Below are 144,179 nucleotides of genomic sequence, written 5' to 3' on the forward strand. Positions count from 1 at the left end.
GTACTGACAACTGTGTTCCCCTCACTTTTAGAGCGGCTGCTTCACCCCTGGCATTACTCATGAAAAGTTGCAGATGAGAGAGCCTGTGGCCTGGCGGCCCAGCAAAACTAGACTTGCCTAATCTGGTTGAATATTACGTTTTCAAAACTAGTTACTTTTGGTAAAGAACAAATATGTGATTTCTGCCTGAAACTGATGACACTCAATGTTACGTACTCACTCTTTTCTTTTGACTCAACGCTAAACTTTCTGATATTATTCAAATGTATTTTTTTTTGTTGGCACCACCACTGGCAGTCATATTTTTACTGACCAAGCCATCACAACAGACTACGAAGAAATGCTCAGACTTCAAACAAAAAACTTGCCAATTGCTGTCATGTTAGCTTTTATAACACAAAAAACCGAATCTGCCACATATAAGAAGGAAGATCAGATTTGGGCCACTTTTCTCTACAACCATTTTTTGTGTTGAGGACAATTTTAGACCACTCTACCCAACTCTGTTACTGACACAGTTCCAATCAATCAATCAATAAATAATCTCAGTACTCACAACAGGCCAATAAACTCCACTACACCCCAGAAGAGGTCGCTTAGGAAAGATAATCTCCATGGCGACTGGGTCCTGCTGTCCAGGACTTGACCTGAAATAAAAAAAAAAAAAAGAGATATGTAAAACCTGCTCTGGCATGTGCACCGTCCCCCACTCCCTCAGTGACTTCATCCTCTCCCCACTGTCTTCGTGGACTTCAGGACCACAGCCTGCCTATAACCCAGATACTGGCATAATTGTGAAGGTTCCCTGCAAATACAGAAACTCTTCAGACTTTAACGGTACTTTACCTGGTTTAGCAGGGTCTTGTTAGGTCACTAAAATACTATAACTAACAGCATCCATCCAGCTAAGGAACAACAAAGGCTGTTACACAATCATGCACATTTACCACAGTTCCTAATCTTTCTTAATCTTAATCGGTTATCCTCATCATGAGAAACAGTATGCATCCCTGAGCCTGTTGCCTGTACTTACAGAACACTGAGCAACTCTGTCTCATGAAAAAGATAGCAGGATTAGTCCTACTTGGATTTTGTGCAGCGCAGTGTGTGAAATGTTACTGTAAAAGTCACTGTACCAAGAGTTTTCGATTTTGGCACTACCGGTGTCTGTGTCTCAAAAATACTGTGATACGTATTGGTGCACCATGAAATACGTCTATTATAATACTATTTATAGAGTTCAGCTCTGCATTTAACACCATCATCGCCCAGCAGCTCCTTCTCAAACTGGACAGGCTGGGGCTGAACACTTTACTGCACAACTGGCTGCTAGACTTCCTGACTGGGGGACCACGGGTCGGCAACAACACATCCCACACCATCGCACTGAACACGGAGGGCCCCCAAGGATGTGCACTGAGCCCCCTCCTATTCACTCTGATGTCTCAGGACTGCACACCGTTGCACAGCTCCAACCTCTTCATCAAGTTCGAGGATGACACAACGGTGGAGGCTCTCATCAGCAACAATGAGGAGACAAACTGAGAGGCTGAGAAGATTGTTGACAGCTCCTCGCTCCTCTGCATGGCAGGTGATCAAACTCGCCCACTACACAGCTTCTTCAGCCTGCTGCCATCAGGGAGGAGACTGCGGGGTCTCCGGGGCAGGACCAGCAGACTGGGGACAGTTTCATCCACCAGGCTGTCATGATGCTCAACTCTCTCCCTACTTTGCCCCCCTTCCCACCCTTCTGCCCTCGACACACACAAAGTTTGGACCAAAACACAGGTTCCTGACCCCCACTCCCCAGAACTGAACTCCGTTCTCAGGGACTGTTACATTTATATTTACAGCATTTGGCTGACGCTCTTATCCAGAGCGACTTACAATTTGATCATTTTACACAGGTAGGCCAAGGCGGTGTTAGGAGTCTTGCCCAAGGACTCTTATTGGTATAGTGTTGAACCCCAATCTACAATGTAGAAGGCAGAGGTGTTAACCACTACACTAACCAACCACTACACCCATCACTGTTATCACCATCACTGTTAAACACCCATCACTTTCTGTTATCAGTGTTTAGTGTTTTCAGTGTCTATTTAAATCCACACTTTTCCTGTTTACCGTCTATTTAATTTGTATTTAATGTATCAAAATAGTTTTCCAGATTTCCTACTATTCTACCATTATCATATACATATGAAAACTCAGATAACTGGTGTGGGTTCACTGGTGGTTTTGGGCTAAAATAAAGGCTGTATTTGTGGTGCAGCCATGGCAACCCACAGTTCTTGCCACTATCTCTGTACAGAAATCTGCAGGTTTCTCTACAACGAAGCATTTCACATCAAACCACTCTGCGAGTACATCTCAGCGACTCGGTGGTATTTTCGCCCCATCACCCACCTGCTGTTTGCATAAGGATGACTTGTCGAATCCTAAGCGGTTAACAGTTCGCGCTAACTCGGCTCAGAAGCCCGGAAAGACTGACTGCCAATAACGAGGAATTTACCAGGACCCGTTAAACATTTACTTGCATAGAAAATAATGACCCGGCGATCCGTTATTCGGGAAAGTCGGAGAAATAAGTCCAACAACGTGACTTAGGAACCACAAACGAAGCTAACCTAGCTAACAGCTAACCTAATTCAAGACATCAAGACAACTTTGGCTTGGCGGTTTTCGCTGCTGGACGTTAACGGTTCACTCTGCTCAACCAGCTCCTAACAAGATTTGTTTTAAACAAGATTAAAAGGACAATGAGCGAGTTCAGCGCTAAAGCGCAGGCGTTTCTCTAAGTCACACCAGCTAGCGCAGCTGGCGGACGGTCACGGCGAAGCTAGGCCGGCTAACGCTAAGCAAAGCTACCCGTTCACCGAACAGCAGCCTTAACGGCGGTTAGCGTTTAATACCGCAATACGCTGTGTGGTTAAACGACGACGCTGTCCTAATTCAGCAGTGTCTCGCTAGTGCCACTCACCATTAGACACGTACACCATCTTGCTGCCCCCTGTGTTGTTGTTTATGCCAGAGCCGTTTTAAGGGAGCTTGGCCACTTCCTGCTTCTCGCGTTACATTAAAAACTGCCACACGCCAGAGGGCGCCCGCGAGCGAGCCCTCAATGAATGGAGGTGAATGGAGCTAAAGACTAAAATCGAAAAGTTAAAAGTTTCTGGCCAGTTGTCCAGGACCTTACTTTTAATTTTGGGAAGTAGAAGGATATACCTCACTAAAATAAATGAAAACCTAAGTGTATGTTTGTTTATTTCTACAGTAAAAAGGGAAGGCAGGATACACCCTGGACAGGTCACCAGTCCATCGCAGGGCAGACAGACAGACACAGACAGTCACACACACAATGCAGCAAGTTCAATTGGCCTGACTGTATGTCTTTGGACTGTGGGAGGAAACCAACGCAGACACACGCAAACTCCACACAGGACCCTGGTCGCCCGGCCGGGGAATCGAACCCAGGTCCCCCTTACTGTGAGGCAACAGCACTACCCACCCATCACATTCTCATTAAAAAATGAAGTATGTTTTAGCCTAACCACGTTTCTTTCCTTCATGTAAACCCGCAGTTAGTTAGTAAAAAACTCGACACCTAGCTATACTGACCATAATTTGCCACAAATCCATACTGTAATTGGTTACATTCAGCCTATAACTACTATTTCAATCTTCATGTTATATATTTCCAGAAGGTCGAATGTTTATAGTTTATAGTTTTTGGTCCAAATCCTATCACAGCTTTAGCAGTAGATTCGAGATTCAAGAGATTTATTGTCATGTGCACAGCTGAAACAGGCAGTTACACTCTACAATGAAATCCTTACTTTGCTGTTCCTCCATTCAACCAAATACAATCTTAATATAATCATAGAAAAAAAATAGAAAAAATAAGAATTACACTAAAAACAATAGTAAAAAAATGAAAAAGTACAGTTTTATATGCAAAGATGAAAGAAAATTAAAGTTGCATGTGCCTATGTGCAAGGATGTAGAGTAGTAGTTCATAAAGTGCATGTTGCAAGTAACAGATGTAAACAGTAGTCCTCTATGCCAGTACAGTAATACTTTATTGAGCTGTCTGCCTGCAAGGAGCTAATCTCGGTTCAGCACGGCTCCAGGTTTCTCTGGGCTCAGAAGGTCGTAGGCTGGGGTTTCAGCAGTTCATGGAAATAAATAGGATATACACTATATGGACAAATGTGTTGGGACGCAGCTCTTAATCTGTGAATTCAGTTGTTTCATTCAGTCCCAATGCCAAAGGGGTATAGAATCAAGCATGAAGCCATGCATTCTACCTTTATAAAAGTGAAAAGAATGGGTCGTTCTAAAGAGCTCACTGAATTCAAACGCGGTACTGTAACAGGATGTCACTGTTGCAAAAGTCAGTTTGCAAAATTTCTTCTTCCCTAGATATTCCTAGATATTCCACAATCAACTGTAAATGGTATTATTGAAAAGTGGAAGCGTTTAGGAAGCACAGCAACTCATCCATGAAGTGACAGACCAGGTGAAACTACGGAGCGGGGTCGCTGAGTGTTGAGGTTTTTCAGGGGTTGGCTTGGGCCCCTTAATTCCAGTGAAGGGAATCTTCAGCAAACCAAGACACTTTGGAAAACTCTATGCTTCTAACTTTGTGGGAACAGTTTTGGGAGAAAAAGAGAGACAGGAGACACTCACCTGCTCATAGTGGAGTTGTAGTACTGTGAACCAGTGAGGCTAATGTCAGTGAATGTGCGAAAAACACAACTTTCAACCAGTAAAAATACAGACTAAACAGTCCTCATTTGCAGGAAAGAGATGTCTTCAGCTCCCGTCTGCTCTTCTGCGGCTCTGATCGTGTCTGAAAGCGATGATATCCCTCTGCTCATTTCCTTAATCTTCTCATCATTTGACTCTTCTGCTCCTCTTCCTCCCTCAGTGCAGCTGTCCTGGCTACCTCTTCATCTGGTAGAAACTGGTGAAGCTTCTCCAACTCTTCCTTAATGTGCCACTGTATGTGCTGAGTATGTGAGTGTGGAATGAAGAGTACATCAAATCAAATATGACTGATGACGTAATGTTCAGAATCATAATCTCTGTGTGTTTTTCTTTTTCTGTTTCATAATCTTTATATGTTCTGCCGTCTGATCCCAGTTCTGTTTCCACTCTTTAAACACTCTTTGAAGATATGGAGGTGGTTTTGTAGGTGTGGTTAGTTCATCCAACATGAAGCTCGTCATAAAACTAGACTCACCTGAGCACAGCACAGCCTGTTTGTGAAGGATAGGAGACGCCTCACTCCAAGCATTCAGGGAGGAGTTTCAAAGAACAAATGTTGTGGTTATAGTCAGAATTTTATAGTCAGAGACCAGAGGAAACAGACAAATCCTGTAAAAGAATGAATCATCACAGATAAGTTTATTAATATTGAACTGAATAAACTTGATTGTCCTTCTCTTGGGCAGTGTGACTGACCTCCACAGCACATTCACACCGACACAACGGTGTATCCTCTTACTCATTTGTAAATACAGCCAATCATATATATATATATATATATATATATATATATACACTACACCAGCACCTCAGACCGAAGTTTGAAAGCAAACTGAAGATCCTCACTTTACTCTTTGGTTGTGTTCTGATCAAACTTCATGCATTTATCATAAATATGGTTTCTTTATCTAGTTTCACAGAAATTAAAGTGGATTATTTGTATTTGTTACATCTGGTGTTTATCGTCAAATCTGACTAACCTTAGGAAATGAAATAGATTATAATAAAGGTGCAGAATTCAGTGGTCATACACACACACACACACACACACACCCACCCTCAGACATGTCATGTAGAAGTCTGGCACTCGTCTGTCTCAGGCTAGTGCTTCAAGGACTTTATTCTAATAACTATACATGCTTAGAGCGAAGTCTGGATAATGCAGGTGAATGCTGGTAAACCTGCTGGTAGAGAGTCAGTGAGGATTCAGGAAACGTGGACGCAGCTTTCTTGACTATAAACACTACAAATGTGACTGTGTGAGTTTGAAAAAGGTGCTATAAAAATTAAACAAGAAGCGGAACAGTGACTGAAGGCTCAACAGGGCCTTAGGGGGCAGTCGTGGGCTGAAGTTTAGGGAACTGGCCCTGTGACTGGAAGGTTGTCGGTTCGATCCCCAGAGCCAACAGTGCATGACTGAGGTGTCCTTGCGCAAGACACCTAACCCCCAACTGCTCCCCAGGTGCCGTGGATAGGGCTGCCCACCGCTCCGGGCAAGTGTGCCCCCTAGTGTGTGTGTCTATTCACTAGTGTGTATGTGGTGTTTCACTTCACGGATGGGTTAAATGCAGAGGTGGAATTTCCCCGTTTGTGGGATTAAAAAAGTATCACTTAACTTGACAGAGGAGGGCACAGGAAACCTAGGTATTCACCCTGCCATCTGTGGTCATTCTGGGCATTGCAATTGACCTCTTCACAACAAATCTCTCATCATTAATACATTAAAATACTGTGGAATATTTAGTAGTGAGGAAATTTCACGACTGGACTTGTTACACAGGTGGCGTCCAATCACGGTACCACACGACCCATTCTTTCACTAATGTCTGTAGAAGCAGTCTGCAGGCCTAGGGGCTCGGCTTTATACACCTGTGGCCATGGAAGTGACTGGAACACCTGAATTCAATGATTTGGATGGCTGAGTGAAAACTTTTGGCAATATAGTGTTTCCATCAAATTTGTCAGGCTTACTCACTGGAAGAGCATTTTGTGCTTCCACTTGGGGTGGAATGCTGGTGGGGTTTTCTTCCGGTTTGGAAGGAGGTGTGGTCTGAAGTTTGTTTGTAAGACCTTTCATGCTCGCAGTGAGCTGTATCAGCTGGGCTTGTTGCTCGGTCTGTTGTTGTGCCAAAGCCTGGATAATGAGATACCCCTGCTAACACCTGCTGATGACGGCCCAATAAATGACCCTGCTCAGCAGGAGTCTCTGATCTGCTGTCTGCATCAGTGGCGAGGTATTCTGTAACGTGACAGAATGACTCAGATGCACAAGGATAGAAAAAAGCAAAAAAGGCTTTACTGTTTGAATCGTTATCCAGAATCATGGCCAGGAAACAGGCACAGGTCAAATCCAGAAAGGGCAGCAAGTAGAAACACACAAACGTTACACAAGGCAAAATCAGTCCAAAAAGGGTCAGGCAAAAAGAAAAGACAAAATACTGAAGATCAATCAAAACCCGAAAAAGACACAACAGGAATAAACTCTTGGTAGCTGTAGTAAGAAGCAGTACCTCACACTGAACTGAACTAAAAGCCCAGGCTTTATATTCACACTATCAACAAATGATACAGATTAGCACTCAAGGGATAGAGATACATGAGCTTCAGTCACAAAGACTGCTCAACTGGCTAGTGCTTCAATAGGAACAGTGACTAGAGTGACAGTTGTATTTGGATTTAGGAGATAAAGACATCAATAAATATTTGGAGCGGCACGGTGGCGTGGTGGGTAGCGCTGTCGCCTCACAGTGAGGAGGGCCTGGGTTCGATTCCCCGGCCGGGTGGCCAGGGTCCTCTCTGTGTGGAGTTTGCATGTTCTCCCCGTGTCTGCGTGGGTTTCCTCCGGGTTCTCCGGTTTCCTCCCACAGTCCAAAGACGTGCAGTTGGGCCAATTGGACATGCTACGTTGCCCCTAGGTGTGAGTGACTGTCTGTGTCTGTCTGTCTGCCCTGTGATGGACTGGCAACCTGTCCAGGGTGTATCCTGCCTTTCGCCCGAAGACTGCTGGGATAGGCTCCAGCATCCCCCCGCGACCCTGACGGAGAAGCGGCTTAGAAAATGGATGGATGGATAAATATTTGGAAATAGTTTTCCAGTAGGCTACAATCAGTTAGCATGATGTTAGTCTGTTACAGTGATAGGTGAGGTAATACAGAAGAGCCACGGTTCCTCAGTGAGATTATTGGCACAGCACACCATTTCCTTTTGATAGAATTTCCTTTTTATTTTAATTTGGCCATTGAAACTTTTTGTCTTTAAGATTAAGGTCATCTTTGGTCCACTACATAAAACTTCTGAATATGAAGAAAATTAAACTTAAAAGAGGAAACAATGCTGCAGATTCTTAGTTACAGTCTTAGTTTTATTTTTTATAATTGATGGCGTGATTCAGACATCTTTAAAACAGGTCTTTTAGGATATTCAGAGTGCATGGAATAGTACACAGGTTCCTGTGATATGATATGTTGTTTTTGTAATTACAAATAAACATGGTCATTAAGCAGCCATGTGTCAGTTTTTGTTACAATAAAAAAAAAACACTGAATCTTAAAAAAGTTGCTAAACAACAAAAGCAATTGATTTATAAATCAAGCTGAATTTTTTTTTACATTTACATGCAATTAAAGATCACAAGAGCTTCTGAGCTTCTCTACTGCTATCAATCAGTGCCTCAATAAACATGTGTATTTTAGTCAATGGTACATCCTATAGTTGAAAATTAAAACGTCAAAACCTAAGAAACCTTTACAAAACACTTGTTTCAGGACATGCCTCTCACTGCCAGCTGCCATAGGGGGCACTGAGGTCTGTTGCAAGTGCCAAAAACCCCTGAGTAGGAGAAAGAAATTTCATTCAGCATCATAAAATATGTGTGTTAGAGATTCAATATAACCATCTAAACATCATTTTTTCAAAGAATAAGAAACAAGAGCATTTTGTAGACGTTGCAAATGCGCTTTCTAAATTCCTTAACGTGCTGTGGTCAAAACAGCTGGGACAGACAGAGGTGTTACTTTCTTCAGCTTATTCTATTTGATGCTTCCGCTAGCTGATCTGTCTGACGTCACTTATTCTTATCTAGAAAACTGTGAACTAGGCTACCTGTGACTTCTCTGTATAGCTAGTTTTTAAATGTGTGGCACTTCATGGGCTTCTAACTCACTCACTCACAAATTTTACAGACTGAGGATTCACCACAGGGAGGCACTACCAGCTCTTAAGTAGCCTTTGGTGCTTTATTGGAGTGGTGTTTCACATAACTGACACTGTGTCGTCATTCCAAAATCACTTTTCTGTCCCTTTTTTAAAAAATGTATTAATACTGTCATGCTGAGGATGTGAAAATGGCTAATACTCCGTAGGAAATAAGCTTAACCCTTGTGTGTTGTTGATGTTTTTTTTTACTCAGTGGTCTGGAGAACCCACCACATTATTGTTTTTTATGAATCAATACGGCCACAACAATTTATATAAAAATACCAGAGGTTTAATCACAAGTGGCTAGTGTAGGGTTCTCCTTTAGCATTTGTAGCCAGTCAGCAGCCTGTCCACACACACACACACACACACACACACACACACACTAACAGCAGATCTTGTAGGAGGAGAACAGAGTGAAGGGACACAACACCTCCACACTTTTCCTCCCTGCTGGTTCACCCCAACACAACGTGTGATATAAATGTGTAGGGGGTGTACAGTGTGAAGACAAAGTGTGTCTTGTGTGTTATTTTATATAGTCTTCACAGAAAATGAGCAAAGGCCAAAGAATCTGAAATGATAATAAAATAATCATAAATCGCATCATTTTTTCTTTTTATAAACACTGAACACGGACATCGCACAATGGTTAATGGGAGCAACAGATATTTATTTCTTTTTTTAATGTCTACTTAGGCATACAGTTGAATTTGAGGTTTGAACACCCCTGGTCAAATGACATGCTCTATTTATAGTGAAAATCAGTTAACACAAGGTCTGCAGAGAGCAAACCTAACAGCATTGACACTTTTTAGTGCACGATTAATGTTTATTTGCTGAATTCAACATATTGGAAAACTATAAAACATTACATGTGCCTTAACTTTTGCCCAGACCACATCATGTGTTTTATTTTGCCCAGTATGTTAAAATCAGCAAACCAAAAGTAATCGTGCATTAAAATGCGCAGAGGCGTGTTTTCTGTAGGGAATGTGTAACTTTTTTAAAAATAAACCTTAGTGAGCCATTTTACTTGACTTTTATGTTACGTCCTCTTTAGAAAAAAACAACAAAAAAACATTTCTCAGATATTTGTTACTGCACAACACTGCATACCACGTATTACTTACATTTTCAATGGTCATCACTGAATTTCTGAGGCCAAAACCCTTCACACGCGGCAACGGAAGGCCGTCTTTTAGTTGGGCTAAAACAGAAGAGTGGTGGTTATATACATGTGGAATCAGACCATAATCAGTTTAGGTGACATTTCCTAATGCAAGCAAGATTTCTACAATTAAACATTGATTCTGTGAATGTTATGCAGTTACGTGGAGAACTGCTTCCTACCATTCAACTTTGGAAGTACAAAGCTGCTCATTATTAACTTCAATGCTTGCTCAATGGGGCCGACCTAAAGGGGGAAAAACCATGTTATAATAATAACATAGGATCGATTGTAGTTTCAATTTATTTTTAGAATATTTGAATAATTGATATGTTTCTGAACGCTTACTGGGAAACAACCAATCTCAGTTGCTCCAAGTGTCACGGTCAAACTTCAGCCATTGAAGAAATATAAGGGTTATATAATATGTCAATAAAATACATTACAAAAGATAATACAGATCAAGTGCAGACAGTAGCCTTGTCCACCTACTTTTTCATTTGCAACACTCCTTTCAGCAGGTATTTGTCAATGTAGGCTTTGCCACTGAACGAGCTTTCCTTAAAGAGCAGACGGGAAATTAGAGCCAATGAATTATTAACAATGACTGTTAATATGAGTGCACTGTAAAGTGAAAAAGGAGCTAAAAAAGTGAAATCCAGTAGTCAATACTCCTAAAAACAGATGCGTGTAAATACATATATAAAGTATGTTAACAATGCTGCTGCTCATTTACAGAAATCGAATGTACTTTAACTAGTCCAAGCTGAATAACAGCAAAAAACAGTGTTTATAAGAAATGAAATGACAGGTTTTTATCATCACTGAGAAAACATATTTTACTGCTAATTAAAAGACTACGTCGGCATCGCTGCTGCTGGATGTTTTAACATTTCTTTTTTTAGATTTTCTTTTTTTACAGTATATTCAGCATTAGGGTATGTAGGTGGTTCTGGGGTTTCTGCGGAAGAGAGTTACAACCTCTAGCATGTACCTTGAGCTTCACAGACCGTTTACATCAGCAGTGCACGACTCCGGTCCTGGGGGGCTGGTGTCCAGCATAGTTTCGGAGGTTTCTCTGCTCAAACAGCGTGTTTGACCAGGTAAGTCACCACACTGTACTGGAGACCGGCCCTCCAGGAACTGAGTTGTGCACCCATGGTTTTAGGGACAAAAGCATAATAGAAAAAATCACTGGCATGTAATTCGATGAGGGACGCCCAAACATTTGTGTACTACTGCACATTCGATTTTTTTTTAGTTCAGCTGAATTTTTTTTTTCTTTTCTGGGGAAAAAAAAAATCAAACACTTTGCAATTGAATTCACTTGAACTGAGTTATTTTCTGATTCTTATTGTCATCTTATTGCCACGATTTCTACTACAAAAATGACTGATAATATATATTAGTGAAAACATGGACTTCACACATTCAAGGAAAAGCACGAATAAAAGAGTGGAGAAACACAAAAAGGGACACTGGCTTTCTTTGATTCGAATGTGTACATTGGTTCCACATGAATAAAATAAAAATCAAGTAAATTCTTGCCAAAAGTGAGAAAACTGAGAGAAGAAAATATGTTTTCATGCGGAACTGATGTACACCTTTGAATCAAAGGGCAGTCATTTCAGTGCACTTTTTCCAGTGTAATATGAACTGTGGCAAGTTTGACAATGAGCAGGCCCAGGTGACCTGGATATTGGATTAAGATGGCAAGAGGAATGTGAAAGAGGGTTCATCATTGGGCCACTGATGGCATACTTCTGCATTCAGATAGGGCTGGATACTGTGGTCAAAAGCACATATTCAATGTCTACCATTCTCATGCATTAGTGTGGTATGTAAGAAAGAAACAGAAGAGCAACTGTAACTCATGTGACTGACAAACTCCCATGCAGTGAGTTGGGTGCTTCTGGTTAAATGATGTTTTGTTGGTTTTCTAAGTGAAAAGAAGTGAACACATCCTCTACACAGAACATACGTCTGCACATTTCAGTGCACAGTTGCTATTTGTTTACTGAATTAAACCTATTGTCCTGGCCTGGCACATTTTAGATTTTTACATCACTTTAAAATGGGGGTATTCAAAGTTATACACCTGATTGTGTATAAAGAAGGGTATTCAAATTGGGCTGCAGTGCAAGATGAATGCACATTTGAGAGGTCAGTGGGATCAAAAGTATAAGCGTATAAGCAGTGGTTATACAGAGATGAGAAAAAAGAGATCTGGTCGGATGCTTCGCCATATTCTCCACATGTGAGAGTGAATGTGCAGAAAATACTAAGAGAATGGAACAGGCCTGAATGCTTGACCTCTACAGTGTGAGGATCCAGCGGCTCTGATATGCTGTGTGTCGCTGCAAATCAATACATAGTTATTTTGAACAATTGTCTGTATCCTGTCGTGAGAGTGGTCTCATCCAAGATGACCCATCCCCAGGCCACAAGCCATTATTTCCTGATTTGATGAGAATGAAAATGATGTAAACTGAATGATATTGCCTTGCAGTCACCAGATCCCATCCCATCCCAATTCAACACCCAGGGGAAACTTTTGACCAACATGTGCCTTCCACCATCATCAAATCACCAACTGAGGGAATATCTTTTGGAAGAATGGTGGTCCATCAATCCAGCACAATTCCAGAAACTTGTAAAATCTACACCAATGTACAATAAAGCTGTTCTGGCAGCTCACACACTTCAGATAGGTTTCATACAGGAGCCAGATGTGAAAATGAGGTAACAGCACTTACCACATCTAGTCTAAAGAGGGGTATTGCAACAGAATTGGCTTTCATGGCATAGGCTTTGGCTGAAGCTGACACATTGACATTTATCACTGTTTTATTAAAGGAAAACAGTGGAGCATCACTGGCATACAGCAGAATCTGCATTGGTAGGTCTGGATATTTCTTAGGGAGCTAGAGAAAAAACACAAGGAGAAGCTCAGTGGCAGATCAGTTGACTAGATAACCAAATTTCACTGAAATGACACAAATGATGCAAGTAAAAAGTAAAATTAGCTTTTACATTAGGAGTCCATGTACATTCACTGCATTATCTACTGGCTGTGCTTTCTGTTAGCTGTTCTGGATGACAATATAAATACAAACCTGAGGAATCAGTTGTCCAAACTGGCTTGTGTTCAGATGGAAGGGCGAGGCCTTGGGGATCTACAAAGTACATTTGCGATGAATAAGTGAACATATACTTTAATGCTTCATGTTAAGTAATGGTGGGTTCCTCATATATTATGCTTCAAGCGTGTATCCTCACCATGTCGTCTGTGATACGTATTTTCAACGCTCCAGCCCTCTGATAAGCATACGCTGCTGAGTTCACGAAAAACTCAGAGGCACCCAGTGACACCATGTAATCCTCTCGCCATGACAGCTCAAAATGGTTGGAGGGAAATGGTGGTTCCGAGGGGAAATTATTGCTGTAAAACTCACCCTGTTACGACAAAGAAAGCATGGGCCACAAACCTTTCATCACGGGCATATTCATCACAAAATCATCATTTTGATGAGCACAGCTGCTTGAACGCCTTACTCAAATGGAACGCTTTCTGAAAAGAAGTACACGTCCTCTTTAGGGAACAAACGGGAACATTTTCTGTGGGTTCTGGTGCACAATTTCTATGTATTTGCTGAACTGAACATATTTTTATAGCTCATTCTGCTCATCATTATCAGGATTGTCAATGTACTTTTACAGTGTATTTTTTTGAAGTGTCTTAGATTTAACAGGATTTTAATTTTTAAAAAAAAGGATTTTAATCAAAAGTCTAGGTCAGTTAGAAGTCTGACTTTGAATAAATTCTATAGAATAATCAAAGGTATGGTATGTAGATGGTACATACATATATACCACCCTATTTCTAAAAAGGTTGGGACACTGCAAAATGAAAAGGAAAACAAAATGCAATGATATGCAAATCATTTAAACTCTATACTATGCGAAAAGACAACATATCAAATGTTGAAACTGAGACATTTTATATATATATATATATTTTTTTTCTTCTTCTTTCGGCTGCTCCCTTTAGGGGTCGCCACAGCGGATCATCTGCCTCCATCTTGCCCTATTCACTGCCTCCTCTACTTTCACACCAACCATCTCCATGTCCACCTTCACTACATCCATAAACTTTCTCTGAGGTCTACCTCTTCTCCTTCTACCCGGCAGCTCCATCTCCAACATTCTTTGCCCAATATATCCACTATTCCTCCTCAACACATGTCCAAACCATCTCAACCTGGCCTCTCTGGCTTTATCTCCAAACTGCTCCACCTTCACCGTCCCTCTGATCTGCTCATTTCTAATCTTGTCCAGCCTGGTCACTCCCAACGAAAATCTCAGCATCTTCATCTCCGCCACCTCCAGCTCAGCCTCCTGTCTTTTAGACAGAGCCACAGTCTCCAAACCAGACATCATAGCAGGACGCACTGCTGTCTTGTAAACCTTCCCTTTCACTCTTGCTGCTATCCTTCTGTCACACATCAGCCCTGACACCCGTCTCCACCCACTCCATCCTGCCTGCCCCCTCTTCTTCACCTCTTTTCTACACTGTTCATTGCTCTGGATGGTTGACCCAAGATATTTGAAGTCATCCACCATATATATATATATATATTTTTTTTTTTTTAAATAAAATGTATGTACATTTTGAATTTGATGCCAGCAAGATGTTTCAAAAAAGTTGGGACAGTGGCAACAAAAGACATGGTAAAGTCATGTCACGCTAAAAATACACCTGAAGATTAAATGGCAACAGGTCAGTAACATAACTGTGTAGAAAAAGAGCATCTCAGAGAGGCTGAGTCTTTCAGAATTTAAGATAGGAAGAGGCTGTTCACTCTGTGAAAGACTGTATGGGCAAATAGTGTAGCAATTCAAGAAAAATACTTCTCAACAGTACATAATAAACAGATTCAGAGAATTCAGAGAAATCTCTGTATGTGATGGACAAGGCTAAAAACCTGCACTAGATTGCCAAGATCTTTGGGACCTCAGGTAGCATGGCATTAAAACAGAAATGATTCTGTAGTGGAAATCACTGCATGGGCTCAGGGGCACTTCTGAAAACCACTGTCTGTTTTTTTCACTGCATATATAAATGCAAGTTAAAACAGTTAACCCAGTTGGGTTAAACAGGACCCAGAAACGCCACCACCTTCTCTGGGCCTGAACTCATTTGAGGTGGGCTGAGGTGAAGTGGAAAAGTATTCTGTGCCGAATCAAACTGAAATTTTTGTGGGAAATCAAGGACAATGCATCCTCTGGGCTAAAGACTATCAGGCTTGTTATCAGCACACAGTCCAAAAGCCAGCATTTGTGTGCATTAGTGCACATGGCATGGGTGACTTGCATATCTGTGAAGGCATCTTTAATGCTGAACGATATATACATGTTCTGGCAACATATGTTGCCATTCAGATAATGTCTTTTTCAGGAAAGGTCTTGCTATTTCAGCAAGACAGAGTAAAAGCACATTCTGCACATATCACAACAGCATGGCTCTATAGAGAAAAAGTGAAACAACTAGCCTGCCTGCAGATCAGACCTGTCACCCACTGCAAATATATGCCACTTTATGAAATGAGAAATATCACAATAGAGATCACGAACTGTTGAGCAGCTGAAACCCTATATCAACAAGAAGGGGAAAATATTTCACTTTCAAAAGTACAGCAATTGGTCCCCTCAGTTCCTAAATGCTTACAGAGTGTTGTTAAAAGTAGAGGTGATGCAACACAGTGGTGAACATGACCCGTCCCATTTTTTTTGGCATATGCTGCTGCCATCAAATTAAAAATGGGTATATATGTTCCAAAAACAATGCAATTTCTCAGTTTTAGCATTTGATATGTTGTATTTCTACAATTTTCAAATAAATATAGGGTTTAATGATTTGCACATCATGAAAAATATATATTATATAATAGATAGATAGATAGATAGATAGATAGATAGATAGATAGATAGATAGATAGATAGATAGATAGATAGATAGATAGATTTCTCATACACTTTTAGTCAGTTTGCAGGCTATGTGTGGAATGATGTCAATATATAATGAAAGAGCAAGTCATACCTTAACATTCAAACCAAGTCCACTGTCCTTCACTAGAGGTGAGTCTGTCAAAGAAATATTCATGTATACATACGAATCCACCTTCAGGGCAACTGTAAAAAAAAAAAAAAAAAAAAGACAAGTGACAATAAATTCACTAATAAAAATGCCAGGCCTAAATCACATTTGCAGCAATGTCATTTTTATATCTGGCATGCCAGAAACAGAAGGTGAACAGAGTGGCTGACCTGTCAGAATAAAAGTACAGGATTCTGTACACTGTGCTTCAACTTGCAATACAGTATCAGTATGATAAGGAATTCATGATGTTATTTTGGTTTTATATATACCATATGTAAATGAAATAATTTAGAAATGCTGCATATGATATTCATAGGATGCCTATGAATATTTTTTACATAATGCATTTCTGAAGTCCAGAAGCTCATAATAAAAGCTTCTCTAATATGCCCGGATTCAGAGGTTCATTGTTAAGTACTGGATAGAAAAGGGGTTAAATTCCTCATACAGTGGAAAATTGGCCTGTTATGAATTATTTTATTTTGTGGCTATCTAGGTGGATATAGCTAAGCATGTTATCCTATTGATTAGGACTTCACGAATTAAAGAGAACGCCGAAATAGAAGAATGATGAAAACTTGCACAAACTGGATCCGTTTCTGTCATTCTTAAGATAAAACATTTATACATTTATTGGGTTTTTGTACTGTGTTTAGCAAAGAACAGGTCAAAATTAGAAATTGGAACATGGATGATTTCTGTTTTTAATAGCCATTTTTCTCCCTTCCTATCTTTTTGGGAATAGGATTCATATTCATTTGTGGTGTCGGAATACTTTTTTTTAATATCAGTTTTGTTTTTTAGACATATTCTCATTTAATACCATGAATACATGGTATTTTTTCAAGTTCACTGTAGATGAGAGCTATATAAGGAAATGACGAGAAAAGTCTCACAATGATTCAAACAGGATTTAACTGGTAAATTCTATTTATAGAAGTTCTTCTTTGGAGAATTTCTTTCCTCTAGGAGGTTTCCCACCCTGGTAATGGAGCACCTCCAATCTTGCACAGTTTAGTGTTTTTTCAGCTCCCAAATAGACCTGATCCAACTAGCCAGCTCATTGACAAGCCCTGAGATGAAGCAGGTGACTAAATGAAGGAAAAGTCTACTGTTAATTACTGATAATATTTAGTTCAAATACCAGACATCGCTGCTAGATGGCTCTCCAGAGCTTCAATTTCTTTTACGAAAGTTTGGCAAATCTAGAGAAAAAGAGAAGCGATATCATTATTGACCGTTGGGTGCACCCACATGCAACACATTTTCTTTTGGAACCAAAAGTAATCTACCTTTGCACGGATCTCGCTTGTGATGTGCTTGTGAAAGAATTTTACAAATGGCTGGAAAATAGGACTGAAAAAAAGGATAAGAAATATGGTTGAACAGCACAAGTAGAGCACAGAGCTAAATGATATATTCGATAAGCCCATAGCACTATTAAAAATATCTCTGACAATCATCAGTTCAAAGAATCTACGGTCATGTAGTTCACGTGGTTCTTAAACCACAAAACTGTTCACACCTTTGTGCACCTGAGTGTGCACCGATTCTGTTCCTAAATGACAGCATCTTCATAAAAACTGCAGAACAGTTTTATTAAGAGATTTCTTCATACCAGTTGGTGAATGAGGCCAATTGACTTGTTTGTCCATTTTTTCCTATTATTAAAACAGCGGTAGAAACCATTTAATCTTTGATCTTTGCTGCTACTCACTAAACCACAAATGTCATTCGTCCCACGCACTCTTGAAAAAAAGCTCATTTCAAAGGATGAAATTTCTTCCTAAAACCCACTTACACACTTTTCTCAGAGATATTGATATTAACCAATGTTATGTTAGTTGGGATTTGTTCTTGGGTAAGAACAGAATATACGCACACTCAAGAGCACAAAGGTAAGGGCAATTCTACCGTTGAAGAACACGTCATGAATCTGGCGTAGACTTTCTCTTAGGACCTTACTTGTAAACACATTACAGAAAAAACAGAAGGATATTGATAAACAATGTTCTTTGATTTGACATAGAATCTTCTACAGCATATATAGCTCCAAAAAGGTTATTCCGTTATTTCAACGTTGACATCGTAACAATTGAAGACCTTTGGGGTACCGAATAGAACCATTTTTCAAAATGTTCTCTATAGAACCCTAAACATATTCTCCATCAATTTGAAGATCCACAGCGAGAGACATCAGCGATGCTAAAAGGTTTCTTGTGCTCTTACCTTCCACCTCCGTGGAAATTCATTTGCACACTTTCCACATCGGCAGAACATACAGGGGTGGAAATGGAGAGGCGCCCGTCCTCTCTGCCCAGCTGCAACACCGTGTTGAGACTGACAGTAAACATAACCAGTTCGAACCAACCGCCGTCTTTACTGTATGCAGGAAACACAGGGAAGACTATGAAATACGGTATCTATAAACATCCATTTGCATATTTTTAAAGGGGTCATATTCGCAAATGTTGTATTTTAATTTTTAATTAAATTGGGTGGCTTTGTGTAGCAAAACTCCAGCAACCCCTGCGACCCAGAAGGAGAAGTGGCTTAGAAGATGTCTGTGTGTGTGTGTGTGTGTAGCAAAAGCAGTCATAATGAATTTATAATTAAGCATTTAATGACACAACCTAGTACTAGTCGTATTCATGTATATTAGTGATCAGGAAAAGTGTGTTGATTCCAGCCGGCACAGTCTCAATAATTGAAAGCGAAAGCAAAGTTAAGGAATGATTCACATTTGAAGTCAGTAGCTCAGTCTTAAAACAGAGTCCGGACATAAGTGAAGTTTTAGAGGAGGAACATGCTTGAAACCTCCGTCCTCCCAGTTTAACATGCTATTAATTCACATCACCTTCCGTCTTCTGTGACAGAATCCCCACCACCACCCCTTCTTCTCTCTGTTCCCCAGTCCTACGACAGCCCTAAAAGAGGGCAGGCCTTCTTGCAACAGACAGAAGCCGCCCAGAACTTCAGCCCAGGGTCTCTCCCCTTCTACAGTTAGTCTCCCTTCACTAGCCAACATGTCAGAGGCGCAGTCTAAACTCAAAATCATCGACCTACGTAACACTGTCGTGTATTACTAACCTGGTTATGACAACAGCTGTGTCAGTTACTAACTAACCTGTGTTATTAATATTTGTATGTACTGGCATACGTACATACTCTGACAAAGCTGTGTATTTATAAAAGTGAAAAAATGATTAGAGAATGTTTCAGTAAAGGTTTGTTATTTGTTTGTGCTTTAGAGTTGGTGCCTTCGCCACTTCCCCACCTTATCATCACAGTATATTTTAGAATTATGGGGAACACTGCATATATAGATCATGTGGACTTCAGTGGTCATTGGTACACTTTTATAGTGTTTCCACACTACAGCACAGTCTTATTAAACAATGCAAGTAGAATTCAGTTGTCCATAATAGGGCCTTTTAATACTGACTTTCTTATGGTACTACCTTAGAAGTTAGTACTAAAGGCTGAATCATGTTGATCTGTTTCGTGTAATTGGGTCAAGTCTAGGGGTCAAATGAGGGTAGACGTTCCTTTGGCAGTGAACGGTGGAATAAGACTGAATATTTCAAATTTCTATGCACTACAGATGAAACTGCACAGGAAATCCATACAATACTCTATACAATAGAATACAGTGTGTGTTATTCCACTTGCTTACATAATACCATAGCGTGTATTCCATAGTCCGGTGATGGCAATGGATAGTCCACTAACTTGCAGAGACATTCCGGTTCCCTCTGAAAAGGCAACTGATGGTTCTGGCAAATCACAGCGCTGAATGGACATGCTGGGGATTTACAATTGGGACACTTTAGCCGACAGTAATTGAGATCAGGATTTGCTGTGTTTTCAATAATAACCCAATGTTTCCCACATAGCACAGACTGTTTTTAGGGTCTCCATTAAAAACCCTCTTGTTCCAAAATGTCATGACTTATCGTTCATACTGAATTAATCACTGGTGTAGGTACTTACTTATAGAGGACGTATTCCACGGAACCAAAAATGATAAATACACTCCCTTTGACAGCTGGGAGCGTAATGTTACCAAGTTCATTCTGCAGCCAGTCAGTCAACCAGTGAGTTACTGCACACACACAGAGCAAACACACATAACACATCCAGAAGGACGCATGCTGGTATTTATGCATATGTCTAAAGTGAATTCCTTCACACCATATGATTTTTCACCCAAGAGGTTTGAACATGTATGCTGTGTATTAACAATATTTAGCCACATGAGAGAGGTCTGGGAATTCTGGTCCACACCCTTGTAAGCCTCAAATTGGTCTTCATTCCTTAGCATCATCATCAGTTTAGCATCAGTTAGCTCGGTTCAAGTTGCATCCGTAGAGGATCTCTTAGAGAGTAAAGCCGACTGGTTTTAGAGTAAGAGAAAACTGAAATCTTAGTTTCCTGGCTCTGATTTTTTCCTCTTATCGATTGAGCAGATAATTCAATCAGAGCAATCTCGTTCTCAGCTAGGTTAGCCTCAGCGTGCTCATCGGGATGGCATGAAAACTTTGCAAAACATTTTTGAGAAGCTTCAACATAACCTATATAAAACCTGTGAATAATAGATTTGCGTCGTTATAAACCTTAAACCATGGTGTATTATCATATCATATTAAATGCTTTTGCAACATTTGCTGCTGAAGTTGCTACTTATGTCCACTGAATCCTTTGCCCCTCCAAAGGCCAACACTCTTCATTTTAGCTAATAAAGCAATGGAGGTTAAGGATTTTCCCCAAGGGGAAATGAGGCCAAGTGGGTGTGGGCTTTGTTAACACCTGTACAGAAATGCATGGCAACACTGCATCCAAAGCTGCATACTACCATGCTATGCTATATTAGGAATTTACTTGGCACCCTACTATTTATTTTTGGTGAGCGTTGTGGCAAAAATATCATATCACGATCATTCAGGATATTTTGGCAATACATGATGTGTTATGATATTTGGGAATAAAGATACAATGAAATAGTACTGCTATACATGCACTGCCCAATTTATTAGGTGCTAGTAAAAGGTTGGACCCCCTTTTGCCTTCAGAACTGCCTTAATTCTTCGTGGCAGACTTTCAACAAGGTGTTGGAAACGTTCCTCAGAGATTCTGGTTGGTTATTTGAGTTCCTGCTGCCTTTCTATCATCTGGAACCAGTCTGCCCATTCTCCTCTGACCTCTCACATCAACAAGACATTTTCGTCCACACAACTGACCGCTCACTGGATATTTCCTCTTTTTCGGACCGTTCTCTGTAAACTCTAGAGATGGTTGTGCGTGAAAATCCCAGTAGATCAGCAGTTTCTGAAATACTCAGACCAGCCCGTCTGGCACCAACAACCACGCCACGTTCAAAGCCCCTTAAATCCCCTTTCTTCCCCGTTCTGATGCTCGGTCTGCACTTCAGCAAGTTGTCTTGACCACCTCTACATGCCTAAATGCAGTGAGTTGCGGCCGTGTGATTGGCTGACTAGCCATTTGTGTTAACAAGCAACTGAACACCTAATAAAGTGGCCAGTGAGTGTATATTAAAAGTGCCATCAAAAAATCTGGGTACAATGATTCTTCTTCAACATTCCACATTACAGCACTACATCAAATTAAATAAAATTGATTATGCTCTCTTTTGAAACATGCAGGTCAGTGTTATTGAGATTACCATGGCATGATACACAATTTATCACAATAACAAGATTAGTATTAGTGCACTATAGGGGAAGGTGTCAGTAGAAAAACAAAATATCATCTCTCCTGACTTTTTATTCATTTCAAAGTATGACTTTCCACTCAAAATTCTTAAACTGAGAGCTGGAGTTAAGAGTCATTAGTCTAAACGGGCAGGGCTTGAGACGCCATTTGGGAAGCTTAACAATATGAGGACATATCATTTCTGTAAAATGTATGAAAATTATACTATTATTAATCTAATCTTTTATCAATCTAATCTAAAAAATGCATTATCAATTTATTTATAGCGTTATCAGTCATATAGCAGGAACTGGAAGACCAATTCATGTGAAACAGCTTCAGATGAGTCGTGTGACATCTAGGGAACCCACCAGACATGAGGTTTCTTATCTGGTAACGCTCTGCTAATCTTTTACTGCACCTGTCTTTAGTTCCTGCTTGTTCTTGGGTGTTTCAGTTTGGCCTTCGATTGCTCGATTGGACTGAGGTCAGGTGATTGGAGGGCAGACAACTGTTTCTTTTAGTGGGGCCCATAAGATCGTAGTTACACCACTGATCACACCTGATGTTTCTGAACTGACAGCAAAGTATACTGTGCTGCTCTGGTCAAACATCTGCCTTTTGTGTCCTCAAAATAGGTCAGATGATATGCGAGAGCAGAAAGTGGAAGGAAAACTTCCACGCCGCATTTACCCACCGTCTTCACAATCTGCAGTATGTTCAAGTGACCCAGTGCTGTGTTTCAGTCTAAAGGGCTGCAGTTTCACTACCTCATCTTCCTTTGCTGTACATTGTGCTGAGCATTCATTTTAAAATGCAGGACACTGAGCTCACATGGTGCCAGAAAACCAGTTAACTCACTCTAAACTGCAAAAGAGCCACAAAGTGTTGTATAATAGTGAATCTAGCCGTTAAATTATATAGTATGTTACATATTTTAAAGTTTCATACATTATGAACTAAAATGAATCGACGCTTGCGAATTGTTGCTGTCATATCTCATAAAAAGCCGCTAATCATATAGGTTTTGGAGATCTGGAGGTTTTTCTCTTTGAGTGTGTAAGTATGACGTTCATTCGTAAAGCTGTACGAAGTGGTCTGAAAAACCCCCATGAAATCGGACCCTCAGCATGGACAGCAGCGCACATGTACATATTTAAGTGTTCCTTTTTCTGCTGACTCAGTATTACTACTTCTTTCAATCTTGGCAAAAATAACATAAATACTGCAGCTGTAAATTTCAATGTCATGAACATTCAAAGCAATGAATATAAAAGTTAATATAATAATATAATAGATTGGTATTGATAATGCACTGGAAGAGGGAACCCGCAAACAAAAAAACAGCATAAAATTGGCAAAATGCTTTAGGATGGCGATTTGTTTAACTCTCTAAGTCAATGAGTCATGCACCAGGATGTTCATTTACATCATGATTTAAGTTGATTTTAAAGACAACTAAGCTAACTGACTGGCTAACTACCTAAAGGCATCAACAAGTCAGATTTCAAGATAAACAATGAATCTGGACAATTTGGGATTAGCAGTTACATGAAGTGAATGTTACTTTGCCATGAAGTGGAGAGAGAAACCAAAACTCGTGCATCTGAAATGGACCTTTTTGACTGGTTAACACGTTCCCAGTATGTGTGCTTTGTGAAATGCATTGTGAAATGACCTGTTTGCAGTCCCTTCTGTGAGAGAACAGCTTGCAGTGCAGAATCCTCTGCATGCGTTTGTGTTGTCGATATCAGCAGGAGAGCGACCAACAACATCTTCATCTTGATCACTCACTTGCAGAACCTTCAAGAGATCAAATATTTCTTTGTTATGAAATCATTTGTATGCTCTTTTGTCTATTTCTGCGCATATTTCAGACACACTAATACCACAGGAACTGTAAGGTATATCTAAATGTAATAAGCTGCCATTCCAAGCAAAAACATGAGCTTTTCAGAAAACAGGTCCTTACCAGTGGCTGCCTCCACAGAGTGTATATCTGTATGTGTTTAAGTTCTGTTCTCTAATCATTTTGATTCTTACTTCCTCTATAATTCAAGATCTGAAACCATGGACTTGACAACTACACGGGGGATAAATATGACAACAGGAAGCCTCTAGAGGGAAATTACCCTTGCCTTTTTTTTTCTTTTTACTTTTGCTTGATGGCTTGTTCTGTCCGATGTTACAGATTTACTCTCCTACAGCATTCTCACTGTATCGTACCAATAACTTTGGTTTGAAGTCCAACAAACATCTCTGTATAATTAAAATCATTCAGATGCAATCGCTCAACGTGGTTTGATGAGGAAATGAGCAAATTCTGGTTTATAAGCAAGTGACAAGCTAGTGCTGATGACAGCACTACATGATCATTGGTATTACAGAAGACTTAAGAACAATTACTGGACTACTCCATAAATAGCAGTTGGCTGCAAACACCCATTTCAACCGATTCCACTGGTTCTGTATACTGAGCTCAGACACAGATCTTACACAGATGCAGATCAGAGACTATAACTAATTGTTTATATTAGTAATACAAACTGACGTGTTCAACTCAACATGAAAGACCATCAAGAGAAATATATGGCAATTATTACAGAATCGCCATAAACACAGTTATTTGAGATGATCACACTTATTTGACTGCAGTTTTTTTTCTCATTTGTTAGATTTTATAGTCACAAATGCCACAACAAACAAAATACATGGGAATAAAAGACAGCGATAAATGCATACATACATACATCCGTCCATTTTCTAAGCCGCTTCTCCATCAGGGTTGCGGGGGGGTGCTGGAGCCTATCCCAGCAGTCTTTGGGCAGAAGGCAGGATACACCCTGGACAGGTCACCAGTCCATCGCAGGACAGACAGACAGACACACCTAGGGGCAATGTAGCAGATTGCCTGCCTGCGTGTCTTTGGACTGTGGGAGGAAACCCACGCTGACACGGGGAGAACATGCAAACTCCACACAGAGAGGACCCCGGTCGCCCGGACGGGGAATCGAACCCAGGCCCTCCTTGCTGTGAGGCGACAGCGCTACCAACCACGCCACCGTGCCGCCCCCTAAATGCATACATTGAGAATTCAATTGTGCTCATGAAGACAAAGCGGTTCCAGAGGGCAGCACTGAGTAATTTATTAAGTTTGTTTAGTCTGTTTGTTTATTTGTTAGATATGTAGCTAGTACTTATGTTTTTACTTGTATGCCGACAGGCTGTTTTATTGTCCCTATCATGTTCATCTGTGAAGAACACGTAGCCCTGCTCGACTCATAATTTTGTGTAACTGTACATATTTTTGCTAGTGTGTGCATGCAGTATTGATTCAACAGTGCAACCAGTATTCGCTATTTAGTCAACAAGCAAGTAAGGCTAGCAAGTGAGGTGACTTACCACTCTAGGCTTGTGTTGCAAACAATGAACAATTTCAAGGAGACAAATCATTAATCGCAATTATTTTTATGACAAGTAATCATCAGCTAACATCATAACAGCCCTAAGTAAAACGTGTCTAACCCTAGCATAAAAATAACATCACAACCCACATCCGACAATAACATTTAAAATAAGACCAACAAGCTGCGAAGAATGTTGGGAAGCGCAGCCTCCAATCCAACCAGCTCACTTTATGTCTACTAACATGACGTCATGACTTTCATGAGCTCAAAAAGAAGAACATTGTGTGAGCAATATGTTTACGTGAATACAATGGTGGAATATAATTTAGGTTGTCTTCAACCCTCTTACTGAATTTTAACATTGGACTTTATGCTGTGGGAATTGCACACATTAAAACGAGTTGTGAATGATGCACCATGTCTGACAGGAGTAAAGTATCAAGTCATATCATTTCTTTGATTTACTAGAATAAAACTATTCCCTGGTATTTGAGACACATTAACGAGGAAACTTGAAGGCACACGTTTCAGCTGATGGTAAACTGAATCTGTTCAATGAAACGAAAGTGAAACTTTGTTTTTTCACAAGACTTTGAACTTCCTCCTACTCATGTAATGCAGCACCTTTACAAAACTTACCAGGACAGCAGCCATTCTTCAAAGACTACTGACTATTGTTTTTACTGTAAAGCACAGGAATGCTTGATGTGCAGTGCTTGAATTGACCAGTCTTTAATGTTCTGATAACCAGCCTACAATGCAAGCAAGCACTGGTTCTCTGAAAAAGCCTGTATTAATCTATGGCCTACCACATCAATTATTCCAAATACCTTATAATGTCTTATAGCTCTGTATCTATAAATATGAATGAAAAAGTATGTATTCATAAATTTAAAAAGGAAAAATAAAAAGTGTAGTAAATGTCTGAATACTTTGCATTCACTGTAGCTGTTTCTGGAAACATGGATGACTTGGCCAGCTACACTTGAGCTACAGACAGTGCTTAACACAGTTGAGCTCATATGTGACACATGACAGCATGTATTAGCGCAAGTGATATATTAGCATATACACCAATGAGCCAAAACATTATGACTATATGAATATGCTGTTTGTCCTCTGAAGATGCCTTGCGGTCTCTGGCACCAAGACACTAACAGCAGATTCTTTAAGTTGTGAGGTGGAATCACTGCAGATTAGACTTCTTGTTCTAGCATGCCCCACAAATGTCCAGTCTAATTGTGATGTGGGGAATTCAGAGGTCAGGGCAATGTCTTGAACTCTTGCTGAAAGAATCCACTGCCATTAGGGTGTATCACTGCCATGAAATGTCCAGAATGATGTTCAGGTAGGTGGCATGTGTCAAACTGATATGCAGATGAATGCCTGGACCCAGAGTTTCCCAGTAGGACACCCAGAGCACCACACTCCCTCCACTGGCTTCTTCCCACAGTGCATCCTGGTGTTATCACTTACATAAACGACAATCACATTCCTGGTCATCCATGTGATGTAAAAGAACACAGGACTTAGCAGTCTCGGTGACCTTCTTCCATAACTCCAAAGTCTGGACCAGTCTACAGCTACATGGCCCTATGTGCAGCAGTCTCCGATGCACTGCTTGTTGTGACACATTCCTCCTTTAACTGTCATAAAACGTCCTGTATCTTATAACTGTGACATAGTAGCCCTTGTGTTTGGACCAGACAGGGTAGCTAGGGTTGGTATTTGTTTCATCTGGTCATAATGTTTTGGTTCATCAGTGTATAACTGTGCTAAATATTATGTTACCATAAGAGAGTCCTTATACAATAATTTACTTCAAGTCTTGAGCACCATTTACTCGTGGATCTTGCTAGGGATCTTTACATAGTGTACAACTATTCAAATTCACTATTTCTATTAATGGGTCTGCAATACTTAAAGTATAATGCAACCCCATTTCCAAAAAAGCTGGGAAAAAATAGAATGCAGTGATATGATATGTTGAAACTGAGAAATTTGATTGATTTTGAAAGATATATGCCCATTTTGAATTTGATGCCAACAACACATTCCAAAAAAAAGTGCCAACTGCTGTAGTTTTGAAAGTGAAATGTTTTTCCGTTCTAACATTGCATTTCAGGTGCTCAACGGTTCAGGGGCTCATTTGTCGTATTTTTAATTTCATAACCCTCCAAATGTTATCAGTGGGTGACAGGCCTGGACAGGAAGCAGGCCAGTTCAGCACCCAGACTCTTTTAGTACAGGGCAATGCTGTTGTAATATATACAGAATGTGGTTTGGCATTGTCTTGCTGAAACAATCAAGGCCTTCCCTGAAAAAGACGTTGTCTAGATGGCAGCATATGTTGCCAAAACATGTATATATCATCCAGCATTAATGGTGCCCATATCATGTGCACTAATGCACCCCTACACCAACATGGATGCTGGCTTTTTGAACTGTGCACTGATAACAAGCGTGGTCTTTAGTCTGGAGGACACAGTGTCCATTTCAAATGTTGCTTCATCAGAATACAGGACAGTTTTCCACTTCCCCTAAGTCCATTTTAATTGAGCTCAAGCCCAGAGAAGGTGGCAGCATTTCAGGATCCTGTTTATGTACGGTTTCTTCTTTATGTTTTAGAATTTTAACTTGCATTTACAGCAACGAACTGCTTTCACAGGCAGTGGTTTTCAGAAGTGTTTCTGAGTCTATGCAGTGTTTTCCACTAGAAAATCATGTCTGTTTTTAATGCAGTGCCGTCTGAGGGCCCAAAAATATGCCTCGCATATAAAGATTTCTCGAGATATCTGAATCTATTAATGATATTATGTACTCTAGACAATGAAAAGCAAAGGTTTTTGTTGTGTTGTCAGCATCAAATACAAAGTAGGCAAATATTTTTATATTAACAATAACATTTCTTAGTTTAAACATTTAATATGTTGTCTTTGTACTAATTTCAATTAAATGCAGGATTCAAATTATTTGCACAACGTTGCATTTTCTTTTTAAATTACATTTTGTACAACTTTTTTAGAAATGGGGTTGTTGACTTGGAGCAAAGAATGATCTTGAGAGATGCCTTAGGAAATAATGATTATAACAGTGAATCGACGCTTTATTCCTTAATGAAACTATAAAGTGTGCACACACACAACATTTGTTCCCAAACTTCTTGTGTTAGATGGATTTCTTTGTTTGTAACATCCTCTTTTAATCAGGAACTGATCACTGAATTAAATGTACGTTAAATGTGTACTTTCACTTCCTCGTGATTCATTATTTGGTTTTATGATAACTTTTTCCACAATCAGGAAGACGGCAGAGACAAAGGTTGAACCATGGCACGAAGATATAAACGCACAACTGATAACATAAAACATAACAGACAGTAAACTGAACTTAAAAGGGCAAAGTTAAAGGGGCATTTTGGCCTGAAACTAGCATTTAATATGTTGCCATCTTAAGTTTCTGTAGTTCACCCTTCAGCCTAATTTGTTTAAAACACAGTCACAGTTTAGTGTTCTTTTTATCTTGTCGTCCATCAGCATTCTTACACTATATTAACCAGTGTGCATTACACAAAAACATCACACAACCATCACCCCTCCATAAAGAAAAAATTCCTGGGGCTGAATTCTTAAACCTTTATGGAGGTTTCTAACAACAGCTGCTGTGGTGGCCTTATGAACCTCTTAGACTAGAACCACTCTCTGACCAGCTAGAGACCTTCTCAGTGCCTCATTCCCCAAAGAAGGATATGACATCTCGCAGTGGCAGATAGCTTTAAAATATGCACGCAGCCAATGCCAAGATGGACTGTTTTATTCTGTTTGGGTGTATGTAAAGCAGGGAATGTGAACATTTCCAGAGTGTGGCTAACGACTCCGCAGATCTGACTATGACAGCTTAACTAACAGGAGAGAACCAGAAGGACACACAGACACGGCAGCACTCTGACACAGTTCGGCATCCCTCCACTCCACCGTCCACAAACCTGAGTGACCACGTGCGAGCAGCTGGACGACAGCACCAGCATCTCAGTTTACTATAATCCCCTGTGTCCATGGATCCCTGGATCTGCTGCCTTTATCTAGGGGGTAACTTTACCTACCAAAAGGTAAACTGAACAAGTCAGTTTTCAGCCTAGTCTTAAAGATTGAGACTGTGTCTGAGTCCCGAACAGTTTCTGGGAGAGAATTCCAGAGTTTGGGGGCTTTATAAGAAAAAGCTCTTCCCCCAGCTGCAGCCTTATGAATTCTGGGAACTATTAATAAGACAGAACTCTGGGATCTGAGTAGTCGTGATGGCTCGTAATAGGAAATTAGGTCTTGCAGGTACTACATGGGCCCATGTAGGGCTTTATACGTCAATAAAAGAATTTTATAATCAATACGGAATTTAACAGGGAGCCAATGAAGTGATGATAGCGCTGGACTGATATGATCAGATGTTCTAGTTTTAGTGAGGACCCTGGCTGCGGCGTTTTGGACTAGTTGAAGTTTGTCCAATTACTTTTGAGCCCTTGAAATGGAGGGATTGTGTTTTTAAAAATTCTTTAGTTCCTCACATTTTTATGCAATCATTTTGTTCAACTCATTGAATTAAAGCTGAAAGCCTGAACTTCAACTGCATCTGAATAGATTTGTTCAAAATTCATATGTACAGAACCAAAATTAGAAAAATGTCTCTGTCCAAATACTTATGGACCTAACTGTGTAGTGTATATGTGTAGCAAAAAGTTGCAACAGATTGGATGGATTTTATGACATACAATAACTGTGGTGATGTCCACTGGACTGTATAAAGCATACTTTTCTGAGATCTACCTGCCTGTAGCTTTTATGCATGTCTTGTTTTGCCTGTCTTGTGATAATAGAGCAATGAGCCCTGAGACTCCCAGTGTTACTGCTGTTTTGCATGATGCCTGGCAGGATGACATCCCAGTAACGGCCTAGAGTATCTTACTGCTTTTACAAAACTCAGAAACGTTGGCGCCCCTTCTCTGGGGGTCTCGGCATGCTTGTTTGGTGAGCGCCAGCGTTTATATGGTAGTTTTCTCACTTGCTGTAATGAACCGCAGTAACAGATCAGTCGCACCAGGCTTCGTATTAATTGTACCCATTCTGCCAGGTCTGAACGCACCCTAAGAAACAAATCTGTTAAAAGTGGCTATGGGGATGGATTTCAGGGGTGGCCTAGGCCAGTGAAGGGAAATCCTAATGCTCCAGCAGACCAAGATAATTCTATGCTTCCAACTTTGTGTTAAAAGTGGCTACACAACTGCCTTAAGGAGCAGGCCCTAGACTGAAAGAGAGGTCATCCTGAGCAAACCTTTCACAGAGTCTCATGATTACTTCGGCTTTAAGCGTTAGCCGGGTAAAACTAACTGCTGCTCCATACAACTACTGCAGAAGTAAAGAATGAACTATAATGCTCAAATGCTGAGCTACAGCAGCTATATTAGTTTTCCTGCACTGGTGAGACTAACCGCGAGAATGGGAAGTGGATAGAAGCAAAGCTGAAAGGTGTGGGTCAGCCTTGTTTTCACTGCAGTCTGCTTCACGGCTTCACACCCAGCAGTCTCTGTGTCTTTGTGCATGACAGAGACTTCTTTAACAACCTTTATACACTCCCTGGACACTATTAGGTACAGTAAAAGGTGCTAGTAAAAGGTTGGACCCCCTTTTGCCTTCAGAACTGCCTTAATTCTTCATGGCAGACTTTCAACAAGGTGTTGGAATCGTTCCTCAGAGATTCTGGTTGGTTATTTGAGTTCCTGTTGTCTTTCTATCATCTGGAATCAGTCTGCCCATTCTCCTCTGACCTCTCACACCAACAAGGCATTTTCGTCCACACAACTGACCGCTCACTGGATATTCCCTCTTTTTCGGACCGTTCTCTGTAAACCCTAGAGATGGTTGTGCGTGAAAATCCCAGTAGATCAGCAGTTTCTGAAATACTCAGACCAGCCCGTCTGGCACCAACAACCACGCCAGCCCCTTAAATCCCCTTTCTTCCCCGTTCTGATGCTCGGTCTGCACTTCAGCAAGTTGTCTTGACCACCTCTACATGCCTAAATGTGCTGAGTTGCGGCCATGTGATCGGCTGACTAGCTATTTGGGTTAACAAGCAATTGAACAAAAATTAAATAAAACAAATAAAAAAAAACTGTTGTATCTGATAAAGTGGCCGGTGAGTGCATGTTAGCTGGCACATTGTCAGACCTTGCGTGGCTCTTCTCAGATCCCAACCGAGCCAACTTAACTAACCTCACCCTGCTGAACAATGGAAACCAAACCGTCGCAGCATAACCGCTAGGCTAAGATACAGTTTAGCTAGGCGGCGCGTTGATGGCGCAGTGAAAGGTGGTCGTTTTCTGAAGGTGGTCTGTTTCAGAAATCGCCATGAAACTGAGAGAATAATCCTGTGTCACCAACACAGCCAGCCAGCGAGCTTTAAAGTTTGCTACTCCTATGAAGTTGGTGCTATTTAAACTGCTAATGGTAGGCTAGCTAATTAGCGCCTTTAGCCTGCTAGCCTTAATCAGCCAGGAGGTCAGAGCAGTTTTCCAGACCTCCTACCATGGACCACGTTCAGCTCCTAAACTGTTAGCAGCTCTTTTCTGTGGAAGGATAATTTCAGATATGTGACAATACAGAACTCGTGCCCTTAACTACCTTTTCAAAGACGGTATTCTCGCCTTTAAAATGAACCATAGCTCAGCACCTGTAGTACACATTTACCTCAGAAACAGTATGTGTGGGCTTCATTAACCAGCAAGTACAGTAACACCTTTTCTATTCTTTAAGGCATCACAGGTTTGTCAAAGGCACTAAACACAGGGGCAGTTAAAAGCCCTGGATTTCTCTTCTGTTAGGAATCTTTCCTCCACACATTCCCAAAAACTCAAATGAACGTAAACCCTTAAAACAGGCTTCATGATAAACAAGTAACACAGTCATTTTAATGATGTTTATAGTAAAAATACTTTGATCCATACATACTGTACAAAGTCCAACGGATCTTTACATTTGGAAAGGTATGGGCAATCACCTAAAATCATAAAGGGGGGGCAATGAATTGCTGGTATAGGATCACGGGTGCAGATGGCACCCTGAAATAAATTCACATTTGGGCAGTTAGGACTGATGTTGCCTGATCACGCTTAATTTCTGGTGGAATTTCAGAATCGTACCCATACCATAAAGTACACAGGAAGGAAGGCACACTCATAGGATGCCTTCTCAAAACTAAATATAAGCGCCAACTGCTATTTTGAGCAAAAATAAGAAAACATGAACAGAAAATTGTGTTACAGTGGCAGTCCTGAAAGAAAAAGAAAAATGATTAAAGCTCAAAAGGTACTGTGCGAGCAAAATAACCAACAACGATGTTTAAGGGGAGATGGAATCAAGCAGGCATTATGTAAGAGGAGCGACAGCCCAATGTCCCTTTGAAACGGACCGTCACGGGGTGTCCAGTCAGGGTTCAGTAGAACCATAAAAGTGACCAGACATCATTAGACCCCTTTGACCAACAGCACCTGCTGTTTTTCTGGGCATACCCACTGAAAGAGACAATATGATAAATGTTCTTAAAAGTATACTCCTCTCAAAACATCTGTCAGTATTTAACTTCTTACAAAAGGATACATTCAAAAACGGGGGGAAGTTTAGAAAGAGCTTTTTTCATGAAAACTAAATTTTTTTTTGTGAGATTTTCTTTAGAAACTATCACACATGCTCTATCAAGCCACCTTGTAAGAAACTATATCTTCCTATATCTTCCAGCAATTCCATTTTTAATAGCATTTGCAGAGCCCTCCAAATACGGTATCGCAGGGAGGGCCTCTGCAGCCTAGGAGCCCTTGATCTGACCAAGTGTTCCACTCCTCTAATTGCTAACCACTTCATTTTCTGGCTTCTTCCCCAATGCATCACTATCTGACATCTTGTCATCATTCACTCTCAGCGGTGTTCACTTCTGAGGTACAAGAAAGATTGTGCTTCCGTTTTCTCCTCTCTTCTCACTGGTTCACTCATTCAGGGAGAGGATGATGTCGTCTTCCAGATCGGAATTGTCCGAGCTATCTGCTGGAAAGGCAGAAGAGAGAGAGAGAGAAAGGGTTAGAACAGCTGGAGGATTCATACAGACTGAAAGGAAGCCTCTCAAAAAGAGGCAAGCGTATCCTAATCCACTCTCACAGAAACATCGACTCACTGTTATCAAGCACAAGGTCCACATCTCCCTCGTTATCGTCAGAGTCATCATCTTCGTCATCATCGTCATCATCATCGTCATCGTCGTCATCCCCTTCCTCTTCCAGCAGGCGGGCCACCTCTTCGTCGTCAGAGGGAGAAAAATCCTGCTCGCCATCCTCCTCCTCCTCCTCTTCCTCTCCATTATTCTCATTCTCCAGCTCTGCCAGCAGGGGGTCTGTGTCAATATCATCCATGTCATCATCTGAGTCGTCGTCATCATCCTCTTCCTCCTGATCTTCATCCTCCTGCAAGGTTGGATAGCAAAAATAGCAGTTTCTGAAAATTACTTTTTTATAACCTTAATGAATGGATTCAAATCAATTTTCAGCTAAATATTTACATAAAAGGCAATAAGAAATTTTAGACAAGGCTGCTTCAGGATGGTTTAAGTGATTTTTTATTATTATTATTTTTTAATTCCACAAACAGGGAAATTCCACCTCCGCATTTAACCCATCCGTGAAGTGAAACACCACATACACTCTAGCAGAGGTGGTACACAAATCAGCTTGAGAGCTAAAGTAGAGACACCCAAATAAAATAAAATAAAATAAAATAAAATATTACTCCAGTAAAAGTAGAAGTCCTTACTCTAGACCTCAACTTGAGTAAAAGCACTAAAGTATTTGGCTTCAAATGAGTCAAGAGTAATTCTGGCTCTGATCTGGTCCTGTTATTTTTATAACCAGACTGGCTTCATGAACTCATTTCAGGTGAAAGTCCTCCAGCGTCTCTCTTGGTAAACCAGTCTTTTAATAGAACGTCATTAATTAGTGACGCTGACGTCTATTAAAATGATCAGAAGCACAAAACACTGAAGGTAAACAGTTTCCATCAGGGAGAACCGAGTGGCTCTGAAATCACTTTTTACACACAAGTTTCAGTTTCAGATTTATTTACAACTTAGTTCCAAGTTTAAGTTGAATAAAAACTGGCTTTAAACTCAGGATCACAGATGAGCTCCTTTACTATGTTGATCTGTAGGCGTCTGTTCATAAACATAAACCAGCCCAAACTCATTTACTATAAAATGAAATGGTGTTTGTAGAAATTCAGAAAAAAGCCGCGTCAGTCTCGACTGCATATGTGGACATATTTCTATATTGAGCTCTATTTACACAAAGTTAGGTTAGTTCATCATTTATGTTGAACAGACTCTCCCAAAGTTTTACGCTGCTGCGCTGACGTTGAACCGCGTGCTGCACTGGGTCGGTATGACCAACAGGTCAAAACCAGCTCTAAACATAAGCATTTACAATAAAATGCTATTTAATGCTAGAAGTCTTCATCAATAATCATCATCATCAACAATTTTGATCAAGATATGCTCACCTGATCTTCCTCATCCTCTTCCTCCTCAGCAAGTCTTTGTCGACCAACTTCATAAAGCCTGCACACCGTGTCCATGTTTATGGAATCCTGATTCTACACGAGGTTAAAGCGTTTCAGGTTTGCCTTCATTATTTTTTATTATAAAAGCAAAAAAACAGCTTGAGTTATTATTTTGGAAATCCACAAAATTTCGGTTTACAGAACTTACTTCAATGACAGCCAAATAGCAGTCTTTGGTGTCTGTGCAGAGGTCAAAAATGTTCCTCTTCACATCAATGGTGGCTGGGAAGGCATAAAACAAACAAACAAAAGTTATTTATCTAGATGTATGATGCAACAAGTTCAGACACTTCTTCAGCATACTTTGCCTTCTTTTCCCATCATCCCATTGTCAACTCTTATCAGATAAGCACACTGGGAGTGTGCCACTTAAAGGCAAGACAAAAAAGGAGAAAACACGTTTTATTAAATTCTTATTCAGTTAGTCTAAAAGCAAGTTATTCCAAGGTTTACTAGCTTTACTAGCTGACTCCATTTTTAAAATAAACTTTGGTTTAAAGCTGTACCAATGGGTTTGTAGTCCGTGGCATCAAAAGTCCTGAACGAGGAGCCGAAGGGACTCTTCATCTGCTGCTCCATCATGTCATCCTCATCATCAGCCTGTAGCATTGCTAGGACAACCATAAAGAAGGAAAAATCCACAATCATTGATGAGCTATTATAATACAAGCATATGCAGCTGCAAGGACATTAGCAAACTCCTTTGGGAGTAATTTGTGTGTGTGTGTGTGTGTGTGTGTGTGTTACCTCCATAAATGACTGTTCCATTGTTGTTAAAGACGATTCTGCATTGATCCAGCGCTGGTACTGTGTGCAGTAGATGGAAGGTCCTCAAGTCCCACTGATTGTAGTTAAAGAACCAAATTTGCATACTTTGAAAGCTTGTCCCTTGAATTCTGTTCCACTATAACAGGAACATCACGCCTGCATTTCAACAAAGTACAACTGGCTCTAGTCATTTCCAAGTCATTGCAACATTTGTGGACAATCACAGGATAATTTTCAGCAGAAGAAATGAGGTTTTGTGAGGCTGATACTTCACAAATTCACGGTACCAGTGAGACAGGCCCCTAGTTTCAGGTACAATTTGTTAATTGAATAATGCTTAAATTCACATTAATACAGACCTAACATACCACCAGCTGTCAGGTGTACCATTTCAGATAATATATAATGATTTCAATAAATTGTGTGTCTTAGCTACAATTAGGTGCCATTTTGTACAGACAGACGCGGATCTAGTTTGAAGGATACAATCTCTGTGTTGATGATGACCTCCAGGCCATTGGGGTGGAAAACTCCACTGATGTTCATGTTGAACTTGTCAAACTTGTGGATAGCCTGTGCTGAGCGGACATCCCACATGACCCCATCATTCAGGACAAGGTCATCAGTGGGATTGAAGGTGGCACAGTTGCGCTTGTAATTGTTGGCCAGGTCAGGATTGTTCAGGGTCAGGGTCTTCTGCCCAGTTTGAATGTCATAAATCTGAATAATTGAAGCACAAGAGAAAATATTAAAGAAAACTTGGTCTTCACCATTCATTTAAAAAAAAAAAAAAAAAAAAAAAAAAAGTAGACACCAGCTTCAGGACATTGGATTTTACCATTTAAAAGAACAGAACTGTGAACACAATTATGCAATCGGGAACAAGCAATGCATTGGTGAAAGATTCTTATATAAATTAGTTCAGATGCATTTTTTGATGCCACCATTATGTGTGAATAACTAAACCTGCTTTCTTACATGTGCAATGTGTTCTTTCGTTCCTATTACTCTGTCCTGGGAGAGTTTACTGAACTCCACATAATGATCATCTAAAAAGGAATGCCTGCAAAAAACAAACAAAAAAACAAAAAAGCTTTTCATTTATTGGCACAACAATAACAATGTAATGGGTAAAAATGTCTTGATATCGTCCTTTAAGGTGACTTAAAGTGAACTAATATGTTACACTCACTTCATTATGAAGACAGATTTCATGCCCCAAAGGGCTGACAAGGGATAGCTCCATGACGCTGAGGTCAACAGTAAAGACCCATCCTGCAAGAGACAAAATCAACAACATGTCTATTTTGATCAAGATGAGCCTTGACAAATAATTCATAATTCAAAACAGATTTTATAGTCAGGCATGTAAGGGGTTAATTTTTTTTTTAAAGACACCCAACAGAGAAGGAGATACCAGCTAATAAACTCAAAGCCTGGAGTCTCTCAGATTTTTCAAGAGTAACTACCTAACTAACTGAAAAATAAAAACAAAACGAGTGTTCTCTCCAATAGCGATTTTTCCCTTATGGTCCTTTGGTTTAAGATGTTTGGCTCCAAACTGGCTAGATCTATAAAACAGATTTCTGGATAAGGTATTGAAAGAAATAAAAAAAGATGGGAAAGGGTGTAAAAATAATCTCATCCAGTCCTGCAACAAATCTATCCTGTAATAGCACTTACATGCATTGTGATTTTAACAACTGTATTTCCTCCCTTAAGCCTATGTAGTCTGTCCACAATAACATCTGATTTTCTTTGCCACTTCTGTGCCACATCTGGACAGCAAACTGAGGAATATGGAGTGGAGTGTGAACACAGAGGGAGTTTGGTCTCCTGGGTGAGCAAGCTTATGGTTTAAAATTAGTGATCTAAGAAGTATAATAATGGATAAGAATATGTGCACAGCAAAGTCATCAATATTTTACTCCAGTCTCACTCCAGCCACCTGGAAATCTCACTCTAGTCACTTCACCACAGTTGGCAACCCTGTTATGTTGTCCAAAGTTTTATATAGCATATGTAAAATCTTCACCATAGAGGGGCCTCCAAACATGTATTGGCTGACTGACTATCTGGAGTAAGTGGAAAATTATGCAAGGGATTAGAAGTTTTTAAAGTAGAAATATCAGCATCTCGACCTGCCAAGTCTTAAAGGACTGGAAACAAAACCTTGTTTTTGGAAAAGAAAAAGAACATTTACCATCTCTGTAAAAAAAAAAAAAAAAAAAAAAGAGGGGGTGGTGGTTCCTGTGAGTTTAGTATAATGTATGCGTTACCTGTTGCCTGGCTGAAGACACTAATTAAAAAGCTTGGAAAAAAGGTAAAACACAGACGCACCCTAGAGGGTTCAAGGTGTGTGATTGCCGAGCTGTGGCAGCTGTAGCTGGCTTCTTCCTGTCCACTGAAGACATTGTAGAGTTTGAGTTGACCAGTGCATGTGCCCAGCATGAGGAAGCGCTCTCGTGCAGAGAAAGCACAACACATGAAGCCACTTTCATCCTCCTCCGCTTCTCTGAACACTGATATCGGCCTAAACCTGGACACCCCACCCAAAAACACATACAAATCGGTGAATTAAAACCTAACCTTTCTGTTTCTGCTTGCACACATTGGTTCTTTCTACAAACAGCAGAGAATAAGATCCAACTTTTCATTCACTGAAAAAACTGCATTGACTTAAACAAAACTCGAACACATACAGCATTTTCTTGCTCTTACAGTACCTGCTGAAGATGAGATGTCTGTCGAAGCAGCCCCCATCAACTCCCCCGTATTTGGGGTAGACTACCCTGCGTGTGTGTCGTGCAGTGAAGTTTGTGGGGGCCTGGCGCCTCTGCTTTGGCTCAGGACACTGGTGGGGGGTGAAGAGACTGAAGGGGGGGCATGTGGTCACCGGGTTCTTACAGCGTGCATGCTGCTCCCGCAGGTATTCCGTTATGATACTACGAACAGAAATATATTACAGTTGTATAGACAATTTGAACACACTCACAGCCACTCCAACGTTTTGCTGATTTTCTATTGCAGTTCTATTTAATTTTTAATTATTAGCTATGATTTACCATATTGGAAAAACAAGCAATATAAGACTGTGCAGTAACTGCTGCACAGGCCACATTTTTCATGTTTTTTCCCTCCAAAAATGTTAAATTCAACACAAACATTATGCAAACAGTGGGCATTAAAAGTGTTTTCTCGGTATAGAATGTGTAAACTTATTTTCAAGGAGAAAATCTACAAAACAACTTGCCCAGGAGCACTCAAACTTTAGCAACTGTATAGTCAATTTGCCATTTCCTATAGCGCTTGAGAAAATCAATTACTAAACGATCACTTTAATTATGTATACATACATAAATAAAAGCTGGCATCTTGTTAATCATTAGTTGGCTTAACAAAGCTTATGCTTCTAATCTAATGCTGCATACAGAGACCAGAGGCTGCAGAGCACTGGGGCTGTCAAACACTAATTACTCACATCTGTTTAAGTAGTTAAAAAAAAGTCTATTTACTCAAATCTAAGCTTAAAGATATTTTTTTTCATTAAAGTAGTAATGTACTTTCTTATAACTAAGAATTGATAAAAATGACCTCCATCTCAATATATTTACTACTTTGAATAACAACTTCAACCTGAACATGACAATTATGTGCACAAAGGGTAAACAACAAACTGCCAACCACGTTCACCTTATTTTCATCCCTGACAGCCAGTGAGAGGAAAGGTGGCTTTATGTTACAACCAATTAGTGTTTAAGTCACATATACACCATTAGTGGTTTCAACACCTCTGTGATTGTAGCCTCTCGCCTTCACATTGCTATGGCAAGTCTTCTTTCGAGGGAAATTGGATCTTTCCACATTTTGCTATTGCTTGTGTTAGCTTGCTACATGTTGATTCACCCAAGCATTGCCCAGTGTAGTCGGCTACAAAAGTTCTCTGGTGCCAACATAAGCAATACTGCCGGTGATGCGCTTTGCCTGTAAACTTCCCACTCGACACACTTCTGTAATAAATCACGACATGGTAATAGTTGGAAGTCATTTCTATTAAGTGAGCCATCGAAGGAAGCGGTCATTTAAGCACAGCGCACAGAGAAAACTCAATTCATTTAGTCTGATTTATCATTAGAGGGAAAAGACGGTATTCTTTTTGATCATCTTTGAGCGATTAAAATGGTATTTTTGTGAGCAATGCAGAAGGTCTGATCTTGATAACAGCTCAGTTATAAAAAAAAAGATTTAAGACAAAGTAGGTGACCTGTTTGAAGAAGTAAAAGAAAAAAAAAAAAAAAGCAAGAAAATGGTCTTTTAAGATTTGAAAGACATTTTGTGCAGTGTAAATATAAATAAAATGATACATTATTGACAGTTATTAATTATTAGTAAACTTAATTACTAACAAGCTAGTAATTACACTTTGTGCTGATCAATTAAAATGACAAAGAACTGATTCATTGATCATGGAAACAGCTGCTAGCTGCAGCCATAACTTACTAATTTATAATTTAATGTTAACACATTTCCATGTTTTAATAAAACAATAAAACATGAATGTAAAGCTAAAACAAAACTGCATATAGAATTTCAGGTATGTTGACCAATTAAAAATGATGCCTTTACTCTGTAAAACAATACATTTTCCCAGAAAATAGATGTTTAAATATCTTGATACTCTTAAATTAATAAATAAATCCCACAATCTACAGGACTGATCTGGCGTTTCTGCATTTTATAATTTTACCAGTTTACTAGTGATAGTTAAATAATAATAAAAAAGCTTTATGCATTTCACTTGCGATAAATCATGTGACTTAATTTGTGCGTTCTATGGTGCATCTTCCTCACTGGGACGTGGACCCATTTTTTCTGTAAAGCTGCTGTGTGACAATGTGTTGTAAAGGGTCATATTAATAAACTTTGACTTGACTTTGACTCGCCAACCAAAGTCTCAACGCCAAAGTAGCACTGTTGGATAGGACTGTTGATATTGTGAAGTTAAAACTTTAATGCTAATCAGCACTGAATAAGTAAATAAGTAAAACCAGACCTATCAAGAGCTGGAGGGGATGGGAGATGGCGATCCATCTGTTTCTTCATGGCTGGACTCTGACTAAATGCCCCATGGTCTGATTTCTGCCTCAAAACTCGCAGCTTCTTCCCTCCTATTGCACAGGGGGACGGCCGCTCCCTCGAGAACACGATACGCCCAATCAGAGGGGAACTGTTAGTATGGTGAGATGATGCAGGCGGGCCTGGGGGCGGGGGCTGTGAGGTAGACGGGCGGGGCTGCGGGTGAAGAGGCGAAGTCACTGTATGAGGGGTGTGGCCTCCAAGCCGCGCCGCTACCCCATTCGCAAGCCGAGGAGTCCTTGGGATGGCGGCTGGTGAGGGTGGAGTTGCCATGGTAACAGGTGCAAAAGGTGCTACACCAGCATGAGCATGTGAATGCGTGTGGATGCCCATAGGTAACTCGGCCTCTTTTGTGAGTGCAGAAGCAGTATCGGTGAGGCCTTTTGATAAAAGATGGTTCCGAATAAGCAGCAGCAACTCCTTCTCGGGGAACGTAATACGTGACTGTGCAACGACATTCGCCCGCTGCAGCCGTGCTAGCGAAACATCTGTACCGATAAGTAGCGGCTTCCCAGACACCTGCTCTATAAGCTCTGCTGAATATTTGCAAAACCGCACATGCTCACTGCGTTTGTCCTGAAGCACAGGTTCCTTCATCAGCTGCTGGATTTGTCCACTGCTAAACAGCGGCAGCTTGCTGATGATCTGCCGCACTGTGGCACTACGCGCCAAACCAACTAGCGCTTTGCACGCGAGTGCTCGGATCTGGTCTGCGTCTGTGATGGGCATTTTGACAGTCAGCAGAGAGAGCAGTACTTTAATGCCGTTGTTGGACTGGACCACGTTCCACATTTTGGCCAAGACGCTCTCACTGGCGCGGTGCGTCTGGGGCAGGCGGCGGCGCGGGGTTCCAGCAATGAACTTGCCGATGCTGGACACACGCTTGTCTGGAGCGCACACACAGTTGATCACCACCTGCAGGGCTGACTTCTGGATTTCCGCATCATTGACGAATACTTCACCCTCAGCTACGACCAGCACGATGCTCATGCCTGCATATATACAAAAGCAACGATCACAAATTATCCCATAAACACAAACCACATCATATCTATGATGAGATATGTATGAAGCCTATTGTATTACTTGGGAACAAGTATTGTTTAAGTTTATCCGATTCTGAAATATAACACAATCAGCTCTTGGCTCATTTTAACTGTAGATACTCCTAGGTAGACTGAACAGTCATATCAGAGTGATGGTAAAGGTAGCGTTTGAGACAGTCCACCAGAATGATGGAGATCTTCCACCAGACAAAAGAAACAGGCCCAACAGCAAAAAGGCCCGATAGTGAGCCAAGTAAAGATTTTTTTGTGCTTTTAAAACAAAACTGATGTTCAAGTTTATTTCCCCTTCACTCTGTACGTTTACATACCATCTGCTTTCAGTAAAAGGACACTGTTAGTAAGGCAGAGCATTATCCCACACTTTTCTCTCCTTCCCAACTCCCACCTATAATGTGATGAAAGTATAACAAACACCATTTTACAACAATCCCTTACCTACTGTTGAGATGGTAGACCCTCCCTCATCTAACACAGCCACATTCTCAGCCAAAAGAAGCTGAGTTTTCGGGATAACAGTCAGGATGCTGAGAATGTCCAGTGCATATCGCACTGTGTCACTCCTAGGAGAGAAAATATTAACCACAAAATATCGGTTACATCCGTCAGCCAATTAAAACACCCTGAAACTTGTATATTACCATAAGGTAGGAAGGATCAAACCAGGGCTGGCTGTCAAAGATCAAGTTCGATCATTTATTTCTCTTTGTGCCAATGAATGTTAACATAAAAGAAACATTTTTAGGAAACTATATTTACTGAGTAAGCTTTGTAAACATGTCTTAGGGGGTTCCGTACTTATAACATTGAAATGCCACGTCATTCTCTCCTCGTTACCTGCCATAATACGTTCTCCAGTCACAGGCTATGGATATCAGCTGCAGTAGGAGCTGCACACAAGAGAGTTTGTGGAAGACCTCTGCAGGCTCCCAGTACAGGCGCACCGGCCCATACTCAATCAGGAACTCCACCATCTCAACCACCTGATCATGGGTGTAGGAGCAGGGCTGAAACACAAACAAGTAAATAAATGTGTGCTGATCTCTAAACATACTTCAGAGCCAAGAATCTTTGACCACATGTACCCTGAATGAAGCTGTTGATGTAAATATAAAGCTAAATGTTTGTGCACACGAGGGAGAATGAATGTGCCTTAAATGATGGCATTTGATTAAAAGACAAATGCAATAAAGTAGGCATGTGCAGACAGAGCTGCAGCTTATACTAAAATATTATAGCTCTAAAATAACAAAAACTTTAGTTCCAATTAATTTTTTCTAGAAATATTAATCCCAACTAGAGGAATGTCATCTTCACTGCAAAAAATAAAAATTAATAAAATAATACAATTGTGAAATACGCACATTATTTTATCCACAATAACTCAGATTCCCCACAAGGGGGTGCTATTAATCGAAACAGTTTATTTTCTGAAAGTAAGGTTCAAATCAATTCATTCTAAAAAGAACAAGCAGTCTGTACATCAGTCAGTAAATCCAAAGTCGTTTGGATTTCGTTTGCCAAGCGGACTTTTCTGCAGGCAAACAAAAAAGCCAAACTGTAGCTGTTCTTTCACAGGTGTGCGACTGATCTTCCTTGTATTTGCACAGGAGTAATTTTCCTAGCTTGTGTGACAATACTGTTGCATTTTACAGTCGTAATGTGTGCTGCTGGCAGTCAGTGAACAGTCATTTGTAAAGGGGATTTTAAGGAGACAACATACATTTGAAAATGTACTTTATATAGAGGAGTACACACATACCTTGTAGTATGGCTGGGGATGTATAGGTGCTCCTCCCTCAGTGCGCTGCAAAGACTGCTTGACCTGCTCCACTTTGATAGCTAAATGCGCCTCGAAGTACCTCCGCAGAGCCATGCATGTGTGCTTGGCTGTCTGTCTGCTGGAGAAGATCTCATCATCACTCAACAGTGCCCCCTGGTCTTCTGGGTTAAGGATCTCCAACGTGCTTATCTGTGCAAATACACAACAACAAAGAAAGACCCACAAGACCCGGCATATCAGGACAATGTGCCATGATTACAAGGGATGCAATATGTTTGGCCACATAGATCAAAACCCATGTCTTGAGTTCGTCTCCATATGTGTACACACGCACCAAGTTAACAAGACGTCGCAGGCCGTCTTGTTTGTCGAACAGTTCCAGCACAGCTCGAAAGGAGAAGCAAATGGAGAAGAACATGGTGGCATGGCAGCAGCCAGAGGCATGAGAACACTCCAGCAGCCACAGGGTATAACTCACAACTTCAGCTAGCAGAGAGTGAGGCAGCATACACACCTGCAAGAGACAGAAAACACTAGAAACTACAACCAAACAGCATAAAGTATCAGAAGTCCCCATGTTTTATACAGACATTTTCTGAGTCAAGACAGGATCATCCTTAGCAGTGCCTCAAAATTGTAAACAGGCTGCATAGACATGAAGTGTCTCTGAGGTCATGTTAAAGAATATTTTCCTCTATACGGGCTCATAGTATGCAAGTTTTAAACTTAAAAGGTTAAAAATAAAAGCCTGGCATCTAGGTGAAATGCATATATTGCTTTATTCTCAGGACCAATTAAATTACAGAAACAGAGGGGGGCTCTTCTAGCTTTGTTATTTGGCAAATTAGATAGCCAATTAAAAGTAATAAAAAAAAACAGTCCACAATGCAAAAAACGAAATTAGACTGGCAAGAAGCAGGTCTGATAAAGGTATGTAATCAAGAAGAAAGCTAGCGAGCGCTGCTTAAGCTTTTAGTCGTTTTTCTATCGTGACGTATAGAAATGTAAATGGGGAACGCAAACAGGCCTACAGGTGATTGGAAAACCATCCTCGCGACACTGCACCGTGGATTCAATCCCAACACAGAGAGAAGTTTTTCTATTTGTACAATCAACTTGCAAATTGAGAAGTATTTTACTAGTCGAGTTAGTTTAGTTTGTTATGTTTTTACTTGTGTCCATTCCAAACAGTGGACCAGTCTACACAAAGCAGCTGGTGTGCTTGTAAGCTCAACTGTGAACACCACCTACCCTCTCCATAGCATCCTGATTGTAGGCTAGGTAATACAGACACAAAGAGACTCCGGTAGCAGCCATAGAGGGCCGTGGGATTTCCAGAAGCTTCTGCACTCCACTGTGAGCCACAAACTCTGCTGCAAATTTCTTATGCAGCAAGAGAGAGGCCAGGTACTGCCAAAACAAAACAATAATAAATAAAACAGTTACACAGTTTGAATCTATATGGTCACTGTTTTATTGGAAAGCTCCATGAAACACCAGGGAAAAAAAACTACACCCATTTAGTGATTTCAATCAATATTTCCAATGTGCTTGACTCTAGGCTGTGAGTCAGCCTAGTCTAACCATGAGTCCAGATTACATAACATTGTTTATAGTGTTACCTTAGGACATGGTGTGTTACCTTAAGGGCCTCGAAGGTTAGCCGGACATCATTGGTCTGTTTGAGATCCATGTAATGCATGAGAAGCTCCCGAGCACCAAGCTGCATGAACACAGCCAACAGCTGCAGACAAAACAAACTAGTGTTAGAATCAGTTTCACTGTAATTTCATTCTTCCCATATCATTAAAACATCCCTTCAAATTTGAGCTGAATTTTTTTTTTTATTAAAATAATTAAATATTTTAGACAAATTAAAGAATTAGCATTTTAGGGCCAAGTAATTAATTCTGATTTAATTTATTTATAATTAATTTAATTCTGATGAATAATTCATTTCACTACTAAATGTTAAGAGTATTTCAGATCAGCTCTTCCTTCTGCTATGTATACAGCCTCCATCTATTCACATCCTGGCCCTTATTCATCAAAGTACCGTTATCACCATTATCATTGGTGTATTTGCACGGTCAAACTCATGTCTGGAAGTAGTGCATGTAAACTTGAGCCTTGATTTGACACCAGTCAAGAAAAAAAAAAAAAAACAAACAAAAAAAAAACAGCTAGAGCAGAAGCATCTCAAACTGCAGTAATACAGCATTTAAATTGTGTTATTTTAGGAAAATATTCACACTACACAATCACATAATTCTACCGACTACTGTCTTGCAACAACTGAGTTGTTTTGTTTGTTTCACATTTTATTATTTCCAGTTGTTTTAATTCTAGCATTACATTTACACTATATTTACACAGTTTAGTCATCAGGGAGCAGTGCACTCAGTGCTCAACCTCCACTTATGAGCACAGCCTCCGAATGTTGTTTTACTGGCTCCCAACGAAACATTTGCATGAATTAGAATGTGCTTCATGTAAATGATATGCAAACAAGGTACTGGTAGGCTGATGCTTGATTTCACGCACTGAAGCCAAACCATCATACACTTAATCTCTGCTTGCCTCCACCTTGTATGACCGTTTCATGAATCACATGCAGAGCAGTTTGTGTGTTATTAAAGTGAAATCTGTTCTCTTTTACGCATCTTTTGATGAATAGGGGCCATATTCTATGCGCTGCTTACAGTAGTATCAGAACATTTCGGCAACGTCAAATCAAGCGGACTTTTGACACCTTGCTTACTGGACTAGGCTTGGGTGGCTTGCTATTATCACTGCTTAACTGCACACTTAGTGCAAAAGAATTCAGGTACATCTAGTTATGCAGTGTTTAAGAAAAGCACCAAGTTAATGAGATTTGAGATGGAAAGATGGCAGAGTCACAAGATTCTGTGGAAAGAAAATGCTTAGTCTATGTATAGCACAGGATCACAAACCCTCCTATTAAAACATCTATTAAAAATAATTATACCTTATTTTAAAGAATACAAACAATAACACATGAGATATATGAAAGTGCTGAGCATAAATAAGCACTTCTTTTTTCATATAAGAACAATTATATCACCTAAGAGAATACTTAAGGAAAACCTCCCAACAGTTTCCAGATTGAATAATACCTAATCCTGCTCTGGAGCACAGAAAAGCATTACTGTTGCCTAAACACAAACTTACCTCCTGGTACTCTCCAAGAGGCGTGAGGTACTGCAGAATAAGGCGCTGCTCTATGCCAGGCGTGAGCGGGTACAGATGGTAGTTATTCCCGATCACCCACGGACTCATCTCAGACCAGCTGCTGTTGGACAGCTCGCTGAAACTGCGCTCGGGCTCCGACAGTGAGAAATTTAGCTTCTGCTTTGCCTTTCTTCCATTCTCTCTTTCTAATCTCTTTCTCCAATCCCTCACTCCCTCTCCAGGGCCATCATGCTCATCCGTCTCCGACTGGAGGGCTGAAGCAGGTTTCATCAGCCCTTTGACGCCCAAGTTGGCTCGCCCGCCGCTTTTCTGAGCGGAACTGGGCTGGGAAGAAATCTCGCCATCTGAATCGTGCACGAAGCTGTTCTGCTCCAAATGAGTGTTTGAAGGGCTGGTTGAGGCACAGGGGGAGAACTCGCCATCAACTGCCTCCTCATCCACCGGAAGGAGGGGCTCAAGGCTCTTGCGGGGGCTTGGCCGTAGGAATTCCTTCCGGTTTTCGGTGTCTTTCTCCTGGAGCTCTCGTAGCCTCTGCAACATTAACGGAACCTACAGAGGAAATGCATCAATGAGCCAAGTCACCGCGAACCAACTCTTCACATTCACATGAAGTTTAAGTTGTAACAACAGTAAAATTCCATTCAGCTCAACCAAGAAACTGTAGTGTCCTACATTTTCCTTATGTCCCTCCACGCCGAGGTATATTTAAAGGTATAATATGCATGTAGTTTTATTTATCAAAAATATTTCATTATAGTTCATTTTCAAGCTTAGTCATCCTTAGAATTAAACAGGCTGCTTTGTTACTGTGCCTTTAAGATATGCAAATGACCTCTGATCTGACTGGCTGCCTTTTATTATGCCTCATTCAGTCTGGAAAAGCAGTCCTTAAAAATGTCAATGCAAATTTCAGGCTGGAACTGCTGTAGCCTAGTTTCTATATACAGACTGGCAGTTTACACAAAACATCAAACTCATCGTAAAAGCAAGGATTTTATTTTACATTATATGGGCCCTATATTTGAACAGTACTATGGGAAAAGCAGGGACCTCTTGAGAAAGAGCCTGAGAAAAGCTGGTGATGGACAATCAGGAGTAATATTTTTATATGGGCTCTGCATTAACTGTCTGCAGTTTCTGGAGTATCTGACACCACAAAACGTGACGGTGTGAAGGAGCACACACCAGCACAGAGTTCTCCTCACGGTAGTTGGCAGCAATGTCTTGATTCTCCATAGCCCCAGCGAGGAGACCTGTAGCATAGATCCTTAGAGGCTGCTCTGCTTCCCGGGCCCATTTAAATAAGCGCTCCACAATCCCCTCCTATAAAACAAGAGACACAGAGATTTACAGTCTTGCTTTACTGTACATTCATAGAGTCAGGCTGCATAGAAAACCTATGCTTAGTGAGCATGTACACTGGTTAGAGTCAATCATTTAATATTTAGTCTAAACCAAGGTGCAAGATATGGGGGGGTCCAGGACCTCCTAATTAAGCTCTTGGACCCGATGCAGGTCTCAATCTACAATAAACTTGTATGACGTTATGCTGTTCAATAGAGGAAAACAAACTCAAATACAAATGTACAGAAACGTTCTTGTTTAGCTGCTTCACCCACAGTTGGTAAGGTTTTGTCTTTAGTATTCTTGCCCACCTAGAATTTGCCTTAGGGTGGCACAGTGGCAAAGTAGATCTCCCTTTTGGTCCTCCAAAGCCTTGCCACTCTAACTATACATAGGATTCCTCAGACAAACTCTACAATATGCCATTGTATATTTGTAAATCTGAAAACCTGCTCAGTTCCCCAAGAGTTTGGGTGGAAAGAGCGAGTTTCTCAAACGGAAGACCAAAGACGAGATGTGGAATCTCTCAGTAAATGTGTGGGAGAGTGCATTAGCAAACTAGAAAAGAGCATTTCAGGAAGAACTACTAAATCATCAGTACCGCTGTGGCGAGTGAGTTAGCAACCTGCCCCCCAGTGTGCCAGTGTGCTCTAAGCATCTTTTGATTCCTACTCAGAAGACGAAATTATCTTTCTTACCTTCTCCTGAAAGACCACTGCAGTCTCGAGGCCTGGCATGATGTTCAGCAGCAGTCTACAAGCTACGGTGTTCAGAGGGACTTCTCTGCTTGTCATGACATACGAGTTCACCAACTACAACACAAACGCAATTAGCACACATGCTGCCTGGCATCAAAGCCTGCATCAGTGTTTGCTACACAACCTGAACATGCTACAAGCACTGAAAACTCCAACTGCAGGTGACTGAAATGCAAAATTTGATTAGGGGAAAAAAAAAAAAAACTATTAGTTGTGTTTAACTGGATTTATAGCATCTTAGCATATGAAAAGTAATGTAATTACATCACCCAGCTTTATGGACCATATCGCTCTCCAATTCAATAACTACTGAGAAACGTAGCATTTCTGTGAAAATCTGTGAAATGTGTGATTTTTGGAAATCTAATGTTTTGTCCTCATGAATTTAGCAGGGCTGTAATTATGTCTGAGTAGACTCAACTGACTGCGTCTCTTACCGCATTCATGAAGTCGTCATTCTTAAACAGGATCTTCAAAAGGTGGCCAAGCATGCACTCGGGGTCTGCCCGCCCTAAGTGAACAGACATCCAGAACAAAGACATGAAAAACACTCTAAAACTACCCAAAACAAACCTTCAGCAAAGAAAGTAGTCATGACAGTAACAGTTGTGTCAGAGAAGATAAACGCAAAGAATACAAAGCCAGCCACAAAATACCTGGATGGCGGTCATCAAACGGATCAGGATCGGCCTTGTGATACACCTCGGTCTCTCTCTCGACAAGCTCAGAGATCCTGGAGATCAAAGAAAGAAAAACAAGAGAAAACAAACAAAAAATAAGATCTGAGTCATGACATTCAAGTCACCGAGCAATCGCTCGCTGCACCAGCGCGCTCTCTTACTTGGTGAGGATGTTAACCAGGTCCTGAGTGCTGCCTTGCTGCTCTCGCTCCCACTGCTCCAGAAGAGCGGTCAGCTCTGCTTTGGAGTCCACGCTGCCCTCGGCAGCAGACGCCATCCCCCTGCCTAAACGACACAGAGAGGAAGAGGCAGCTGTCATGTCGGCTGTTTTGGGGTCTGGAGTACAATGAAACGAGCCAGCGAGGCGAATACAATAAAAATGCAGCAAATAATAAAATAACCATCACAGCAGGAAATCTCAACTGACTTAACCGAAAAAATGAAACGCAAAGAGCAAAGCAAGTGGGATTTCCTGACCCCTGTGGCTGAGACTCGAAGACAGACCCTCTCCAGGGACAACAGGTGAACAGCAGGCGCTCTAAAACAAACCCCGCCACCTCTCTCCCAAAACACTGGGGCTAAACGGCCCTCACGAGACTTTCGGCTTCTCAAATAAAGTCGAAGCTGACTTACTCTGATTATTTACGCCGGAGAGAGGAACCCTACAGCTCCTACAGGACCCTGTCCAGCGGCTCCAGCGGTCATTTCACTCCCCGAGAGGCCAGCCTCGACTTACACACGCAGTCGAATGTAAACCCTCGGACCGTTGACCACCTCAAGGCATCGGTGCCTCGCTTTGCTGGATCTTTTCAAGGCCGTCAAAGTGACCCGTTTGTAGGCTGACATAGCAGCTAACCTAGCCTAGCTTAGCTAACCGGTTAACGCCACCGTTAACTCGGCGCTTTGGCTCTTTAGAGGACGTGCAGCAGGTCCAACCGCCGGACCGTTGATAAAACCAACCGGTCACACACACAACCCCGTCCTCGCCATACGAGCAGGTGCCCAGCCACACCGCCGAGGGACCCTGACCGCACTCCGGCAGCTGGGCTCGCCTCAGCCGAGGGGTCGAGCGGACCACGTTAGCTCGCGGGCAGGACCCAGAACACAGTGCTCGGCTAAGAAGCGAAGTAAGACCGTCGACTCGCGGAACACGCGCTCGTTTACAGCGCCGGACGGCCGCTTTAGCCAGCTAGCCGCAGCACGGCTAACGCTAACAACACAGCTCAACGCTCTGCAGCGCCACGGGCGCGTAGCCACATGCTAACTAGCATGTAGCGCGTGCTAGCGCGCCCTACCTCAGTTCTCCGCCCAGCCCTGCCCGCTGTTCTCGCTCCACTCCCTCTGCAGCTGGGCGAACGGAGACGGACGGGCTGGTCTACTCGCCCAGAGCGTGTTCAGCGCACAGCGCGTCTTCCCGAGACCCGTCAGTGTCGGACCGCCGCGGGCATGAAGCTTATCATGGCGACCACGTTCCGAGCGTCACGTCTGCGCGACCGCGGTCGTGTTTTAATGACGCAGGCATGTTTTCGGCTGCGCTGCGAATGCGGGCCGCTGATTGGTCAGTGCTCGCCGCGATGTACAAAACACGGGTTTGGTTCGAAGCGCCCGTTTCATGAATCAATGAATCAATGAATCGATTTACAGTTTTTTTTATAAGCAACTCCAGAGGTGATCCTTTTTATAAGTGGTCATCACTTGAGTGGCCTTTTTTTTTACATACATTGAATTTAGTTAACCCTAACCCTAACCCACAAACGGGGAAATTTCACCTCCGCATTTAACCCATCCGTGAAGTGAAACACCACATACACACACACTAGGGGGCAGTGAGCACACTTGCCCGGAGCGGTGGGCAGCCCAATCCGCAGCGTCCGGGGAGCAGTTGGGGGTTAGGTGTCTTGCTCAAGGACACCTCAGTCATGTGCTGTGGGTGCTGGGGATCGAACCCGCGACCTTCCGGTCACAGGGCCAGTTCCCTAACCTCCTCCTTTTTTTTTTTTTTTTTTTTTAATAAGCAGTTTATCTATTTGACCAATAAATGATTTGTGCTGTAGCTAACGTTTTGAACTAAAGCGGAGAGGCAAATGTTTACGCTACACATCCAAAGCTTACTTTGTTTTTTTTCAGTCAGAGCAGACCCCTGCACAGATCAGCACGCCGTACACAATGCTAAAGTAGTACAGATAGCTCCAGTGTTGGGGTCACTACTCAAAACATTGGTCCATGACACGTTCCTGTTCATTATTTTGCTTCTATGTTACCCTGTATCAAATTATCTCATAATATTGGCAGATACTTTTGTATTGGCAAATGATCTGCCAATATAGTGTGATAATATCTCTAAATATAATTACTTAAGTAATAAAATGTCTAAGTTAAATAACCTTATAATAGTTTTACAGCAATCTTACAATAATAAATATTAGATATAACAAGTAGTTTAACTAAAGGTTAAGTGAATTTTGTATTCAGTCAAGGGACACATGTTCATGGCTTGGCGCAAAGATTGTTGCTGCACTGCGTGAAGAGCTTTGAAAAAGAGTACCGTGAAATATCGCAATGAGACGTCAGTCTCCTCATAACAGAACGAGGAGGCCAGCTACAGTCTACAGAGAGAATGTAAGCAACTTCAAAGAGATTGCTCTTCATTTCTTACAATGTAATATTGTAATGTTTTTAATATTGCAACAATATAGAATTAGAAACAAACACACTTGCCCAGAGCGGTGGGCAGCCCTATCCACGGCGCCCGGGGAGCAGTTGGGGGTTAGGTGTCTTGCTCAAGGAGACCTCAGTCATGGACTGTCGGCACTGGGGATCGAACCGGCCACCTTCCAGTCACAGGGCCGGTTCCCTAATGTCCAGCCCACAACTGCCCCTGTGTAGTATTGTCTGGTATGTTAAACTGATAAAGATTATAATTATTTTACTACAAGCCATCAGTCTGCAGCACGGCTGCAGGATTTCATTCTAACCAACAGGGCTGCATGAGAAAATCGCATTTTCATCGATATCACGATACGAGCTTCTGTTTGAGTGTGCGAGGTAGTAGTGGCTACTGTCACAACAAGCATGTTTGTAAATGAAACAAAACAAATAAATAAACAACACAAATGTATTTGTTTACATGTGCACTCTTTGAAGACATAAGCCAATCCATGACTCCCATAGTGCACCACACAGAAGTTCGGCCAGTTTGTTTGAAGGCCGAGTTTAAACAAGTGGGTCAGGGGTGTTTCAGCTTGTTTTGAACGAGAACATGCAGCCAGCAGCCTTGGGCACTGTGCACCCCTGCGCTGGACGCTTCAAACAGTTCGATTCAGTACGAGTCGGTTCAGATGATTCACCGGGAAGAACCGGTTCATGTGAACGTCTGGTGGATGATGAAGGACGGAAGCAGGTACACTGGACTCACCTGGTCGTCTCAAAGCCGAGAGTCGTATGCGTACTATCATTTTCTGAGTTTATTCGTGCTTGGTAATAATCCTGAAGTTTGTCTGGCAGCGTAAAGCCGCACATTGTTGACTCGTGACAGCTGCCGTGTTGAGATAAACGTCAGAGGCGGAGGCAGGCGGGGGGAAGGGTGTGGAAATGACCGCGTCTAATAGAGTTTTAATCACACTGGCAGGGACTTTTCAAACTCAGATACTGAAACAAGGCTGACAGAGGTGTAAAATTCAGGTCCAGAAAGTAAAAATCCTTACCAGGATTTTGTTCCCACGGCCTGGCTTCTCTAGTTAGATCAAAGCACCAGGGAGCTTGGAAGTTGGAAGAAAATCCTGGGAAGGATTTTTACTTTCTGGAACGGAATTTAAGTCCGGCCTTCTGCCATAACCGAGAAATAAAAGGCTGATATACTAACAGAATAGACTAAAGCTCGCGCGTTGGGAGAGTTTTAGAAATGTATAAATATGTATTTCACTAGATGCATTAAAGGTGTCCAAACTATTGTACAGTATTTACAGCCATAAAACCATAAAGCAGTACCTTTTCACAGCAATGTTGAGTGTAGAGTTGTTTTTTAACAAGTGCTTCGACTACGCTCCCTGTGTTTTCACCATGGTAAACTAACATTAGCTAATATTGGGGATTTTTAGGTCAGCTTTAGTTTAAATACATAATTTTCGGCTCATGAAAATAGGTTATTAACATCCTTTACTTTATATGTCTCATTTTTAAGTAACGCTTTATTTAAAGACCAACTTTGAAGAATTTCCATAACTTATCACCAGTTCTGTTTTTTTGGTCACCTAGGACAACAGCGCTTTAACAAAACAACAGGTAATAATAATAATTAGATTGGGAATAAAATGATATGAATGGCCACGGTAAGATACATAGTCTATACGAGGTCATACACTATATACACTATACACTTAAAGTCTAGACGGTTCACACTAATCCGTTCTGTGGCATTTTACTTATCACGATAAATCTAGACGATGAACATGAATAGGTTGATCATTTAAAGGGAAGAATCCTCCCTGGGTAATATGCTCCTCCCACCCTTATTTTCTTCCCTGATCACAAGATCAGGCCAAAACTACTCTGGACATATTATTGAAAAGTTGCGATCTAATTAATTTGGAAAATTTGATCTGGATTACTGCATTCCTGAAATTGATTCCCTCTCATTTTGTCCATCCATCCATCATCTTCCGCTTCTCCGGGGTTCGGGTCGCGGGGGCAGCATCCTGAACAATGAGGCCCAGACCTCCCTTTCCCCAGCCACTTAAACTAGCTCCCTGGGAGGGATTCCGAGGCGCTCCCAGGCCAGCTGGGCGATATAGTCGCGCCAGCGTGTCCTGGGTCTTCCCCGGGGTCTCCTCCCCGGTGGACTTGCCTGTGACACCTCCCAAGGGAGGCGTCCAGGAGGCATCCTAACCAGATGCCCGAACCACCTCAACTGGCTCCTCCCAGATGACCGAACTTCTCACCCTGTCTCTAAGGGAGAGTCCAGCCACCCTGCGGAGGAAACTCATTTCGGCCGCTTGTATTCGCGATCTCGTTCTTTCGGTCATTACCCAAAGCTCATGACCATAGGTGAGGGTGGGAACGTAGATCGACCAGTAAATCGAGAGCCTTGCCTTATGGCTCAGCTCTTTCTTTACCACAACAGACCGGTAAAGAGCCCGCATCACTGCTGACCCAGCACCAATCCGCCTGTCAATCTCCCGCTCCCTTGTACCATCACTCGTGAACAAGACCCCGAGATACTTAAACTCCTCCACTTGAGGCAAGAGCTCATCCCCGAACCAGAGAGGGCTCTCCACCCTTTCCCGCGTGAGAACCATGGCCTCGGATTTGGAGGTACTGATCCTCATCCCGGCCGCTTCACACTCGGCTGCAAACCGATACAGTGAAAGCTGAAGTTCACGGCCTGATGTCCCCAATAGGACCACATCATCTGCAAACAGCAGCGATGTGACCCTGAGGTCACCAAACCGGACACCCTCCATCCCCTGACTGCGCCGAGAAATTCTATCTATTAAAATTATGAATAGAATCGGTGACAAAGGGCAGCCCTGACAGAGTCCAACTCTCACTGGGAACAAGTCTGACTTACTGCCGGCCATGCGAACCAAACTCCTGCTTTGTTTGTACAGGGCCTGAATGGCTCGTAGCAAAGAGCCATGTACCCCGTACTCCCAAAGCACCTCCCACAGAATACCCCGGGGAACACAGTCGAATGCCTTCTCCAGATCCACAAAGCATATGTGGACTGGTTGGGCAAACTCCCATGAGCCCTCTAGGATCCTGGAGAGGGTGAAGAGTTGGTCCACTGTTCCACGACCAGGACGGAACCCACACTGCTCCTCCTGAATCCGAGGTTCGACTACAAGCCAGACTCTCTTCTCCAGTACCCCTGCATAGACCTTACCAGGGAGGCTGAGAAGTGTGATTCCCCTGTAGTTGGAACGCACCCTCCGGTCCCCTTTTTAAAAAGAGGCACCACCACCCCAGTCTGCCAATCCAGTGGCACCGCCCCCGATGTCCACACAATGTTGAAAAGGCGTGTCAGCCAAGACAGCCCCACAACATCCAGAGCCTTGAGGAACTCGGGACGGATCTCATCCACCCCTGGAGCCCTGCCACCAAGGAGCTTTTTAACTACCTTAGCGACTTCGGCCTCAGTAATGGACAAGCCTATTCCCATGTCCCCAGACTCTGCCTCCTCACTGGAGAACGTGTTGGTGGGATTGAGAAGGTCCTCAAAGTATTCCTTCCACCGCCCAATGACGTCTTCAGTCGAAGTCAGCAGCACACCATCTCCACTATATACAGTGCTAGTGGCACACTGCTTTCCCCTTCTGAGTCACCTGACGGTTTGCCAGAATCTTTTCGGAGCCGACTTAAAGTCACTTTCCAAGGCCTCACCGAACTCTTCCCACACCCGGGTTTTTGCCTTGGCAACGACTGAAGCCGCAGATCGCTTGGCCTGTCGATACCTGCCAGCTGCCTCTGGTGTCCTACAGGCCAACCATGTCCGGTAGGACTCCTTCTTCACCTGGGGTGTCCACCACCGGGTTCGAGGATTTACCGCCCCGACAGGCACCAACTACCTTGACACGACTACAAAGTCAATCATTGAACTGCGGCCTAGGGTGTCCTGGTGCCATGTGCACTTATGGACATCCTTGTGTTCAAACATGGTGTTCGTTATGGACAAACTGTGGTTTGCACAGAAGTCCAAAAACTGAACACCACTCGGGTTCAGATCAGAGAGGCCATTCCTCCCAATCACACCCCTCCAGGTCTTACTGTCGTTGCCCACATGAGCGTTGAAGTCCCCCAGTAGGACAATCGAGTCTCCAGGAGGAGCACTTTCAAGCACTCCTCCCAAGGACTCTATGAAGGCTGAGTATTCTGAACTGCTGTTCGGTGCATAAGCACAGACAGCAGTCAGGACCCGTTCCCCAACCCGAAGGCGTAGGGAAGCTACCCTCTCGTCCCCCGGGGAAAACCCCAACATACAGGCACCGAGTCGAGGGGTTATGAGAAAGCCCACATCTGCCCGCCGCCTCTCACCATGGGCAACTCCAGAAAAGAAAAAAGTCCAGCCCCTCTCAAGGAGATTGGACCCAGAGCCCAAGCTGTGTGTTGAGGTGAGCCCGACTATATCTAGCGTATATATCACCTAGGACCAGTTTGCCATGGGAGTCCCTACCAGGAGCTTTTGCTCCAGACAACATAGCTCCTAGGATCATTCAAGCACACAAACCTCTCCACCACGATAAGGTGGTGATCCATGGAGAGGCTCTCATTTTGTGAATTTGGATAACAGTGATTTAGAGTGAGTGTGTGTGTGTGTGTGTGTGTGTTGGGGGGCATAAATGTTTCTTGTTTGTTTTGAAGTAGGTGGCACAGTGCTGCAGTGGGTAGAGCTGTTGCCTCACAGCAAGGAAGGCCTGGGTTCGATTCCCCGGCCAGGCGACCGGGGTCCTCTCTGTCTCTCTGTCTTTCCTCCCAAAGGACATGCAGTCAGGCCAATTGGACATGCTACATTGCCCCTGGGTGTGAGTGTGTGAATGACTGTCTGTCTGCCCTGCGATGGACTGGCGACCTGTCCAGGGTGTCTCCTGCCTTCTGCCCCATGACTGCTGGGATTGGCTCCAACACTTTGACGTGACCCTGAGGGAGAAGCGGCTTAGAAAGTGTGTGTGTGTGTGTGTTGAAGTATAAATGAAAAGTAGAAAGGCCCACTTTTTGATTATTAGCCAGAGTTAGGCTACATTTTAGCCTAGGTTTTTGTCTGACACATCATACAAATGATACTTTTGTGTAAAACCTAGATGGTGAATTGATGGGATAGTCCTGCAAGGTGGTGCTTTTACAGTTTACTTCTCTAACTGTGTGTTGGGCTATGCATCCTGTACTTGCTAAACTTGTGCACAATTATGATTTAGCTTTACAGTAAGTGAGAGTTGCTCTTCAGAGGGCGTTTACCCCTTTTTCCCCCCTTACCAAATATTTTCTGTTGGTTAACTCGGAGGCGGTATTGCTGACTTGGACACGGAAACACAAGTAAACAATTCTATATTCATCATGATTCGCTTTTATTTACAAACCTCAGAAAAAAAATAATAAAAACAAACAAACAAAAGAGAATCAGAGAACAGACTGAACAAACGTTCACGTTCGACGCACAGGTCAGTTTGATTCGAGTGCTTTCAGAGTGTGTTGTATATCTGACCAGTATGTCTAGGTCTTTCCTTGCTGAACAGGACAGAGATCTGCTCCTACACCTCAACTCTTTCGCTAATAAACAATAAATACCTCCATTCAAGTAAAGAGTAGTAAGCAAAGAAACGCTGATGAAACGCTGGGGCGTCTTGCTCGTCTAGGCCATATCGTTCTTGGAACATGGTCAAGCTCTCTGTCAAAGTCACTGCCTTGCTCTGGAAATTCATTAAGCCGCTGACAACAACTGACCCTCGTTTATTGGTCCATAGGCTTTCACATGCTTCCGCCAGGTGGCATTCTCACACACACACACACACACACACACACACACACACACACACACACACACACACACACAAACACACACACACACACACACATCCCTTCCATCAGTTACAGCTGAGGCATTTTACTGTGAGAATGCGAGCCCCTCATAAAAACAGTGTACAAAAATAAAAAAATACAAACAAATAAATATGCATCATTATAAATAAATTAATTTGGTAAACTGTCAAAGAAAAGGAGAAAAACACAGGTAAATTTAACTGCAAAAAATGGATACGAAAGAAAAAAGAGAAACAAATCAGAGAACAGAGTGACGACAAGTCACACAATAAGGTACGATTCAGACGTTTCCTGAACAGTTGTCCAATCAGATTCAAGCACACAGGAGGTGAATGTTTTGCCCCAGAGTGGGGGAGCAGGGCAGTGTGGGGAACAGGTGGGCCTGACTGGGACGTTGTCTGTTTTCAGCATTATACAGTATCCTTTTACGCAGTAGCAGTGTTCATATTTGGTGTCAAATGTTGCAGGACGTACAGCATAAATTTAACTGGAGTGCAATTCTCCCAGTTCACAAGACAAAGGCGAATTCCAGCATTTCTTACACACTTTAATTTGTGATGATGTTCAGAAAGTTATTTGTTGTATTTTCATGCAAGTCAGAATGATTTACAGTGGCGGTGATAGGAACCAGAGTTTACTGCCTCAGAAAGTTACCTCACAGAACGTTATTACATGAGGTGGTTATCAATTCGTGGTGGAGAGATGCATGCAGGGCTCTGAAAGGCAAAAGAGCCTCAAAGGAAAACTTTATTTTTCAGATTTAGCACTATTTTACCATTACTAGCATATTAAGAACTCAGAACATACGTGCAGGCTGACTGGCTATTTTGGATACTACATAAAAAAGGCTATTTCTGTGGTATAGACATTGGATCTCTGGTTCCCATTACCACCACTGCAAAGAAATACAAGTACATTTCTGTACAGTGCACCTTTTCACATCAAGCCAAAGGACTTTGCTTATATATCAATCATTGAATTATACAGAAATGTGGAGAAATGGGTGGAATTCCCCTTTAAATGAGTTGTTTCAGTGTCCTTGTTGATTTTGGAATTTGGTGGACTTGGATCAAAGACAATGATACACTGTTAAAAAGGGTTCTTTGGAGCGATTCCATAGGTTGGTTCCCTTCAAAACATTTCAACAGGTGGTTCTTTACAGAACCCTTTTTGTAAACCCGATGTTTGAGTGTGAAGAGCCTTTTTAAAAGTTTAAAGAATAACATAAAGTTATTCTTTATACCAATTGAAGGTTTTTCATAGAACCCAAGGACACCTTTATTTTTAAGAGTGTACCCTCTTTGGGAAGAGGAAATGTCCTTTTTTGGCACACCTTTACATGAAATGATTTGATTTTGGTTTTAATTTGTGCACATTACGCAAGACGCAATGGGATGTTTCAGCAACCATGTCAGGCAAGGAGGGGGTGAAAAATGTATGACAGGACACAGAGACTCATATAAAGAGACTAGGCAATGTTAGCATGTCTTAGCTCAGGCTTGAGAAAGACTACAGGGTGAGAGGTAGGCATTAGGAGCAATGCTCCTGAACCCTGCACCCTTACCATTACATTCAGTGAGGCCGCAGCACAAGGCATCCGAGTTTTAGCATACCTTCGTTGTATCAGTATCACGCTTCGTTGCCACTCTGTTTTGAAGTGATTTAGAAAATAACTTTCAACTGCTTCTGAATGGGACTAATTCCCTTTGTCCTGTATCGTAGTAGGCTGAAATAGAGTTCACCTGCTTATGACCAGTGTCAAGAAACATTAAAATGTTCAGAAAACACAAAACACCATTCATCAACATTAACATGGTTCAAGAAGGGAGTGGTAAGCATATTCACACACATGAATGAACATAGTCATCAGTCTAAAGTCTGTCTCTAAGGCCTGTGCTGGCAACACTGTGGTAAAGGCGGGAAGTAAATATACATTCTTTTGTTTTTAAGGACTTCTGTTTATATTTTCTCCTCTTTTTTTTTTTATTCTTAATGTCCGTCAGTTGTGAGCATACAATCTTCACGCCGTGTTCCCATTTTTTCCAACGCTCCAGGCTCAGTTGTCCTGTTACTGCAAGTGTGAAATTTGTAACCTTTTTCATTGTCATGATTACGACCGATCAAATCACTAATAAATATTTGTTAAACAATCTGAGATATTTTAATATCTGCTTACTAACTCGCTAACTTTACTAACCAGGTTTGTTACAAAACTGCAAACTGTTTGAGAAGAATCCACCTGGCTCCTCCTATAGGATGGGAAGAAGCACTGCAGGTCCAGTCCTAAACCGCTGCCTAGAAGAAGCCCTTAGTCGTCCTCCCTCAAACTCCCTCCCACCCCACCCCCTACCAAGCCGTAACTTCGCCCTTTTGACGTTCTTCTTGCTTGTCTTTATAAATAAAATATTCAGCATTAGGATTTTTCACTTTGTCCAGTTTTTCAGTCAGAATCCTCAACAAACTTTTGTAACCAGTTGCAACCAGTAATATTTTGGCTGGCTCAGCTTTGACCAATCACAGTCTTGGTTCTAGTGTCTTTTCTCCACATCCTTTTCCATGGGCCGTTAAAACCATTCTCCTTTTATTGGCTCACCACCTCAATGACATCATCATCGTTATTGCAAGCGCTTTTGTCACCCTTTGAGCTTGCTGCTCCGTTCTCTACGGCCAAGTGGGAATCATGAGCGCTGCCTCGTGGGCTGGAGGAAGCATAGTGAGGCAGGAGGCTGGAGCTGGCAGGCCCTGGCGTTGCAGCTGGCAACCCTCCGGGCAGCAACAGTGGGGGGTACATGCCCATGGGCTGCCTGTATGGCAGCGTGAACCTCGGAGGCAGCATGGCAGATACCCCAGGCCTCATCAGGAAGGAGGGAGCAACATTGGAAGTGGAAGAGGGGGCTGTGGCACTAGAGGTGGTGCTGCTGGAGGATGGAGGGGAGGAGCTGGGTAGAGCCCCGCCTCCTAAACCGTAGGCATCTGGAGAGATGGGAAACATGAGGCGGGGATCACCCATAGGGGCATGGTGTCGGTAGTAGGATGACCACATGGAGTTGAGAGAGCTTAGGAGGGTGGGGTTTATGGCTGGGTTGAGTGCAGGATTTAAGCCATATGCTCCAGAGAATGGGTAATTCTGTGGAGGATGTTGAGCAGAACCCCTTATCTCCCCAGCTGGTTGCTTAGGGGAGGGTTGGCTGCTAGAAGGTGATGTGGATTTGCGCTTGGTGCCCCGCAGGTCAAGGGGCACCTCCATGCTAGGTGAGGTAATATCATTTTGAGGCAGAACTTTGATAACACCCATCTCTGAGGCCTTCTCTAGATTGGCCATTTCTGAGGGTGGAGGGCTTGGTGATTGGGCTTTGGTGTAGCGCTGAAGCTCGCTCAAAATCTCTGGACTGTCTGGGGAGAGAGGTTGGGCCACGGCCTCAGGGGTCATAACCTTTGGCACATTATGGTCAGGCGACACACTGCCATTTGTGCTTTTGTTGATGGAGTTCTCCAGTGAGGGCGACATTTCTGTAAGAAAAAGTGAACAAGAGACAGTTTCTCTTTATTTGTATTCTCTGCTGTAATTCTTCTGAGGAATCCCTAGAGTTATCATCGTTTTGCAACGTTTAAGGGTCAATACTGTCGTCTGCCTTGTAATTGCTTAAGTAAAAAATAAAGCAAACAATCGGCAGAAACTAAGATGAGATAGTTAATACCTTTCTTTGTGGCGGAGCTGTCCTCAGCTTGTTTGGTTTTTCCAGCAGCCCGGATGGCAAAGATCCTTCCGTCACTCGTCCGAATATAGGTTCCTAAAAACGAGGCACAGAGAGACCCATGTTCACTCATACCGTAATATTCTGTTAGTCAAATATGTGAGAAAATAAGAAAAACTGAGACAAACAAAGAATGGATGAAATAATGAGAGGGAGGGATGGAGAGTCCTCACCTTTGGTTCCTCTGATGACATGGATGCTCTCGCCTGCACTGATCCTGGCCTGCATGTCTGAGGAACTGTTAGTACCAGGAATCACGATATCTGAGAAAGAGAGAGTCTGATTTTTAGTTTTGAAATTACCGCCATTTCGGCTTCAAGTACCTGGTGTGTTAATACTTAAATAGACCCCTCAGTCTAGTCAACACTACAAAATACTGCACTTCATGCTGTCCTTGAGTCACCGGCAGTTAGTTGGCCGATTAGCTAAATTAACAGTTCAGTGAATACAGAAATACGGATTAGAGATCCAGATTTGAAGACCTGTGATAGAGAATACAACTAATTAACCAACATTAGGGAAAAGTCTAAATCTGACACAGCACATACGATGTAATCGATTATTATGAACAAATGGACCAAAGGATGTTGGGAGAGCTGTTATACTATTACGTACTCCAACTGTGATATGACTGGAAGTGTTCAAACTCATTTGTAAGGCAATAATAGTTACATAGCCTGCATTAACCATGCACTTGGAAAGTTTTTGTAAGTACTCAAAAAAGCATGTTGTGACATACTGTAATGTAATTTATCACACTAAAGATAAATACTGGATAAATATTCATAACGCCCAGCCCTAAAGAACAAAATTGTGATTAGCAACAGTGAACTGTGGAGCCCTAGTGTTGCGATCACTGTGGGTCTTTCAGCTGTGAATTTGTGAATGTAAGCACCTGTGGTGATGACAATCTTCTGTACAAACACCCCTGCTTTCTGCAGGTAGGTGACAGGAAAGTTGACTGCAGATTTGGAGCTTGAGGCTGAGGAGGGGGCGGGGCCCTGCTCTGCCTGCTGAGGAATTGTGGGTGCTGGACTTGCTTGTGCTGAATGAATGCTGGCCGCTGGCTTATCTTCTTGTTGTGGAGGAGGCCGCCTGATGGGAGGAAAAGAAATGAAAGAAATCTTAAGAGCTGTGCTGCTTCACTAACAAAATGAGAATTATTGTTCTTCCGAAATGATAAGGACTAGCCCTTTACTTCAAGCATACGTAAAATATGTTTATAATGCTATGGATGTGATATGATGACTATTATGCCCCTGAGCCTGTGCTTTGGTTTGCTATTATTTAGCTGATTTGAAGCTGTAATCAGGAGTTGAGGAGTTGCATTTTGACCATTAAACAGTTTTTAAAGCTCTTCGATGGGTTTTACTTATATTGCGACTCTGTATGGTCAGCATTTTATAATGTATCAGAAAAAGAGCTGGGCAATATGACAATATTTATCATTAGCATGATAAATTGCATAACGATATGTCACAGGATGTTTTTCTAAGCATATTGTGGAAACTGATAGGACGGACCTCAATACCCAAATGCATATTTGATTAAAAAGAGAGCATAATTAGTCCTGTTTCATTATAATGTTGAATACAAATAATTGAATTCATAGTTTTTGGTAGCATTTTTAAAATTTGCACCACTTTTTCTGTTCTAATCTATTAGACACCAGAAAAATAAGTATTGTGCCATATCATGTATTGTAAAAAACATCTTGGAAGTATCTTGATATTACATTTTGCCATATTGCCCACACAATTAGAAACGTACCTGGTGCTACCTGCTGAAATGGCAATATATTGAATAAACTGTTAAAATCCTAACTAATTTAGTTGTAGAACCAGGCAATAATAACAACAGAATTAACCCTTACCAGTTCCTCTGGCTGAATGCAGGGATGTTGGTAAGGCTTTGGTCACTGGCTGGGTAGTAATGTGCGTATGATGGACGTGTGTAGGGCACTGATGCTCTCTTCTCCTCCTCGTAGCTCTTCTTTGCTGCTTGCTTCTCCGCGTTGCTCAGCTTGAGGTCCCGTCGGTCCATCAGTAAGGACTCATGGTGGAAAGGTTGCTGAGAGCAAGAGGAACCAAATGAGCTTATGATACTCAAAGTAAAACGACTTGTGCGTGTTCATTGGTACGGCTCTCAATACTGTCCAATTGTTTGTTTTTCTTAATACAGCAAAGTATACATTCCTTTAAACTGTAGTTGTTGTTATTTGTTAATATCTACAAAGTACCCTGTAACTGTTTTATATATATATATATATAAATAAAGAAAATTAGATAGTTATGACAGTGTTAGATGTGCATGCAGGAGCATTAGAGTGTTACCTTAGTGATGAGGTGGGGGTATCTCAGGCAGGCTTTCCTGATGACTGCCTCTATGTCTTCCTGTGGGTGGAGCAGGTACGCAGACTCTGCAGGATCTGGCTCCTCCTCCACAAAGTGCAGCAGAGACTCTACCTCACGACGAGTGAAGGTCAGAACGGGGTTCAGGTCATCTATCACTCGGTCTGATGGAATAAGAAAGTGAGATTAATATATATGCTGCTGTGCTGACTGATATCAGTCTAAGCTCACTTTTTTCCCCACGCCTGACTCCCATTCTGAGACGCTATATGATGTTTAAATTGCACTGACCTTCACTCTGTATACTTTTATACTATTGTACTATTATATTATACTATTTCTATATATAAGTATCCAGACAGCCCTTCGTATCAGTGAATTCAGCTACTTTAAAGAGCACCCATTGCTAGTCCAGGCATATACAGCTTGTGTAATCTCCATAGAAAAGCACTGCACATTGCATTAAATGCTGTGGAGGAGCCACACATGAGTCTAAGGTCACCATGCCCAATGCCAAGGGGTATAAAGCCCCCCAGCGCTGGGCTGTGGAGCAGTGGAACTGCATTCTCCGGAGGCATGGTGCTCCTTCCAGTGTCTTTGGATAAGCTGGGGTAGATTTTGTGATCCAGAACTAATCATCCCACATCAGTACTTGACCTCACTAATGCCCCTGTGGCTGAACACAATCAAATCCTCACAGCAGTGTTCCAATATCTAGTGTAAAGCATTGCCAGAAGAGTAGAGGCTGTTGCTGCAGCAAAGAAGGGATAAAGTCCCTATTAATACCTTTCATTTCTATATACTACCAGTATAATCATTACAGTAATTACTTAATTGTTACTTAATTATAGTAACATATCGCTGATGTCAAAGGAAAATCTCCAAAATGGTAACTTTACAGGAAAAGGACTTTACTTTTAATGTAAGTCAATGCAACCAGACCCTCATCCCAAAGTCATTTTGTCATATTTCTTTTGGTCAATTCATCATGAAATGTACACACAACGTAAAGGGCAACAGACATTTTCACATTACCTGAAAAAAAAACACTAGCGATATAGTTATTATAGCCCTTGGGTGTTTATGAGTTCTGTTGTCCTGTACTCTCATATAGATCTAGGAGCAGCTACTGGTTCTCTCCAAGTGGCCTACTCTGCCTTCTCCTGAGTTCTGGAAAAGCAAGTGGAAGTTCCTCATATCCTCGTTCATTACAAATGGTAAGCTTGTTTGAAACAAGGCAGTAGGGGTAAATGGAACATCTCCATACAAGGGAATCTTCACTTGACTGCACCCTATTGGAGGTAATGATATAGAAGGGATGGCACATAGAGTGAAGGACATCTCTTGTAAAATCTGAACCTGAAATAAGATTCTCTGCACATTGTGTGTCTATAGGGGATTCAAATTAAGCAAGAACAGTCGGAGGAGAGGAGTGAGAAAAGGAAACAAAGGAATATGCAGAATGAAATATGTATATGCAAGATTAAAAGGCTACATCTATGTATGCCAGAAAGAAAGAAATATGTAGGAATAAATTTCTGATCTGCACCCAACAAATACTGCAATGCCATGCATTAACCCCTTAAGCTGCAGGGACATTTTGGTGGAACCAGTCATCTGAAGAGCCCCTAAAAGCTACCAAACAGAATGTTATTAGATGAAACAATTATGAATATGCTACTTGATGTCTGCGACATTGTTTAATGTTAGTTTTGCTATAAGCTTTTGGCCTTAAATGTATTGTATAAAATCCGTTCATGGCAAGGAGGTAAATGCAGGGGGTTGTGAGGCGAAGTAGTCCACAAAGAAACCCCCTTTTTTCCGATTTACCACTATTTTACCATCAACATCACAACAACAGAGCTGGTTTCTTTACAGTAAACAATTTCACCTCAAAACAGCCAGAATTGCATTATTATGATGCAATAATTGAATTCCTCAGAAATGTGGAAAAAATCCCCTTTAAAAGATTAAAAAACAACATAACAGGGACAACAGTGCAAAAAACATGTCCATATAACACCTACAGGCAGTAATCTGCGAAGCACTGTATATCAACTGTATGGCATACACCCACTGATTCCTTCACATAAGGCGTTTTAATGCATCATCGTCACAGCCGTCATTGATTTCTCCAGTCAGCCAAAACATCAGCGTTGCAGATTCCATTGTTTACAAACAAACATACAAATCCTGTAAACCAATTACAGCTTACAATGGGAGACTGCATTATCCCCGACTTGTGATTCTCACAATCTCACACCTTAATGATAAGTTTGAATGAGACTGGGGTCTTACCAGACATTCCTTGTTTGGAGATCTGTCTGTCATATATCTTCTTCTCTAAGGTGAAGTCGCACACTAGTCTGTAGATGTGGCACTGTTTGCGCTGTCCATAGCGATACACGCGGCACACAGCCTGGGCATCATGACATGGGTTCCACGAGGCATCAAACACCACAACGCGATTTGCACCAATTAAGTTCACACCCAGACAGCCGGCCCTGGTGACATTCATACAAACAGAGGCATAAGTGACAAAAGCACGACGCAAATCTGTTTTGATCATTAAAAAAAGCCGGGCCACGTAAAGAATAGTTCACATATGTCATACCTTGTGGACAGCAGGAAGACCCAAGCTGAGCTGTTTGTCGGGTCGTTAAACTGGTTGATGAGCCTCTCTCGCTCTGAAGCTGAAGTGCTGCCATCCAGCCCTGAATGGAGGGTGAGACAGGGTCACTACACAGCCCACACACCCAAACAACAACGACATAAGGTTGTGATACTGTAGATGCAAGGACCTGTGTCATATACAGTACTTTAAAAAAGTCACCTGAGGACATTATTTATGGGCAGGTTGGTCGTGTGTTTGTGCTTGGAATACATATTATTAGACTATATGCAAACAAACATAAAGTTACAGTACAAATGTTCTCTTCAAAATAGCGGTTGGTATTGTTAAATTCCCTCACCAGCACACTTGATCTAGTACAATGAAGCATTAATTAGCCCAAACATGTATTGGATAATAACCACAAATTTACAAAGCTGTCATGATGAGAGAGGTTTGGAAAGGGTTCAAAAACACAGTGATGTATATAAAATCACTACTTTTCAAATAAATGCCACAGTACTTTATGTATAATGCACACATGTCATCTACAGTCATTTTATCAGGCCCACTTGCCATAAAGGTGAACTTTGTAGCTCTACAATTACAGACTGTAGTCCATCTGTTTCTCACTAGAATTTGTTAAATCCATTTGTTACATGGGAGTGGCATGTTATTGTACGTGTGGATCCCACACAGCAGTGATGCTCAAGTTTTTAAATTTCTGGGCTAGAAATCACCACCCAAAATGATCCAGCCAACAATGTCACTTTCACCGACATCAAAATATTTACAGTGTAACCCTTAATCTCAGGAACCAAACGGAAATGCCAGAGATGTGTGTAACTGAATGAATGAGCTACAAATGAGGCTTATCAGGTGCTTCCAAATACAAAGCCTGTGCGTCTTAAAGACCAGCAGATGGCGTTAGCGAGAAGAACATGCACTGAGGTTAACTTGAAAAAGTAAGTAACCTGATTGCCTTAAACTTTGGGTTCATTGAACCTGTAAGTTAAAGAACAAGAATCTGTGCTTTACATTCTGTTAACTTATTATTTAAAGGTCAGCGAATGCAAAATTTTAAGGAAGCCAGGTTACTTACTTTGATGAGTTAAAACACTGAATAGATTTTACAGTGCAAAAATAATGGCAATATAAAGAAAGCTTACTATAGTAGTTGACATTGCGGACCCAGGTGTGTTTGAGTCCACTTCCACTCTGGTCAGGCATCGGCCTCTTGGCCAGGAACTCTTCGATAACTGTTAGAGTGGACAAACTCTGGCTGCAGAGCATGTGTGGATGTGTGTGGATGGGAGAAAAAGAGAGACAGAGAGACAGAGAAATATGAAACAGAAGCACAGAGATTACAATCTCGCTTTTTATGTTAAAATGTGTGATGTATGTGTGTATACATGAGTGTGTGTGTGTGTGTGTGTGTGTACCTGAAAACCAAGACTTTGTCTCCCTTTCTCACACTTTCATCAATAATGTGAAACAGCAACACCATTTTGGCTGAGTTCTCCAAGATGCCAGTCCTATAGCCTGCCATAATGTCTTTTGCCTGAGAAAAATATAAAAAATCACATGTCCATTTAGAATGACAGCATTAAGTGTCTATTTTCTCAGTTTTCAGCTTTTTTTTTGGTTATTGCTTACTCAGATATCAAAATTAGCCTGAAACTAGTACCAAAAGCTTTAAGTTATCATGGGGCCATGTGATCAGGCAAGGAATTTTAGCAAAATGACCCACTCAGTGTGCATTATCTCTCACATATACAACACCAAAACACTGTAAAATGTTTTGGATGGTTGGATGCATGAAACTTACCCACTCATATGTAATAACTTGATTGGCTTTCTCCTGGAGTTGACTCAGACTCAGTCCTCCCTCGCTATTGGCTGAATCGCAGGGCTTACCCCTCTGATTAGTAGTTGAGCAGCGGGCACTGCTGGCGGTGATGTCCTCCAGGTCCAGATCCTGCTCATTGGCCAGATTCTCCTTCTGAAGTGCCTCATACAGGACATCAGGGTGATTCCAGATCTACACACGCAAGTTGCAACAACAAATAAGCATCAATGACATCTTAGAGCTGACATGCTTATATTCATTGAACAACATTATCTCCCACTTCCTTGCACACAACTCACCTTGCAGCAGATGCAGAAGGCTTTGAGTGGGTTAAGGCTAAGCCAGCCAGTATTGCCAGCCTCTCTGAAGCGGTTCATGAACTCGGTGTATAAAGCTCTCTGCAGAGCCGACAGACGCACTAGGATAACATGCTCTCGCTTCTCCGGCAGATGAGAGCGCAGCACGTCATGTCCACGTCTTCAAAACAATACGAACAGAGACACATATAGAAAGTGTGTGTTAGCATATAACTCCAAAATAACATCTCATAAGGGTTATTTAACGAGATGGGCCCACCTTTCAAAAGTATCACTCCACCTTATTTGTCTGTAATGTAGCAATGACAACAATAAAAAAGCCACAACTTTATTACAAGTATCTGCTGAATGGAACTACACTATATTTCCAAAAGTCTTCACTCACTCATCCAAATCATTAAATTCAGGTGTTCCAATAACTTCCATGGTCACAGGTGTATAAAGCCGAGCCCTTAGGCCTGCAGACTGCTTCTACAGACATTAGTGAAAGAATGGGTCACTCTCAGGAGCTCAGTGAATTCCAGCGTGGTACCGTGATCGGACGCCACCTGTGCAGCAAGTCCAGTCGTGAAATTTCCTCACTACTAAATATTCCACAGTCAACTGTCAGTGGGATTATAACAAAGTGGAAGTGATTGGGAATGACAGCAACTCAGCAGCAAAGTGGTAGGCCATGTAAAATGACAGAGCGGGGTCAGCGGATGCTGAGGGGCATAGTGCGCAGAGGCGTACATCACCAAGCGCAATGCAAAGCGTGGAATACAGTGGTATAAAGCGCCGCCACTGGACTCTAGAGCAGTGGAGACGTGTTCTCTGGAGTGGCCAATCACGCTTCTCCTTCTGGCACTCCGATGGATGAGTCTGGGTTTGGTGGTTGCCAGGAGACGGTACTTGTCTGACTGCATTGTGCCGAGTGTAAAGTTTGGTGGAGGGGGGATTATGGTGTGGGGTTGTTTTTCAGGAGTTGGGCTCGGCCCCTTAGTTCCAGTGAAAGGAACTCTTAAAGCTTCAGCACAAAGAGATTTTGGAGAATTTCAAGCTCCCAACTTTTTGGGTACAGTTTGGGGAGTTTGGCCCCTTCCTGTTCCAACATGACTGCGCACCAGTGCACAAAGCAGGTCCATAAAGACACGGATGAGCAAGTTTGGTGTGGAAGAACTTGACTGACCTCAACCCCATAGAACACCTTTGAGATGAATTAGAGTGGAGACTGAGAGCCAGGCCTTCTCATCCAATATCAGTGTCTGACCTCACAAATGTGCTTCTGGAAGAGCGGTCAAAAATTCCCATAAACACGCTCCTGAACCTTGTGGAAAGCCTTCCCAGAAGAACTGAAGCTGTTATAGCTGCAAAGGGTGGGCCGACATCATATTAAAGCCTATGGATTAAGAATGGGATGTCACTAAAGTTCATATGCGCATGAAGGCAGACAAGCGAATACTTTTGTCAGTATAGTGCATATTGACAACAAGCAACCCGAGCAAGCAGCAACAACGAAACCAAAACGCTCCCACAGTCATCAACGAAGTTGTGGTTAGGATGCCGGGAGGCAAAACATGGCTAAGCTAGCCAAAACATATGAAGAGAAACAACTGAAATTTCATCAGTTTCATAAGGACATTGCTAGTCCCTGCTGGACGTTTCAGTGAACTGTAAAATGTTTTCTGATGTTGCTTTTAAATGTATTGCACACATGTAAAGTGTGTTGCCAGTTCTCGCAATCTATGAGCTGATATGCTTACACTTCACAACTGCAATGTAAACATCCTGAAGTGTTTGTATTGCAATACTTTATTAAGAAAGCTTTACATTTAGCAGCTGTAGATCAGAGCTACTGCATTGTTCCTCACAAGGTGTAAATACAATTGTGCTAATGAGTTTTTGCGTCACACATCTCAAAATCTAATGATAAAAATCAATAACTGGCAGAATTGGTGGTATAATAGTAATAAGATACTCCAGATTGTGCCATACACACTAATACAGGTGCCTATAACTGCAGCACACCATTGCTAATATTTCTCTTGTATTTCTGTGTAATTCTATTATTTATGCAATCTAATGCAGTCACAACAATCAGCACCAATCAACATCTCATTCAACCTCCCCCGCTCTAGTGTCATTAGTTGTGCAACAATGTGATTATAATCTACACTTTTATCATTTGGATTTGGTGAAATAAACAACATTATAGGTCTTTACATTACAAATTCCACTATTAATGCCTTTATCAACATTATTTTTACAAATGAATAAAATGAGCAATTAGCTAACATGAATATCTGATAATCTGAATAATATGCAGTTTCAGATATTAAGGAAATTAAAATTAAATGGTGACTTTTTTATGGCTGTGTATTTCACTGAAAATGATGACAAATGAATTGTGTTATCATGGCCTACGGAACGTGACAGGGCTACTATACTATTACTATCATATTTTAATAGAAACTGACCAGCTTGATGAAATGACTGAAATATCATTCAATATAATTCTCTACAATTCAGTGTAGAAATCGTTCACTGCCATAATCTTGCGCTGCATTCGCTGCCTGTCTCTCGAACTGACCTCTGAACGAAGCCTTCCAGTAGGCTGTGCAGCACGTGGCTGCGGTAGCGCATGAGTTGAAGGTCCTGTTCCGTACTGTCGACGCACTGGCCGTTCAAGATGGGCCTCTCGAACATGTTGCTGAACTCCTGGCGTGTGCCCAGGAAGTCAGGCCGCACAAAGTCCACCATGCACCAGTACTCCAACAAGTTGTTCTGCAGCGGGTAGCCAGTCAGTACCACCCTGCGGCGCGTGTGGATGCCCTTCAGTGCCTGGGAGATGCTGGCATGGCAGTTCTTAATGCGGTGGCCCTCATCGCAGATGACCACATCTGGACCAGGCTGAGAAAGGGCTCTCTCGATTCCTGGAGATGTTTGAGAGAGAGAGGGAGGAAGAGAGAGATAGAGACAGACAGAGAGAGAGAGAGAGAGAGAAGGAAAGAGAAAGCGAGAGAGAGAGAGGGAGGAAGAGAGAGAGAGAGAGATAGAGACAGACAGACAGAGAGAGAGAGAAAGAGAGAGAGAGAGAAAGAGAGAGAGAGAGAGATAGAGACAGACAGACAGAGAGAGAGAGAAAGAAAGAGAAAGAGAGAGAGAGAGAGAGAAAGAGAGAAAGAGAGAGAGAGAGAAAGAGAAAGAAAGAGAAAGAGAGAGAGAAAGAGAGATAGAGAGAGAGAGAGAGAAAGAGAGAAAGAGAGAGAGAGAGAGAGAAAGAGAGAAAGAGAAAGAAAGAGAGATAGAGAAAGAGAGAGAGAGAAAGAGAGATAGAGAAAGAGAGAGAGAGAAAGAGAGAGAGAGAAAGAGAAAGAAAGAAAGAGAGAGAGAAAGAGAGATAAAGAGAGAGAGAAAGAGAAAGAGAGAAAGAGAGAGAGAGAGAGAAAGAAAGAGAGAGAGAGAGAGAGAGAGAGAGAGAGAGGGGAAGAGAGCGAGTGAATTTAGCAAATTTCATTTTATTTAAAGGCTCTTAAGTACTTTTATGCACTAAAACCAGTCATAATTTACTTCTTACATAACCTCTCTTAATCCTTTAGGCTTAATTATTTGAATTAAAATTGAAATAAATGAAACAGGCTGTTTTATTTAATGTACCTTCAAAACTGATATTTATGAACTTCATAGTTCTGTTCGGATAATCTGAGCTGCTTTCGAAGCCATTGTAAAACAGCTTCTCCCTTCCTATATAGAGCACGGAGTTCTGACATTCTGGCTTCTACACCCAAATAGTGCAGAGTTTGTCCAGAAGGGAACTGTGCATATGTGGCTGAACACCAAACGCCTATTTATTAGACAAAATATTCACTTTTTGGGTGCAGAAGACAGTATTTTAAGGTAAGGACTAGGAACTCCAGTGTGGGGAAATGGAGTACACAACGTTAGATTGGTGTTTACTGAAGAAAGGAAATTGCACACAAGTGCAATCGACAGTCATCACTGTGTTAATTAAAACATAAAACATGCTATACTCTGATCTTTCCCTCATATCACAGATGTGATAAAAATAAGATAAAAGTGTATATACTATGCTTGCCGACTGAATGTTCTTGTCCTCCTTTAGCAGTCATGGATGCAACAATAACATATTCTGAATGAACTGCAGTTCTAAGTGGAAGAATTATGTATTGCAATTCAATTATTTATTGATATTCATGTATTTTATCATGTTTTATGTTGCCTGTCGTCTTATTAAAGCAGTAAGCTGTGTCTTGCAGTGATTTTATCAAGGATAAATGGGTTTTAAGGCCCTTACCTGTGATAAAATCACTAACAGATGGCCTCTAGGTGCTTATTGCTTAATCCTACATGACCTCGTTATGAATGGCTGCTCTCTATTGTGCCTCATTCCAAAGGCTGATTCCAACGCAGCCAGGTACAGCCCACTGTTGAATAGCTTTCCCCTGCTTCCACTCTAACAGCTCTCCAACAGACTGTCTGCAGTAACAGAACTACTTATCACTTCAACTAGAATGAGTGGACCAACCTGTCATAACCTGAGACTATGTCAAATGACATCACAACCACGAAGAAATCAAAACAAGTTCATTTCGTCCATCTATGTGGACTCTACTGACTGGCAAGTGACTATTATGTTTTTAAAAATGTAAGTACATCGCTGACAGCCTTGATTCTGGTGTGAAACAAATACATTTTTTATAGAATAAATGACTTTTTCTATGCATTGAAGCTAAAATGATACGTGTGCAGTTACCAGGATACTTCCAGGTTTCCTCAAGTAACGACTGACAGTCATCACTGACCTTTCAGCAGCTCTTGTTGGCGGTCCTCCTCATCCAGGTCGATGATAGTTGGCCCGCTCGGCTTCTTGTTCTTCTTTTTCCGCCCGGCGACGAAGCTTTTCTTGAGCGAGAGCAGGCGGTACATTTCATAACCCATTAGCAGCACACCGCCGTCTCTGTACCAATCTTCAACCACCTTAGCACGAGTGGATGTGGTTCTGTAGACACAAAATATACACATTTCCTTCTTCTGTTGGCTTTTTTTTTTTTTTTTTTTTAGCTAAAAGGTTTTCTTATGAGTTGTCACAATGACAATGTGGTGTTTGTTGACAAGCGAATTGATTTATAACACTAAAAATGCGGCGCTTGTTATCAGGTTAACTGTCTGAACGACTGACTGACCCACGTGGGTTACCAAGGAGATACAGCTTTTACTCAAAAAATGTGTAGCTGTGATATAGATGTATGTTTTTATACAATGACCGTCTTTATATATTGCGCTCCAGTAATTACACTGCAGTCCAGCACTGTTTTAACTATCCCAGCTATATCGTAGCTGACTAAACATATGCTAAAGTTAACATATTAAAATATTTCCAGTTATTAAAGTTAGATTTAATAATTGCGTACCAACACTACTTATTAAATATGGACGCAAACGGTGATATTTCCAATCAGGGAACAGCTCCAGTCAAACGGCATATTGTTGATTTTTTAAGTGAAACAAGTATACATTCTCTACAGGTACCAGACCTAAATAAGGCATTAGTGCACAATTTCCATTGAAAATAAAACAGAAAATATTTCATGTGTCATAACTTGCACTGGCAACATTTTATGCTTTATTTTCTTCCACATGTCAAATTCAGCGTAAAACAGTAAGTATGCAGTAAAATGTAATACACCTTCATGGTGGAGAGGTACTTGCAGGATGTTGTAAGGCAAATTGGTTCCCAGATAAAAGCATATGATTTTCAGATTTACCAGTATTGTACCATTATCAACAGTGTATATAAAAACCACTGGAAAGGAATCTGAGTCTGTAAGTTTAACTAAAGTAGAGCATTTCAAAACACTATGAATGTCTTGTTTACATCTCAGTCATTGAATTATTATATCATTAACATTTCGGGGGAAAATGTGGTCTGCACTTAAGTATAGCACATATTATATTGTATGTTTTTCCCTCAGCAAATAAACAGAAGTTGTGCAGTAAACATTGCGGAAAAGCCATCATTACGTTTGCTGTTATTTTCACCTAGAAAATCAACAAATGAAGTTATTTGATCTGGGGTGTTCAAACCTCTGCACACTACATCTGGCTACAGCAAGGCCTTGATGACAAATGTTGGTCAATGTGCTCTAATGTGAGTGAATGAACGTTTGTGTGTACGTGCAGGAGAGGTCACTAGTTTAAGTGCAACACCTTGCTTGCTCTCTTGTAATAAGAGCTGAGCATGTTGGAGTGTGGCAAAATAAAAAGTGGTGCTTTTAAAGAGATAACATGGTGGACAGAGAGGCAGTGAGATTAAGGGAAAGAAGTGGGCCATAGAGCAGATGTGAGTGGGCAGGATAGCTTGCTCAGAGATATCAAACTGTGAAAAGTGAATCATCAAACATTAATCAACCCAGAGAGAGCCCTTATGCTCTTCGCTGTAGACTTGACTTTTTTTTTTAACAGAGGTACAGCGAGCCATCTTCGCTCTGTTTTGAAAACCGTGCCCAACTTTTCATTTTTTTTAAGGGACAAAGTTAGTCACCGCTCTTTTCAGGGAGGCCCATATGTTAGCAGAGAATCCACTGGGAGTACATTAGAGCATACTAATTTATCAAGTTCTGAGCTACGGTCTCCGGGGAGCATTTATTAGCCCACAAGGAGCAATACGAAATGCGGTACAAGCAGTGGGCAATGAAAGGAGCTCCACTTTGGGTGTTACTTTGTTGAGATGAGTTTTTGAACTCAACGTAACAGTTTAATCTTGCTTTGATCATTATGTAAACACTCACAAATGAACAGTAGTAGCTATACAAAATACTTTGTGTCAAAGCTAAGTTTGCAACAAGTGATTGGCTCAAAAGAATGATCCAGTGAAAATCAAATGTATACGGTTTTCCAAACGTAAGTTATTCAGTTAACGCCCTATTTAAGCTGGATTAGTTTCACTAGAGGATGTCCGGTAACTCATGGGCAATTTGAGTGGCTGATTCGTAAGGTGTAAAGGATCTGTGCAATTTTCCCATATTACCCCCAGATAGCCCAGATAAAAACATCCTCACATGTACATTTTCACCAGCATCGTGTGACAGGTGCCACACTTCTGAACAATAAAAGCATGCTTTGGGGCTAAATGGCAAATAGACTTGCATTTGCAAGCACTAAAATTACAGCATGTGCCCAGGTAAAACTAATACAGCTCAAATAGGGCTTCAGATATTTTTGCCGTTCAAACTCTGGCACTTTACTTTAGAGCTGGAGCTATTAGACTAACATTGCAAACAAGCTCTAGAAGTCAATAGTCACTCAAAACTGAATACATGCCCAAAACCTCCCTCAACAGGCTCATACCAGATCCACATCTTCATTAAGGCTGAGCAGAACTGTCAAGATCCTGTTTGGATCAGGATTTCTTAACCACTGAGCCACTGAGCCACAGACCATGAGTGGGCTGCGAATCACCCTCTGGTGGTCCTTGGGTCTACACTGAGGAGGAGCAAGTAGTCCTAAATGGTCTGGAGGTGGCTTTTTATATCATAAAAATCGGGAGAAAATATTGAATTTAATAATAAGAAAGAAATATAAATATTTTTAAAATGGTAAACAATATTAACATAAGACAGCACACAGATCAGCTCTGTCTATTTATTGCTTCCCTTGGCTGGTATAAAAATGGTTGCTTTACAGCACAATATGATTTACTGTGAACCGTAAAATTGCACATGTAGATGGACGTTGGCAGCTGTTTTAGACTACAGGGATGCTGTGCCAAATTCCACCTACTCTTCATGTGCATTCATGTCGTGCAGGAATATGGACACTAATTGAAAGTTTAATCCTACACTCTTGACCTGAGATAGAGGTTTAATAATAGAACCAACATTTCGAATGTTATACAGAATCCAGGAATCCTTGCCGTGTCTGCACTTGAACAGGATTCATATTCTGCAGGGCAGGCAGCACAACACTGGCCGCAGTGCTCAGCTCCACAGTGACGCTTTATTCATTTTTAAAGCCTGTAGTAAGTGATACTGTGTTCTAAAGCACATTGACAAGCCTGTGAGTTCTTAATGTAGATACGGACGTGGTTTGAGTGGGTTGAGAAAAGTTTTCCAAATGTATTAACAGAAAAAAAATGAGGGAGACTATTGACTTCTAGCCTTGCAGCCTCAGTTCTAAACTAAAGAAGCAAATTTTGGACACCTGATTATATATATCTATATTTATATTTTATAATACTTTAATTAATATATGCATATTTAACCTGTTTGACTCTCCTTATTGCCTTATAGCAAAATTAGTTAATCTGCAAGGGCCTGCAAGACAGCCCACTCTTTAATTTCACACTCTTATTAATACATAACTTGCTTTCTTTTAGGTCCACTAAGTCATTTATAATAATTACTAAATAATGCGTTTTAAGATTAATAACTGGACAATAAGCCTATAGTTTAAGGGGTTAACTGTGTTAGTATGTAATATTATGCATTTTCCTATAAATATTCAACTTCACAGCTACATTTCCAGTATAATTAGCTTAATTAGTTAAATTATATATAACGTCTGTGCTAATAAACTTCAATCTGTCTGAGAGTGAAGTAAGGAAAAAGGTGTTAATACGATCTTTGCAACTCATGTGGGTGTTGATGGGTTTTTGAATACATGTGTGTGCTGCAGGCTGTTTCACTTGTCTTCATCTTTGAGGAGATGCAGTTCAATTTCCAATTCTTGATGAGCTTAGTATATATTAAGCATGTGGTCATGAACTTTAATCTGGTTCACTGTCAACCAGTAAAGTGAATTAAACGGCCCATACACATTTTTTTAAGTAAAATGATTTATATAGGTTATACAGTATATAAACACTGTTAAAGTAGGGTTTATATTCGGAAATATAAATTGCAACTAAGCTGCAAAACCAGTTTGTGAGGTCACAAAAAATCACATTTATGTAAATCCATCTTTATAGCCTATGTATATGCATATGTATATGCATATGTATATGTGTATATATATATATATATATATATATATATATATATATATATATATAGTTATATAGTTATATAGATATGCCTCTTAAAGGCACAGTAACAAAAACAGCTTGTTTCAAAACCTATGCAAACATTGTAAGTGGACAAAAAACAAAATAACTATATCCATTAAACAGGTACAAAACACAAGAAAAATGTAGACTATGGGCCCTTTAATGATCTTTACAGCTTAAGCATACATGTCTATGGGTCTACATGTATATGTGTGCTGAAGGATGTTACTTTCACTCACTTGTGCTCATCATTGAGGATGTGCACCTTAAAGGTGCGAGGCGTGATGTAGGCAGGGTCAGTGTCAGGGGGCAGGGCTTCAGGGGGCGGGATCCACAGGTTAAACTCTGCCAGCCAGTTCTGCAGCGTGTTCACCTGCAGTGAGCAATGCGAAGCAAGAATAAGGGAGAGAGTGGGAAAGGGGAACAAATGACCGAAAAAGAGGATCGACAGAGTGACAGAAGGAAAGAAGGAGAAAGAAAGAATATGAGAGAGGGAGAGGGTGAGAGATGGATAGAGGTCAGGCCATGTATATGTATACGCGATTATGTAAAATGCTACACATACACACACAATCAAATAGACACGCTGGCACACACAAACAAGTACACACACACACACACTCACAGGGACGATGGCGAGCACGGTGTGCGCTCCGGTGTGGCGCAGGACGATGTCGATGAAGGAGATGACCTGTAGAGTTTTACCCAGGCCCATGCTGTGAGCCAGGATACAGCCGGACCCAGAACCGCTGTGAAACCGCTTCAGCGTTTCCACCAGATTATCATACAGAAACCTGATTCCTCCAATCTGAGAGAGAGAGAGAGAGAGAGAGAGAGGGAGAAAGACAGACAGATGTATTAACAGACAGAGAGGAAGACAGAAGAGAGAAAGTGTGAAAGAAAAGTTAGAGTAGAAGACGTTTTCGAAAGGAGGGGAAAAGAGTGAGGGATATAGCGTGGAGAGAGAGAAAGAAACCATCAGTTTATCAGTTAGTAGTATTTACTGAATAGAGCCTTAGTATCTGTTGACCAATATTTGTTGATCAGATTATCTTTGTTGTAGTAACAAAACCTCAAAACTCCATTTTCCACTGTTCTTATTTTATACCCTTTAAACAGAGCTACACTGAAATGCCTAAAAACAAGATTTTACACCAAAACATTGATTCTGGAGATACTAGGTTTTCTCACGACACTGATATTTTGGTGTTTAGCTGACTGACTGTTGGACTGAGTGACAGACTGGCTGACAGGCTGATGGATCACCTGGTGAGGTTTGACAGCGCGGGAGAGCTGAGGGGAGAGGTAGAGGTCACTTTCGTCTGCTGGGTGGTTGACATTGATGAGGACACGCCCCTGAGCATCTGGTTGGTTGAGAGCATCATTAACGTGTGCTCCACTGCTTTCCCCAGTGGCAGCTGACTCCGCATCCTCATTGGTCGCTTCACTAATGATGTATGAGGCGGCGTTTTCACCTGAGCTTTGGTCTGTGAGACACACACACACACACACACACACACACACACACACACACACAGTAAATGATCAAGTTTGTGTCTCTGTTTCAGTAACTGTGATTGTATTTGGTCTAAATACGAGTGTGCATGTACAATACTAGTACTGTGCAAAGGTTTTAGCAGCTGGGTAAATTAATGAAATGCCTTTTTAAATTTAAGCAGTAAGTATCTGCTAAAAAACACGAATATTACAATATATGTTAATGTGTTTACTTAACCATTTCTAATGTATTTCTTGTGGTTGGGGGCATCCAGGGGAAATCAGAATTAAAACTTCTGTATTTCTAACTACCTCAAAAAATATCAATTACTTTTTCCAAACAAGACATTCATGTTACGTTTTACAGCATTAATGTTTACTTGGATTTACTGTAATACTACGCATTTTTAAGTAGTGTTATGCAGTGTTTTTATATAGCATTTCATGTATTAGTGGTGTCAAAGTTAACATGTTAATAACAGCAGCTTGGGTGCTGTTGCTGTGAATCAAAGGCTGTAGCTCTCACATTCAAATACAGCTTTTACATTGCAAGTTTCAGCTGTCTCACTTGATAAGATCCAGCTGCTGCCATGGTGAACTTATTTAACGCTGAAGGATGCTCAAGTCTACAGTAAGGCATTAACTTTAGAGAGCCACTGTTGCTCTGTGTGTGTGTGTGTGTGGGTATATATATACACACACACACACAACCCCAATTCCAGTGAAGTTGGGACATTGTGTAAAACATAAATAAAACATAATATAATGATTTGCAAATCCTTTTCAACCTAGATTCGATTGAATACACTACAAAGACGAGATATTTAATGTTCAAACGGATAAACTTTATTGTTTTTTGCAAATATTCACTCATTTTGAATTTGATGCCTGCAGCACGTTCCAAAAAAGTTGGGACAGGGCAACAAAAGACTGGGAAAGTTGAGGAATGCTCAAAAAACACCTGTTTGGAACATTCCACAGGTGAACAGGTTAACTGGAAACAGGTGACTGTCATGATTGGGAATAAAGGGAGCCCTGAAAGGTTCAGTCGTTCACAAGCAAGGACGGGCGAGGTTCACCACTTTGTGAACAGTTGCGTGAGAAAATAGTCCAACAGTTTAAGAACAACGTTTCTCAACGTGCAGTTTAGGGATTTCATCATTTACAGTCCATAATATCATCAAAAGATTTATATATATATATATATACATACACACACAGAGAGAGCAACAGTGACTGCACGTAGTTGCATGCATAATAGTAGTAATAGACAGTAAGCTGAAATATTGTTTAAAAAGTCCAGCAGCACTGCCTCATCTGTAGTAGTTGACAACCTATGAGCTAGTTTGAGGAACAAAGCTTGCTTCTGCATGTCTCCTGTATGCCCTCAGCTGCCACGCAGACTGCCAGCACACCTACGTTTATGAGCTAAAGCATGTAGTAACCACAGCAGGTTTTAGATGATAACCACAATTAATAGAGTTACGTCAAAGACAGGTGTGGAAAAGGTTAAATGAACATATTTACATATGTAAAATTACTATTTATTGCATTATTGGTATTTATTCTAATATTAGTGTTTTCATGAGAAAATAAATGCTTACTGCCCAGATAAAAGATACTCTCTAGTTTAGTCAGATTTAATATATTTACCCAAGGAATAATAAGTTACACAAGTGTGCATTTGTTGAGATGGAGAGGGGGGAAGGGGAGAGAGATAAATGTGTGTGTGTGTGTGTGTGTGTTGTGTAAGTGGGTGAATGGTGCTTACACAAGCTGGATTTAACAGTGAGGAGAGGCTTATGTAACCTAGGCAAACATGTCAATGTTGAAGGCTGGTGCACAACCAACAGCAGACACACCTCTGCTCCACAGACCCAGTTTTGATCACACACACACACACACACACACACACACACACACACACACACACAAATATCTAATCTGATTTGAAATCTGACTTTGCCAAATATGCTGTTCATTGTGTGTGAGTGTATGTGCGTGTGTGTGTGTGTGTGTGAAAGAGAGAATGTTCGAGAGTGTGTGTTTGTGTATGTGCGTGTGTGTGTGTGTGTGAAAGAGAGAGAGAATGTTCGAGAGTGTGTGTTTGTGTATGTGCGTGTGTGTGCGTGTGTAAGAGAGAGAGAGAATGTTCGAGAGTGTGTGTGTGTGTTTGTGTGTGTGCGTGTGTGCGTGTGTGTGTATGTGTATGTGCGTGTGTGAAAGAGACAGAGAATGTTCGAGTGTGTGTGTGTATGTGTGTGTGTGTGTGTGCGTGTGTGTGTATGTGTATGTGCGTGTGTGTGTGCGTGCGTGTGTGTGTGTGTATGTGCGTGTGTGTGTGCGTGCGTGTGTGTAAGAGAGAGAGAAAGAATGTTCGAGAGTGTGTGTTTGTGTGTGTGTGTGTGCGTGTGTGTGTGTGTGAAAGAGACAGAGAATGTTCGAGTGTGTGTGTTTAGGGAACAGCACGTCCAGTTGCTCAGCACCTCAGTTTCTATCCAAGTTTAATCTCCCTGTATGTGTGTGTGTGTGTGTGTGTGAGTGTGTGTGTGTGTGTGTGTGTGTGTGTGTGTGTGCGCGTGTGGGTGTGTGTGTGTCCGGGTCTTCCAGCAGTCTTTTATATAAATCAGCTGACTCGAGTGTTAATGTCTTTGATTTTAATCCTCCTAACTAAACCCTCACATTGGAGATTCACAAGTCACTTATTACGAAAGTCGATCATATGACTTTATAATGTCAAGTTTCATAAAGCATTATAATATCTGTTCATGAGACTATTGTAAACACAAATGCTGTAATGCAATATAACACTCTATAACAAGTTTCTTATCGTATTGTGGTTCTATGCTTGTTCTAAAACCTGTCAGAGTCAACCCGGTTTGAAGTAAAGGGCCTTGGATTATAGAAAAACTTCGGTACCAATTTGGTAGAATGATCCATAAATGGGTGTGTATGTGTGTGAGGGTCTCACCTCTTTTAGGGGCAGCTGTTGCTTTAGTGCTTTCTGTGGCACTGCTGGTCTCCACACACACTGTGCTGTGCTTGGCCTCACGCTGTGCTGCACTCACACACACATTAGCTGGAAAAAAAATTACATGGTTCATTACTTTCATGACTTTTATCACAACAGGTACAGTATGACATGCCTTCAGTGTAGGTGATATGAACCCAAATTTACATCTCAAGATTTCTAATCTCCAGACAATAATGATACCATTTCACAATATAGAAAATGAATATACGTCTGAAAGTATCCAGACATTTTGACTATTGCCAACACAATAATGTGCTCAATGCCCAATACCAATAAATCTAGTCATATTGTGGAATATGCTGATAATACATAATATATTGAATTTCCTTTTTAGCAACACATAGCTTTCTACTGTATCTGTGTGTGTCTCACTGGTTGTGTGCACTGTGTGTGCTTATCACTAACCTGCTGTGAGTGTGTACTCAGGCTGAGGGGCTACAGTGAAGTCTTTCTTCTGATGCTCCAGACGCTTGCGTCTCTCCAACTCCTCCAGTTGGGCCACTTTGGTAACTGCATCCAACTGGTGCTCTTTCAATAGTTTCCTACAGAGAGAGAGGGAGAAAGAGAGAGAGAGAGGGAGGGTGAGAGACAGGGAAGGTGGGGGAGTAACAGAGGTTCTAACCTATTTGGCAGCCAGTCAGAAACACTGCCCTGTGTGGGCTTCTGGGCCTGACTCATTAATGTATCAAACACATAAACACATACACTCGCATTAAACAGCCAGTAAAGTCTTCCTGGAAAGAGCTCTGTTCCTTCCAACTTCCAATTTTATGTTAAGTCATGAAAGACAATTGTTTCCATGCTAATTGGTGATGTGGTTGACTCCCACTGTCACTTCTGCAATGCCGAAAGACTTCCATAGAAGTCTACAGAAATGAGTACGGGTGTTCAGCAACACCATATCAAAGCAATATGATAATTACATAACAAACTGGTTATTAATTATACACTAAATGGTGAATGATTTTATCTGCATTCTGTTTCCTCATATTCGAGACATTTTTTCATTGGTATGCACAACAATAACAATGAAGACTGCATGCATAACGGTAGCTGCCATCATATTCAAATTATGATGAAATAGTTACGAACATAACAGTGAAATTGGCTGAAAATTTGTACTTTTGTCAGAATGTCTCTGTTTCAATGAGCTACGCATGAGACATTATGAGCATAAACTATATCATACTTTTGTCTCTAGCAATAACTATGATTCTGACTTTGCACGCACAGGCATACAGATGCCACAGATTATAATTTCTATTGTTTCTTTATATAAAAAGAACTGCGAATCCTGAATTCTCCAACTTAAGAAATGTTAATCAATAGTAATAATACATAATCTAGCATCCACATGTTCCCGAGACGTGTATGAATGTGAAGGGGGGACTGTTACCATACTAGCTTTTAACAACAGACACAATGAAATACCCTTTAGGGTATTTATGGTTGTATATAGATCCATTTTTGTTACTAAAAAAAACCCTTGAAGAAAGAGACTGCTAGCTAGCTGTACCTGATTTGTAGCCTTTTTGGGGTGAAGTCTTTCTTTAGAGCATATATAGACATACCTGATGTTCCTCCTCATGTAAGCAGGTTTTGAGGTCCTCTTCTTGGTGGCGCTGAGGGCCAGAGCGGGACTGCGGTTGTCCGGGCGGGACAGGGGGTGAGCGGGCGGTCGGCCCGGGGTCTCGCCTGAGGGAGCAGTAGAGGGGAGCGCACAGGGCCATCCTGAAGAGTCACCGCCTTGAGCCTCATTCTCAGAGCTAAAGGAAGCACTCTGGCCCTGATCTGGAGGCGAGGGAGGGAAGGGAGGAGGTGAGAGATGGAGAGGGGGCAGAGAGAGAGAGAGAGAGAGAGAGAAATGTTTAATGCAGACTGTTCACTCACACCTGATTCAGCTAATTGCATGTTTAGTAGGAGCAAGAGCAGTAAAAATCACTACACTGTGCTGGATAACGGCCATCTAGGAAGTTTGGCTTTAATCCTTCCATAGAAATGTTGTTAACCACCGTCTTTCACTCAGTCTGAGCATCTTGCTAGCATTTTCATTGAGAACTACAAGTTTGCCATTTGCAAGTACAATGGTACAGTATGACTCTGTGGCCTTGGTGTATTACATTCAAGATACAGGTCAGCTGGATGAGGAGCCCGTGAAGGATCAAAGTCAAAAAGAACTTTACCGGCATCCCGTCCCATTTCACAGTGTACAGTGGGATGAAACTCCAGGACCTCATAAACACATAGACTGTGCCAACCGTGGTCTTAGAGGCTCACTGCTCTGCACACTGTAGTGCTTTCCCTGCTTTTACCTACCCACTTCAATTCCGTAAGTGTTTGTTAATGAGTTTTTTAGCTGGATCAGGCTAGTGGGGAGCAGTGAAAACTCCACTCGTACCAGTGCATTACACACTAACATGCCTCCACCGCGTCAGTGTCACTGCAATGCTGAGAATGATCCACCACCCAAATAATACCTACACTGTATTGGTCCTGTGGGGGTCCTGACCATTGAAGAACAGGGTGAAAGGGGCTTACAAAAGTATGCAGAGAAACAGACGCACTACAATCTCTGTCTACAGAACTACAGTGTGAAATATGTGGTAAGTTAAGCTGCTAAAATGGGTGAGTGTAGAAACAATGAGAAATGGCTTTTAATGCTTTTTTAATATTATGGCTGATCAGTGAAGGTCCAAAAAATGTATTATAATAAATTAGTAAATACTATTTCAAAATACTGACTCAGTATCTCAAAGTACTGGTTATCGCAACGTAATGAGACAGCATCTCAAAAACGATGACAAAATAACGGCACAGCCATTTCTGTAGGTTTCATGTGAAAAGTATTTTATTTATTTCTTTTAAACTCAGTGTAGCGGAGTGAAACCCTTTCCCACATAGATCAGTCAATTACTAAACATTGGAATACATATCAACTCCCCTCCAAAAAATAAATAAAAATTTCTCCATTTTTGGCTATTTTCATTTTTCTACATCAACTGATCTTGACGCCTGCCCTTTACATGTGGATATTTCATGATGAATGGACCACAGGAAATGCTCCGAAATTGCCTGTAATAAAATCACTTCATGTTAACTTGCGTTTAAATTAAAGAAACTTTTTGCCTTTCCTCAGTAAAGTTGTCATTTGGGAGATTTTTGGAGAGTTTTTCTTTCTACAGCGATGATATTCAAGGGCGTTTATTTCACTGTGGATTGGTGCAATTCTCATACGCAGTTTTCTTTGAAACAGGCAGCTGAACCAAAGAATCCTTAAGTTAAGCTTCTTATTTTCACTTAACTGCTGTTACTGCATTACTATGCTTTGCTATTACACAACACAATACAGTACATGCAACAAATAACAGCAATAACCTCAAACGATAAACACACAGCACCAGGCAGCCCGAGTGAGATATATGTACAATGTAGTAGAATGTACTGAAAGACTCGCAGAGCATCAGCGTCTTCTAGACACGGATCCGGCCTCCGCCAGGACACAGCTGAGACACACTGAACCCAATCAGCATGTTATGCAAGCACTCATAAATATCCAATGCTTATGAAACTGACCAGCACACAGTTGTGAGGCCAAACACACACAGGCACAGGCTGGACAAACACGGAAGCTGCACCACTGATGGAGACAAACACTTGCTTCGAAATTGAAACACGGAGCAAAACACAAAACACAAACTTGGCCTTCTACTTATTCCCCCTCTCCACTCCACTGAAATCCACCTGTTCTCTCTTTCTCTCCTCTGTTCTCACTCTCTTGCTTGTTTTCAACCCTTTCCACTCTGTTCTCAACATGTTAAAAGCTGTCTTTTCTGAACATCAGGTTCAGCGCACACACACACACACACACACACACACACACACACACACACACACACAAATACAGAGTGGGAAGATGAATTATTTATATAATGCACGGGGGTTGATGATCCACAAGTCTGAAAACAAATTACATAAACCGCCCCTCTGAAGCAATCTGCTAATGACTGCCCTACTCTCTCTGACATGACTTTCTAGTTCTCGTCCTCAGTGTGCGTCTGTGAGCGTGAATGTGTGTGTGTGTATATGAGAGAGAGCGACAGAGAGAGAGAGAAAGAGATGCACTGTATGCTGTAAAGAGGATCAGATATAGTTTGAGGGTTTATATACGTTTATATGCAAACACATATCATTACATAACTAGAGCCTAGTTATATAATCAGAAGTGAATGTAAGTTGATGTAATTACATTGCATTCCAAAGTCAGCTGTGGACTACTTCAATCATCATTAAATGTTCACACTAAAGTGAATTTCAAATAGCGTTTGATGGGTGAGCAATATCGTATATAGACAGTACTACTCTACTACTAATCAGAGCTCAACCTTGATGTATTTCATTTCCCATTCAAATGGCTGGTAAGTACAAGTTATTCGTTTTCCAACATCAGGAAAAAAGCAGAGAACATATTTTACAGAAACCTCGACAAGTAAGTATTAAATATACAGTTTTTTTCATTATTCAGAGCGTCCACCCTTTGCCTTTATTACATTTTGCATTCTTTATTGGGGAACTGCAAAGAACTGATATTCCAAAGTTCAGTCTTAGGAGTTGGTTACACAATTCAAGTAATCTCAAACACCTTTAATGTTAAGGTTTTCACTCTGGCGTGAAATGGCACAATTGATATCCTTTCACGGTCTTTACAAAAGTTTCATTTTTTTGTCAGTGAGGTTGGGGTTAGGGCTAAGACCTCACACACTCATATGGCATAAAAATAAACTTGTGTGTTGTGTGTATAAATCTCTGTGTGTTGGGATTAGACCTACAATTGGCCTGAGTCATCTCCCCAAAGTCCAGCCAGTCTGAGCTGGATTGAGTAAAAGTTAGAAGGATGAAGAAGAAAGAAATGAACAGTTTTACATTCCACCCATCACTCCTTTCACCTCTCCAGCCAACTTAAAGAAAGAAAAATGCTTGCATAAGGATTCCTGAATCCCAGACACACACACACGCGCACACACACACACACGCTGTCTAAAAATGGGTGAGATGGGTGAAAATGACTTCCTCCTACCTTTATTCCCCCCCCCCCCCCCGTCCTCCTTCAGAGGGAACCCAGAAATATCTTTCAGCCTCAGTATGAAGACGTGACCCTTATGCAACCAGTCGTTCACGCTCAAACACGGCGCTGACCCAATCTCTCCTCCTCTACCCCTCCATCTCTCGCTCCTCCACCTCTCTGACTCGCCTTCTACCATCTGTCCATCCCAATTCCTCCATCTCTTCTTCTTTTTTTTTTTAAATGGGTATCGTTCTCTCTCCCCCTGTTGCTTTTTTTTGGAACACAGAAGAACATCAAATCACCAGCGGTCACTAAAGAGAAGTACGTTTAGAAAAGGGTTTTTTTTTCCCCGGTCAGTTCCTGTATATTCTGCCTCAAGCATGATATAATCCTGACGTATTGCTACCGTTTACATTCATTTCTCACAGAGAATGGGTCATAATGCCACAGACAGATACGGTTCTTCTTACTATGACAAGCATTACATAACAAAATTATGAATCACGTTAAGTCATCAGAGGATTAGAATTTGACTCCCAGATTTTCATGGAGGATTTTTTTATTGATGTGAATAAATTATGAGTGTAACCTTGGGCAATTTATATAACTTGGCTGTAAAAGATCAAGCTGACCGTGGCTACAAGCCACAGGTCATTCTGAAGGACGTCTGCTGCGCTCATAAGAACTTATATAAAAAAGTAAATGACTTTATGAAAATGAAATGCATGAAAATGTAATTATGCACTTGCACTGATATAATGACCAATTATTTGATGAGAAATTTGTTTATTTCATTGGACATGTGTTTGTGTTTCCTGTTAAACAATGCTTGAAACAAAGAATTGATGACCAAAGGTGGGTACTTTATATTTACTGTTATATACACCTCAGAAGAATTTTGCTGGGTTTTGCTATAGTTCTATACGTTACTCAGTACCTAAAGGGGGAATAATACCAGTGTTTCAAAGGTTCTGCGTAATTCAATCGAAATGGTTTATTGTCTAGGAACCTACCAACTGATTTCTTTACAGTGGTGATAACAGCAACCAGGGGTTGTGATGTCCACAATACAAATATTTTTTATTATCTAAAATAACCAGTGAGCAAGTGTTTTTTGGGGACTGTTATCTCACATCACATTTCACACACCTCTCTGCCACGAATCCACTTATTTAAAAAAATTCTCAAATTTCAGTTATTATTTCACAGAATTGAGTACAGGTTTAGACCTCTATTGATGATTGCAAGTGGACAGTACACACACACACACACACACACACACCTTCAGGAGAGAGTCCTCACCGCTTCATCAGAGAGATAGGAGACACAGTTACGCAACAATGCATTACATAATGGACAGAGATCTATTCAGTACCACAGAGACTCGAAACTAAAAACCCTTCAAAACCTTTCACTCTCTCTCTCTCTCTCTCTCTCTCTCTCTCTCTCTCTCTCTCTCACACACACACACACACACACACACACAAACACACACACACACATCAACAAAAATATCCCAACAGATCACCCTACTAATAGACATTTGGGGCATCTCAAAAACCCCACAGCCTAAACGTGGTCCAAATAATACATGTCAATCTCGAGCGCTCTCCTCTGTTTTTCTCATTTCATAACTCTGCCCCCTCCAAAGTTGTAGTGTGGCAAAGCCTCACCAGAGCAACCATACTCAAACAAAAACATGAAAGGGGAGGTGACGGCTGTGTGACGCCAATGGCGACCGAGAGAACAGCATGGAGAGAGTGGGAGATGTTATATAAACGGCTTGTAAACAACTGGACTGAGGTAGGGACCCCTGAAACACACACACACACACACACGCACGCACGCACGGCAGCCTGCTAACCTTCAAACACCAGTGACTGGGTGAGTGTGTCACTATGTCTAGGAGTTAGAGGGGGTCAGAGACTACCATTCATTTAATTTCTAGTCAAGTACAAGTTATTCAGTGTTCAATGTTAAGAAAAAAACCCCCAGAAAACTAAATATAGTTTTTACAGTTATTTCAATATTTAGTGTCTTTTACCTTCATTTTTTTACATGTCTTGCTTCCAGTTTGCAGGGATATTTTTCCTGCATCTCTAAAGGTATCTTATATTTAATATGGCCAAAATATATCCTGAAAACATAATAAACTGAATAAATGGGTTTGGGCTGGAAAGTAAATAAATGAAAGGTATCCTCTGACTGTTGCACTGTGTAAACCGCTGCTGCTCAAGTTAACTCAAAGCATTACCTAGAACCAAAGCTAACAGCAGATCATATCAGGGGATTGAATCTAATCGGTGTTTTTACATTGTATTATTGTTTTACTCAACCCAAGACAAGTGCCCAAAGTCCTTAACACTAAAGTAGTTCTGGTCTGTTTGCAGTCTGCATGGCACCATGTAGGTGCAAATGTAAAAGGAAATCACACACATACACACACATGTACACTTTGCATTCACAATTCATCTGAAACTCTCAGCTCTCAGCATTCAGCCCAAAAACAGTACACTTAGTTTGTGGTTGCCTGTATTTGGCAAGGGCCTTTGAGGTGAGGGGTTCAAAAAGGGTACAGGCCAAAGACATCTGAGGATAAGAGCTCTGAAGACACACACACACACACACACACACACACACACACACACACACACACACACACACACACACACACACAGAGACACGCACACACACACACAGAGCTACAGTCTTTTGTAGTCTTTTACTTAATGTAGTCTTAAAGGAACTTCCCATATTATATATTACACGCACACACAAAAATAAAGTTTACCACTTTTATATAAGCAAAGCCTCTTGAGTGAGTGACAGAGAGAACAAGAAAGAGAGAAAGGGGAAGAGGAGAAAGAGGAAAAGAAACAGAGAGAGAAAGAATGAGAGAGACAGAACTGAGAGCAAATAAGAAAGAGAGACAAGAACAACAAAGAGAGGGGGAGAGAGGGAGGGAAAGAGAGGGAGAGAGAGAGAAAGAGGGGGAACTGGATAGAGAGGTGAGGGGAGGAGGATGGGGGTTCTGTTCAGAAGCCAGAGGGTTATGTAACCATGGTGCACTGTGTTTATGTAATGCCGCTTTACAGTATCTCAGCGTCACGGCCTGCTAGTGACATAGGAGACTGTGTGTGTGGTTGATACCACACACATGAACACACACACAGAGAGCAAGGTGCTCTTAGCACAAAGGAAAACACACACACACACACACACACACACACACACACACACACACACACACACACACACACACAGCAACTTTCATCGATACATTTTCTCCTTCATGGCTTTAACCTGTTTGTAATCTGTTACAGCAGACTACAGATTGGATTCCCGTAAATGTGATTATAACCAATAAACACATAAAACAGGTTCAGAGGGGCCAATTACACACTCATACAACACACACACACACACACACACACACAAACACACTCACACAACACACACACACACACAGCGATGATATTCAAGGGCCTTGATTTCAGTGTGGATTAGTGCAATTTTCACACACAGTTTTCTTTGAAACCAGCAGCTGAACCAAGAATCCTTAAGTTAAGCTTCTGGTCTTAACTTTATTTTCACTTAACTGCTGTTACTGCATTACTATGCTTTGCTATTACACAACACAATACAATACTCTGCAAATTTTAATCACAATATTGTGTTGATATTTCTTCTTTCAGAGGACTCATTTAACAAAATGTCATAAATTACAACAAACAAAAAGCCAGTGTGGCAGATAAGAAGACACAGAAGTCTGTGAAAGAATGGCTGTTTTAGAGAACTTCTTCTGATGGGCATCCAATTAGCGCAATTAGTGCATCAACTGAATGAGCATCAAGTGAATGGAATGGAGGAGAAAAGAGAGCTTTCCCTTTCTGTTTTAGACTCTTTCTTTCTATTCTGTTCGCTGCACTCTCTGATGCTGGTTTGGCAATTGTGAGTGGACCACTGACCCACTGAAAGAGACAGCCGGGAGGGGGTGGGGTGGCTGTAGCATCACATACACACCGAGTCTCGGGTCAGTAAGCAGATTATAGATTATGCTCAATCCAGTCAGCATAACTACTGTACAGAGAAGAAGCAGAGAACAGCAGGGCACTTAACACTGGATGTGCGGGGCTTTCCAATATGGTCTAAATACTAGCACTGCAAGTATTGAAACACCTTGCAACATATTTAAAAAGGTATGAGTGGTGAATCAATAATGTGACATGGTTTGAGGCTTCTGTTGCTTATTTTGGTTGGTTTGTATGAATACCTTCATCCATGCATACAGGAAAATACACTGTGATTAGTTAGAGGGCTCATCTGCATATTGCAGCAGTGGAGTATGAAGATGAATAACACTCAAAGTCTTTCCTGAGTGAATAATGACATAAAAACACAATTTACGACTAGACACGTCTATATCTGGAATTCTGCATATTGGCTCTAGTCTACTAGTGCCAGAGGATGTACCATTACTAACAAGATGTAGTAACAGGATAATTTTTTTGTAATGCTTAATTAGGAAATTCGAGATTAACGAGACTGGCTGACAGACACGCACTAGGATTGAAAAAGCTGGCAGCAAAGCTACTTACTAAAATGCATCTTTATCTTTCTCCACAGCTGAGATCATTTACACTTTTTTCCCAATTGAGACTGCAAATAGCTTCAAACGCGAATGTGCGACAGTGAGCAAGCAGATAAGGTGAGTATAGGGGGATTCATGAAAACACAGACAAAGGACATTTAAAGCAAATACACAAATTGAAAAGAAACAAATGGGATTTCACTGTGTTAAACTGCAACAGAAACTCATGAAGGAAACAACAACAATGCGTGGCAGAAAAAAACACCTAAAGGGAATAAATCACTGTGCGAAATACCTCCTGATATTGGGGGGTGTGGGGGCCACATATCGGCTGGCAACTCAAGCGCTGACTGACTGCTAACTCGCTCTCAATAGTGGCGCTGATGCTCGCTTCAATGGCAATAAAATCATCTTTACTCTTCATATCAGTGGAAATCTTACACATCTCTTTTGTCCTTGGATTGAAAAACAATTCTCCCTCTCCACCAAACTTTTGGGAAACTGGAAAAAAAAAATCTGGATTTCATAATGTGCCAAATACACCACTGAAATGCATGATATACCAATAATATTATTATTATTACTCATCTCAGGATGGGGGATTTTTTCCCCTACTTTTTCCAATGTTAACATTTCCACCTTCACTGCTTGAGATATAACTTGTATATGAAGAGTTTCCTTCCAAAATGCTGTAACAATCTGAAAGCAACACGTTTTGGAAAGAATACCAGCTCATGCGTAATAGAAAATACATTTTAATTTCTCTAATAAAGGTGATTTTAATGACGATAGTGTGTTGATATTTCTTCTTTCAGAGGACTCATTTTAGAATTTGTGTGCGTTTTTAAGAAAATGTCATAAATTACAACAAACAAAAAGCCAGTGTGGCAGATAAGAAGACACAGAAGTGTCTTCCAATTAGCGCAATTAGTGCAAGTCAAGTTTTCAGATGTGCATATATGCTACAGAAAGTTTTTTAAAGGTATCTTGGGAATATTTACAGTCTGGGCTATAAAGGACCAACTGCATGAAGGACCAGAGACAGAAGCTCGCCGATTGGTAGGAGAAGCAGCGAATGTTCTTTCTTGAAATTGCATTTGAGTGTCTATTTTTCCCTAACAGACAGCATCACAACATAATATGTTTATTTCCAAAGACTCCAGAATTTTGATTTTGAGGTATTCGGGGAGCCAAGAGGTTAATTATTTAATTATTTTACACGGCTGAGAGAGATGATTAATGAGAGGGGTTACAGACAACATGCCAGTGATAACAGATGATAAGAGGTGGTGCTAGGGTAACAAGGAGACAGGAAAAGAAAGGAGACAGAAAAGGGTGGAAAAGGGCATTGCACCAAGCTTTGGACAAAAAACAGGTCATGTTTTGAAAACGAGCACATGGATATTAATGCAGCCTTTCACACGGAGTCAGAAACTGAAGGACTGCAATGCTTCAAATTCCCCACACTGACTTCCGAAAATACATTTGGGACAGTTTCTGCATTTGTATTAATAGAGGAACTAATATGGGGTGCACTCAGTGCATGTGTGTTTTAGTTAAAAGAAAATGTGAAACTATTCGCTGCTTCTACTCAAGGATCTTCTTCATGCATTGGACTTGAGGTGAAGATTCCACTGCATTAAAAATTCACATACAGGTCTTCCAGCAGTCCGGTTCGTTAACAACATCAGATTTACCTCATCAGCTAATTAGCAAGGCCTTCATGAGTTGAATTCAGAGCAGGGGATAAGAAAGCTCAATAGATACTCAGGGACCAGGACTGATGTTCTCAGGACTGATGATTCACATGTTCTACATCCACCGTGAAATGAAACTGACTGTCTAAGTGGAAGACCCACATCTTACCCCGGTGCCTCCAAGCCAAAGCACTGCACTTCCAGCATGGTGTGGGGTCTCACTAATGGGCTTGCTCCTTGCCAACTGAGCTTTCAAAACGCTAGGCATCCTGGCTAATTCATACAGCTTGGCTAATTCACCCCAGCTGAGTTTGATTTCTAACTAATGACACATTGAGCTGACTCCTCTGCAGTCTACAGAGCTGACAGCTGATTAAAAAGAGGATCAGTAAATCAAGTCAAGAACTTTTTGAGGCAAATTCATCAAGATGATGGAACGTTTTGTACAATTGTGTGTTTGGTAAGTAACGTCCATTTCAAGGAGCCTACCACCTTTATCACTGTTAATCTGAGAGCCCATAGATTTGCATAGTAAACAGAATAATAAAATGAACCGCCATCTCACTTTTTATGACTGTCTCATTTCTTTCTGGTCAACGTACACTCAGAGTTCACCTCTTAAAGTCTGAGAAGCTGAAAGACACAGGCAGTTTGTGCATTATGTAAGTCACCCTGGGACGCATTATGAAACACAGGATAATCACCACTTTTTTCATCCACAGGGGGAGTTTGTAATATTTTATACTACCAATATGTAAAACTAATATTTGGAGTCTTACTGTGAAGAAGATAAGCTTTTTTTTTTCTGAAACCCTGACTGCAGTCATACAGTCTTATTACATAATCAAAGTGAATGTCTTGTCTTTGGCGCTGATCAAGTGTAGATTTAGAGACATTTTTGCTAATTCTGTGGAGGATTCAGAGGAGCTGAAAAGTAATTCTCTGATGTTGCACTAATTTGTATGACATACAGTGCAGAAGAAAGACTGTGTTGTAATATGAAAACATGGAAAGACTGAAAATGAGGACACTACAGTTGTGCTTGTTTGTAAAGAATTTTCTCTTTAAATCTAAGAGATTCAAGAAAAATAAGTCTTTATATTTATTATCTATACATATATAATACATATAATGTAGGCTACCAAAGAGCCTGCAAGAATGTTACAGTAGGAGAAAAGAAATAATGTAGGTCAGTGCCACAAGCTTATCAAATCCATTTATTAAGATAAGCTAACGTGATATAATAGATAAGAATGAGCTAGCAGCGAGTGTGAGGCTCATCCGCTTGGCCTAATGGTCCAGCTAAGAACGCTGACGCTTTCTAGAAAGTATTCAGAAGCTTTCAGAATGGCCAGAAAAAAACCTGGAATGCTGAGACTCCTTAACTGTTCAGAATGTCCTCACAAAATCCGAAAAAATGTACTTGGAAAAAAAAATTAAAACCAACACCAGAAGCTGGAACAGGTACGTGATAAAATGAACCTGGCCAAGGACAAACAAATGAATGCTATACCAAACTGGAACATCATGGGCGCTCAGTCCTGGTCCTGCAGATGTACTACACCATCCAACACACCTGGCTGTCACCGGAGGCCTGGATTACCTGGGTCACGTGTGTTGGATTTGGTTTGGAGCTAAATTTTACTTGACTGGGCATCGCTGGCCTAGATAGCTTTCTAGAAAGTTCTTACGACATCTAGCAAAGTCAAAAAATGGACAAGAATGAACAAAATCCAGGAAAATTAAGCTAAGGGTCTACTTTAAAAAAGGGTACAGTAATTAGTTTAAGAATAAACACAGAAAATTTGGTGACTTATTAGAGCTCAAGATTAAAGACCTAAAGACTACAAGCAGGAAAGTCTGTCCCTGTAGGGTTAGACTCCATGGTACGATAAAACCTAGAGTAGTTAGAACCAGGAAACTCACAATAGTCACAATTGGCACAATAGTCAAGCGAAGAACAGACAGCGGGAACAGGAGGAGTGAAGGAAAGGATGTCATCAGAATAGAAAATGAGACGAGTGAACACCTCTCTCCTCTTCCCAAAAAGTGCCTCACAATAAGGTGAACTAGTTTCCAGTTTGCTCTGAACCCCCTGCTGGGAAGGAGGGCATAAACACACACACACACACACACACACACACACACACACACACACTGGCTGACAGGGGCTGGGTTGAAGAAGCAGGAACGCTTACGTAACTGAACCAATGGCTGTTACACAACGTGCGTGTTCAACAGTACAGCACGTCCAGTCATACCACTTACTTACACACACACACACACACACGTTATTACCGGAATATAGTGTACACTGGTAAGGACAAATGCCACACATACACCACACGCAGGCGAGCATTCACCAGATCCACAAATGTTCCAGATAAGTGTTAAGTTTTAAGAGATTTATTACACACAGATCCTAGTGACTGACTTGACTCCTTCACAGTGAACACTGAGAAGATTTCTACTGACAAAAACAAAACAAAACAAAACAAAACAACACACATACGCGGCAAAAGAATCTCAAGAGCTTGTGGATGTTTTCTCAAGTGTCTTGTTCTTCTTAAAAGATTGCTATCTAGTCCAGAATCATTCATTTAAAGTAGCTCTCTGAGATCAAACAACCAGTTTCTCAGCTTTGTTTTTGAAATCCTTAGCCAGCATGTAACTACACAACTACGTATTAGCAGTGGTTGATGTCACAATGGTAGCATTATGACATCATTCTGCCAAATCATACTATGACATCATAATGGTTAAAAGGTCATAAGAGTCAGTGAATAATAAGTCTTCAGATTAATAACTCGGGTTCAAAGCATTAGTATTTCAAGAAATGCATATATATTAGTCTGTGAACATATTTGTTAAATTCATTTTCAACATTTCCCCAAAGTTAGCGCTCAGTTTTGTGGGCCTGCTCAGGTGTTACGAAAGCGAGTGCCATGCAGCTGCGCTGGGGCTAAGAACTGGGCCAGTGTGTCACAGACAGGCCAGAGTGTGGAGCAGCCTGGCGGACGTGATTGCTGAAACACTCCTGTGACGCTTCCATAACCTGACACAAACATTGTGCAACCTGCTCCCTCCGCTGCAGGCAGGAAGATTTGAGCCGTGTGGCCCCGCCGCGATGTCTAAATTGTAGCATGCTTTGAAGTTTGGAGGAAGGGAGCACGGACTGAAGCATTAAGGAATGAATTGAGGAAAGAATTAAGGAATTTGCTTGGGGAAGGCAGGGCATAGCTGAGGAACAGGAGTTGCTGTGAAAAAGCAACTTTCCAAGCAAATTATGACAACAATTCATACTTAGATAGTACTGGCTTCACGATAAGGCCACAAATGCATGGGTAACCTTATAAAGAAACATTTGACGATTCTGTCAAGAAGCTTCAAATACACCTGTAAATACATATGACATCATCCAAAGGTTGCACCTTTGAGGCCAGCTACGATGCCAGGTTCAAGCAGCACCGGTAACCGCATGTGTTCTAAATTTGTACATTTATCTAGGCTTCAGGATTACAAAAAGAGAGACCGTTCCAATAATGGTGAGACGCTAAAGCTTCAACAAGTGCCTCGAAGGTCCAAGTTACTATAAATTCCCCATGAACAAGCTGTTCAGAAATGGTGGAGCGGAATGTTCTCCACGGAAACATTCTGACTATTTTCAGTGACTGATCAGTGGCGCATCTTCAGTAAACAAGGTGTGAAACAGTGATCTGCTAATCATATGCTCCAAGAAGTCATCCTGGTCCCCTTGACAGTCAAAGCCTTCACAATAAGAAGGATAACAATCTGACTTCAAATGCAACAGTCCTACATAAGGACCATGAAGCCTGTTATGATTACATGTAACCTCTTAGTTAATCAGCCGCCACTTCCCAAGTTACACAACCTTCACGTTCAAAACACTGAACAGAAGCATCAGCATGAAGTGTCCCAGGACAAGCTTAGCCTCCAATGTCACCCTTCAGCAACTGGGCAAACCTTTAATGCCAAAATGTACTCAGTTTTTCTCAGACAGTCCTTGTCCATGTCAATCTTTCTTGCCCTCCAGTTGATCTAGTAGCCGAATGATCTCTTTCACTCTTATCAACTGTACTCCTGTTGACCTCTTGATCAACCCCTAACCCAAGAGGGCCACTTGGATACAGAGAAAGGAGGTCAGAAGAGGTGACAGAAGCATTGGCGAGGACACTTACCTGTTAGGGAGTCCGATTCGTCCAGCAAGAGCATGGTTGCTGTCGGGTGCAAAGGTGGGAGGGTTTCCGATTCCTCTTACTTGTCCGGTTTCTCTCTTTTTATCTCTGTTTGTCTGAATTTCTTGCTTTCTTTTTGTCCAGAGTAAGCCGGGCACAGACCTGTCAGCTACTGCCTGGACTCCCACCAGCACTGTCTCAGTTGGTCAAGAGCCTGAACACACTACACCCAGGGAAACTTCTTCTCGTCTTTGCCCTCACTTGGCTTCTGTTAAAGCCAACTGTCTCGCTATGCTTCCTCGTTTTATCCTCTCTTTATCTGAAACGCCTGTCCTTGTCAGAGTGTGGTGGGAAGTGTGTGCCTATGGACTCATGTGGTCTGCAGTGGGCAGCGTGAATTACAGACTCGCAAACCAGGAAATAGGACTAGGGTTGCCTTACATAATCTCACACGCTGGAACCGGGGCCCTTTCAAGGGGGTTAACGACCAGGCCACCATCGCCGCACACACTCCTCTCTCACCCTTTCATAACATAGCCCACAGCAGAAGGAGGGGGGCAGGAGGAGGGGAGAAAAAAAAAGGAGTGCAATGTGGCTCATATGTGTGTCAGTGACACTATTACAGAGGTGTTAGCTAAGTGTCCTGTCGAGGTCCTTCAGAGTTTTAAATTTGGGGTTGAGTGTTAAGCTGCATGCTGTAGACTCCTCTAATTGGAGCAGCAACACTTGTGTGCTAGACAGAAAAAATAGGGGTTGGTGTAACATAAACTATTTAACTAATAAACAGACCAATTTGACTGATACTGAGGTTCTGGTGCCATTTCGTTCTTGTCTGTACTGAGGATGTGCATAGATACCTGAGTAGTAGGTTAACTGTTGTGAGGTGGCAGTATTCAAAAACCAAAATTAACTACTGTATTTTTAGAATTGTACAGCTTTTAATACGTAAGAATATTTAATGTTATTTAATATTTTAATGATTCTATTTAAATATTTATTATATTTGTTCAAAACAAACGATTTTTAGTTCTCTATCCCAACATGGTGAATCTCGCCTATTATACTGAATACTGTCAGCATTATTACGCTAAACCAAAAGAAGAAGAAAGGCAAGTTTTATGTAAAAGCATTTTTTCTTTTGGCTTTTGGGTTTGAGTTTAAATACACATCACTGCTGAGTTGAGAGTGGTCCACCACCTAAAAACATCCAGCCAAAGTCCCATCTCTATTAATAAACTGACCACTGATGAAGAAGTAGAGATTGGCCAGCACAAACTCTGCGTGCACGAATACATGTGCTGTAGACCAGCAAAATAAGTGTTTCTAATAAAATGGCCTGTGTAGGAATGCTCAAATGCTTTACAAGGAAACAGCCGTTCTAAAAAGTAATTGTACATGTAGCCTCGGTACTGAACGGTTGGCTTGATTCCACACACCCGCAAAATGCTCAATACACTGTGCCAATGTTTTTAATGAACAAAGAAATGCATTCCTTGCATTCTCCTGCATTCTACACCCAACACTTCATACGGAAAACTTTACAAACAAATCCTACATGCTCTTATGGAACTAGTAATAAAATATCTAGTTCTCCTAAGCTGGGTGATTCATTTTATTCACATGCACAGGGGCTTATTTGCCAGCATTTTAAAGGAAATTATGATGCTGCTGACATCTTCCAAACAACTTCGGTCAGAATTCCTCTGCAGATGTGCAAGCGCATTCATTTCATATTCACTAACTAGATCCAAAGTTCAGTGGTAACCAGATATGAATGACATAACATGTAAGATTTAATGTACTAAATATAAACAATGAAGTCATTAAGTTACAGAACTACAGACTTTTTTGACACTGGCCTGCATTTTGATTGTGAAATACAGCTGTGACTGTGAGGCTGTTGTTACAGAATTAGGACTAAGTCAGTGAAGACAGCTAAAAGTGAAAAAAGATGGATTTTACCACAAATCAAGGCTTTATGATTCTGACTTTCTCATCTATCTGACATTCTGTCCAACACCACCTACAGATATACAACTCATTTGCTACATCCTTAAAAATAAAGGTGCTTGAAAGAGTCGTGACGGCAAAAAAGAACCCCTTGAGGTTTCCTGAAGAACCTTTCAATGGATGGTTCTACAAAGAAGCAACTGTGTAAACAGGATGTGTGAGTGTGAATATCCTTCTTAAAGCTCAGAGAACCTTCATATAACGTGAAGAGTCATTTTTTTATAGAACTGCACATCCAAGCCTAGAACTAGGTAGGAACCAAAGAGGACGTCTGTTATTTTTGGAGACCACACTCGTTCTCGTAACATACCTTCAGCTCAGCCTCATCAATCTTACTCAGGTGCCATAAAACGTTGTACCCCACTTCCACAGAGGTCCAGCAAGCAATACGACCGTAAGAATGTGCTTTATTTTGGTAGAATGTACCTAGAGATCAAACAGAGTCTTGTTCTCGTCTTTTTGACCACATGCCATTTCTCATCTTTTTAATCACTTTCTCTCGGCTGCCCTGCTAGACCCTACTGACCCCCCCGCCCCCAACTTTGAAATGAAAGACACCATTGTTTTCGACACACTTCTCAGTCTCCACCTGCAGAAAAGTGAAACCATGTCCTTGGTCACATGGAACAAAGGCTTAAGACATGCTACCAGCACAAACCAACCATAGACAAGATTTCACAAATATTTAACCCTTTGAAGTTACAGGAATCACATGGTGGCATTCGATATTAAAGCTCTCTTTTCAGTGTAAGTTCTGAAGTTTCCAATGGCCTTATAGCTGAAGCTGAAGAAGAAATATTTCCCTATGATTTGAATTTGATAAAATGGTATCGTTTTAGTGAAAGAAGAAACGTCTGGGCCGTGGTTTTGTCATTTCTTGACAAGTGAAAAGGTTAGAAGTGCAGACTTGAACCCATTGAGCGTAAGCTAAAGTAAAAGTCTTTGTGTAACTTATTATGTAATTAAATGTGTTACAGTTACATTTACATTACATAATTATGATGATTAGATAAACAAAACAACAGCAAAAAAAAAAAAAAACTTTTTCGCAATGCATTTGTTCCCAGATCAGCTTTAAAACTTTACTTAGACCAGGTCCATCATTCCTCCAAACCCCAGCAGAAAAAAGCTGCCCACAACAAAGTTTCAGTGATTCATCAAACCACTTTCTACTCACTCCTCTAACTTGCTCCTGCACTTCAACTGTTCGCTACAAGCAGGCTAGTCGTTCATTCATTCTGACTCAGCACAGAAGAAGCACACAGAGCTCTACTCACTCATAATGCTAGACCAGGGCTAGACACGCTCTTCTGGAGGGCCTTCTTCCTCTTCTTCTCAGAAGAGAAAACGCACATCCTAACACGCACGGGCTATGCTCTTAGCTCCGGGACAGAGGCGTCAATGAGGGTGAATGGCCCAGATGGCCTAAAGGCTAGTCGGATGCTTACAAAACAATGTGGCGCTGCAAAAGTGCCTTTCAGCTCCGCCTGTCAGGAAGATCCCACGGGGTACACCACCCGCTCGATCCACCAGTCGCTGTGACAAACACACACAAGCATACACACTCACAGTCCCCGCCCATCTGCTGCGACGTCACCAATCCCTTCCCCCTCCAATGGGGCTGTCTTAGGTAACAGAGTTCACTAGGGTACAAAAAAAGAGCAGAGAGAGAGAGAAAGAGACACAGAGTGTGAGAGACAGAGAAAGAAAGAGAGAGAGAGGTGGGGACTGAAGAAAGAGGGGGATGGGATATATCACAGTGCAGTGCTAAAGATTTACCTCTATTGTAGACCTATAGACATGCTTTGGAATTAAAGGCATCAGTCACAAACACAGATGGAAGGGAAAAGTATACAGTATACATGTTTTGGATCCACGGAATTTTGAGGCACTACTTCACATCCCTGATAACCAAACTGAATCTATGTATTTACTGATGATGATGAATGCATGATGTATTTAACTTATCCAGAATTGAATTACTTATTTTTTTCCCCCAAAGGCCTTTGCTGATGAAATATGTTGCAGTTTAGGCTATAATTTGTGTGTCTTGGAGAAAAAAAAGACCAATATAACAAATGAATACATGAATATTCAAATGATTTAGGGCTTGTATTATTTAGCTATGTTGCCAAAGTGAATCAAACTGTGCTTGCTAATCTGACTCAAGACATATAGAGACATGAGCATTATCGTATACACAGTTTACAGGTGAAGAATCAGCCTTGTTAATTAGAGGACAGTCTGTCTGGTGTGTGTGTGTGTGTGTGTGTGTGTGTGTGTGTGTGTGTGTGTGTGTGTGTGTGTGTGTGTGTGTGTGCGTGTGCGTATGTGTTGGGGGGAATGCAGTCATCAGTTCCAACACTGGTACTGTGTGAAAGTCTGAATTTTTCAAATGTTCTCCCCAATGTAGTCATGTCCAGATCCATCCACTAGTCAGGTCTCCCCCTTTCACACTCTGCTACCAAGCCTGGAGGAAGAAAACCGTTTTTTTTTTTATTGTAGCTGTTTGTCGCTGTTATATCTAAACTTTGTAGCTCCAAATGTTCATGCCACTTGAAAGCACCGTATATATTATTAGAACTTTTCATATATTTTGCTGCTGTTGGAAGAAAACCTCGTATCGCCCCTTTTCAGTTTTTGACATAATCTAAAAATGCCTGTTGAAATTTACACACAATGTAAAGAACATGATGAATGGACCAAATTAAACAGCCCAACATGACTTTTTTAAAAGTCTGGTTCCATTGACTTACCTTAAAAGTAAAGTATGTTCTTTTTCCTTGTCCTGTAAAGTTAACATTTTGGAGATATGAGGTTTTTCTCCAACAACAGCGATTGTTCCATTGTGACACGCACACACACACACACACACACACACACATATATATATATATATATATATATATACAGGCAATAGTATAAAGACAACATACCAAATGTTGAAACAGAACAATTTTTAAGTATTTTTACTTTTTTTTATATTTTTGGTTTTTGAGAAATATAAATATGCCCATCTGCCCATCTGCCCATATATGTTCCTACAGAGTTCAGTTCTAATCGGCAACTAACATGCAGCTCCCCTTTACCTCATGCTAATGCACCTGATCCAGCCAATCAAGGATTTCCAAAGCCAAATTAATAAGCCAAAGCAGACGTATTATACTGTGGTTGGACCCCCACGCAGTTGGACCCAGACCCAGACCCAGGAATGTAGATTTGCAGGACCAGGGTTGGTGACCACTGCTGTAATGAATCATTTAAAAAAAGCCTTTACCATAAGTAATGACTTATGAAGGTACTAGATCTCTGTGTGCATATAAGAAAACAAGCGTACCATTTAAAGACATAGCAAAAACATACATATCGCTGCTCTTGTATTTTTGTTATTTTTCAGTTTTTGGCTTCAATTGGAAACGCCTGTCGCCCTTTTGAGTGTAATTTTCATGATGAATAAACCAAAATAAATGACCCCAAATTACTTGGAAAAAAATCTGGTTCCATTGACTTGCATTGAAAGTAAAGTAGGTTTTCCCCTTTCCCTGTAAAGTTGTCGTTTTGGAGATACGAGGTTTTCTTCCGATAACAGTGACATGTAACAGATTAAATAACATCGCTCAACCAAAAACAACCTGAGCAACCTCAGTACAACAAACACAGTTCCTTAAAGATCCCTCATTTCATTTAGACCTCTCTCCTTTCTTCCTGTTGTTTATGACTACATGCCCTACTCGCTTCACGGAAAGCCGATCAGCATCACGGCATTCAGATTTTGTCTTACATTTTAAATTGTTCACTTCAAACAGGTTTGAATTTGTTTGCATAGCAATTTTAACAAGTAATTGCTGCAAAGCAGCTTTACATGCTCTTCCTGTGAGCATCCTCACATCGAAACACCTACTGCATGTGTGACTTATGCTCTATTCAGTCACAATGACTGTCAATGGATGATAAACGACCGCTGCTGTAATTCTATGACGCACTCCCTCTGTCTTTTCATCCTTTTTCATCCTCGACTCTTCCTTCTCCTCATTCGGCCTCATACACAACCACACAAACCAACATAATACCTGCTTCAGCACTTACTTTCAAGAAGACGCATGCTAATTAAGGTTGTGTAACACACAGGAATGTGTGTGTTTATTAACTAAATGACAACTGCTTGTGTAATCACACTTAACCCAGTTCTTTTGAACCAGCTACTTGCACACCAGTATATTTACTTATTCTGATGAAGGATAAATCAAAAAGCCAATTTTAAAACCAGCAGGTCCCAAAGCTCTCCAATGCACAAGAACTATTTTCACATGCAATACAAATTAGGCCTGTCATGATTGCTTGATTTATATTAATTACTTGGAAAAAAGGAATAAATAAAAAAAAATGTTCTTGATGAACTGGCTTAAATGATTAGATGTCAATTTGAATGACAAACAGGATTTCTGCAGGTCATTATAGAGCTTTAGAAAGCATATTCTCCACAAGAGGGCTGCTTGCACTATGTTGATATGTTCCTCCCACTGAAAGGGAGGAAACCCACACCAGCAAGATCTCACTAATAAATATGTCTGTAATTACAAACTGCAAATATATGATGTCATATGTATCATATTACCATACTACCGCATTACCAGGTCTCAGTGGCACAAATTTGATTTGATTTGATGTGACACATGGGAGCTGTGTGTACAGACAAACCTGATCTTTCCCAATTAGACCTGAGACACTTCTCTGTGTGGTCCTAGACTAGACACCTGACCTGAAGGAGAATGGTAAATGTGAATGCACCATCACCACAGACAAAGTCAGTGGCAGGGTTAGGGTTAGGGTTAATAGCTGCAAAAGCAATGCATCTGATCTGTGATCACATTGGTCTCGCTCTAATAATGAACAGCTAGGAGCTATTCAGATGAAATTATCTTCGCAGCAAAAACTTGTGCTCCTAGTTAATGCATTTGATGTAGTTGTTCATGTTGCACGTGGCTCATTTACATCACCTTACTGATCTGAATGTGCACATACGAGTTGTTTTAGGGCGCAAGTATGTTCACACTAATGACTGACAGGGGTCACTCAAAACATTAAAACATAGAGCCATATACATGCAGAAGTTCCATGCCTCAACTGCAAGACTATAGGAAGAGTACTGGCTGTTTAACAGTGGGGCTCATATTTTTACATGTTAAAAATCCTGAAAACTTGCCTACTTTGACCTTGAGATGCAAAAAGAGAAAGCCTATGCAGAGTTATAGGCCAGCTCTGAGTCCTAAAGCAGCCTAATGTTGTTTTTTAAACTTTAAAACTTCATTATTATGATGACTATTTTTTATCAACTGCTGTATCTCCCACTCAGAGTGTGTAACAGTGTCAATTGTGTTCAGTGGTAGACAGTAACTAACTAAATGTAATTTGTTACTGTACTTATGCATTTTTTTCTGTATCTGTACTTTACTCCACATTCCAAAGTCATTCCACATTCCAAAGTCAAATATCTTACTTTTTACTCCACTACATTACGTGAAATCCGCCATTCCTTTTGGCTTATGCGTGCATAAAAACGTGTCAAAATGTAAGAAGCATGAAGCAAATACACCAATCGGAGCACAGCGCGCACTTTGTTTTGAGCTTGTTTTGACCTGTTGGACATACCGACCCAGTGCAAGCACACAGTTCAAAGCTTGGGAGTGTCTATTCCAACATAATTGATGGTACTAACCTAACTTTGTGTAAATAGACAACAAAGAAATTTCGAAATGTGTACACATATGCAGTCGTGACTGATGTGTCTTTTTTTCTGAATTTACACAAACACTATTTCATTTTATAGTACATTTGTTTTTCGCTAGCTTATGTTTATGAACAGAGCCCTACAGATCCGACACAGTAAAAGAAAACACATTTGTGAACCTGTGATTAAAGCAAGTTTTTATTAAACTTAAACTTATGAATAAGTTTCAATTAAATCTTAAACTGAAACTTTGCTTGTTTAAACAGTTTGTTTGCAAAACGGTATTTCATAGCCACTTTCTACCTAATGGACATCGTTTGCCTTTAGCGTTTGGTGCTTATGATCATTTTAATAGATGTCAGCGTCACTAATTAATGACGTTCTACTAAAAGACTGGTTTACCAAGAGAGACGCTGGAGGACTTTCACCTGAAATGAGTTCATGAAGCCAGTCTGGTTATAAAAATGATAACAGGACCAGATCAGAGCCAGAATTCCTCTTTTAGTACTTTTACTTTATACTTAAGTACATTTGAAGGTAAATACTTTAGTACTTTTACTCAAGTGGAGGTCTAAAGGGAGGAACTTCTACTTTTACTGGAGTGATATTTTACCTTGGGAGTCTCGACTTTAACTATTTGATTTGTGTACTTCATCCATCACTGACTGTGTTACTGATTTACTTGTGTTATTGTTAAGCTAGAGTTAAAACAGAACAGGACGGTCTAAACAGAAGCCAATACAATGTCAGGAAAGTTATAATGTCTTGATTTATGGCCATATTTGTTTGCATAATGCACAGTACCTGCATACTGGTGCAAAGTATGCTTCTTACCTAAAGCTTTGTGCCAGCTCTCAATTCCAAAATGCCTAGAACATCGTTTATAAGGGATGTGACTGACCAAAAGTCAGAGTAATCTTCCCAAGTCAACACAGATAGCCCACTGAAAGGTTATAGCCCTTGTACCCATCTGCATTACGACACTCACTAACCAACATTACAGGGGGTCAGTCTTCCACCAAACTCAGACAGTTAGAAAATGAAACTTGCCAGATATTCAACATGATTGACACACTGGCAACAAATGTGCAAAAGAGAAATGTAGCAGTGAGGAAGAAATGGAGAACAGGTACACAGAATAAAGAAACTAGTGAGCAGGTGCAGGTTTCATTGCGCCTGGTTAAAAAATAAAAGGAGACAAAGCACTGAAATGAGGAAGGTGGAGGAAAAGGCAGCAGGAGAAGACAGGAGATGTGGAGGAGGAAGAAAGTAGGAGTAGATAAACACATGTCCTGTGTTTGTGTGTGTGTAGAGGCAGTGTGTGTGTGTGTGTTTGTGTGTGTAGGTGTTGTTATGGTGACAGCATGACAAAGACCCAATGGGTGGTCTGCTGACGCAGCTCCGAGACCCATCACGAGGGTGAGAGAAAGAGAGAGAGGGAAAGACAGAGTACGAAAGAACTGGAGAGAGAGAGAAAGAGAGCAAGAAAGGTAAAATGAGAAGAAAGACAGACGACGAAGAGGGTGAGAACAGTCAGGAACAAAAAGTTGGGATGGACTCGGATGCTTGTAAGAAAGAGAGAGAGAGGAAGAGAGAGGGAAAAAGAATGTTGGACATATGGATGTTTGTCAGAGAGCTATAAAGTGGTCTAAATTGAGGGTTTCAGCTGAAGACCTTCTGATCCACCGCGCTGTGTTCTTTACTCAAACGCCTCTGATTCGGCTCACAATGACCTTATCTGAACGCGGAGCAACAGGGACACCCTGAGATGGCAAAACTAGTACGCCCTGCTCAACAGCTCAGCTCTCAGATGTGACACAAATGCTGAGATGTTAAATTTGATTAAATCAGTCCTATTTTAATGCTTTTCTAAAGTCCAGTAAATAGAATCAGTATCATGACTGTCTCCTTCAAAGTCTTGTAACCTTTGAGCCCATTTTAACAAATGTAAGTCCTAAGGGACAGCTAGCTGGCTCACGAAGCAGGAAAACAGACCTTCTAATGACGGTCTGAAGGCCAGAATCACTTCTTCAACAAGTTTCTTTACACATGCACTCCTAGAAAAAAAAAGGTAGTAAACAGTCACTGTGGTGGTTCCCTAAAGGGTACGTCTTCAGGACCATTAGCTAAGGATTTTTATTATTAAGTGCCATCAAGTCATTTCCGATTGCTGGTAACCATAGGGGTAGTGCTCCTTCAGAATATTCTGTCATCTGTTGGAGTCTTTAGGCTTCTGAATAGCTTGGAATCAAAATTCCAAAATAAGAAAGCTTCAGTTTAGTTTTCCAAGCTTCGAGTGAGAGGTGGAGCTTGATTTATTGGATGATTCATTCGTTTGTCTTCCTTGCTGTCTAAGGTACTCTCAAAGTTCTTCGCCAATACTAAAGCTCAAAGGCATCAGTATTTTTCCTGTCTCGCATGTTTTCTGTGCCGCTTTCACATCTACAAAGAACCCCAGAGAAGACCATAGCCTGGACAGTTCTGATAAATCGTTGCACTTGAAGATCCTATGAAGCTCCTTCATCCTTGTTCTGCTTAGTGTCAATCTGTGTTGGATTGCTTGAGTACTGGATCCTCTGTTGTTAATAATTTATCCATAGCAAAAGACACCAACATATTTAGTTTTGGAAGCAGAAGGTTTTGTACAAGTCTTTGTATTTTGAGCTTAATAAGACACGTTTCAATGAAAGGCAGACAGGCCAGTCTAGCACCCACACTCTGATTATGCAGCCATGCTGTTGTAATATGTGCACACCGTGGCTTAGTGTTGCCATGTTGAAATAAGGATGAGTGTCTCTGAAGAAGGGGGCAGCATATGTTGCTCCAAAGTGTATTTGCCGTTAAAAGTGCTTTTGCAGGTCTGCAATTACAAATACACCGCAAACCATGACAGTCCCTAGCTTTTGACCTTTTCTATTGTAACAATCCGAATGGTTCTTTTCTTCTTTGGCCCGGAGAACACTGCATTCATTACTTCTATAAACAGTCTGAAAGGTTGACAAACCACAGCACGTTGCTGCACCACTGTGCATCAGAACTTTTCAGATGAGCTTGAGTCCCGAGAAGTCAGCATTTCTGGACGTTGCTGACATGTTGCTTCCTCTATGCCAAGTACAGTCTTGCATTTGTGATGGACAGTGTTTACCTACATTGTTTTCCTCACAGAACCTGCCAGTTTTAGTCGGTGCCATCCGAGGAACGAACGTCATGTGCAATCATTTAGAGATTTCTTCAAACTCAAAGTCTTTTGATGATACTATGCAATATCCCTAACCCTTGCAATCCCTGGCTGATCCATTCTTGGTAGTGACAGGCCTCTAACTATCCTTGCTCATAGGCCTAGTCCTCTTTCTTGGATGCTATTTTCACATCCAAGCATGACTGCGTCGCCTATTTAATTTTCTGGAGCATTTCTCAATGTGAATAGTCTTAAACTGCTTCTGTCCCAATTTCTTTGAACCTGTTGCAGGCATCAATTTCAGAATGAGCATATATTTACAAAAACAATTTAGTTCACAAGATAACACACAACTTGCCTTTGTTTGTTCAAATACAGGTCACAGCAGATTTATACATCACTGCTTTGCCTTTATTTACATTACAACTACACTCCCAACTTTTGGGTTGTAATTACTTTCCTTGTAACTCTATTTTTGATGCATTTTTATTTAAAAAACTGTGTATTGATTTTAAAAAACCTTTTCAAAAACTTAATTCAAAACCTACCTCCCTTTTTATTTGTATATTGTTTCATATAATGTTTTGTCTTGCCCTCAAGCCAAAAAAACACTGCATTTTGCCCCACAAAACACCCCTGGACTAGTCAAATCTAGTTGAAATGAATGTGTATATGTATGTTTTGAATTCTTTTATTTTAACACATTCTATATAAGAATTATGATGAATGTGTTTAGTAGGTAAAATGCAAATTAAAAACAGAAAGAAGTGATTTGTAAATTCACTTTGACAGTACAAAGTACACAGCACTGATTTACCTTTTGAGCATTATTTTTTGTAATTTTTTTATTATGTTCCAAAAACATTGGGACAGGTGCAACTTAAGACTAGAAACATTATAAAAGAAAAACATGTTTTTCAAAAATCATCCTAAAAAGGTGTTTTGGGTAAAAATGGAGCACCGAGGAAGGTTAGGTGAGGAAAGGTCAAGGCTCTTTAGGAACAACATTTCTCAACAAGTATTTGCAAAGATTTTAGATATTTCACCCTCTATGGTGCAGAAAACCAGTACTGAAGGTTGAGACCTTCAATCCTTCAGATGGCTGTATTAAAAATCAACATACTTCTGTAATGAATAACCACTAAGGCTCAGGAATACTTCAGAAAACCCTTATCTAGCAGTTCATTCCACAGTTCGTCACAGCATCTACCAATGCAAGTTATGACTCTACTACGCAAAGCAACATTCAGAAACATTTAGCCCAGATTTCTCTGGGCTAAAGCTCATCTGAAATGGACTGACGCAAAGTGGAAATGTGTGCTGTGGTCTGGCGAGTCAACCTTTCAAACTGTTTCTGGAAATCCCAGACAATGTGCTCTCCTGGTCAAATCACGATTCTTACCAACACAAAGTTAATGCCAGCGTCTGTCATGTGTATTAGTGGGTGACTTGTAGACACCATTAATGCTAAGGGGTAAAGACACAAACATTTTGGAGCAACATATGCTGCCATCTAGATGACGTCTTTTTCAGAGACATTTCTGCTTATCTCAGCAAGACAACATCTGCATGTGTAATAACAGCATGGTTCCATAGTAAGAGTGCAGATCTTAATCCTGGAGGGCAGGAGAAAGAGCAAGAAAGAGAGAGAGAATGCGAGAGAGTGAGTGAGAGAGAGAGAGAGAGAGAGAGAGAGAGAGAGAGAGAAATGGCCTGTTTACACCTTGTGTTAACATGCGTTTTGTTGATTGGATCACCTTCAGATGTCCCTTGACCGCATGAAAGGCCAGATGTAAACACACCCAAACACACTGCGTTCAGATTACAATGGGATAATGACTGGACTAAACCACTATTTGTAGATGGTCTGAGATGGATCTCAACCACAATTAAAACAACTGTAAACAGAATGCATTTTTGTCATTTGTATATATCCGAGTGTAAATTTCAAGCGCTGACCAGTGGTCAGAGACTTTAAACAAGGAAACTAAAGATGGGAGACACTTAAGGCTGAAGTTAATGCCAAACCAAGAGCCTTCATCCACTCTTGGCTGCAGAAAGCATCCAAGCTGAATTCATCGACTTCCCTGCGACAGTAGAAAGAGTAAACAAAAGTAAAATGGAAAGGACTATGTACTGAAGTGCTTTTCACGCAGGAAAAGTACAATCGGACTTCGTCTGTTCAAACTGGAGATGCATTTTAGTAAAAAGTGTAAATGGAATCCAGCCAAAGATGCAATCAGGACACAGAACATACGTTAATGCAAGGTGTAAACAGGCGCAAAGGGAGAGAGAAGGAGAAAAACACCCAAAGAGGAATGTTCTATGACTCTCCCTCATACACAGCCTATGTCTCTCTCTTTCTCTTTTTCTCACACTTACATACGCATGGGCACACACACTTATAAAAGCTCTGCGGGAAGCCCATCATGGCCTGAGAGGCGGGGGTCTTTTTCATAACGCACATATGTAACGGGTCAGGCTGACAAACCGGGCACATCAGGACCTGAGCAGGAGGGGAAAAAAAGCCCCAAAAAATCTATTTTCTCATCTCTCATCCTCACTCTTATACTCTCTCCCTCTCACCACATCACTTCCATTTACAACCCCCCTGCCAGTATGCAGCTCTCTGCAAGCCAGTTGATCAAGTCTGGGAGGAAATTAAAGAGGATTAATGGATGAGCTGTGGAGGAAAACAAAAGAGAACACACACAGAGACACATCTTCCAGACTGTCCTGCTGGCACACCGCTGAGTCTCACTTAAAACAAAAGAACCCAGAGGCTTTCCAGTGGGTAGCGTGATTTATTTGGAGAGGTATGAATACATGTGTGAGCATGTGCGCACACACACACACACACACACACTCCAGAGCCACAAACATGGTCTATACTTGTGCACTAGACCAAACTAAGAACAGTCAGTACTGTACCCTCAGACTGGCTGGGCTTTGGAAAAAATGAACATAATTACAATACTAATAAGAATAATAACGAGTTTAACTTGTAATCTCAAGGTCTCTTTAAAACATTAATAAGAACACACGAATCAACACACAAAACATACATCACACACACAGTTTCACAGCTGACAGGGGTCAAACTCCTCAGCTGCAAGCCCTGGTAAGCTGCAGAGAAAGGTCTCTCTGACAGAGTGCCTGGGACAACCCTTCAAGCGCAAGACTGGGAAAACTCCTCTGCTGCATGCTTGAAAAAGGGTCAGGTGTCTCTGCAAGCGAGCTCGGCACTTTCAGCCACGAGCCAGGCAAAACACCTCATCCATGAACCTGGGAAAAAGTCCTCAGCAGTGTGCCTGGAAAAGCACCTTGGCCATGGATCTTGACAAATTCTACAGCTGTAAGCTCAGGGAAAACTACTCAAGCTGCAGGGAAAGCTCTCTCTGTCAGTGTGCCCTGGAAAACCCCTCAGACTCAAGCCTGGGAAAAATGCCTTAGCCGCTGGAAAAGGTTTCTTTGCCAGCGCACCCAGGAAAACCCTTCAGCCTAGAGCCTGGGAAAACTCCTCAGCTATGTATCCAGAAAAACTCCTCGGCTATGCATCCGGAAAAACACCTCAGTCACAGGTCTGGAAAAATTCCACAGCCAAAACAGTGTAGTCACACTAGAAGTGACATATCATATGACACCTCCTCGTTACCACCTCGCTCATCTAAGCCAGCCTCAACACTGTCACACTCTTCTTTGCAGATACATTCAGTTGTGAATTGTGACTTAAACCTACATACAAAATGTCTAACAGCTAGCTATAGGCATAGCTTAGCCTCAAGCTGTAGAGTGTGGGGCCATAATTTAGCTAAAAATCCCACAAGCTGTTAATTTTCCACTATGTTCGCTATGACAGCTAAATGTTCCTTAAATATGTTGTAGTGTGCTTAACGAAAAACTATATTAAGCCTCTTAAATATACATGCCATCTTTTATAAAACATTCCCAAAGCTCCTGACCTTTTTATGCATTAAGAGGAAAGGAGCATTTGGTAAATGGTAGGTAATTCTAATTTAAAAATTGTTCTTTATCTATTTTTAACTTCAATTTTTAAGTCACCAATTAGGCCTTATACATTTGCTTTAAATCCATAGCCACTGGCTGCATTATGTACACTGTTACAATGGGAGAAAATGTCAGGAATGAGCAAAGCAAACAAGCTAACTACTAAGACTATGAACATAAAGACTATGTAATTACAAAGTGAAAAATAGGACCATACAATGAGCACATGGAAGCAACAACAGTGTAGATACAGCAGATAAATGTATACAATGTCACACTACTACTAGGTTATGTAATACACAAAGAGTATTAAGATGACTTTCCAGACCTCACACACTTAAGAGTTCTCTATGCCACTTCTGATGTCTTTCGGCTCACAACAAGTGCCTGCTTGCATGTTTGGCGCTATTCTCAGCCATCATGTTAAGCGCTAATCCAACAAAACAAGGCCACTGTTCTGGCACAGATATGAAGTGTGCAAATCAGATAAAAAAAAAAAAAAGTAAATAAAACATTTGGTCTATCATAAAAGGTGTATGGAACACACACTGTGCTTGGCAGCTGCTCTGAAAATTAATGTTGGCTAGCTGATTGTTGCTGTAGCTCATTTGCACAAGAGTGGCATAACAGGCTTTTTAGAAAGATGTTGGTAGAGTTTCAGAGAAAGCATAAGAGATTCAGCCTGCTTTCTGATCTACATTACCATATGCAACAGGGAAGCCCTTAAGCTCCTTACATGAAATCTAAAGATCAAATCTGAGGAGCATTCTCGGATGCTTGGCAAGGCCTGCAGGCCAAAGAGGAATGATTCACAGCATTTACAGTGCGGGTGACCGGGGACAGTGATAGGGGGAAGGTGAAAAGGATGTTCAAATGTACATTACATAACAAGATCTTGTCTGATTTGTTCTTCTGTTACGTACTCTTCACTTATTCACTGTTATGTTCAGTATTTCCATGCATATAAACACACAAGGGCTAATGTTTAGACATGGAGGTTTAGGTTTGTTAAGGTTTATTAATATTTGAGGTTTTATGGTTTTAGTTTTATGCTCGGTTTATATGCTTAGCGCAATTAACATATGAGCAGTGCCATATACAGTGTATCACAAAAGTGAGTACACCCCTCACATTTCTGAGGTATCTTTTGATGGGACAATGCTGACAAAATGACACTTCGACACAATGAAAAGTCGTCTGGGTGCAGCTTATATAACAGTGTACATTTATTCTTCCCTCAAAATCACTCAATATACAGCCATTAATGTCTAAACCACCGGCAACAAAAGTGAGGACACCCCTAAGAGACAGTTCCTGAAGTGTCAATATTTTGTGTGGCCACCATTATTTTCCAGGACTCCCTTAACTCTCCTGGACATGGAGTTTACCAGAGCTTCACAGGTTGCCACTGGAATGCTTTTCCACTCCTCCATGACGACATCACGGAGGTGGTGGATATTCGAGACTTTGCGCTCCTCCACCTTCCGCTTGAGGATGCCCCAAAGATGTTCTATTGGGTTTAGGTCTGGAGACATGCTTGGCCAGTCCATCACCTTTACCCTCAGCCTCTTCAATAAAGCAGTGGTCATCTTAGAGGTGTGTTTGGGGTCATTATCATGCTGAAACACTGCCCTGCGACCCAGTTTCCAGAGGGAGGGGATCACGCTCTGCTTCAGTATTTCACAGTACATATTGGAGTTCATGTGTCCCTCAGTGAAATGTAACTCCCAACACCTGCTGCACTCATGCAGCCCCAGACCACGACATTCCCACCACCAGGCTTGACTGTAGGCATGACACACTTATCTTTGTACACCTCACCTGATTACCGCCACACATGCTTGAGACCATCTGAACCCAACAAATTAATCTTGGTCTCATCAGACCAAAGGACGTGGTTCCAGTAATCCATGTCCTTTGTTGACATGTCTTCAGCAAACTGTTTGTGGGCTTTCTTGGGTACAGACTTCAGAAGAGGCTTCCTTCTGGGGTGACAGCCATGCAGACCAATTTGATGTAGTGTATGGTCTGAGCACTGACAGGCTGACCCCCCACCTCTTCAATCTCTGCAGCAATGCTGGCAGCACTCCTGCGCCTATCTTTCAAAGATAGCATTTGGATGTGACGCTGAGCACGTGCACTCAGCTTCTTTGGACGACCAACATGAGTGGACCCTGCTCTTTTAAAACGCTGGATGATCTTGGCCACTGTGCTGCAGCTCAGTTTCAGGGTGTTGGCAGTCTTCCTGTAGTCTTGGCCATCTTCATGTACAACTCAACAATTCGTCTTTTAAGATCCTCAGGGTTCTTTGCCATGAGGTGCCGTGTTGGAACTTTTAGTGACCAGTATGAGAGAGTGTGAGAGCTGTACTACAGATTTGAACACACCTGCTCCCTATGCACACCTGAGACCTAGTAACACTAACGAGTCACATGACATTTTGGAGGGAAAATGACCAGCAGTGCTCAATTTGGACATTTAGGGGTGTAGTCTCTTAGGGGGGTACTCACTTTTGTTGCGGGTGGTTTAGACATTAATGGCTGTATATTGAGTGATTTTGAGGGAAGAATAAATGTACACTGTTATATAAGCTGCACACAGACGACTTTTCATTGTGTCAGAGTGTCATTTTGTCAGCGTTGTCCCATGAAAAGATAAACTGAAATATCTCAGAAATGTGAGGGGTGTACTCACTTTTGTGATACACTGTATAAACACACAAGGGCTAATGTTTAGACATGAAGGTTTAGGTTTGCTAAGGTTTATTAATATTTGAGGTTTTATGGTTTTAGTTTTATGCTTGATTATATGCTTAGCGTAATTAACATATGAGCAGCGCCAAATAACCACGTCATGTACATTCATGCATTTGTATGGAAGCCTGTTTCTGACAGATAGGAGAAAGAGGCTGTGTTCCAATCCACATGCTACAACACTAAATTGTACATGAAAAATAGTGCACCACCATTAGAACGTGCATATATATGTACAATGTATAGCACAGAAGTGCACCCAAAATGTTTTTATTCTCTCAAGCTATAACTCATTAGAGTTAAAATATGAACTTAGTATCTTGAGAATTTGATTGATAGGTCAAAATAATGACTAAAAGACTAAAGAACAATTTATCACTCTTTGTGAAAGTGTGTGAATATTACACCATCAAGGTAGACCTCAAAGTAAAGTGGACAATGAGTGTTAATCCAATAATATCCAACATTTTGAAGTACTCTGAGAACTGAAGGAGACAGTAGCTCACACCACTGGAATGCTCCCGGCCATAAAAAGATAAAACCGTACACAGTTATTGGTTGGATCCACCTGGTCTTAACTTGTGAGAATACAATCTTAGGCAGGACAAAATTTATCATTTGTATATGTTCTTGTTTTATATCCTTGAACATAAAATAGGCTGTTTTGTTAGGGGAGAAAAAACAAAAAACAAAAAGGAGTTTTGTTCTTTTAGCCTGACTGATGGCTCAAGGAAGACCAAGTGAGACCAAGATTTTGAGTATTTGGGAAATTCAAAGCTGCTTGCTTGCATGCTTTTTACTTGTTAAAACTCTGGTTTCTGCAACTATCAGGGAAGAATGAGAAACAAGGACATGCATGTTGTCATGACTATATGTAATATAATGTAACTCGCATAACATTAACTCATTAATTTTTGTACTTAACAAAAGGCATTAAAAAAATATGGTTTAGGAATTGATATTGGAGTCAAGTGGGAGAGTGAGGCAAACTTTGTTTCAGAAGGAGGGGCTAGCTGTAATAGTTGATAAAAAGTCTGGTAAACTGATGCAAAACTGCCCACCCTACACTGATATTCTCATGGCCTGCTAGCTATTCCTAATACCAATACTACTGCTATTAATATTAGTAATATAATCACTTGTAGGTAGTTTGACCAGAGGAGGATGGGTCCCCGCTGGTGAGCCTGGTTCCTCCCAAGGTTTCTTCCTCAGTTCTGAGGGAGTTTTTCCTTGCCGCTGTTGCCCTTGGCTTGCCCACTGGGGGGTTTCTGTACATTCTTACAGTCCTGTTAAAACTTTGTCTTTTCCGAAATTCTGTGAAGCTGCTTTGTGACAACATCCGTTGTAAAAAGCGCTATACAAATAAATTTGATTTGATTTGAAAACACAATTCGTTCAATACATCGCTGTGTTGTTTGAGCCAAAATGCACAAAACGTTTCCATCAAAATAAACATGATTCATGAAAAAAATGTGCCAAACACAGTACATTTCTTTATAACCCCAAAGTAGAACAGCAAAAGTCATCACAATGCAACTGAAATATTCACTATATGGGCGAGAGCTTGTGGACACCTGTGTATCACACCTTGATGAGTCTCCTGGACATTCCATTACACATCCCATTTTTGCCCATTTGTGAGGTCACACACAAATGTTGGAGAACAAGGCCTGGGTCACAACTGAAGTTTCAATTTGTCCCAAAAGCGTTCACTGGGGTTGAGGTCAAGGCTTTGTGCAGGTCACTGAAGTCCCTCCATTCCAAGCATATCAAACTGTGTTTTTATGGACCTCACTTTGTACACTTTGGTCTACTTTTCATAGCTCCTATATTTTGGGTTTTTTGTATTGTGCTGTGTTCTAAAAAAATATCTAGTTGTTTTCTTGTCTGATAATGGGTACATCAGTGATGGCCCTATCCGCCTGTTTCCTGAAGAATGATTACAGTGATTTCAGATTATAGAAAGTCATCTGCTACATCCATCTGCTACACGCTCCTCTTCATTAGAGTAATCAAGCACTCTGGCGTCACTGTTTACCTAGTTCATTTAAAACTTCTGATGTAACCTCCTCTAAAAAGGAGTGGGTCATTTCTCTGAAAGATGACCTGTTTTTACAAGGCTGAGTTGTGGCATGTTATGTAAGTGTTGCATGTTACGGATTGCATTTAATTGGCAGTCCTTTTTTATTGAATCACTGGATTCTTCTGTGTGGAGTACTTAAATGCTGTAGTATTATTGTGTAACAGTTACGTACCAGGAAAAGCAGCGTAAATCTGTGAAAGGAAAACTAAGATAAGAAACAATTCGCGGACAAGTGTGTAGGCAGTCATCCACCTAAATCTATAGTTTGCTCACATGTGACGCAATGACAATGAGACTGCAATGAGGTGTCGCTTTAACTAGTAAAGTAATTTACAGCCAAGCCATATGAAGTATACTGGCAATGGGCCACAAAAGTAAAAAAACTAAGAAAATACACCTCTATGAGAGCGATGATTTCTGCTAGCAACCCTGTGGGACTCTAATAGTATGTTAGGGCTAAGCAAACAGCAATGCACATGAACATTTTGGGTCATGCTAGATTAAAAAGGGTCATCTGAATTTAATTGGTGAAACATATCAGGGACATTAGCATATATTTTACCTAGTATACTGTAGAGGTTGCATAGACTAGTAAAGTTGTCATCTTATAAATCCGCAATTTGGTGCTGTGGGCATGTGCCTGATACATTAGAAATAAAAAGAGATCAGAACCAGTTTTCCGACTAAAGACAAAGCCTAAAGTGCTTTATTAATGTGGAAATGCTACTAAAAGCTGTGTAAGACAGGCAGAAATACAGGCTTGTAAACCAGACTAGGTAGGTTTTGCAAACTACTAGCCATTTCATGTTTAGCGTGATGTACACAACAAAAATGAACAAATACACGAGTCAATTATTTTTTTGACTAGTCAACTATTAAAAATGAAAAGTCATGCTACTCCTAGCTGCTGCAGTTGCTTCTAAAACAGAAACCTGGTAGTACCTGAGTACTACTTCCATTCATAGTCAATAAGTAGAGCTGCTGCAATTCTTTCTGAAAACTATCAGTTGTCAAACTACAGCTTCTAGCCACAGCCAGTGACTTCCATAGGGGCTACAGTGATGCTTTTTCTCATAAGATTGGTTCCACTCATTGGTCTTATTTAAAACATGATTGGTTGATTCCTTTGACACTTCCTAATTTGTTGGTTGTAACATTCAAAGGCCTTCTGTTCAGCTCCTGAAGTCCTAACCAATCACTGAGCTTGCTTCTCTGAAGGCCTATAAAACCCTTAGGGTTCTGCCAGTCATTTCATACAAAATCAACAGTAATATATGTGTTTCTGGGTAAGAACACTTGACAATCTTCAAGCTGAATTGAAAGTGATCTGTCTGAACTTGTTCTGTGGATAAATTTGATGAGTTACCTCCTTTACTCCTAGTTTTTAACGAGCAGTGACTTTTTTGCAGGTTGTTTTATTGCACATTGACAATGTTGCCGTTGTCATCTATGAAGAAAGTGTCTAGACACTGAGCTGTGCTGCTTTTCCTCCATATCAGTTCTTGTGATATCCCTACAGGCTATTTACTTTATAGCTACAGATGAAAAGGAGTCGATATCTTGTGAGCTAATTTCAAGAACAAAGTTTGGTTCTAGATGTCTCTTTAATGTCTCCAGTTATCATAAGATTTAAATTTCACACCAGCAAACTTACTACAAATAATACTGGGCTGAAACGAGGAGAGGTTTGGAAAAGGTTAAATGAACACAATGATATAAAAAACAACTCAAAATTGGTCAAAATGGCTAACTAATGGCTAATTTATTCACTTACCAGCATAATCATCCTCATTACTGTCTTCTTTTCCCTCCAGCTCTTCTTCTTCATTGAGCTCAGCATCCAAATCTTGCCCTGTGACCTGTTCCAGTGCCATATTGTCACCTGTGCATGTTTGCCTAACACACAAACAAACAAACAAACAAACACAGAAACAGCAATTATTGCACACTGTCCTGTAAAGTTGTATGCCTTGCTGCAACCAAGTGGTTGGACACATGAAAACAGATGTATAAAAATATGACTTTATGCCACCGCAATATGCAGCCACAGTGCATCTGAAATTAACGTTTGACTTATTAACGCAGCACATGGAACTGCGAACTGTGTGCATTTGAGGTGCAAGGTGAGTGAAATAGAATAGCAGTCAAGAAGTTTGATATAAGAGAGAAAATAAAAGTTTGCTAATGAAAACATGAAGGTATTAGCAGCGGTAATAAATGAAAACATTCCACCGCGGTGCGATCCTACACAAGATGAAAACAAAATACGATCTAGCCTGTGAATAAAAGTGTGAAAATTCAGTGTAATCAAAAAAATTCAAATGGGTACTCTTACACAGCGGTATCACTTTATATCACTGTTTCACCACTTTAGACCAATCGGTGCCATTTTCCTTTAGCTGCTGAACAGGAATGGCTTAATGAAGCCATTGACAAAACTTTTTCCTATTTTTTTTTTACAATGAATACCAAACACCTTTGACTTGTTTAGTCTGAGGTGATTTTGGAATGACTGTTATCCAGGAAACTGATCTCCATAAAGCATCGTCAGAGAGTCACATTTCAAAAGTGCACCCTGCCAAATGTGGCCCCTGTCTGTCATCCAGTGTAATGCAGGCCAGAGCCATGTCCTGATGCAATATGTGATTAACTCCGCTCTTTAAATAATGGCAAAGATAATAAAGGACTGTAAGAAACAAATCGTCAAGACAGACTGTATGTTATGAAAAATAGACTATAATTTAAGGCAACCTAGTGGCTTAAGTTGTCTAACTCACTGTTAAAAATGATGAACTTAGTCTATATCGTACAAGCACTTGATCCATGTATAGAAACAGAACAGTCTGCAACGTGGTGCAACAGGTTACACATTAAACCCAGCTAATGTGTACGAAAGTTAACGTAATGGAAGGACTATGTTGAAAGCCGCTGCACGCATGGGAGGTTCGCGAAACACAAACAGTACTCTGACCCAATGAACTGGCCTAGTGATCCAGTGAATTTGGTGGTTACTACCAATTATGCAGGTAATCGAGTAAACTAGCAATAGTGCGATGATTAGTCCAGCAAATTATGTGACACTTTTCAGAGTTAAAGGCTTGCTGATCATGGCTTTAAACATACAATTTTATTTTAAAAGGTGAGCATCCCAGCACCAAGGTAAAGAAATGAATGGAGAGCCGTGAGCCCAGAATTAAAGGGTCCTTAGCCTAAGAGCTCTCCCCAGGCAGCGACAATTTTGTGAACCTACCCGTTTCTTTTAAAAGCCTGAAGAGAATCAGCAAAACCCAAGTTAATATGTTTGTCTCTAGTTCATTTCAGTCATTGGCTCAAGTTCATTTGTTTCACTACCCAAATACATTTAGACTGATCAGCACGACTGAATAATGATCTGCGGATCCCGTGTTTGTCAGTCACTAAGCCCATGAATTGAGAACATACACTTTAATTCATTACTTCTAATTTAGTCATCATTTGTAATCGAGTAACTATGACAGAAATAGTGAGTCTGTTTTACAGAATCCCCTTTAGCTTGTTAATTAAATGTAAAATGTAGCCTATGTTGGACAGAAACATGAAAGAATTAGCTATTCAAAGTAGGGCTGCATGATAAATCGTGTTTTTTCCCCCCCAGGATCGCAATGCATTTCCACGATACACACACTGCTAAGAGCTGCGGACAGAACAGGTCGAATGACCTCACACACGCAGTGTCAGAGTGGTCACTGCAATACCAGCACAAACCTTTAGAAGCTTAATGAATGCTTCTCTGTGCTGGGATTAAACCCACATGGGTGACAGTATCTTAAGCAATCCTGAACTACAAGCTTGTTCTCACCCCCAGTAATGTGTCTTAGGTGTGCGAGGCTGTAGTGGCTACTGCCACAGCAAACATATTCAATAACCAAACAAAAATAAACGGACAAAAACATTCATTTGCTCTTGTGTGTCTACAAAATGGACATATGTTTCTGTAGCTTTTATAGAAAAATACCTGTTGAGGTAATGCTCACTGTTTCTCAGCTTTCAATGCACAAAAGATGTGCTTGCAGTTCTGGTGAAACTACCAGGTAGCATTTCTGCCTCTCATCCAGTCATTATTTTATTACTTTAGGAATCATTTATTCTTCTCATTTAGTCATTACCATATCTAACAGCCTCATTGAACATTGCTTTTCATGTCAATATTGTATGGTCCTAATAAAAGCTGACCATTTTCTAGAAATTGATTGATATAAAAAGCCATTTTATCCATAAAAAGTTTTCAAACAAAGGTATGGAATGTTCTTTGAACCCTGAACTATGGAAAACAGCTGAATGCACAATGGGGGCTAAAGGACTAACATGTAAGGTATGTGCCATTCAATGAGGAAGAAGTGAGATGAACTTGCTGACCTTGCGGGAGGGTACTGGGTTCATGCTACACAGTGGAGGCAGTGGGGGTGGGGCCCTAACCTAAAGCAGACCACATAACAATGTTCAACATGAACTTTCACCCCCACCCAACCTAGCCCACTCGCATTACTCGCACCTATAGCAAAATAGATACAGCCACAACAGCTTGATGGACATCCTTAATAAGTGTGTGTGTGATAATATACCCTGCATTTAAATAAAGACGGGTGGCTGGTGACCCACACATGGTAATAACAACCTGAGATTCATGTCATGTCCACGTTGGTGGACAGACATTCCCAACGAGGCTTGGGAATGTCTGTGTGTTGGGGGTGGGGCATGGTGGAGCATAAGAGATCAGTGTTACACTTCTCTCTTTCAACCTAGAAGAGGGAACGGTTTTCTAACTGAGAATTAATCGTGAACAACAACAAAAACAAAGCGTGATAGAAGCAGAGAGGTGGTGAGGTGGCTGAGAGAAGCGAGAGACCTTCTCACCAAGTGCAAGAAAAAAAAAAATGACACAAAAAGTGCAGGGAAATGGAAGACAGCAGCTTGTATAAGAGCACAGTTACATAAGAGCTGGCTAATACAGCCATTACCTAGCAGTGAATTTTTGAAAAACATTTTCCTTCCTGCATTTTTGGTCTATTTCTGTTCTGCCCGCTCCAAAATATATTCAATTCACCCAGCAACACTAAAGAAAGGCCACACTTGAGCGTTTAACAAGAGACAAATAAACAAACAAATAAGTATGAAGTAATTACATCATATTACGGTGGTATATTGAAGGGTTGGGGAGCTGATAGGTCACCATCAGCTGCTCTTTTCTCTCAAGCACTTTGATGACCACCAAGAGAGCTTCAAAAGCACAGGTTTTTATTATAGCATTTGCTATGATCTACAAAGAGCTCGGTCAGTTCAGCTTCTTTTTTATCTGTTAATGCAGTCTTTCTTGTGGAGAGAAGGACCTTTCACATCATATGTTCCTCTACTGGTTCTATCTTAATTGACATGTCAATTCGTCAATGTATTTTACACTTCTTTTTAATATGCAGATAGACAGAAATGATGTGCTATTCACTTGGTTTTTAGACTTAAATCCTTTGGCTTTGAATGACTCTACATCTTAATTATATTTAAATTTAATTTCAATTTAATTCAAATGAATCATAATGCTTTACCAAACAGTTCAGTACTGATAGTTTTAGGTCATTATGAGCATAACTCAAGAACACTAGCCAGTACATAACCACAGCTTTGAACAGTTATACACACATAGATTTATGATCATTTTAATCACAACACAATTCTTAAAGGTCTCTCTCTCTCTCTCTCTCCCTCTACATACATACATACACACATACATACATACATAAATACATACCATATCTAATGAAAGTGAGTGCACCCCTCACATTTCGGCAAATATTTTATTATACCATAGAAATGAAACTTGGATATAACTTAAAGTAGTCAGTGTGCAGCTCTGCAGCAATGCTGGCAGCACTCATACGTCTAATTTTTGAAGCCAACTTCTGGATATGACGTTGAACACATGGACTCAACTTCTTTGGTCGACTCTGGAGAGGCCTGTTCCGAGTGGAACCTGTCCTGGAAAACCGCTGTGTGACCTTGGCCACCAAGCCATAGCTCAGTCTCAGGGTGTTAGCAATCTTCTTATAGCCCAGGCCATTTTTGTGGAGGTCAACAAATCTATTTCTTAGCCATGAGGTGCCGTGTTGAATATCCAGTGGCCAGTATGATTGAATTGTACCCAAAACACCAAATTTAACAGCCCTGCTCTCCATTCACACCTGGAACCTTGTAACTCTAATGAGTCATATGACAGCAGGGAGGGGCAACGACACAATTGGGCACAATTTGGACATTGGCACCCAAGAGGGTTCAGGCAGTGATAGGTAATAATGGTGGTCAGACAAAATATTGACACCTTGAACACAATCTGGACATGTCCACTGTGAAGTGGACTCACTTGTGTTGCCAGCTATTTAGACATTAATGGCTGTGTGTGATCTTCAGATGACTGCTATATAACCTATACTGCTATATAAGCTGTACACCGCCTACTTTAAGTTATATCCAAGTTTTATTTCTATAGTGTTGTCCTGTGAAAAGATAAATAATAATAATAAAATATTTGCAGAAATGTGAGGGGTGTAGTCACTTTTGTGAGATACTGTATAATCTTTAATAAGCATCAGATGCCCCACAATGTAAACGTTGGCTGTTTTTCACAGTCAACACTATTACAAAACAGACTGACCGAGGCCTGAAATAACCCCACTAATAAGTCTATTTAAAGAAAGCCATTCTTCTTAAATAACTTTCCAGCCTCTGTGAGCAGTGTTGTCCTAGAAACACCAGCTATTCTCAGTCCCCTGAGAATACCTACCCATAATCCCCACCCACTTCAGTGTTCACCTAACCAATCACAGACACAGTGCTGTCCTAACTCAAGCTCACCACATCTAATCAGCATGTATTTCTAGGCAGAGACTGCAATTGTTATAAAAAAATCGGCTAACTTGCAGCAACACTGATATCTAATTAAAACGGACTCTGCAGGCGTGGTTAGTACAGGCGCAGCTGCAGTCTAAACACATCAACAATGAAAAATGAGTTTCCATGATAAACAACATTATTAAGAGTGTAATGTCAGTCCCTTTTCCTTTTAGAAGGTTATACAGTTTTGTTTGTTAAGGCTCACAGAAACTCATTTGTATACACTGCATCTCTATTGAAATCTAGGTGGACCACATTCAGTCTACATGCTGACTTATTCTGTATATTCACACTTTTGCACTCTCCACACTCAAAAACTATTTATTGTATTTAATTTTGCCAATAAAATACAGTCAGCATATGCTGTAAATTTTAAATAGTTGACTTCACTTTTGAAAATTATGCAAACATATTGCCTAATAATTACATTTATTACATTATAATTATTAGTCACACAATGTAATTGAGATAGATCTTCAAAAACACACATGCTTTTAAAAAAAGAAGGCAAACATTATGTTAATGATGATCTTTGATTTCATATATTTACGCTTAAAAAACACTTATTAGCCGATATCCGTCTCTAATAAGCAATCGGATGTCGTCAAATAACCCCATTGTTTTGCTTTCTTTTGAGTGTAGACATCTCTCAGAGTTCCACAGAGGCTTACAGTGCAAATTCTGAAAGTCTTCACCCCCTCCAGTAATCCAAAAGCGCTGACTAGGATTAACCCTGCGTGGTATTGTCTGGTGCAGGTCAAGCATTCTGAAGCACTGTGTAACTCTGATAATGATACTCAACTCATACGCTCAACTGAGCAACATAGTACCAACAAAGAGGCGCCAGTCACAGAGGTTCCAAGGTTAACGCGTTGACTTGGGGTCATGAAGGGCATAGGGGTGATAAGGACCAAGCTCTGTTAAAGGAATACTGCAGTGGTTTTGAACCCAATCTCTACATGTGGTGTCTGTAACATATGATCAATTACCACAGACAGTTCCCAGCACAGAAAATGACTGGAATGACTGGAACACAATCACAGTAGAAGTCAAAGGGAAGATGTTTCAGCACCTGCACACCGGCTTCTATAACGTGTGTTCCAAGTCAACGGGTTTTCTGAAGTCTGTGTAGTCACCATTCATTACGGCTTCAGGTAGGACTGAGTCTAGAACAGTGTAACAGTTCCTAACATCATAATCTCATCCTAACTCCAGAAATGAAATGAAATCTAAAATATAAAGAAGCATTCTACCTAGATCAAAAACATAAACACTGTTCATAAACACTGTCCTAACATTAGGACGACCACTCCTAACTTCTGTTAGTTCACAATAACAGCACAGTGCTGTGACACTGCAAAAGAACGGTGGTTCATTCTCTTGCGTGTTACATTTCAGTCTCAGTGCACACATAAACCACAGAGCTCAGACGTCTCAGAACACAGGGGTACTAATTAGGTTTAGCAAAGCGAGGATTTCAGAGCCAAACGTTTCAATATGTGCTTTTAACAATCGTTTGGGGAAAAAGAAACGAAAAAGTTTGGTTGTTTTTAATGTCATTTATCACATTAGGAATACTGTGACATGGCAGGCAGTGAGAAGCAGTTTTTCCATAGTAAATAAGTAATAACAATTACAGAGGTGCTAGTGCCAAAAATAACACAAGCTTTCACAGGCACCCAAACAGGCACCCAAACACAGCACAGAGCCAGTCTTAATGCATGTAGTGGCATGGAGTAAGCGCTTCATCTCCCACTAATAGGGGTGGTCTTCACAGAAGGTAATCAGCCACCAAGAGCCCCCACAAAAGTACAAACCAGAAAAACTGGGTGTGGGGATGGTACATCAGCCTACGTGTGCACATTTTAAAATGAGCTGTTATTTGTCAATTTAACAATTATTTTCAGTAATTTTGATACAGATCTGTAAAGCGGTCTGTTGAGACGCTGCCATTGTAGCTGGGCTCGGTAATCCTCCTCAGAGGAACTGCATTTGAATCTTCAAACCAAACAACACAGTGCATTATGGTGCATATGCATTATGCTCTACCCCTAGGGTACCTCAGTAGTACACTACTTACTGTGATGCACTGTGGAACTGTTTGACTGTACAGTGCTACTTTAAAATAAGACGACCTGTATAAGTGTTTACGAATAGTTTAGAAACCGTTATTAATTGTTAATGAGTAAGTCATAATAGTTTGGTCATAAGCACTTCATTATGTTTTAAAAAGCAGTTATAACATGAATAAAAAGGGCAAAATCGAGCTGTTACATCTGATGAATATGAATGTGACAAAGCTGACAGATTTAATGTTAACTGATGAAGACGTAAGATCAGTAAATGTCAAAATCTAAAGCTTAACTGTAGAAATGAATTTGGGGTTCACTGCTGCCCATTTTATTTATGAGTTGTAAATGCTTTATAATGATTTTAAGGTCTTTAACACCTAATTATTAAGCATTAGTTTTAGTGATACGGACTCTACATAATGCTTTTGTTTTTATAAGTACACATAGCTCTAGTGTTGATGTCATTTCTCACAGAAATTCATGCACTACAAGTAACTTGAATACATGAATACAAGTTACATGAAGAGCTAATTGCTTTTCTCAAAAAGTAAGGTGGTTATGCTACTCATTACGTCCTGTAAAAGTACACAGGCATGGTGGTTAAGTGGTAAGGCATCGGTCTCGTAAACTGAAGATCACAGGTTCAACCCCCCGTCTGCTTATTTGGGGGTGTTTGTGGGCTGGAGGTCAATGAACCAGCCCTGTGACCGGTTTGATCCCCTGAGTTGACATGACTGAAGTACCCTTGAGCAAGGCTCCTATTCCCCAAATGCTCCCTGGGTGCTGTGGATAGGGGTGCCCACCGTTCCAGGCAAATGTGACCCCTAGTGTGTGTGCATTCACTAGTGTATGTGTTTCACTGCACTGGTGGGTTAATTGTGGAGGTGAATCTCCCCTTTGTGGGGAGCTTAATCTCACTGCCATTTACTTTCAACCCACCATATTCTGTACCAAATTAAGTCACTTCATTGGCAGATCATATGCCAGCATATTTATTAAAACAAGCAAAATGTTCCACCAATATAGTGAGATGTTATGGAAGTTAATGTCAGAAAACACAATGAAAGGATAACTGGACTTTTCAAATTATGCGACAAAGCAGAAAACGACAAAAAGGGAGATACAAGGCTTCTGCACTGACAGCCACGGTAAGCAAAGAGACAAAAGCACAAGAGAGCAGAGAGCACTCCTGGTCTTTTTGTAGCACCCATAAAAAGACTTTTTCGGTCTTTTATGGGGGTTAATAGAACACATTCTTAGTAAAATCACACAAAACTTTATGAAATCTGCTCCTATGCTGGAAAACAATGGAGCATTCCTTTAAGGTGTGTCAGGCGCGAGGACAGAGGCAAGACAGCTTGGGCCAGAGACACAAATTAAAAACGAAAACAAGAAAAAAAACAGCGCAAGGAAACATGAGAAAGTGAGACCCACACAAACAGAAACGGGCACCACACTGTTTCTGGATTGTTATGTAAGAGAGAGACAGGGCTCAGTTTTCCACACCTCCTCCCTGCTCTCTATCTTTCTCTCACACACACAGACACCCAAATAATCCCGCCAATGAAAACAGCATACCTTTCCAGCTTCTCTCAAACTGCCAGATATTAAGTGCGTTAGGGGAGAGCGGTGTTATGATAATTACCAATGAATAAGCAAGTATTAATTGCAATTAACATCTGGCTGTACACATTTACTTTACTCTAGTTCACAAGTTTATCTGATAAACTGTTTATGTGTAGCACTCTTTCTATCTGGAGGTGCTTGAGCATGATTATACTGGCCTGCTACTAAATAAAACTATTGAAAAGAGATAAACGTGGTCATATTCCTTGTGCTTTATTAAAAACAGCTGTCTTCTATTTACATTCATTTGTTATTTTAGGAGGTACATCTGCCTCATAGGCCCACTATATACAGGTGTGTGCCAAAGTTTTAGGCACCTAAAGAACCAAATTAGAAGTAAAAAGACATTTAGGGCATGTGTTTAATTGCTCAGGGATACACGAATATTACAATAACTAAAAATAACATTGATACCTCTCCTTGTGGCGGCCCAGTCTTATTTGGATTTATTATCCAATATCTAATACCCGATCATGTTAAATCAGATGTGCTGCTGACATGTGATGGCATCCAGGAGAAATTAACTAAAATTAGCTCACAAAATATCAAATACTTGTTACTTTTGATCATATTTATGTTTATTATTATTATGTGTCCCTAATATATTTTGTATATATGTGTAAAAATAAGAGAACATTTAACTTCCAACAGCCGGTTATTAACTTTTCAGCAAACATTTCTGAGGAGATTATATGTAAGGTAATTGCTTGCATAAGGAACTATACAAGTATACAATTTCTGCACAGTTCGGTAAGTATTTGAGTTAATAACATCCATCTCCCCTTCCTGGATCGGGGCCTTGTCATGGTGGAAGGGCTTGTGTGGTCTAGGGAGCTTCAGAGCTAAGTCGTCGGGAGCAAAATGCTCCTGGTAGGGTCTCCCAGGGTGAACAGGTCTGGAGTGAAGACCCAGACTAACGCAATCAAAAACCCCACCATGCACAACAGACACAAACAATCATGTACCCTACCCGGGAGAGGGTCACCCCTGGAGTCAGGCCTGGGCTGGGCTAAGCCTGAAGAGGCAACGTGGGGACACCATGTGAGCCCACCACCCGCAAGGTCCACCACTGGGGGGCAATGCAGTGCCGTATAGGCAGTGGGAGATTGCAGGGAGGCCCTTGGCGGCCTAGGCCCCTGTGGCAAAAACTGGCTCTTGATTCGTGGAATGTAACCTAACTGAGGGGGAAGGAGCCTGAGCTTATGCAGGAAGTTTAGAGGTACCAACTAGATATAGTTGGGCTCACCTCCACCCACAGTTTCGACTCTGGAACCAAACTCCTGGATAGGGGTTGGTCCCTCTCCTACTCAGGGATTGGACAGGGTAAGAGGCACAGGGCGGGTGTGGGGATACTCATGAATCCCGAGTTGGTGATCATGCAGTTGGAGTTTGTCACGGGGATGAGAGGGTCGCCTCAATGCGAATTAAAATTGCAGAGAGAAAACTCTGACTGTTGTCTGTGCTTATGCACCACTGAATCATGTGGTTGCCTCCAGCGCTTGCTGGAGAGGTTTGCAGCTCAGTGTGAAGCGGTTGGTATCATAACTTGGGTCAGCACCTCCAAGTCCATGGACTTATCCCAGAAAAGGATGGCATGCCCACTCCAAGTAAGGGAAAAGGACTTGCCCCAGGTGGAGGAGTTTAAGTATCTTGGGGTCTTGTTCACGAGTGATGGGAAGAGGGATCGTGAGATCGGCTGCAGGCTGGGACAGGCGGCAGCAGTAATGCGGTCACTGTACTGGACTGTAGTGGTGAAGAGGGAGCTGAGCCAAAAGGCGAAGCTCTATGTTTACCAGTTGGTCTACATCCCAACCCTCACCTATGGTCATGAGCTGTGGGTAATGACCTAAAGAATACAACCGTTGGAAATGAGCTTTCTTCGTAGGGTGATGGGCTACACTCTACTTGATAGGGTGAGGAGTTCGGTCATCTGGGAGGAGCTCAGAATAGAGGCGCTACTCCTCCGCATTGAGGAGCCAGCTGAGGTGATTCGGACATCTGATCCAGTTGCCCCCTGGACGCCTCCCGGTGGGTGATGTACTAGGCTCAGCCTACTGGGACAAGACACCGGGGTCGTCCTAGGACTCCCTGGAGGGATTATATCTCCAAGTTGGCCTGGAAGCGGCTTGGAGTCCTCAGGAATGAACTAGAGGAAGTTGCGGGTGACAGGGTCGTCTGGGATTCTCTGCTCTCTCAACTGCTATCATGACCCTATCTGGACTGAGCGGTTAATGATGATGATGATGATGACGTTCATCCCTAGTCCAACTTGATTAATTCTGCACTTGAAGGGACTGATAAGCGAAGCTGAAACAGGTAAAGTTGTTTGCCAAAGCAGGTATGTTTTATAAAATGCTATGTACAGTGGAGGAGGCCTGAATCCCCCACTGCAGGCCCCCTGACCTAGAGCTGGAGTACTCATGAGTAAGATAGTATAATCTTTACTGCTTTAGAACCTACAGGCCTATGTAAAGACCAAAGGCAGAAAATCTGCTGAAGTTAACAACTAAAATGCACAGCTTGACACAAAAATAGCCTCAAAGAATGCAAAAAATACCATCCAACTAGAAAGTATCAGACTCAAAGACATTCCAAAGTGCAGGTTGTACACGGATTTCAACACTCAGAAGTGACATCAAACCTTCACTAAAAAATGAAAGGGGAAAGTGTTTGGAGACAAACAAAAATAGACTGTAACTGGCTCTGAATGGCTCTAACTGTCATAGCAGTAATTCATGAAATCAGTGACGTGGGTTTGGTTTGAGTATTAGAGTGCCAGGACTCAGCAAACTTGCATTAACCTTTAGAAGTCAGTTATCACTTTCATTTTTCTGCACTATTCAAATGTAATTTCACAATTACATAGTAGGGTTTAGAATGATGGCGGCACGGTAGCGTGGTGGGTAGCGCTGTCGCCTCACAGCAAGGAGGGCCTGGGTTCGATTCCCCGGCCAGGGTCCTCTCTGTGTGGAGTTTGCATGTTCTCCCCGTGTCTGTGTGGGTTTCCTCTGGGTTCTCCGGTTTCCTCCCACAGACATGCAGTCAGGCCAATTGGACTTGCTAAATTGCCCCTGGGTGTGAGTGACTGTCTGTGTCTGTCTGTCTGCCCTGCGATGGACTGGCGACCTGTCCAGGGTGTATCCTGCCTTCCGCCCGAAGACTGCTGGGATGGGATCCAGCATCCCCCCGCGACCCTGACGGAGAAACGGCTTAGAAAAGGGATGGATGGATGGATGGATGGGTTTAGAATGACCACTGGTTTTCCCTCAATGTCTGTCCAGGAAAAATGACCTGAAGTGCAGGGATTTTTCTAAGTTAAGATGTCTTGTAAAGTTCAAACAGCTTCTTTTTATCCAGCCAAACCACATCTACACAAAGAATACATTTGACTGGCTCAGATGACCCTCAATGTACGGACAACTGTTTGGGAAAGGTGCTACTGTTGATGACGTTGATGATGATGTTTAGGCACCAGACAGCACTGCAACACGATAACTGAGAAGCTAGGTTGACCTGACATCTATGCATTGTGGGCATAACTACTCATTCATCCTATTACTCATCCTATTATATCTCCTCTTCCACTTACAAACACAAATGTAATGACTGAAAGTTTGGAAATCACACTTTTGGCAGAACCTGCTTGTTTTGATGAGCTAGGAGTGAGAAATAATTAATATTAAATTATACCATGATTTTGCCCTGCGATGGACTGGCGACCTGTCCAGGGTGTATCCTGCCTTCCGCCCGATGACTGCTGGGATAGGCTCCAGCATCCCCCCGCGACCCTGACGGAGAAGCGGCTTAGAAAATGGATGGATGGATGGATTATACCATGATTTTTTGTCCCACTTAGTGAGGTAACATTTCTCTATAGTGTTAAACCTCAGATCCTGCAGGTTATTGATCTTACTTTGTCCTCTCCATCTGTCAACGTTACACCTGTCATCTTGAGCAAATATTTATCATTAGATGTAACAGGTCACCGATGACCTTTTTATTTATATGTAAAGGCTGCTTATTAATGATGAAAGGTGTTTATGACCTAATTGATATCCATCAATAAACAAATTTTAAACAATTTAAACCCCCTAGTCTTATTGTAATGCATTAACTTTTTTATCACCAGAGATAACTGTTTAAGAATTCATACATTAAGCAGGGACAAAACACTATATTATATGTAAGGCTTGGGAAAAAAACTCTAAAAAGATGGTAGAAGGGAAGAACTGGAAGAAATGATGACAAATCCAGCTCAAGTCCTCCCTGTGTCCTTCATTACTCTCTCCCTAGATCTCTACTGCCTCCTACTCACCGAGCCTCCTATTGAGACTGTTAACAGGAACAGACTGAACCTTGCACCAGTAGCCCAAAGAGAGAGAGAGAGAGAGAGAGAGAGAGAGAGAGAGAGAAATGAAAGACGCAGAGAGGACCTGAGATGGATCTGTTAGAGGTTGAGAGAAGACAATTAAGAGATATAGAAGAGAAAGACACAGTGACAAGAGACAGCAGGTCTACATCTAACACTGAAAAAAAAAGCCTTCTTGCCTCACCTGTTCTTTCATTTCAACAGGGCTTCTATACTCCTAATGAGACGCAACAGGGCCCTCAATTACATTGTGTTTGAAGCTTTGATTATCAGGCCTGTATGTAAATGTTTCCAATTTTTAAATAACTTTTAGCACTTAGATTAAAAACAACATTTTTTTAAAGCATTAATCTTAATAAGTGTAACTAATTGTCATGTTAAAGAGTCACTACACCCGAAGTCGTTTTTTTTCATCAACAGCTGAAATACACTGCTCTGTAATAATAAAATATACCAGCCTTGCTTAAAATGTGAACACAGCTTTCCAAACTGTAAAAACACAATTTTTTATCGTGCTCAGTTCCGCCTCTGCAGTGCCCCCCGGTTCAACTCTGCTACAGGTATGGATGACGTGTCTTAGTACCGAAGTACCATCAAGCGTCACAGTATGCAAATCAGTCTACCAATGTTATCGCCCCCCCGATGGCGCCCTACTCGCACCACACTCATAAATATATAGTCACCTACAGCGAGGAGATAACCACACTCACGCGCTGAGCTAAAACAATATATAATAGAAATATAATATGCCAGCTGTCTGTACCAACTGTAAATAACCCAGTTTATCTAAGATTAGTTTGTAAGTCAGATTGATAAATGTTCAAGACATGACTAGGTAACCCAAATGATTGATTAAGTGAGGATTTCTTCAGGTGCGCGCACTCACTGAACAGAAATCAACGGCAATCAACACTGGAACTATGGAAAGCGACACGGTTCAGGAAATGTTAGCGTTATATGGCCATTGTTACTGGTGGCGTCAACCTCTGGTCCATACATCCTTTCTCTAACTTTTTCCAGCTTTCCATATTTGCAGTGCTAACACCTATAAGTGCCATGAACATCTTGCAGAACGTAAGGATTTAGGGCCACCTGTGACTTTGATGTCAAACTGAAAGAAACTTAGACAGTGTTCAAAGACATCCACTTTATTCATTCGGATTTCAATGCATCTAAGAACTCTAAGGACTTGGACTATATCGAATACGGACCTGCTGAGCAGATAACTAGAAGCCAGCTCTTATGGTTTTAAGCGATGCTCTATCATTTGGACGTCTTTGCCGCACGCTGCTACTTTTTTTCTGCCGCTACATTAAATCTTCAGCGGCTCGAGTCCGTGGCTTATACTGTTAACGCTCAAGACGCACTTTGTGATCAGAAATGCCTTCCCTTGTCGAAAATGGGGATGGTAGTGGGGACCTCCAAACCTGTAGATCGCTGCAGTGCCCTCCCATTTTTGAGCATTTTTCAAATTGTGCCAGGGGTGGAGCTAGCTGGAAATAGTGGGGTGTGGTTACTCATTAATGGTCATGCTGAGAAAAGGCAGTTAAAGGACTTTCATCAGTGCTACACAAAGAAAAGTCAGAAGCAGATGCACACAAGAAGTCTAGCCACAACAGAACCCAATCAAGGAGCTGCGGCCTGTCCTACCAACAATTGCCTGATAAGGTACAATGAAAAAAAAAGAAAGACAAAGGAGATGCACCCTTAGAATTAATCCAATACCTGTGCTGCATCCAAAACCACTAACTAGCATGTCAAGAGTAGTACGCCATTATTAGAAGTCCAAACATTAGTACAGTATGCATAATGTGAATGTGGCTTATAAGTGGTTGGGACACTCTCTGCTCTACACAAGAATCTTTATCCATCAGTTTAATATGACCATATTAGATGCTTTACCTTTGCTGAGTTTACAGCAGTGAAAAGTTCTTGCTCTGTGCAGGTCAGATTCCTTTTCATTAGGACGCCGGTAGCACATGCACACACAATTTATGTACAGACAGTCACAGATAATACATGCAAATACAATTTATGTTTTACATGCATAGCGCAAAGTTAACATTGCTCTCTTTGAGACATGAATAAATGTAAATAACACAATTCTTATGAAGTCAGTAATGTGGTTACAAGAATTTAAATGTCAATGCACTTCAGTGAACTGTAAGAGAGAAATAGACTTCTGCATGTGGGAAGGTTTCCTTCAGAGTCTGACAACATACTTGCATGTAACGCCACTTGTCCAGATTGTCCAGGATTGTCCAGGTTTTTGGTTGCCTGTCCAGGAAAAGATTGAATTCAGTACTAGACACCAAAATCACCAGGAATCCAATGATTTTCACATTTGTGTTTTTTACATGAATTTTAAACGGCCTCTATATACAATCAAACCTTCTTCAAGCATAAGTAGACTAGCTCAGATTTCCCTTAAACAGGGACAACAGTTTGGTATAGATGTACTGTAGGGGACTTGTTTAGGGAGCACTGCAACGTGCCAACTGAGAAGATCAGGTTCTCTATCTAAACTGACATCTCTCTACCTTAGAACTATGCATCGTGCCTGCATAATTACCATAATTAACACTGAGCCGCTGATCCAGTGTCCAGGAATTTTACGGGGCGCTAACTAGGGAGTGGTGTCCAAAACGGAATATACAGAAAGAAAAGAGGGAAGTGTCGTTAGACAGTAGAGCAGAGTAAAAATGAAATTACAATGACAAGAGCAGCAATGATACAAGCATGAAGCTTCAGCAGACCCGACACCGTGGCTTCATAACGACTCTCTAAACAAGCACATTTGTTAGCGTTAAAATCTGTTTATTAAATGCAACCAGATGATAAGCTGCCAAGTGAACATCACTGTTTGCTCCTAACTGGCTCACTTGTTATATTCTCTGTATAACTTTCTATGTTCCCGCTCACTGTGTTACTGCAATGCTGAGAATGACCCACCACCCAAATAGTACCTGCTCTGTGAGGGTCCATGGGGGTCCTGACCACTGAAGAACAGGGTGACAGAGTATCAGAGAAACAGATGGACTACAGTCTGTAACTGTAGAACTACAAAGTGCAGCTATACAGTAAGTGGAGCTGATAAAATGGACAGTGAGCGAAGAAACAAGGAGGTGGTCCTGATGTTATGCCTGATCGGTGTATAAGTCAGTTGTGGTTGATTCACTTGATTAATAATTACACACTTCAGACTGTTTTAAGTCTCATGTGAAGTCAATCAAGACACTAAAAAATGCTGAGTGCAGCCTGCAGTCACTGCCCTCGTTGTGCAGTGTTGGCAGCTACGTGTTCTGTGATATTCTCCTCATGCATTAGCCGTTTTCATGAAATATTATTTTCCCTGTTTGGAATATAATGCTGCTGTTTGTATTACTCTGTAGCAGCAGATAAACTGATTTAATGAAAGAGTATTATTCAAGTTCCTGCTAGTGCTGCCAGAATTACATTCCATCACACGCAACCTACGGAACATAGTAAGAAGTTAATGCTATAATACACCCACTTATTACATAATGTTAGTCTGTTAGTTTGATCAAGAAATGAAAAAAGGCCCAGTAGGTAGATCAGCTTAGGTACTCGAAAACTGAGACACAATCTGAAGGAGTTGTGCTTTAAAAATTTTATTAAAACATTATTGTTTACACAAACAGGTGTCAACTCCTATAGTTTTCCTGCCTAAAGCAAGTTCCCCCCCACAGTTTTGGAGGTGTGCAGCAGTATAAGGCTGGGATATGAGAAATCCAGTCCAATATAGTTGTCCACGCTCTTTGGACAGCTCTAACAGTAAACATCACTATGTGTGTTGAATTCAGATTTGTCCTGTTTGTTTCATTGCACTTACTAAGTGTCGTGCTGTATGGACTGTGGGTGGTGGCGTACTGATTTGAGTGAAATGTTGTTGTCGCACTTAAGCTGTACACAGACAAAACAAAGCACGCCACATGCAAGAAACAAGCCTAGTCATCACAGCGTCACTCGCCAGGATAAAAAAAAAAAAAGTTCTGTGCTGTAATAATTAGATCAGCATTAGATATATTTACTCCTCTTAACTTTTTGTTCTGTCAGCTCATCAAATACAGCCACCTGGCTCTCTCTGTCTCCTCTCTCTGTCCTTCTCTCTCTCTCTCGGCCTTTCATTGCATTTGTACATGTATTTAACTGTATTTATTTGTGAGTAAGAGACCGCCAGGCTGTTTAACCTTCAAAATAGAACTTCTGATTCGGTAACAAGTCATTTGTATGACTACCAAAGGAATATATCACGATAAACAATATCAAAACGTGTTAAATTGTCATTGTTGCTAATGATTTTAATGGTAGAAACGTATGAGTGTCAGTGAATTTATACAGTATGGAGGCTATGAATACAAGGGTGAACGTGTCTACGTTATAAAAATTGGTTCAATGTTTAATGTTAAGACAGTCAGTAACCTGGTGACCTGAACATTTGGAGTTCACTGAACTTTGAATGTTAACGTGTTAACAGAATGTAAGGCTGGCTTTACACAGTGAAACGTATATAAGTTATAAAATTATCATATTATAAAATAAACCCTACACCACACCGCTCATGCTATATAGTCATCCACAAGGTTTAATTTACCTATTCATAGCATTTTTTTTGTTGTACATATTTTCCTTTTGCCATATCTAACTATATACCTGTCTGTCTATCCATGTAGGACTCTTAACTATCTCCTTCTTTCGGCTGCTCCCTTTAGGGGTCGCCACAGAGGATCATCTGCCTCCATCTCACCCTATCCACTGCCTCCTCTACTTTCACACCAACCATCTCCATGTCCACCTTTACTACATCCATAAACCTTCTCTGAGGTCTACCTCTTCTCCTTCTACCCGGCAGCTCCATCTCCAACATTCTTTGCCCAATATATCCACTATTCCTCCTCAACACATGTCCAAACCATCTCAACCTGGCCTCTCTGGCTTTATCTCCTAACTGCTCCACCTTCACTGTCCCTCTGATCTGCTCATTTCTAATCTTGTCCAGCCTCGTCACTCCCAACGAAAATCTCAGCATCTTCATCTCCGCCACCTCCAGCTCAGCCTCCTGTCTTTTAGACAGAGCCACAGTCTCCAAACCACACATCATAGCAGGACGCACTGCTGTCTTGTAAACCTTCCCTTTCACTCTTGCTGCTATCCTTCTGTCACACATCAGCCCTGACATCCGTCTCCACCCACTCCATCCTGCCTGCACCCTCTTCTTCACCTCTTTTTTGCACTGTCCATTGCTCTCTTAACTATATGTTCATGTTTTCTATCTGCTGTGTGTATGTTAAGCCTTTGAAAATGAATGTTTAAGTAGCCAATACAGTGTAGTCTACTTAATACCTGGCACATCCTGTCCTCAAAGCACAAGTGGACTGTGTGTGGACTGTGTCAGTCTCCTTTCTGTCTAGCTAAATATCAGTTAAAGAGGATAAATGGAGGGACAAGCAGCTGCTTTAACAGTTACCATATGGTGAGCTGCTTGTAGCTGTAATGGCCGAGTTTCAAGTGAGTGATGATAAATGAAAGCTTCCCTGCTAAACGTCACATTTACTGTTCTGTTAACTATCAACTATTAGAAGTTCAAAGAACTCAAAATTTTACGTCTACCAGGTTATTACTTTTTTAAGTTAAAATGTTCCCATATGTAAATATGCTGTTTAATAGAAAAGCAATAATGAACTTGGAACAGCGCTCGTGGTCCAGAAAACACTCCTATTTCCACTTGGCATTGAAATGCGTCCCGCATCTGAATGATGTCTGTAACGGCTTTTAAGACACGAGTATGACTGCGTCTGTGTTCAGATCTCGCTGTCCTGATCTCGAGGCTGTCAAGCATGCGTTTCAGACCTGTGAGTAAAAACACACAGCGGCCAGCTTGGCTACACTTATAGTCTAACATCACATGCGCTTTCAATATGGTTCCCGACTCTCTTGTTAACCAAGTTATTATTTTAGGCGTCTGAAAGTGTTGAAAAGCAATTTGCCACCTATGGCAGTGCGCAGCTCTCCGCTCACAGCAGCCTGCCATTTTAATCCATACTTTTCTTTTGACTGTGCTTACATTGTGGCTGCTAAGTAAACACACATAACTCTTTTCTTTCTCTGTATATTAAAAGCCTGAAACGCTCAAGCACAGCACAGCTTACATAGACTCCGCTTACTCTGCTCTAGTGCCACACCAACCTGATTAAATACTGTGCGGGGATATGACATCTAATCAATATCTGGATGCAGAAGCTACGTTTGAAAAGGGCAAATGTAAATGTGCTGTGCCTTGACTGGATGGTGATCCGATCACCATCATCGGAACAGGTGGTCGCACCTTCATGTAAACATGTATGCAGATCTTAAAGCCTGCCTATTTACTGCAGTATATGTAAAGGTGGAAATGGGCGAGTTTTACTAGAGAAACTTCCCAAAATGCCTGTTTCTGATACACTTTTATATTGAAATATACCTTTTCCATTCTTGACTTTATAATGGGCCAACAAACGCTTTAATTTGGTTCATTTCCTGCATTAAAAATAAGTCCTTGACGAGCTGAGAGTGTGACTTAACTTTCTCCTATATTTTTGTTAAGGCTGCAAGAACAAAAGCATTCCAGTGCTGCGCGTTGTCAACAACAGCGTTTCTGACTGATTCTTGCAAATTTATCTGGATCTCTGTTCAGCCCAGTTATTTTCATTAAAGACCTTATACTCATCCATCCATCCATCCATCATATTCCGCTTCTCCGGGGTTCGGGTCGCGGGGGCAGCATCCTGAGCAATGAAGCCCAGACCTCCCTTTCCCCAGCCACTTCCACTAGCTCCCTGGGAGGGATTCCGAGGCGCTCCCAGGCCAGCTGGGCGATATAGTCACGCCAGCGTGTCCTGGGTCTTCCCCGGGGTCTCCTCCCCGGTGGACTTGCCTGTGACACCTCCCAAGGGAGGCGTCCAGGAGGCATCCTAACCAGATGCCCGAACCACCTCAACTGGCTCCTCTCAACGTGAAGAAGCAGCGGCTCTACTCCGAGTCCCTCCCGGATGACCGAACTTCTCACCCTATCTCTAAGGGAGAGTCCAGACACCCTGCGGAGGAAACTCATTTCAGCCGCTTGTATTCGCGATCTCGTTCTTTCGGTCATTACCCAAAGCTCATGACCATAGGTGAGGGTGGGAACGTAGATCGACCAGTAAATCGAGAGCCCGCATCAAATCAACAGACCGGTAAAGATCCCGCATCACTGCTGACCCAGCACCAGTCCGCCTGTCAATCTCCCGCTCCCTTGTACCATCACTCGTGAACAAGACCCCGAGATACTTAAACTCCTCCACTTGAGGCAAGAGCTCATCCCCGACCCAGAGAGGGCTCTCCACCCTTTCCCGCGTGAGAACCATGGCCTCGGATTTGGAGGTACTGATCCTCATCCCGGCCGCTTCACACTCGGCTGCAAACCGATCCAGTGAAAGCTGAAGTTCACGGCCTGATGTCCCCAATAGGACCACATCATCTGCAAACAGCAGCGATGTGACCCTGAGGTCACCAAACCGGACACCCTCCATCCCCTGACTGCGCCTAGAAATTCTATCCATAAAAATTATGAATAGAATCGGTGACAAAAGGCAGCCCTGACGGAGTCCAACTCTCACTGGGAAAAAGTCTGACTTACTGCCGGCCATGCGAACCAAGCTCCTGCTTTGTTTGTACAGGGCCTGAATGGCTTGTAGCAAAGAGCCGTGTACCCCGTACTCCCGAAGCACCTCCCACAGAATACCCCGGGGAACACAGTCGAATGCCTTCTCCAAATCCACAAAGCACATGTGGACTGGTTGGGCAAACTCCCATGAACCCTCAAGAATCCTGGAGAGGGTAAAGAGTTGGTCCAGTGTTCCACGACCAGGGCGGAACCCGCACTGCTCCTCCTGAATCCGAGGTTCGACTATAAGCCGGACTCTCTTCTCCAGTACCCTTGCATAGACCTTACCAGGGAGGCTGAGGAGTGTGATTCCCCTGTAGTTGGAACACACCCTCCGGTCCCCCTTTTTAAAAAGAGGCACCACCACCCCAGTCTGCCAATCAAGTGGCACCACCCCCGATGTCCACGCAATGTTGAAAAGGCGTGTCAGCCAAGACAGCCCCACAACATCCAGAGCCTTGAGGAACTCGGGACGGATCTCATCCACCCCTGCAGCCCTGCCGCCAAGGAGCTTTTTAACTACCTTAGCGACTTCGGCCTCAGTAATGGACAAGCCTATTCCCGTGTCCCCAGACTCTGCCTCCTCACTGGAGAACGTGTTGGTGGGATTGAGAAGGTCCTCAAAGTATTCCTTCCACCGCCCAATGACGTCTTCAGTCGAAGTCAGTAGCACACCATCTCCACTATATACAGTGCTAGTGGCACACTGCTTTCCCCTTCTTAATCGCCTGACGGTTTGCCAGAATCTTTTCGGAGCCGACTTAAAGTCACTTTCCAAGGCCTCACCGAACTCTTCCCACACCCGGGTTTTTGCCTTGGCAACGACTGAAGCCGCAGATCGATTGGCCTGTCGATACCTGCCAGCTGCCTCTGGTGTCCTACAGGCCAACCATGTCCGGTAGGACTCCTTCTTCAGCTTGACGGCATCTCTCACCTGGGGTGTCCACCACCAGGTTCGAGGATTACCGCCCCGACAGGCACCAACTACCTTGCGACCACAGCTACAGTCAGCCGCTTCAACAACGGAGGAGCGGAACATGGCCCATTCTGAGTCAATGTCCCCCACCTCCCCCGATATCTGGTCAAAGTTCTGACGGAGGTGTGAGTTGAAGATCAATCTGACAGGTTCTTCTGCCAGACGTTCCCAGCAAACCCTCACTATACGTTTGGGTTTGCCTGGTCTGACTGGCATCTTCCCCCACCACCTGATCCAACTCACCACCAGGTGGTGATCAGTTGACAGCTCAGCTCCTCTCTTTACCCGAGTGTCCAGTACACATGGCCGCAAGTCCGCTGACACGACTACAAAGTCAATCATTGAACTGCGGCCTAGGGTGTCCTGGTGCCATGTGCACTTATGGACATCCTTGTGTTCAAACATGGTGTTCGTTATGGACAAACTGTGGTTTGCACAGAAGTCCAAAAACTGAACACCACTCGGGTTCAGATCAGAGAGGCCATTCCTCCCAATCACACCCCTCCAGGTCTTACTGTCGTTGCCCACGTGAGCGTTGAAGTCCCCCAGTAGGACAATCGAGTCTCCAGGAGCACTTTCAAGCACCCCTTCCAAGGACTCTATGAAGGCTGGGTATTCTGAACTGCTGTTCGGTGCATAAGCACAGACAACAGTCAGGACCCGTTCCCCAACCCGAAGGCGTAGGGAAGCTACCCTCTCGTCCACCGGGGAAAACCCCAACATACAGGCGCCGAGTCGAGGGGCTATGAGAAAGCCCACACCTGCCCGCCGCCTCTCACCATGGGCAACTCCAGAAAAGAATAAAGTCCAGCCCCTCTCAAGGAGATTGGACCCAGAGCCCAAGCTGTGTGTTGAGGTGAGCCCGACTATATCTAGCCGGTATCTCTCGACCTCGCGCACCAACTCAGGCTCCTTCCCTGCCAGTGAGGTAACGTTCCAAGTTCCAAAAACCAGTTTCAGCAACCGAGGATCAGAACGCCAAGGCCCACGCCTTCGGACACTGCCCGATCCACAATGCACCGCACCCCTACTACTGCCCCTCCCATCGGTGGTGGGACCTTATACTCAGTGACACTTTAATTAAACACAAGGAATGCATGCATTTAAATCTCATTCCTTGATTTATTTTCCTTAAATATAGATCATATGTCTATGGACAGCAAACCTTGTATCTCCAAAATAGTAACTTTACAGGAGAAGGAAAAAACATACTTTGCTTTCAATGTAAGTCAATGGAACCAGAATTTTTCCCATGGCATTTTGGGTCATTTGTTTTAGGGCATTCATCATGAAATTTACAAACAATGTAAAGAGCAACAGACACTTTCAAATGATGTCAAAAACTGAAAAATGCCAAAAATGGAGATACAAGGTTTTCTTCCGACAGCAAGGATATATGAAGAACAGTCTGGAAAAGGATCACAATCTGGAAATGTGAATGTTAAAAAATCCGTGAATTTGTTCATAAGCTCAGAGATACAGATGTTATCAAAAAAAAAACTGAAACTAACGGCATCATACAGAAACATCTCTTATACGTTAATTTAACTGAAACCACTGTTAACGAGGAACATAACATGCAGTGTTAATAAGGCAAACAAAGAGCCAGTAAAACTTCACACGCTTGTAAAAAAACAAGAGGACACAGTGAATGGCGTCTAGCAGCTCAGTGCCAGTCATTATCTCACAGCTGGGTTGCATTAACGAAGATGCTAAAGTACTGAGGACAATTTAAACTCAGCTCACTGATAGAAATTTCAACCATAAACACACTAATCAGCAAATAATATCGAGCGGACACTGAGCAGACCAGATGTCCAAACGCAAACATCTACTTTCATCACTGATTATTGAGTTTCTTGGCTGCTTTTACGTTCCAAACACACTCGTTACAATGAAGCCTGGGTGGGTGGGCACTGCAACGTGATGTTCCTCTGGCTGAATGGTCTGTAGGGTTAGCCTGAGGTGCATCCAACACACACTCTGTTTCATGCACACACTTTAGCACAAGTAAAACAACGATACACGACTTCCCGAAGATTCCCTTACCTAGATTTTTAAGTTACGTGATACTTCTTTGATCCCACAAACGGGGAAATTTCACCTCCGCATTTAACCCATCTGTGACGTGAAACACCACATACACACTAGTGAGCACACACACACACTAGGGGGCAGTGAGCACACTTGGCCGGAGCGGTGGGCAGCCCAATCCGCAGCGCCCGGGGAGCAGTTGGGGGTTAGGTGTCTTGCTCAAGGACACTTCAGTCATGTGCTGTCGGCTCTGGGGATCAAGCCGGCGACCTTCCTGGAGTACCCTAACCTCCAGCCCACGACTGCCCCTTCTTCAGATCTGAGCCACAATCAATCAATCAATCTATCAATCTATCTATCTATCTATCTATCTGTCTATC

General features: G+C 41.5%; 4 protein-coding genes and 1 long non-coding RNA gene across 8 annotated transcripts in view; all 5 read right to left on the bottom strand.

Moving 5' to 3' along the window:
- The window catches only part of selenok (selenoprotein K), a 4,979-nt gene extending 1,873 nt beyond the window's left edge, over positions 1-3,106 (bottom strand). Inside the window, exons 1-2 of the mRNA XM_017707476.2 lie at positions 2,981-3,106; positions 557-647 (exon numbers count right to left, since the gene is read on the bottom strand). Of these exons, the coding sequence (XP_017562965.1) occupies positions 557-647; positions 2,981-2,999 (110 nt within the window). The 5' untranslated portion in view covers positions 3,000-3,106. The remainder of the gene's footprint in view (positions 1-556; positions 648-2,980) is intronic.
- Positions 3,107-8,110: 5,004 nt separating this feature from the next.
- Positions 8,111-24,075, bottom strand: LOC108433123 (bactericidal permeability-increasing protein-like). Its single transcript, XM_017707475.2, has 16 exons — positions 23,983-24,075; positions 23,689-23,813; positions 20,292-20,403; positions 19,975-20,103; positions 18,528-18,680; positions 17,591-17,654; positions 17,443-17,503; positions 16,239-16,330; positions 13,418-13,594; positions 13,255-13,314; positions 12,895-13,062; positions 10,631-10,698; positions 10,487-10,529; positions 10,321-10,384; positions 10,101-10,177; positions 8,111-8,598 (listed from the first exon to the last, which is right to left on the bottom strand). Exons 2-16 carry the CDS (start codon positions 23,789-23,791, stop codon positions 8,545-8,547), a joined length of 1,425 nt encoding a protein of 474 aa, XP_017562964.1. The 5' UTR covers positions 23,792-23,813; positions 23,983-24,075; the 3' UTR covers positions 8,111-8,544.
- Positions 24,076-32,343: 8,268 nt separating this feature from the next.
- LOC108433122 (DDB1- and CUL4-associated factor 1) lies at positions 32,344-53,277 on the bottom strand. 3 transcript variants are annotated; one of them, XM_017707473.2, is made up of 25 exons: positions 53,223-53,277; positions 49,969-50,092; positions 49,784-49,860; positions 49,565-49,638; positions 49,068-49,181; positions 48,211-48,348; positions 47,005-47,574; positions 45,455-45,556; positions 45,064-45,222; positions 44,147-44,326; positions 43,792-44,001; positions 42,867-43,036; positions 42,468-42,592; positions 40,883-41,957; positions 38,556-38,774; positions 38,170-38,368; positions 37,022-37,104; positions 36,808-36,892; positions 36,316-36,549; positions 35,809-35,902; positions 35,568-35,672; positions 35,210-35,283; positions 35,002-35,094; positions 33,629-33,914; positions 32,344-33,498 (listed from the first exon to the last, which is right to left on the bottom strand). In XM_017707473.2, exons 1-25 carry the CDS (start codon positions 53,260-53,262, stop codon positions 33,443-33,445), a joined length of 4,686 nt encoding a protein of 1,561 aa, XP_017562962.1. In that variant the 5' UTR covers positions 53,263-53,277; the 3' UTR covers positions 32,344-33,442. The 3 variants fall into 3 exon arrangements, with proteins under 3 accessions (XP_017562962.1, XP_017562961.1, XP_017562963.1); XM_017707472.2 differs by having other exon boundaries at positions 32,344-33,501; XM_017707474.2 differs by lacking the exon at positions 53,223-53,277 and adding an exon at positions 51,103-51,291 and having other exon boundaries at positions 32,344-33,501.
- A 7,396-nt stretch (positions 53,278-60,673) lies between these two features.
- Positions 60,674-101,738, bottom strand: LOC108433121 (helicase ARIP4-like). 2 transcript variants are annotated; one of them, XM_017707470.2, is made up of 21 exons: positions 101,627-101,738; positions 84,365-84,584; positions 83,199-83,335; positions 82,731-82,838; positions 79,529-79,749; positions 78,888-79,070; positions 78,502-78,635; positions 74,022-74,218; positions 71,789-72,131; positions 69,202-69,379; positions 68,882-69,094; positions 68,496-68,614; positions 68,223-68,335; positions 67,057-67,156; positions 66,741-66,946; positions 64,425-64,606; positions 63,965-64,161; positions 62,987-63,186; positions 62,265-62,354; positions 62,035-62,127; positions 60,674-61,846 (listed from the first exon to the last, which is right to left on the bottom strand). In XM_017707470.2, exons 1-21 carry the CDS (start codon positions 101,628-101,630, stop codon positions 60,918-60,920), a joined length of 4,167 nt encoding a protein of 1,388 aa, XP_017562959.1. In that variant the 5' UTR covers positions 101,631-101,738; the 3' UTR covers positions 60,674-60,917. The 2 variants fall into 2 exon arrangements, with proteins under 2 accessions (XP_017562959.1, XP_017562958.1); XM_017707469.2 differs by lacking the exon at positions 101,627-101,738 and adding an exon at positions 98,343-98,747.
- Positions 101,739-119,873: 18,135 nt separating this feature from the next.
- Positions 119,874-144,179, bottom strand: part of LOC119262776 — a 25,010-nt gene continuing 704 nt past the window's right edge. The window contains exons 2-3 of the long non-coding RNA XR_005129897.1: positions 135,310-135,364; positions 119,874-119,995 (exon numbers count right to left, since the gene is read on the bottom strand). This is a non-coding gene — a long non-coding RNA (uncharacterized LOC119262776). The remainder of the gene's footprint in view (positions 119,996-135,309; positions 135,365-144,179) is intronic.

The sequence above is a fragment of the Pygocentrus nattereri genome, chromosome 29, assembly GCF_015220715.1.
Source record: "Pygocentrus nattereri isolate fPygNat1 chromosome 29, fPygNat1.pri, whole genome shotgun sequence".
Lineage (NCBI taxonomy): Eukaryota > Metazoa > Chordata > Actinopteri > Characiformes > Serrasalmidae > Pygocentrus > Pygocentrus nattereri.

Coding starts and splice junctions, on each gene's coding strand:
- LOC108433123 (XM_017707475.2), bottom strand. CDS start 23,791: ATGAAGATGTTGTTGGTCGCTCTCCTGCTGATATCGACAACACAAACG. Junction 20,104..20,291: donor GTGGAATACGTCCTCTATAA/GTAAGTACCTAC, acceptor GTAAATCCCCAG/CATGTCCATTCAGCGCTGTG. Junction 16,331..17,442: donor CCATCTAGCAGCGATGTCTG/GTATTTGAACTA, acceptor TTTTTTTTACAG/TTGCCCTGAAGGTGGATTCG.
- LOC108433122 (XM_017707472.2), bottom strand. CDS start 53,262: ATGATAGTACGCATACGACTCTCGGCTTTGAGACGACCAG. Junction 36,893..37,021: donor AAATCTGTCTTCATAATGAA/GTGAGTGTAACA, acceptor TGTTTTTTGCAG/GCATTCCTTTTTAGATGATC. Junction 35,284..35,567: donor CACGGACTACAAACCCATTG/GTACAGCTTTAA, acceptor ATGCCTTCCCAG/CCACCATTGATGTGAAGAGG.
- LOC108433121 (XM_017707469.2), bottom strand. CDS start 98,376: ATGCTCTTGCTGGACGAATCGGACTCCCTAACAG. Junction 78,636..78,887: donor CCGTGCTCGCCATCGTCCCT/GTGAGTGTGTGT, acceptor TGCTCACTGCAG/GTGAACACGCTGCAGAACTG. Junction 69,095..69,201: donor CCTTCTGCATCTGCTGCAAG/GTGAGTTGTGTG, acceptor TTGCGTGTGTAG/ATCTGGAATCACCCTGATGT.